The sequence below is a fragment of the Cupressus sempervirens genome, chromosome 4 (genome assembly GCF_028749045.1).
Source record: "Cupressus sempervirens isolate cs-2001-9-10 chromosome 4, ASM2874904v1, whole genome shotgun sequence".
NCBI classification, from domain to species: Eukaryota; Viridiplantae; Streptophyta; class Pinopsida; order Cupressales; family Cupressaceae; genus Cupressus; species Cupressus sempervirens.
Window position 1 is genome coordinate 627,362,999 of NC_143121.1, and position 144,179 is coordinate 627,507,177.

At 34.3% G+C, this 144,179-nt stretch overlaps 1 protein-coding gene across 3 annotated transcripts; it reads left to right on the plus strand.

The window, feature by feature from the left end:
• The first annotated feature begins 23,481 nt into the window (after positions 1 to 23,481).
• LOC149562795 (COMPASS-like H3K4 histone methylase component WDR5A) lies at positions 23,482 to 58,265 on the plus strand. 3 transcript variants are annotated; one of them, XM_089826253.1, is made up of 5 exons: positions 36,754 to 37,303; positions 37,419 to 37,816; positions 37,935 to 38,158; positions 38,284 to 38,471; positions 38,578 to 39,301. In XM_089826253.1, the coding sequence occupies exons 1-5, from the start codon at positions 37,219 to 37,221 to the stop codon at positions 39,192 to 39,194; spliced, it is 1,512 nt and encodes a 503-aa protein (XP_089682379.1). In that variant the 5' UTR covers positions 36,754 to 37,218; the 3' UTR covers positions 39,195 to 39,301. The 3 variants fall into 3 exon arrangements, with proteins under 3 accessions (XP_089682378.1, XP_089682380.1, XP_089682379.1); XM_089826252.1 differs by lacking the exons at positions 36,754 to 37,303; positions 37,419 to 37,816 and adding an exon at positions 23,482 to 24,292; XM_089826254.1 differs by lacking the exons at positions 36,754 to 37,303; positions 37,419 to 37,816; positions 37,935 to 38,158; positions 38,284 to 38,471; positions 38,578 to 39,301 and adding exons at positions 23,500 to 24,292; positions 57,737 to 58,265.
• The last annotated feature ends 85,914 nt before the right edge of the window (positions 58,266 to 144,179 follow it).

The window sequence follows — 144,179 nt, forward strand, 5'->3', positions numbered from 1 at the left end:
GGGTAATTATCCATAAGAAGACACATAATAATTCATCTAACTAATCATCATTAATAATCATCATTAATTACTGAATAATCATCATGCATACATGAAATATAGAGTACTAAGTAATCTCATCATAAAATCAACTTAGTTTGAAACAATATTTGATAATCTCAAAACAATAGTATTAATCATCAAACATAAAACTGGCCTAAAAGAGTTTGGCAATGATACCAAAAATGCAAACTAGGGCAGGCACTACACACTATCCATCCACTCCTTTCTCCCCCCCCCAACCTCTTCTAATATTTGAGCTCCTTTTTCCACCTCCATAACTTCTTGTTGATTCTCATTCTCCTTATAAATTTCCTCTACTACTAAACAATCCCCCTACCCATTTGTAACCTTCCTACGTCCTCCACACTCATTATCTTGTAGATTATTTACTCTTTCTTTCAAGATCAAAATACTTTTCGTCTCTTCTGCAATGCCTCTTGAGTTTTCCTCCTTTTTCTTCTACACCCCCAACCATGTTCTGGACATATCAATCACCCTATTTAATAGACTTTCATCCTCCCTACTCTTTTTTCATCCCTCTTGCCCACATTTTTCCAAATCATGATCCTCACTTAGGCAGTGCTCACACACCATTAGTCCTTCCTCTATTGACAGAGGTTGTCTCCATACCCCCATATCTAAAAAAAAGCTCAATCATTTATGGTAAAGGGTGACAATCATTCCAAATAATGTAGATCCTTGGAAACATTTGGAAGGTGTCCTTATCTACCATTTCCACAACTTTCACAAAGGCTCCCAACTTATTTCCTATCAACTAATAACAATAGTCATTCCAATATTCTTGCGAGAGATTTCTCAATCCCACCTAGATAGGAAATTATTTTATGATTTCCTTTGTTGGGTCAAAGTTTGGAACCCATGCTTTCATATAAAAGCCATATCTTCCATAAAATGTGGTCCTCCATTCAAAATCCAATCCCTATCCTAGGCAATGTCCACCATTACCATACAAAAACCATTTTCCAACGTTTTAAATTCTTTAACCCTTCCTGACTTTTCATCACACCATCTTTTTAGCTTTCCTATTGTAGGTCATGTCTCTCCCCAATTTAGAAAGAAAGCATTACTTTCTAAAAAGCTTACCTTCTCCTTCATTGAGCTTTGCTCTAATATTACCTTTTCTACTATGCATCTTTCCTACAACAGGTCTTCAATCCTCTATCTTTCTTGGTTTTCCATTGCTTGCAGTTTCCTCAATTGTTGAGTAATATTCCCAAAATCCACCTTTCCCCCCAAGCTATAGGATGTAAAATGTTGCACTGGGTGGCCTCTGTTTCCAAAGTTTTTTATCCTCCCACTCCCATCTTACCATCCACCTTCTCCAGTATTTCCCACTTTTTTTCATTTAAATCTTTATAGACTTTGTCTTCCATCCTTCTGTCATCTACCCATTTTTGTTGCCCCAGTAGGTCAAACCATCATGAGTCCTAAAGGGTTTGAATCTTCTTTGTTACAAAAACTTTCTGCCATGAGCATTGTAGCTTCCATCCTTCCAACCATGAAACCCTACACCCCACCGCTCTTGCATCTTCTTCAGTCTCTTGTATAATATACATTTATGTTATTAATTAAATCATTAATGCTTTAAGATAGTTTAAATTACTAACATGATAACATTGCATGATATTTTATATGCATAAAGAGATTTGACATTTAAATACTTATCGATTTAAATAAGTATATTAGCATAACAATTTATATCAACAGATATATTCTCTATGGCTCAAACTAAACAAGAGAAAATGATGGAATTAAATCATATGGCTGAAAACAATGGGTTTTCTTATGGCCTATTTATAATCTTGTGATGTTTATTTTTGTGATGGTTTTTCTTAGTGGGTTGTTTAGCTGGCCAAGATAGGATGTGCATTAGAGGCATTTTTTATATTTCTTTTATGATTATTTAACTAGATGTCATGGTGTATTTTATGATTCAAATTGAGAATTGTTTTTATGAGATATCTTTTGATGACCATTTATGAGAACTTAGGTTTTAAGAACCAATATTATTTTTGGGTTTCCTTTTAAGCAACTGAACTCAATCAATATTAATTTTATGGTATGGGGCACAATTATCATTTGTGAGATTTGGGAAGGTAGTCTAGGTGCATGTTTATGAGAGTGGCTTGCAATGGGGGTTAGGGCCTATAGTGGCTGCCAGGATAACTCATTGTAAGTTGTGTAACAAGTGATAACATAGTAATTCAAATAATTTACTCCCCTATGCCTTGAGATAAATTAAAAAGATAAGTTAGAGTTTTTTCATCATCCATGCCTTGAGTTCTTGTATAGGCTAAGAATGAGAATGAGATGATACCTTGACAGGTATGACTAGATTCCTCATCTTCATAAGAGGGTATTCTGGTTCTAAATAGAGTTGCTAGAGGGAAGAGGTCTTGAGAGACTATCAAACCTTAGAGTTGCCTCATGTGATGACACTCTATAGTATGTAGCCTAAGTCTCCTTCATGTTTTTATTTATTAATGAATGCCAGTTATTCATCGGTGATGTTTTTATTTTTGAAGTGAGTGATTGGTGGTTTAATTTTATTGATGACAGTTGTTATCAGTTGGTTGTTGTGCTTGTGACACTTGATATTGACTTGGAGGTGTTTGTATCTTTTTGGTTTTGATATTTGATTTATATTTAGTATTTGTTGTCGATTTTGGTATGTGATGTTGGTTTGGATAAGTGTATTTTTTACTTTGGTTATTTTTTCTTTTTTAGTAGTTTGTTTTACCCTTGGGGTAGATTTGGCTATCAAGATTCCTTACCTATAATTGTTTTATGATTTGATTATTTGTGTGTGGATCATACATTATCTCTCCTGCACAGTGGGAGTGAGAACCTGATTAGGTGACTACGCGATTGAGAGGTAGTGTCTTCTTACCATTTGAGTACCCCTCAGATTGACAGATGTTGGATGCTCATTGATACAGTTGTACCATTATGACACAGTGTGAATTCAGATGTACCCCAAAATGAGGTGATCCAGAATCCAACAAACCAACACAGCGAAAATATAACAACAAAACAAAATAATGCAAGATCTGATACCAAATCAGAGCTCTTTATTCATAGATATAATTGAGTACATGCAATATGCCTGGCTATAAGGCCTTCTGATTAGGGCCAAATACAAACAACAATTAAATACTAATTCTGCAAGATCTCACAAGATCTAATTACCACACGCCAATTCTAGCTAATCTAGATTCACAACTAGATAAGAACACCAAGAAGAATTCACACTTGTACCCTTAGGTCCACTGAGCAATCTTTTGGTTCCTAAGCTACGACCCTTGCTCTGCAAAATTTGCATCTATACTTCATCCCCTTCTCCAAGCTGGAATGAATCATCCTCTTCCTCATCCCAAAATACTCTATGAGACCCCTTACTTATACCCAACTAAGCCATACATCGACCTAGTTCATTACAAACTAAATTAAATCCCTTACATTAGGTATAGGTTGAGCCACAAGTTGGCTACAACATTAACTTAAATACCCATACACAAATTAAATGTCAAAAGTTAGCTCACAGACAACTCGACACCAATAGAAACCAAGATAAAATCGAGTGTCAGCAAAACCAAGCTTAGCACTAGTAAATTCCCAAACATGATCGAGCTCTAGAGACCATGTCGAGTTCCAGAGACCATGTTGAGTTCTAAAGACCATGTCGAGTTCCCAGACTATGCCAAGTTCCATAGACCATGTCGAGTTCCCATACTATGTCGAGTTCCATAGACCATGCCAAGTTCCTAGGCCATGTTGAGTTCCTAGACCATGTCAAGCACCAGTAACTACCAAGCTCCACAAATTTAAGCCAAAATCCCTCCAAACATGCAGGATTGCAAGCAAACTCAAGATGCTCCTGCATCAGACACCCTAGGTTTGAAAAGATGTTCTAGTAACGAGAAGAACATCTTCTGGGTTTCAACACATAAATCTCAAATTGGTTCTTCACATGCATATCCTCCAAGTCCTCAACTTGTATACTTTTTCATTTGTTGTTCTTTTGCTTCTTCACATCCATCCTTGGTGTGCTACAGGTCTACTTTCCATGTTGATTTCCAACCTTCTCAAAATTTGCCAACTTAACTCACCTGCCAATACTTAGGTTCCTCCTACTGAGTTCTTCATTCTACAAAGGAATCAGAAAAAATTCCTACTTCCTTTCTCGATAGTAAACACATTCTTGACACAATCATACATAGCCCTACAATCATGCTACCAAGGTCTACCAAGTAACACATGGCAACTATTCATGTCCACAAATATCATACAACACTTGATCTTTATATTGCCTAATCTGGAAATCAACAAAGCATTGCTCCCTCACTTCCAAAGCATGTTCACCTTGCAACCAACCAATCCTATAAGGATAAGGATGTCTTACTCTCTTTAGACCAAGTTTATGAACCATCTCTTCAGTAACAAGGTTATCAGTACTACTACCATCCATAATCACCTTGCAGACTTTGCTACCAAACTTACAACAAGTCCTAAAAAAACTAGTCCTCTAACAAGAATCCAATGTCCTCTCACCAACTAGCACTCGTTGGGCTAGCAAACTTTCTCCTTGCTCAGGCTGACTATCTTGAACTACAACCTCGTTCACAACAACAATTGTCCTACTAAGTGGACATTCAAAACATCTATGCCCTTCTTTTGCACGTCTAAAACAATTACCTATGAACTCACCTCTACCTATCTTCCTTTTTTGATCAATAGGTTTTGTTTCACCTTTAACACTCAGTTTAGCTTGTGCTAAGCTATCCTGCTTCTCCTTCCCTCTAGCATTACCTTGATTTTTCCTTTTCAACTTATCTTCTACCTTCAGGGCATATTGATAAGCATCCTCAATTGAAGAAATATTCAGCATACCAACCCCATCCTAAATATTGAATCTCAAACCACTAATGTATTGAGCTATCTTTTCCTTTGACAATTCTCTATGACCAGATTGAATAGTCAACTTGTAGAACTCCTCGATATAATCTTTCACAGACATATCTTTCTATTTCAGATTCTACAACCTTTTAAACAACTCAAATTCATAATCAACCAGAATGAACTTAGCCTTCAACTTAGTCACCATCAATATCCATCAAGTGATCTTCATTTCACCTTCTTCTTCTCTATCTCTTTACAATTCTTCTCACCAAAGAGAAAAATGTCCCTTCAACTTAGTTTGTGCTAACCTCACTTTGAGTGGATCCTCGATATCCTCAAGCTCAAAGTAGTCTTCTAATTCACCAATCCAATCAATTAGGTCTCCAGGAGTTAAAGTACTTAAGAAATTAGAAACATCTATCTTATGCTTCAACTTCAACTGAGATCCAGGTCTAGCAAACTGACCAACCCTAGTTTCAATAGGTCTCTCCACACAATCTATTTTGTCCTCACCACTAGATCTAGTAGCTTCAAAGTCTTCAACAACTTCCTCATAGCTACCTTTAGTACCTACATGCTTAGTTACACCACCTAAAGCACTTACAATTTCAACAATCATGTCACTTTTCATCAATGCAATCTCAAAACTGAAATCTGCTATAATCTTTTCTAAGATCCTTTCTTCCAAAACATCACTAAGATCATCAATTTCCCTAGGGTCTAATCTTCTTGGAGGCATTTCCAAAATTTTAGTAAACCTTGAGCAATAGATCCACTAATCTAGAAGATCAATCAGCCACAAGATCAACCTTCTCTGCAAATCCTGGTGCAAACTACCTCAACTTTGGTGATTTATCAACACAATCAAGAACAACCTTTGCTCTGATATCATCCAACGTAGTGCAAAGCCAAATGTACCCCAAAATGAGGTCATCCAAAGTCCAACAAACCAACATAGTGAAAATACAAAAACAAAACAATAATAATGCAATATTTGATACCAAATCACAACTCTTTATTCATAGATATAACTGATTACATGCAATATGCCTAGTTGTAAGGCCTTCCAAACTAGGCCCAAATACAAACAACAATTACAATACCAATTATGTAAGATCCTGCAAGATCCAATTACCACACACCAATTCTAGGATCCTGCAAGATCCAATTACCACACACCAATTCTAGCTAGTCCAGATCCACAAATGGATAAGAACTCCAAGAAGAGTTCACACTTGTACCCTCAGGTCCACCAAGCAATCCTTTGGTTCCTAAGCTGAACCCTAGCTCTTCAAAATTTGCATCTACACTTAATCCTCTTCCTCATTCCAAAAGACTCTACAAGACCCCTTACTTATACCCAACAAAGCCACAAGTCGGCCTAGTTCATTACAAACTAAATTAAATCCCTTACATTAAATATTGGTCAAGCCACAAGTTGGCTACAACACTAACTTAAATACCCATACACAAATTAAATGTGAAAAGTCAGCTCACAAACAACTCAACACCAACAGAAATGAAGACCAAACTAAGTGTCAACAAAACCAAGCCGATCACCAGTAAATTCTCAAGCATTGTCAAGCTCCAAAGACCATGCTAAGTTCCAAAGACCATGTCAAATTCCCAAACCATGTTGAGTTCCATAAACCATGTCGAGTTCCCAAGCCAGGTCGAGTTACCAGACCATGTTGAGCACCAATTGTTAGAAATGATTGAAAAGATCATGAGGGAGATTGTTGGAAATGACTGAACATATCATACATAAAAAGTAATGGAACTAGTAAAGAATGTTCTCAATCATTTTTTTGTCATTGATGTCAAACTTGCTACTTGCAAGAATGACAATTGCTTTAGTGATCCAAATATTATCAATTGGTTGATTGACAAGGAGGAGGCAATCAATAAGATGTAACTAGAACACCTAGAGAAAGGTTGAAGTTATGATGTTGTAGTGAAGTAGAAGGATCAGCTAAGCCATTGATGAAAAAGTGTATTGATGACATACTCTAAGACACAGAAAATGGGCACACTAAAACATATCAAAGATGCAAGGTTTTAGCTAAGTCATTTGTAAAGCCTAACTAAGTTTATTAGAAAGAGAGAGCCGAGCAAGCTAGTAACAGCCAAACAGATTCCTAGTTGAAGCCAAGCAAGTTCAACTTTAGTAAGTGCCGAGTGAACTTCAACAAGTGCTGAGTAGATACAAGTGCCGAGCAGATACAACTGCCAAGCAAGATACAAGTGCCGAGTAACACAAAGGTGTCGAGCATTAGTAAACCAATAGTGTCGAGTTGTTGTATTATTTCAAAAAATTGAAGATTTGTCAGATCTAAGCCGACAAGGTTGTTATCTTGAATTATGTGAATTAAATAGAAGATAAGAATGATGAGCTGGTGGCACAGAACACCATGTAGAACATTTTTGGAGAATACAACTGGACTCTAGATGAAGTTTCTAGATAAGAGCAAGATATGGGGTAGATAGATTGTATCCTACCTAAACCATTTGAAACCCTAAAATTGGAGAGGGAGAATCGAGTGAAAAAGGCAATCCAAATTTCTATTTAAGGAGTCATAAGGTCACGAAGCAAAAAGAGAGAGAAGGTCAAGCATGAAAGCATAAAGTGCTGAAGGAGGTGCTAAGGAGTAAGAAAGCACAGTTATTCTGCTTCAACAAATGACCATAGATATGGTTGCATTGGTATGATGAGTAAGAAGACTCAAGGAGGTGAAGCTTGAGATGACAAGTTGTCAGAGCTGAAGTGATCAAAGCCAAGCAAAAGGACTGAACTGAAGTGTGATATGAAATCTGCAAAATATGTTGTAAGTTGTATCAAATCAACAAGCCATTATTGTTACTTTCTAGCAATTGTAACAGATTGTTTAAATCTTATGGACTTAGGTTGGTTTAATAGCCATGTTGTAAATCCTTTAACAGGGTGACATTCCAAGTGAATGTTCTAAAGTCCTTTGATTAGGCCCATTGCTAACAGTATGGTGAAATCCTCTAAAAAGGTCACATTTAACAGTGTGTTGTAAGCCTTTAACAAGGCAGGCTTTTAACAGGGCATCACTTTAGAAGAGTGAGAATTAAGTAGCATGTTACTAGTGGTTTTCCCCAAATTGGGTTTCCACGTAAATCACTATGTCATGTGTTGATCTTGCATGTTTTATCCCTGCATATTGATTTACTGCAATTTGCTAGGATGATTGATTTAAGTTTGGATGGATGAAAAGTTTATGGATTCACTATAATTTGAGAAAAAAGTATTATTAGATCATTTGGACCTTGCATAACTGATTCACCCCCCCACCCCCCTCTTAGTTATTCTAAAGAATTCTAACAATTGGTATCAGAGCCAAACTGCTGATTCAGTTTAAAGGGACTATAAGCAGAAAAGATCAGAATGCCTAAGAGAGAAGTTCTCAAGCTCAACAAAGACAACTTTGTTGCATGGAAAAGTTTGATGAAGCTACATCTTGGATCCATAGGAGATTATGCCCAAAATTCAATTGTTACTAAACATGTTGATCCAACTGGTACTCTTACTGCAGAAGATTTGAAAAACAAACAGGGACACAATCAGACAATGCTGGAGATTGCTTCTGCACTCAACTATGCTGAATTTGATGATATCAAAGGATGTGACACTGCATATAAAATGTGGAAAGCCCTATCAGACATCTATGGAGGAGATCAAAATGTCCAAAGAGCAAAAAGAGAAAGCCTCAGAGGAAAGTTTGATGATATGAAAATGGAGAAAAGTGAGAATGCTGCTCAGTATGATGCTAGAATAAAGGAAGTGGTAAGTGCAATAAGATGTTTGAGTGGTCAATTGGATGAAGATATTGTTAACAATAAGTTCTTAAGAACCTTGCTCCCTATCTATGCTATTAGAGTATCAGCAATACAAGAACTGAGATGTGTGCCAGGAAACAATCTAAGTTTTGAAGGTATAGTGGGAAGACTGATTGCATTTGAGTTATCCAACTTTGATAACTATAGACCTGAGAATGTTGAGTCTGCTTTTAAGGCCAAGCTATCACTGAAAGATGTTGACTAGGTGAAATCAAAGAAAGGAAGAAAAATGAAATATGTATGACAGTAGCACTGATGAGGAAAATGTGGAACAATTGGAACCATTGCTAGCTAGAAGATTTCACAGAGGCAAAGGAAAATTCAAAGGTAAGATGCCTATCATTTGTTTCAATTGCAATGAAGTAGGACATATTGTTGCAAGGTATACACAGAAAAAGGATTACAAGGAAGGCAACAAGTACAAATATAGAAGAAAAGATGATAAGAAATATTACAAAGACAAAGGCAAGAAGTGTTATATTGCTGAAGAGAATTCTGATGATAATGATGATGAAGTTGTTTATGTGGCCATGAAGGATCGGTCAGATGAAGAAGAACCTACAACATTGGTAACATGTATGAACAAAAATAACAGATGGATCATAGACAATGGATGCTCACATCACATGACAAGAGACAAAAGTAAGTTTGTTAACTTTACTCAGTATGATGGAAATAGTGTTAGATTTGGTAACAATGCTCCATGTCAAATAAAAGAAAAAGGCTCCATTAAGCTCACAGAACAAATTTCATGTGATAATGCATACTATGTTGAAGGATTAAACTACAATTTGTTGACCGTCTCACAGTTAGGCAATGTAGGATGCAAAGTAGAATTTGGAAACAAAACTACAAAAATCTATAGTACTGATGGTAAATTGATAGGAAAAGGAGATCAAACAAGAAGTAATATGTTTATTCTTGATATGGATGATGTTTCTTGTTTTGTTGCAAAATTTGACGATGAATGGTTATGGATAAAAGGCTATGTCATGTCAACTTTGACAATTTGGTCAATATCAGTAAAATGAAGAAAGTCATAGGTTTACCAAAATTGAAGAAGCCTCATAATATCATGTGCGAACAATGTCAGCTAGGAAAGATGACAAAGTCAAGTTTCAAAAGCAAAAACTATACATCTAAAGAAGTACTTGAGTTAGTTCATATTGACTTATGTGGTCCAATGAAAGTACAAAGCTATAAAGGAGATAAATACATAATGTTGTTTGTTGATGACTATTCCAGGATGATGACTATTATGTTCTTAAAGCAAAAATCTGATGCTTTTCAAATGTTTAAGTGGTATGTGGCTAGAGTTGAAAAGGAAACAGGAAAAAGTTTGAAATGCTTGAGATCAGACAGAGGTGGTGAATTCACATCAAATGAATTAGAGATATTTTGTAATGACAAAGGAATCAAAAGACAAACCTCAGCTCATAGAACTCCCCCACAGAATGGAATTGCTGAGAGAAGTATAGATCTGTGATTGACTATGCCAGAACATTAATGATGGAAAAGATTGTTGCTCTAAAATACTAGAGAGAAGTTGTAAGTGTAGTTGTTCATACACTGAACCAAGTACAAGTTAAGAAAGGTACTAATACAACACATTTTGAATTATGGTATGGTCACTCACCCAATGTAAAACATTTCAAAGTATTTGGTTGCAAATGCTTTATCTTTAAAGATGCTAGAAATGGAAAATTTGATGCAAAAAGTGATGAAAGTATATTCCTTGGTTACTCCACTAGAAGTAAGGCATACAAGTGTTTGAATACTAACACTAACAAAATTGTGGAAAGTGCAAATGTAAACTTTGATGAGCATACAAAAGTCCAAGCTGAAGAACCAAAGAGAATGAACGAATACAGAACCTTTGTGTATTCTTATGAAGGAATGCCTGTTGACGAGGATGTTGTGAATCAAATTGGGATTCAACAATAAATTTCAGTTTCAACCGAGTCACAACCAGTGAATTTCGAGTTACATTCAGAAGCCGAGTTACAGAATGAAAGAAATGCACAATCTGATCCTGAAGTCAGTACACATGAAAGAGATGAGGAACAATCTGACAACTCAATGCATAGTGACCCTAAATTTGAAAGATCAGACATGGAAACAAGGACAGAACCAAGATTATCCAAATATGTAAAAAGACATCACCTTGCTGAACAGATAATTGGTGACAAAGATGCAAGACCAATGACAAGGAACAAACTAAGACATGAATCATGTCTGATCAGCAAATCTGAATCTAAGACAGTATATGGTGCATTACAAGATGATGACTAGTATAAAGTTATGGAAGAAGAGATTGATCAAATAAAGAAGAACAAAACCTAGAGTTTGGTTCCTAGACCAGTTGACAAGAATGTGATTGGCACCAAGTGGGTATTCAGAAACAAGTTAAATGAGAATAGCATGAGTACTAGAAATAAAGCTAGACTAGTATGCAAGGGTTATGCTCAAGAAGAAGGATTAGACTATGGGGAAACATTCGCCCTTGTTGCTAGAATAGAAGGAGTAAGAACTTTACTTGCATATGTTGCATATAAAATTTTTAAAGTCTATCAGATGGATGTAAAGTCTTCTTTTTTAAATGGTATATTAGAAGAGGAAGTCTATATTGAACAACCAGAGGGATTTGTTGATGAGAGCAATAGGGATATGGTTTGTAAATTACATAAAGCACTCTATGGTCTGAAACAAGCACCCAAAGCATGGTATGAGAGACTTCACAAGTATCTAGTGCAAATAGGATTTGAAAGAACTGATGATAATAGCAACATGTACATCAAATCAGAAGAAGGTAAGGATATTATTGTATCTGAAATCTTTGTGGATGACATAGTTTTTGGAGGAAAGGAAGTGCTTTGCTAACAAAATGAAACATGAGTTTGAGATGTCTATGTTTAGAGAGATCAAAATTTTTGTTGGATTGCAAGTACATCAACTAAAACATGGTATATTTGTGACACAATCAAAATACATCAAAGAGATACTTAAAATGTTTGGATTGGAGGAGTCCAAACCAGTCAGCACACCAATGGCAACAAGAAATAAGCTATCCAAAAATGATGTATCAGCTGAAGTCAATCAAACAATGTACAGATCCATGATTGGAAAACTACAATATGTTGTACATAGCAGACCAGACATAGCATTAGTAGTTGGAATAGTGGCTAGATTCTCTGCTAATCCCAAAGAGAATCATCTCATAGCAGTAAAAAGAATAATGAGGTATCTCAAAGGAACTGATAACTTTGGTCTATATTACAAAAAGAATGAGAAGTTTGAGCTCAATGCATATACAGATGCAGATTGGGGAGGCAACATTGATGACAAAAAAAGCACAAGTGGAGGTGCATTATTTTTAGGTAAAAGGCTAGTTACTTGGACTAGCAAGAAACAAACATGCACATCCCAGTCCACTGCAGAATCATAATATGTGGCAGCAGCAGTTAATTGCACAAACATTGTGTGGCTCACACATCTATTGAAAGGAATGAAAGAAGAGGTAACTAAACCTGTGATATTGTATTGTGATAACACAAGTGCTATAAACATATCCAAAAATTCAGTAATGCATGCAAAAACCAAGCATATTGCAATCAAGTATCATTATGTCAGAGAATTGGTAGAAGACAAACAAGTGAAGTTGGAGTACATTCACACAAAGAAACAAACTGCAAATATCTTCACCAAACCATTGCCCAAGGATGCTTATGAATATCTTAGAGGCAAGTTGGCGGTAATACCCCTAACTCAAGCAGTATAAAATAACAAGGAAGCTGCCCTGCATCAATAGGAATAAACCATTGAAATATCTGAAGAATGATGCAGAGGATGACAGCAGGAGTAAACACTCCAAATCAGTCACAAGCATGGTGATAGAGGGAGAAGACATCATAGCCAAATCTTGTACTCTGTATATTAAAAGATGCTACATCTTTGGCATTTATATCAAAGAGAGAGAAATATGCAGAAAACTGATCAATACAAAGCAAGAGGGAGATATATAAGAAAGAGAGAGATATATGAGATCAGTAGTAAGGATGCAACAATCAAGAAAGTAGCAGACAATGTATACAATATTGGTGGTAACTAAGTTGATCAATTGATCAGTTTGGTTTGCCATCAATGCCAAAGAGGGAGATTGTTGGAAATGATTGAAAAGATCATGAGGGAGATTGTTGGAAATGATTGAAAAGATCATGAGGGAGATTGTTGGAAATGACTGAAGAGATCATACATAAAAAGTAATGGAAATGGTAAAGAATGTTCTCAATCATTGTTTTGTCATTGATGTCAAACTTGCTACTTGCAAGAATGACAATTGCTTTAGTGATCCAAATACTATCAATTGGTTGATTGTCAAGGAGGAGGTAATCAATAAGATGTAACTAGAACACCTAGAGAAAGGTTGAAGTTATGATGTTGTAATGAAATAGAAGGATCAACTAAGCCATTGATGAAAAAGTATATTGATGATATACTCTAAGACACAGAAAATGGGCACACTAAAACATATCAAAGATGCAAGGTTTTAGCTAAGTCATTTGTAAAGCCTAACTAAGTTCATTAGAAAGACAGAGCCGAGCAAGCTAGTAAGTGCCGAACAGATTCCTAGTTGAAGCCAAGCAAGTTCAACTTTAGTAAGTGCCGAGTGAACTTCAACAAGTGCCGAGTAGATACAAGTGCCGAGCAAGAAACAAGTGCCGAGCAAATACAAGTGCCGAGTAACACAGAGGTGCCGAGCATCAGTAAACCAATAGTGCCGAGTCCCTGCATTATTTCAAAAAATTGAAGATTCGTCGGATCTAAGCCGACAAGGTTGTTATCTTGAATTTTGTGAATTAAATAGAAGATAAGAATGATGAGTTGGTGGCACAGAACACCATGTAGAATGTTTTTGGAGAATACAACTGGACTCTAGACGAAATTTCTAGATAAGAGCAAGATATGGGGTAGATACATTGTATCCTACCTAATCCATTAGAAACCCTAAAATTGAAGAGGGAGAATCGAGTGGCAAAGGCAATCCAGATTTCTATTTAAGGAGTCATAAGGTCACGAAGCAAAAAAAGAGAGAAGGTCAAGCATGAAAGCATAAAGTGTTGAAGGAGGTGCTAAGGAGTAAGAAAGCACAGTTACTCTGCTTCAACAGATGACCACAGATATGGTTGCATTGGTATGATGAGTAAGAAGACTCAAGGAGATGAAGCTTGAGATGACAAGCTGTCAGAGCTGAAGTGATCAAAGCTAAGCAAAAGGACTGAACTAAAGTGTGATCTGAAATCTGCAAAATATGTTGTAAGTTGTATCAGATCAACAAGCCATTATTGTTACTTTCTAGCAATTGTAACAGATAGTTTAAATCCTATGGACTTAGGTTGGTTTAATAGCCATGTTGTAAATCCTTTAATAGGGTGACATTCCAAGTGAATGTTCTTAAGTCCTTTGATCAGGCCCATTCCTAACAGTATGGTGAAATCCTCTAACAAGGTCACATTTAATAGTGTGTTGTAAGCCTTTAATAGGGCATCACTTTAGAAGAGTGAGAATTAAGTAGCAGTTTACTGGTAATTTTTCCCAAATTGGGTTTCCACGTAAATCACTGTATCATGTGTTGATCTTGCATGTTTTATCCCTACATATTGATTTACTATAATTTGCTAGGATGATTGAATTAAGCTTGGATGGATGAAAAGTTTATGGATTCACTATAATTTGAGAAAAAGTATTATTAGGGCATTTGGACCTTGGATAACTGATTCACCACCCCCCCCCCCTCTCAGTTATTCTAAAAAATTCTAACACCAATAACTGCCGAGCTCCACAAATTCAAGCCAAAATCCCTCCAGACATGCAGGATTGCAAGCAAACCCAAGATGCTCCTGCATCACATTATCATTCTTATTCTTATCTTGAGGACTTCTATTCATTTGATGTATCTATGTATAATGTGTTTTTAGATCCTATGGGATATTGTATTATATATTTATGTACTTGTGTTTATTATTGCATGCCTTGCGACATGAGCAGTGCATGTTGTTATGTGAATGTACTTTATCATATCAGTTGTTTTATGTACATGTATATGAGATTACGCATGTGTTTATTCATTTTATGATTATGGACATTGTAATTGAGACTTAAACTTACTAATACAACTTTCTTAAATGTGACTTAACACGAAGGAACCTTCTAGAAATGAAATCTATATTGTAATTGCATTTATGTAAATTTTGTATATGTGTATATTTCTTCTACATTGTTACTTTGATGTTATTTAAACTTTTAAAAAAATTGTAAACTTTGTAACATGTTATATTTATTTCTTTTGGGTTCCCGAGCAGGGTGTTACATGTGACCAAATCACAATTCATAGGGAGTCTTCTCTGTCCCTTTCTTCAATTGTACCATGTTCAAGATGTACATTACTATTCTTACAACCTCTCTTTATTAGATTTGTGCAACATTATTTTGGATAGTTAATGTTTTGACATAATCTATGATTGTTATGTTCCTTCTCTCTGCAACATTGTTCTGTTGAGGTGTCTTGGGAGCTAAGAGTTTCCTTCTGATTCCATGCTCCTTATAATAGCTTTTAGAATCATGTGAGAGAAACTCACCTCCTTGGTCTAATCTTAAGCACTTCAATGCTCTATTGGTTTCTCTTTCCACTTTAACTTTGTAGACTTTGAACATGTGGAAGGCTTTTGACTTTTCTTCCAAGTAACCGGACCACATCATTCTAGAAAAATCATTAATAAATAATGTAAAGTATTTGTCACTAGATACACTCTTCATCCTCATGGGACCACACAACATTATGAACTATATCTAGTAAATTTTTAGAAGTAAGTGACTTGCTAGAAAATCTTGAACTTGCCAACTTTCCTAGTTGACAATATTTACACACGACATTGTCAGGTTTGGTAATAGGGGGTAAACCCCTTGCATAGTTCTTCCTTCCTACTTTGAAAATTATTTCAAAATTTACATTACACAACCTCTTATGCCATAACCAACTATTATCATTTTTGGCTATCATACAAGTATAACTAGAAATATTGGGTAGAAAAGATTACCTTTGCTTTGTTCTCCTGTAGCTAGCAGCTTGCCTGTCTTGTCAAATATTTTGCAAGACCTTTGTTAAAATCAAAATTATAATATTTGTCCATTAGTTGAGCCACACTCAAAAGGTTATATTTTAATCCTTCCACTGGATATACATATTTACAAATAGTGGATTCAATCAAGGCTACAATACCTCACCTATCACTGTGCATGGTGAATTGTTGCCAAACTTCACCATTCCTCCATCATAGGCCTTAACCTCATGGGACTTTCTCTCGTCACTACACATATGGTGTGAGAAACCATATCTATTATCTAGTTCTTGTGGATACTAGTATTGGTTATTAGGGCTCTCTCCACCCTTTCTTCTCTGATGACAACAAAAGATAATTCATCTCATCACGGGTTGACTCTTTAGTCACATCTTCTTCGGCAATGTAGCATCAAATCTTCTCCTTTGCCTTGGAGCTTGACCATTTCTTGTTAGATCCCTTCTAGGTTATTGTTCTCTTTCCTTATAGGTTCAAGACATCTAGCTACATAGTGTCCTACCTTCTTGCAGTTAAAGCATTTGAAAGGATTGCACTTCTTGTAATGTCCCCATCCTTTTAGCATCTCAGTGGAGTTCTTAGCTTTTACATTCTCCGAAGGCTAAGTGGAAAAATAAGAAGAAATCGATTAAATTAATTTCTTATAAAGTCATTAAATAAATGAAAATTAAAAGGTGACTTTAAATTTAATTTATTTATTTTTTCTAGAAGCACAATTAATTATTGTATTGCAAGGGAGAAGCTTCTAGAGAGTGCATTTTCTAGAAATACAACTAATTATTGTACTGGAAAGGGGGAAACTTCTAGAGAATGCAATTAAATAATATTTTATTTCCTTCTAGAAGGGTGAAGGAAAAGAGTAAATAGAGGTGAGAGCTTCATTGTTAATCATCCGATTATTGTGAATTGCATTTGATAAGAACTTGGGAGAATAAACTAAGGTTTCTAATTTCAGTCAACCATTGGAGAACGTCAACTCTTCAATGTTGCAACCATTTGAGGTGGTGAAATATCCACTGAATTTGATATTTAGGAGAGCTTCAATTTAGGAGTTCTATTTGTGCTTAAATTGGAGAATACATTTATTGTTGGCTACTACAGTATGCAAGAACGATGTTGCGCTATAGTACTTATGCTTGATTCATCTCCATTCTTGGGCATCACTATTATTAGGTTCCATTTGCAACTAATAGTAGTTAGCATTGTAAATTTTAGGCATATGATTTTGCTATGATAATTCAAAATCAAATTTTGGCATCACTGTAGTCATTATTGTAAGCCATTTGTCTTAGCAAACTCATAGCAACATTGTACATGAGAATGAATTCAATAGAGGAGATACATGTTGCATACCAATTGTTTGATGAAATGTCCATCTAATAGCATATATGATTAGCATAATAGTTTTATGTCAATTGTTTGTCAAAATGTTAGTTGGTTGTAGGTATGCATTCCATATCTAGTTTTTATGCACATGCATTGAAAATATCAAAAGAATTGCACTTGCATATTAGTTCATTGTAAGAGACATTGTAATATCATTTGTGAACATCCTAAATTTCTTAGCATTGAAAGGCAACAATACAAGTGTTTGACAATATTCCTTGAGCTAAAATCAGTCAGTTTGGGCAAGGGATATTATACTTCCCTTTTCCTTTGACCATTCTTTTTGTGAACAAAGCTTCCAAATCTTCTTGTTTAGATTCTTTAGCATACAAGCTTTCCAATTCTCTCTTGTATCTAGATGTGTTTATTGTACCTCTTTCTCTTCATGTTGTAGTCAATGTAACAAAGGCTTTAAATGCAATTTCAAGCTTGGGTGGTTGACTATTGTCAAAGTTGCTAAGCGCAAATGTAGTGAGCTTGCCTATCGAGACATCGAGTGAGAACTCCATCTTATCTATTATTCTCAGATCTTGAATGAATAACACCCTTATGACATATATGGGTAGCAGGGTTCTCGATACCTTGCTCAAGTATTCTTCTTCTTGTACTACTCCTCTGCATGCTCTGATGGCTAGTATGACATCCTTCACCTGCTTGGCATAGGCTTCAATCTCTTCACCCTCTTGCATCGTTATGTCATCAAACTTTCCTCTTAGGAATTTAGCCTTAGCCCTTAAGACATGCTTATTGCTACCATAGATGACTTTTAGCATCTCCCACATCTTGTATGTTGTCTCTAGTTCCTCCATGTCTTTGTACTCAAAGTAGGACAAGGTGTTCGCTAGAGCGTCCTTGTGGTCGTGTTTATCTCCTTCTCCTTCAACTAGTTCACACTATGTCAAGTAGCAGGTTCAACTTATTTTACCTCTACATGGGTCCAATAAGCATCACCAAGAGTCTTTAGATGCAAACACATCTTTCTACACCATGAGCTCTAGTTTTCCATAGAAAACTTCGGTGCATCTCTTTTAAACATCTTGATCTTTTGGTCAAGTTGTTAAACTCTTCTCTCTTGAGAACCTAGGATTTGATATGAATTGTTGGTCCTACCACAAGTCAATATACTGAGAGGAGGGGGGTGAATTAGTATTCCCACTAGTTTCAACCTCTTTTTTTAACTCTAGATCACACTTCACACTTATCTATGGGTCAATTTTGGCGATAACATAACTAGTTAGGATTAAGCAAGAAAATAAAGAACATGATTTATAACAACACACAACATAATATTTATCTCATGCAAACGTAGCTAGGGTAAAACCATGGTGTGTGAATTAATCTTCACAAAGCTTGCACTCTTTTGAAGTGCTCTCAGTCAAGAGCTTATCCCTGTTAGAAGATTACAAAAACACTGTTAGGTTCCACATGATTAAGGGATTTTAATGAGACCTATTAAAGTATTTCCCTATTAGGAGCAACCTGGTTAAAGGACTTTAGAACACAAGTTAATGTGTCACCCTGTTAGGGGATTATATAAAGATCCTATTAGATCCACCCTCGACGAGATTTACTATTGTAAGGTGAGAAAACAAAAGGGAATGATCTAACTATTATACTTAGCTTGGAATAGATCCTTCTTTAGCTCTAAAGATATGTGTGGAACTATGTTCTACCTTCTCTTAGCTCTGCAACTTCAAACCTTGATCACTTGCGTGTTTGGATCATCTTGCCTTTTCTACACAATAACCTTGTGTTGTTTAAACTTGTTGGCTTCTCCTTAGTATGATAACACTCTGAAAGTGACTTTTCTCTCATCACTCTTCTCCACTCCTTAAGATTCCACTTAGCTCAACTCTTCTAGCTCTTCAACTAATTACTTGACAATCTAAACTTTCCTTGTTCAACTCTGCCTCATTTTATACTTTCTTCCAAGTTCTCTTGGAAGCTCTAATTTGCGAATTCAAAATTTGAATTCTCATCCCTGCTACTAGCTCAACTTCCCATTGTACTAGTGCATTGCTCTTATCAAACGTAACATGTTCATATAAGAGTCACAAGTGACATGTGTCCTCAATGACTTGCTAATATTGTTTGATAGTTCCTTAATCAATTCCCCCATCACTATTAAATGCAACACTGAGTGCACTTTATCTCTCTTTATGACTAGGAAGTCACAAACTTATCTTGCTTTATGTTGACCTGGCCAATCCAACTCACTGGTTTATCTACTAACCCTTCCGCTTTGCATCCTTCTTCTTCCACGAACTTCACTTAGCATACTTCATCTAAGTGGATCACCTCTATCATTGCCTCTGTTGGGCTCACACATCTTCTCTACTTTGATCACTGTTGTGAATTGGAGTCATACAACAATGTGCTTTGCTAGTGGTTCCTCTCTACCAGTCTTGGTTCTTTTGTATGTGTTGACATCAATGATAATACCTCTGATAACTAAGCCTACCAGATTGGCTATCGGTTAGTCTTCAAGACACTTGGGCCATCAAAATTGGTGGTAGATGAAGCAATAACAAATGATAAATCAATTCTTTATCCTTCGTTGACTAACATGCTTAAAAGTAACACATTTAAAAATAAAATGATATGAGGCATCTGGTTGATATGTGCTACATGTCACCAAAATAATTTGACTTGATGGTACAAACACATTGAACCATTCATTCATAATCCCTCTCTTCTTGTTTGGTAAATTGGAGAGATAGAAGGTGATTTAATGCACCCCCTCTCTTCATTATTTTATTTGAGGGTTGTGTTTTGCCCTTTATTTGGGTCTTCATTTTGTTAGCAGGTTTGAATTTTATTGGTGGCATTATGTTTAACTTGGATCAAACATGGCTACTTAAACAATTTGAATAGTTGCCTGCTTGATTGGGTGAATATGTTTTCATTTACGTTGGTCAGTAGAGTGAGAAGGGGTATTATATCCACTATCTCTATAGCTATATCACTCAAAAACAAAAGGAAGGTAATAGTTGTGTTCTGATAATGGATGGAATATCAACAATGATTACTTAATTCTCTACCTGTAAAAAAGATATTTACAAAAATGCCAATAGATGAGGTCGAATGCATGATTGAATTTATTTACATTCAAAGAAACGTATTCCACAAAGCCCCTTATTTGATTGTTTATTTTTTTTCATATCTTATGTCGTTATTTAAGAGATTGTTTCATTCATTCTTGTTTTTCTCGTAAGAAAAACAATAGATATGACAATTAAGGTGCCTCAATTTGATTTATGTAGATATATGAAGAATTAATTTCATTTAGGATTTATGACTTGTGAATAATAAAGTAGATTATATGTTTTGAAAAGGGGAAACTTTAGATGGTTTTATGATGTGAAAAAGGGGAATAATATTTTACACAATGAAATCGAGAAATAAAGAATATATTACTATGGATTGTGGAAATCTGATACACTTCGTATAAAAATTAAGAAAATTATTAATTGTAAGTTGGATAAGATGAAGTCTAGGTCTTTAGGAAAATATAAAACAATGAAAGAAATGTGGAGATGTGAGTAGAAGACCGAAATGTATCCATTTAAGGGCCATGTTGACTAGAAATAAGAAAAATAAAGGTGAAAGATAAGACAACACAAGACATATATACATGTGGAAGTGGATGCCCCTAGTTACCCCATAATAACCTGAGTCACACTCCATCCATATATATCATTATTTTGCACACATGAAAGATAGTATGTAACACTAAAAAAACAAGGAGATAACCACTTATTACCTTAAAGTCGAATTCTTCTAACAACATTGCAACGATGGTTGTGACTTTTAAGTTGTTAGTACAATTATGGCTCCTCATAATTGAATGAATTGTACCTTTAGTTATAACAAACAACTAATGATGTGATGCCACATCAAGTGTACAAGTATGGGTACACTTTTTGTATAATCATTGGTCTCTCTTTTTATTTGCACTGTTTTGGACAACTTAGCAAAAAAATGATGATGTGACATCGTAATTGATGATGTGGACTTAAAACCTCGGTTATAATCAAACAACTTGCAAATAAGTTGTTCTAAAAATATGGGAGTGATTTGAAATTTTCACGGAAGTACGAGGTCCTCTCTACTAACTCCTAAAAAAAATTAAAAATGTTATTATATTTTAGAATTAACTCCACTGATGATGTAGAGAAAATAAAATCATTGAAAGTATTTAGTTTGCTTTACGTCTTCGACCATACTAAATAATTCATCATATAAATATGAGAATGAATTCTTAGCGAAAATTTATTAAATTTAATGATGAAAACAAGATACACTTGAAATTTGTGAATCTTAATTGGAGAGTTTTTAAGCGAATAAAAGATTTTCAAATTTAGTATCTCCACATATTTTACATAAATACACATATTCCATTGACATGACCATGATACATTCCATTGGCAGTGCAATTGCTAGGCTTCTATATTCTAAGTTTTATGAATGAATGCATGAATGAAAGATTTTTAACGACGTCTACGAGGCCATAAGCCTAAGGGACCCACATAAAACTCCTAGTTAGACTGATGCGATTTCTCCAACTTGTCTCTTTTGTTGTGAATCAACATCGGGGTTAAGCAAGGGTGTCCGCTATCTCCAACATTATTTGGGCTCTATATTGACAAGTTAGAAGAGTGGATAAACAAGGCCAATGGTGAGGGGGTGCAGCTGGCCCACTTTGTGATAAGATTGCTCTTATATGCAGATGATCTCATAATTTTTGCTAGAACAACTAAAGGTTTGAAAGAGCACTTGACAACACTAGAAATTTCTTGTCATGAAGTAGGAATGCAAGTTAACACTAGCAAAACCAAAATTATGATCTTCTCGCTGAAGAAGAATAGAGGCATACAAGACGAGTTTCTATTTGAAAATAACCCACTTAAGATTGTGGAAGAGTACAAATACTTTGGCATCGATTTTCATAACAAACTCAATTGGGATACTCGCAGATCACAAAGGATCCAAGGGGGCTGGAAGGCATTATACTCTTTACAAAACAATTGCAGGAACGCAGAATTATGGGGTTGAACGACCATGAAAACTCTTTTTGGTTTGCTGGTCACTCCGGTTATTCTATACGGATGTGAAGTGTGGGGAGGTAGTATGTCCGAACAGAAACGGAGGCAAGTAGAAAGAATTAAAAAACACTTCATCACATGCAATCTTAAAGTCAAGACCACAGTTCCGTATGAGATCTTTTTGGCGGAGGTGGGTTCCTTTCCATTAGAAGCTGTTGCTTTGGTCCGAATGATAAGCTACTTAAAGAAAACCTAAGGTCTGGAAACACATCGTTGGCCCAAGTTGATCATAGAGGAAAAACTTGTGAGGCGGAAAAGCACATGGATGAAGCAAAATGACAAATGGATGCGAAAATGGGATATCAACATCCAAACTTGCCCAAATAACATTACAGAAATAAAAAAATTTGTCAATGAAAATTTTTGCAATATTTTATGGACAAGACGCATAGGGCGGAAAAAATCTTATTACATTAAAGAATTTAATCTCACTTCTAGTCATGATGAAAATGCCTATATAAGAGCACCTATTAACTGGAAAGCAAAAATGTTGATAGCACAACTTAGAACTAGTTCACATTAGCTGCGATGCGAAACTGGTCGGTGGCAAGTTCCAAAAGAAGAGTGGGTAGACTGAACATGTTTATTTTGTAATATGAGAATAGTTGAGATAGAGCAGCACTTTGTCAAGGACTCCCTGGCTTACAATGACATCAAATTTGGTTATACAAAAATACTGCAGAACAAGGACTTTAACTATTTATTCGAAGAAGATTGAGTGAAGAGAGCAGCGGATTTGATTACCAAACTTCAGAGAAGGAGAGACAAGTTAACCAAAATTTTACAATTGACTAGTTCCGCTCCTGACTCAAGAAGGTGATTGCATGGGTCTCATAGACTACTTTAGTCTCGTGGATGTCATTAAAATCTATCATATCAATTTGCATAAGTAAAATGGCCCCCTTGAGTAGTCTTGGTCCTTCGAAAAAGCCGTTTATGTTGTCCACATCTAACATTTCTTTGTATTGACTCCGTGCATCTGCTTATGCTGTACAATCCTTCAAATAGTACCACTCTTTTCTATGGAATGATGAAAGTGGCCTGAAGTAAAAAAAATAAAAAAATAAATTGAACGGAACGAATCGGCACCTTACACGTTTGCAACGAAGGGGAAGAAAGAGTGGCAGCGGCCATTAATGAAGGGAAGGGGAACATTCTAAGGATTCGAACGGCCGGTTCAGCGCAATGACTTCAGAGGCGCAGCAAAAGCAGAGCGCAGGCGTCAAACCCTACAAGCTGAAATATACTTTAACAGGCCACAAGCGCGCGATATCGAGCGTCAAGTTCTCGGAAGACGGCAAATACTTGGCTAGCTCTTCGGCGGACAAAACCGTTAGAGTATGGTCCGCCATTGATGGAAGCTTTCTAACGGAGCTCGTTGGACACACTGAGGGCGTCTCAGACTTGGCATGGTCGGGAGATTCAAATTACATTTGCACTGCCTCTGACGACAAAACCTTAAAAATATTCGACGCGCTCATGGGGGGAGAATGCATTAAGACTCTGAGAGGTCACACGAATTACGTTTTCTGTGTTAGCTTTAACCCGCAGTCAAATTTATTGGTCTCAGGATCTTTCGACGAGACCGTCAGGATATGGGACGTCAAGACGGGGAAATGCTTGAAGGTTTTGCCGGCGCACTCAGACCCCGTAACGGCTGTCAATTTTAACCGGCAAGGAGGGTTGATTGTGTCGAGCAGTTATGATGGGCTGTGTAGGATTTGGGACTCTGCGACGGGGCACTGCTTGAAGACGTTGATTGATGAGGATAATCCGCCGGTTTCCTTCGTTAAGTTTTCCCCGAATGGCGAGTTCATTCTTGCTGGAACTCTTGACGATACACTGGTATGTTTAAATCTTTAAACATTATAAAATTTGTATGGATTGAAAAGAGTGATTTATTATGACTTTGTGATGTAAAAGAGGAGTGATTTCGCACCCTCGAATAGTGCCGGGGACTTCTGAAGTAAAAGTTATGGAAGGGAAGGGACGTTGCAGTTGTTAGGGTTAACTTTGTGCTTTTCAAGCAATTGAAGTGATTTAAAATTGACAATGTATTAATTGTTGAAACCTGGTCCATTTCACCAATTATAGCGGCCATAACAGAATGTTATTTTGAAGGAGTATAAAGTAGGAATAAACAAATAGTGTGGACTATAAAATGTAAATTAATATTTTGTTTTGTGCCATAACAACAAATAGTGTGGACTATAAAATGTAAATTAATATTTTGTTTTGTGCCATAACAACAAATAGTGTGGACTATAAAATGTAAATTAATATTTTGTTTTGTGCCATAACATGATTTGTTGTAGTTTCTACTTTTTGTTTGATAGATAGATAGATAGATAGATAGATAAAATTTTAACGTCCACGAGGCCAAAAAATAGCCTATGGGACAGCAAAACAACTCAAGCAGACTTAAGTAGCGCTGTTCGCCTCTTGTGTAGACTAATGATGAGCCCCCCCAATTGCTCAATGTACTCTTCGTTGAACAGGTTATGCCAAGAACTGTCACATATAGTATCCGCAAACTTATCCCTGCTATCCTTGTAGGCCTCACATTCTAGAATAAAGTGCTGTTCAGTTTCCACTTTCCCAGAATTGCAAAATCTGCAAATTCTCTCTTCCCAAGCCTCCTTTGGCCTCTTCCAACGCCCGGTCTCACAACGAAGTTGGTGAGAGTTGGTTCTCAGCTGAGCAATAAGAATTTTAGCTCTCCAAGAAATGTTGGCTCCTATGTACACTTTTTCGAGTTGATCACAAGTGGGGTTGAACTCATTTATATAATATAGTTTCTTCCTCCCAATCTCGCTTCCCCAATTTCTCTTGTAGAATTTCTCCATAACAAAGACCTTTATTTCTTTATTACTTGTGGGGCACATATTGAAATTATTACTTGATTACTACCCTGTGAAGAAAATCAGATATAATAAATTTTATTGAATTTTTTTAAAAATTAAATCCTATGGGGTGGGATGAGGTTTCCGATCTCCCTGGTGTTGATCAACACAAAAAATACCCTTGATGCTTTATAATCTCATGGATATTGTACTCTTCCCAATGGCATTTTTAGTATGTATGTTTTTGATATAGATAAATTATAATACATTGTAATTGAAAATGGTTTTTTCTTTGTTTTCGCTTACAGGATATTTTTGATTACATGCTACTAACCATAGTATCAAAACGATTTCCAACTTAGTTTCTTCAGCATGAGAGTTGTGGCCCAATTGTTGGTACTAATGGGCTAGATATTACTCATTGGTCAGGGTTTGAGTCACACTAATGACTTACCTGTTGTTGGATGGTTGAAAGTAGTGGTCTACGTAGCATTGGTAAATTAGAAGTCATAGTAACGAGTCTAATGGCCTCAACAATTCTGACATCACACCAAGATTGTTATACTGTAAAAAAACTTAAATGTCTCTAAATGTTGACAGGGTATTACGTGGTTCTTGACTGGTGTCCTCATCACCTCTGACATGTTTTAGTTTGTTTTACATAAAGCTTGTATAACTTCTTCAAGTACATTTATTGTAAATTTTCTGATGCATGGTAGCAAAAACCTTTCCCAGGCTGCTGTATTTTTTTTAATCTTAGTAGAGGATAAAGACCAGAGAGACAGAAGATAGACCAAAATAAGAGCACGCAACATGAGTTATGGATATTGCTTTTTAATCGACGTTGGTGCCTATCTGATTGCATAATATCAATATGGTTCGCAACTGCATAGTTGGATTTTAATTTTCTTTACCTTGAAATAGAAATGAATTATAAAAGCTGTGAAATGCAAATCACATTGTCAACCTACAATTTCAAAGTTCAAACACCTAAAAATGGAGTACTCCATTGAGGCATTGCTGCAATATAGGGGCTCTAGATGCCTTAGTATTGATTCATCCAATTCGATTGGACTCCCATTGATCATATACATCCTTTATGATTGGTAGTGCCCTCGTCATCAAAAAAATGTCTCCTTATCATTTACACCCTATTCTGAAAATGGATTGATCTAATCAAGGTCAATTAATTGGTTGTCCTTGATACCCTTGATAAAATCAGATTGAATTCATAAGTTAATGATATATGCAAAATGAGTGTTAGAAATTGCTCCAAACATTAACTAGAACTAGAACTAGAATTGTGAGTTTTGTAGTCTTCATTTGTCTTGGGTTAACAAATACCAAATTACTCATCCACTATTGAGTCAAATGATTACATTTCTTGGAATGTATATGTTCAAATATGTTCACAATCAAATAAATTCATATTTTATCTAGATTCTTTTACGTATGATTTAGTTAAATCATAATAGCTGTAATCTATATATGTACTGTGCTAGCAAATATCGTTTATAAGAATCAACAACCAAACTATAATGACTATTTTCAAAAAAAATGTTGATCCAATTTGAAAAAAAGCAGATTGTGGTTATTGTTTTGATGGGTTGGGGGGACTTTGCATGATGAACAAAAATTGTGAAAAAATGATGGTTAGGGATTTTGGTAAAAAAAGAAAATTTATAATAGAGAAAGTACAAGAAAACCAATTCATCAATTTTTGCAAAACCCTCGTAATTTTGGCTGTGAAAAAAGGTCCATTCTTGACAAATTGCCATATCTCAATATTTTTCCTATTTTTTGCTACTATGTTATTCACAATAGTGTCAAATTCTGAGGGAGGCAACTTTGTCATAATTGCCTGTTGTAACTATAAATAGGGTTAAATTCTTTTAACACAGTTGAGTGTTTTGAAATGGGTCATTATAGAGTAGTGTTGGATTGAGATGGTTATGGTAATTATAAATATGGATGGAGAAAACATTTTTACTGTGACATCCCCTTTGTAATTTTCCCTAAACTCATAATTGCAACAAATTAAGGTTAGAGTTACATCCTACCTAGTAAATATTCCTTTTAATATTGTCATCATGGATTTGAATCCTGAAATCAGAATATATACATTTACAAAAAAAAAATTTAAAAAAAAAAAAAAAAAAAAAAAATATATATATATATATATATATATATATATATATATATATATATATATATATATATATATATATATATATATTCAATGATTATGTTTAGATTACATCGTAATCATATGCTCCCAATAACATTATGTAAGCATATTAAAGTTTGAAGGAAGAAACCTGATAGGTCCACTCGAAATTGTTGTTATAGTAAGCCCAAGAGTGGATGTGTACTAGAGCCCATCTCTTTGCCTACTTAGTGGTTTGCTTCTACTTGCTTTACCTATGAATTGTCTTGGTCCAACGTAAGTGCACTCTTGGCCTCCTCACATGATGCAAGTGCCCTCTTGGCCTCCTCACATGATTTAAGGGCCCTCTTAGCCTCCTTACATGATGTAAGTGCCCTCTTGGCCTCTTGACATGGTGTAAGTGCTCGCTTGGCCTAGTAACATGATGCAAGTGCCCTCTTGGCCTCCTTATATGGTGTAAGTGCCCTCTTGACCTCCTTCCACAATGCAATTGCCCTCTTGGCCTCTTTACATGAAGTAGGTCTCTTCTTGGCCTCCTTATATGGTGTAGTTGCTTTTAGCCCTTTAGGTGCTTGTGTTGACTTGATTCTATATTTCTCATTGGTACATAGGGACGTGTCCCTTGAGATCCATGCATTCTCGAGACAGGGATGTCCTTGCGACAAGGGGACAAGGCATTCCCCACCATTGCTTTTCCTTCACCATTGCGTTGTTGGGACATCGAGATGACACTATGTCCTTGAAACAGACACGAGGATGCCTAGGTGTTCATCTATTGTCTCAAGGGTGACTATACGTCCTTCATCGACGAATGGTTGTATTTTTTTAAATTGCATGTTTTTACATTTTCTTCAAACATGTTAGTTTTGGGAAAAAATGCTACAAAAGTGAATAGACCAAAGGCCATGTCCCTTGCCCCTTGCTTTCAAATTTAAAAATGAAAGAAGAAATTGGAGGCTTCCGTCCACTACATTTTGTACTTGTTTTGATATCATGTTAGTAGCTGTAATCATCTTTATGATATTTTTGATATAATAGAAAGCCTTCATTTGTTGATTCAACAATTTTATTTAGTATTCTAATTTCTAATTAGGAACTCAATATTGAATGCTACATTGTTCATTGTTCAATGCTCAAGTATTAGTATTTGGAATTTGCAATTTTGCTATTTTACTTATACTATTATACATCTTTTCATGACTAGCATTCCAATTATTATATGTATAGTATATAGTATATACAACATTACCCCCTTGCCGCCATCTCCTAATTGAGGCTATTTGTCCACTCGTCCTAGAAACCTATGTCACCATTCCTCTGACCCCCAGACCCTTATCGATAAATATTATTTATTAATTATTGTATTTGCAGATGAAATGGACTGCAGATTATGTTCGATTCTTGGACATTGATTTGAATATAATTCTCTAGAAGAAGAATTTGTTGAAAGACTTAGAGGGTCTATCTTATATTATTCACTCATACTTAATGTTTAACTTTGTTGACAGAGCTTCATTACGTCTTGCTGATTGTACTTCAATCGTCCTTCATTTAACTTTTTTTGCTGATTGCTTGTGTTTGATTGTTCTTGTTGAATATGTGTTTTTCTTTTGCTGTTCATCCCTTGAATGGTTGGAATGATTCCTAAATTACATTTTATTGGTGAAAAACTTAGTTATCAGGTGCACACACCGTGCCCATGTATCTGAGTATTGGTGTGTTTGGGTTTGGATCTTGGTGTGGGTGCATTGGGATGCATCTTGGGAGCTCTTTTCGGATGCAGCTCTTTTGTTCCTCATGGGTGCTGCATTTGGATGCATCCACAGGGAGAAAAACCGCTCCCTATAAGCAATCCAAGTACACCCAAGTGCCTATCCCACAATTTTTTTATCAAAAACTTTTAAACATTGACATTTCTGATTTTTTTGATAGATAATGGGCCGAAGCCTAGATTATTTATTATAACTACTTAATTAATTATTAGTATTGGTTGAGATTGATTATTATTATTGGTTAAGCTCAAGTAGATTTGAACTCAAGACCTCTCAAATGAGAGGCTCACAACTTTGTGATTGTGTTGAAGGCTCTTGCTTGACTTTTCTGATTCTGTAATTGTAATGATTTTTTGATTTTTATTGAATTGTGAACATAGAAATATGAAATGGCTTATTTGAATATTTGTGAACAATTCAATTGATATTTAATTAATGAAGTATCATACTAGCAAATGATTAAATTCTGTATATTTCTTTTTTTTAATCAAGGAAGTTTTTTTATCATTTTATTAAGATAATTGGTAACATAAAAAAATACATCATAGTTTCAAAAGAAATATTGTGCCCTCTCGTACAAGCGACCTGTGTCCCCTTACATTGCCACATCTGTTTTCCAACCGCCACTCCCCCCATCCCTCAACATCAGTAGAAAATTACCCACACCCCTACATTAACTATCCATAGTTGACATTTACAGCGTAACAATAAGCAATAGGTAAAAAATGCAGTCAAAATAAAATGTGATCTATGATCACTAGCTACCAAGCAAAATGCCTCATTAGAAAGACAGTAAAACATATATGTTCTTTTTCATGCCTTGGGATTTGAAGGGCATGGGTTTACGACTCGCGTTTGTGCCACCTCATCCATCTAGGATTTGTACCTCTCCTCTACAACCACTCACCTAGTCCCAAGTTCGGTCACCACCCTCTTCACAACTCCGTCTCTGCTCTTGGCAAACCCTAATTTAACGTTCACCACCACCCCTTCCTCTTCCTTTGCCCTACGAGCTTTCTGGTTCTACTCGCCCTTATTGTTGTTCAGAGCCATCAAGTTATCCACCAATTTGAATTTGAGTCTGGTGACCTCGAATTCGACTTTGCTTTGCTTGGAATTGATTACCTTTTCCTAATCATCTGTGTAATTGCATATTACCCACCACATTTGTTGAGCACGCATTCGCTTGTCCTCGTGATTAGTCCCAACTTTGTGTAAAATGAATGTGTGAATGTGTTGTGGGTAGCCTGGAACATGTCTCCAGTCACTCTATACCTTATTGAACCCTCTCCCTAGTTGAGCAATATGTAGAAAGACTCCAATCCACCCTCTATTTGGCCTTGACACATCTCGTTACCACCTTACGTACCTCTGGTATGGTGCCAATCTTTGAACCCCAAGCACATAAAAGTGATGATGTATCCATGTTTGCCCTTGGCTTGTAATCCGCCAACAAGAAATCACACCCCAACAAACCTTGCACCATTTTGACAAACCATAGGTCGTCTGTTGTAAAAACGTGCTCGAGTCTCTCAGTGGTTACCTCACCCTAGAAAAGCATTTGCTGCTTGGGTAATTTTAGGTAGGAGTTTGTTTCCATTGCTGGAGACCACCACCTTTCCCTTTCTCCTACTTCAACAAAGGCGAGCAAGGATGAAATTCCACCGAAATGCCATTGTTCATTGCCATTTTCTAGCATAGTGCTCATCTACTCCTTGTCCTTAATATGTGTGACGATCTGTCCGAGGTCACTCGACATAGCCAGTCATGTTACCTATCTCAGCACCATTTGGTATTCAAACCAAAGATTTGCCACTCTAGTACATTGCTTTCCACATACTTCATCACCCTTGCCACCATGTCACCCCGTCCATAGGTTCCATCTCACCACCCTTGCAAACTAATGTGCCTTGTCAACTGCCAGTTTAGAGAGGGAGTCCGCTAATGCATTACCCTCTCTATACACATGAGACAAGACATGAGACAATTAGTAATTTCCAAAAAACTCAAAACTTTTTCCTGATTATTGATATGATCTTGTTGATTTTCTACACGTGGGATTTTCCGCTTGCAATTGCATTAACTATGATTTGCAAGTACTGTTCCAAATACAGTGGAGCAACCTTTATTTTCCTAGCAATTGCTATATCCACTAAAGCAACTTTAACCTCTGCTTCATTATTGGTCCTGCTCTCCAGCTTCTTGGCCACTTTTTGTAAAATATTCCCATCGAATCCCTTGCTACACATCCTGCTCCTGATGGTCCTGGGTCGTCTTTCAAGGCCCCATCAAAATTCACTTTTATCCATTCTTTTAGAGTCTCCTGTTGCACCTCAACCCTGGTGATTTGCAGGAATCCACCTGTGGAAGCCCTTTAACAGGCCGATACTTGAGCATAGTCCACCTCCTTTGAAGCAAAGTATCCTGGAAGCTAATGGGTACCTCTACTGATTTTGTTTTTCCACTGCTGTGTTTGCTAGTTCCAAATTGCTTGCCTGAATTCACATCTTAAGCTTTTCAACTGACTGATTTACCATAAACGATCCTCCTGTTTCTTTCCTTCCATACTTCCCATACTAAAGTTGGAAGGACATATTTGCCAAATGCTCAAGAAAGCTGATTGGCTTCTGGGATAATTCCACGATTGAAACATCTCTTTAATTGTAGCTGGACAAGCCAATTGCATGTTAAGCTCTTGAAGAACACACTCCCAGCCAGAGGCAGCAAATTCACAGTTCAGTAAGAGATGATCAATAGATTCCTCTGATTCCTTGGACATGACACATTCAAGCGGTCCATGGAAATCTTATTTCATCAGCCTTTCCCTCATAAGGATTTGCCCTTTATTTACCAGCCAAGCAAAGGAGCATGCTTTGGGCAAACAATATTTATTCCAGAGCAAGTTATTTGGCTCACACCTCTGCCAGTTGATATGCTATTTTTACTGAATATTTCCCTTTTTTGGAACCACACCATACAAGTTCATCCTTCTCCCTTGAGAGTAAGAAATGTCTACTTACCATAATGCCTTTCAACTTCTCCATCTCCCCCGCATTCAGATCTAAATCTCCCGGATCTTTCCATCTCCATTCTGTTCCTCCTCCTTCCACATTTTTGGTGATAAAGTCTGCCACCTTCGTCCCCCATCTACTAACTGTTTTGAGCTTCAGGTTTTCATCATGGTTGCTCGTGGAAAGAGCTGGACGTCCTTCAAAGGGGTCCTCCCAAAACTATGCTTCCTACCCATTACCCAATTTCCTTGTGAGATGCTCAATATGAATTTCCATATTACAGACCCCTTTGGTTGATTTACTGTGGTTAAAATCCTATCCTTGCACGGGTTATCCAAGTATTTTTGTGCAAGTATCTCAGCCCACCTCTGGTTGTGGTTCGTGTACATCATCCACATTATCTTAGCTCACATGACCTCGTTCATTAGGTTCTATTTCCTCAATCCAACTCCTCCAACTTTCTTTGGTTTACATATCTGGTCCCATGCAACCAGTGGAATCTTATCTTGCCCTTGACAACCATTTCAAAAAAATTCCTCACCTTCTGCTCATATATTTGATGCTCTTCATTGGAATTTTCATGCACATCATAGAATAAATAGGAATGGCAGATATTACAGACTTTAGCATAATGATGCATCCTGCTGATGATAGCCATCTACTCTTCCATCCATCCATTCTTCCAAGGCAACTGTCAACTAGTTTCTTCCATAGGTTCAAATCCCTTGCTCCCCCAAACAAAGGTATCCCCAAGAATTTCCCAGTCAGTTTCCCCATCCTAACTTGGAGAATTTTGCAAATTTTCTGCTGTTTGCCCAATTCAGTAGTGAAAAAAACCACTTCTGATTTCTGCTTGTTCACACTTGCCTGAAAGTTCACAATATTAATCCAATGTTCTCTTCATACACTTGGCCTCCCTGAAAGTTGCTTCTCCCATCAGAACTGGGTCATCAGCAAACTGCTGATGGGAAGAATTTAATGTGGATACCTTTCCACTGCCCATCCTGACACCTTCGCCCAAGAATTTAGCCATTAAAATAAATAGAAACGGGTAAAGTGGGTTGTCTAGCCACATGCCCTGTGTTGATTAAAAAATGCCTTGCGGACTCATGTTGATGATGACCAAGAACCGGGGGGTTTCAATTCAACTTCTCATCCATGATATCCAATGATCATCATACCTAAACATTTCAATAACTCATAAAGAAATCTACAATTGACATGTTCATACGCTTTCCTAATATTCAAGTTTACCAGCATTCTATTCATTCTGGCTCGTCATATTGTATGTATGGCGTCATGGGCAAAGATTATGCCTTCAACAATTAATCTACCTATGACAAATCCACTATGTTCATTTGATATGAGGAGTCGGTTTGCCATAACCTTAGATGTAATCTTGTAAGCAACTTTCCATAAGGAGATTGGTATGAAGTCCTTAAAAGGATGAAGCTATCTCCTTCTTTGGAACTAAAGTGATAAAAAGGTATTGGTATGAAGTCCTTAAAAGGATGAAGCTATCTCCTTCTTTGGAACTAAAGTGATAAAAAGGTATTGTTTATGCCTTTGTGCATATATGCCTTTACTCAAATAATTCCATGTGCCACAAGTCATGTTTAATAGTTTCCCAAGCTTTTTGGTAATAAATGGTTGGAAAGCCATTTGAGTTGAGGCACTTTATTTCCCCCATAAAGAAAGGGACCCTTCTAACTTCAAAGAGATTTGTTTATCAAGGTTGCTATTTTGCTTTTGTGTGATAATTTGAGGTATGATCTTTTCTATTCCTCTCGGTTAGGCTTCCTATTCAGATTAGGTTCCAAAAGATCCGAGAAATATCTCATTGCTCCCCTATTTATTTCTTTCCCTATCAGTTTACATATTACCTACATTGTCTTTGATACTACCAATCCTATTCCATGATATCCCTGCCTTGATTGAGGAGTGGAAATTTTTTGTGGCCTAATATTCAACCTTTAGCCATCATTCTTTGGATTTTTGCTGCCAAAACATTTATTCTCTAGGTAAGTCCTCATTCATTCTTGCACCAAGACTTTTTCCTTGTCAAATTCAAAATTTGAGATACCTTGTCTAATGACTATGGTGTTGAAATCTTCGAGTTCCTTCCCTATTCCTTCTTTATCACCAAATATGTTTTAAAAAGTCTTTGTGTTCCACTCCTTTAGTTTCTCCTTGAGAACTTGTAGCTTTGAAGAAACATAAAGCCTTAGATCCTTGCCAGGATAGGGCATCCTTTCACCCGTCATCAATGAATTGTAGTACTAGTTGTTGGTAGTGGGCCAACATCTCTCGCAAGGACTTGGGACATGGTTTAATAGCCTTCTGTGTCTTCTACAAGTCTATTGGTTATGTCAGGCAATGAAAGGTTGATCTTTTGGTACAGTGACAACTGCTACTTCTAATAGCAACGTCTAAGCCACATTGCCTAAAATTTGAAGGGAGATTGAAACAATACCAAGTAATTTGAAAATTGAGCACTATTGGAAAATGATTTGAGAATGGTAAAATCATTGGCTCAAAGATGTAATGGTTATTCTTCCCACTTATTTGCTAAATAAAATCTATCAAACTGTTCTCAATATTTGAAAAGTGTTTCCTTTAGTTTGTCCATGTAAAGTTTCCTTTGGAGCTATTTCTTCCATCTTGCAACTGAAAATGAAGTTTTGTAAACCCTCTCATATCATTCCCATAACTTGTTTGCCACCTCTTTTATCCGTTGGATTCCTTTGTCGATTTGGTTCCACACCCTCTTTTGAGACGTACCCGTGGAACCATACACATTTAGGAGATGAAAATATTCTTGATTCTCAGACATTTGTGCTGGAAATGCCTTTCCTTCAGTTTGTCCATGTAAAGTTTCCATCCTTAAGAGCTATTTCTTTGATCTTGCAAATGAAAATGAAGCTTTGGAAATCCACTTGGATTGTTCCCATAACTTATTTGCCACCACCTTTTTCTATTGGGCATCTTGTGGCAGTGAAATCACCCCAATAACGAATAACTTGTTATTCACCATTTTCATTCTTGTGTTGATTTGGTTCCACTCCCTCTTTTGAGATGTATGCGTGGGACCATACCCGTTTAGGTGATAAAAATATTCGTGATTCTCAGATATCTGTACTTGAACCCATAGATGTGAGTATCGCCGATTAATTGGCGATACGAGATAAAATCACGATTTTTTGGGGCCGGCGATTTAGTCGCCCCAAAAATCGCGATTTTTTTTTGCAGATTTTTTCCAAAAAATCACAGATTAATCGCCTAAAAAATCGCCTAAAAATCGCGATTTTTTTGCAAAAAATCGCTCGCGCCCGGCAGTCACATAAAGTGACGAAAAAACACGTTTTTTTCATTATGTTTTTACATTGCTTAGGGTGTTTTGGAGAGGAGAGGATAGAGAAGGAGTTCTTGGCAAGAAATAGGCAGAATCAAGTGCATTTGGAGGCCTTTTGATTCGATTTCTTCGTTACTAGGTAAGTGATTTGAATCTTTGTTTTTTGTTTTTGCAAGAGATTGTATTTTTTTTTCTTGCATGTAAATGGATAAAAATACATTCCTAATTAGTTAGGAATGCATTTGATGAATGTAAGCAAGATTAAATGCATTCATTTGCATTTTTTTCCATTCTAGATCGAATTTATGCTAAAAATTTGCCCTTTCTAAAAAAATTTGAAACCCTAGCAGCTAGTTTGTTTGAATGTTATTTGGATTTCAATTTATTGGTGCTGTTATTGGAATGTTGCTTGAATTCTTTGTTTAACTGTTAATTTTGATCTTGTTATAATTTATTTATAGTTTTTTTTAAAAATTTGTATGTGTAGGCAGCCCGCAGCAGTTTTAAATGGCAGACAAATGGCCATTGACTCCATGCCCCTCAGGCTACATTGGCACCAGGCCAAAGAATGCGAGAGATCAAGCATGGAAATATGCCTATGAAGCACCTGATGAACCAACCAAAGTGATTTGCATTCGATGTGAAAAAGTAATATCCGGGGGCATTTACCGGTTCAAATATCACATCGCAGGGATCTCAAAACATGATACAAATCCTTGTGAGAATACAACAGAAGAAATAAAAAGGTTTGCAAATGCCTTGCTCGCAGCTGGAGAGCAAAAAAAATTGCAAAGAGAGCGGAATAAATTGCATGTCAAGGCAGCCATAGCAGAGACCCAGGGCAGTTTCGTTGATGTTCAGGAGGAGGAGGCAGCCATTGAGAGCATGGCTGGCTCTTATCGTGGGCCGCGTGTCCGCAAACAGGGTGTTTTTTCTTTCACGAGTTCCACTCCCACTCCCACTCCTACACCTCCTAGCACTTCCGCACCATCAGGATCAGCAGGTGCTTCTGGGATAGGGAGCTATTTTGTGACGAGGCACACACCTGGTGCACGACCTTCATTAGAGGCCACTAGATGGAATAAGGAGGTCCATGACCAGTTGGACAATGCACTAGCAGATTTCTAGGTTTTCAACAACCTTCCTATTAGTGTTGTTGACAGTCCCTATTGGGAGGCTTTGGCCACAGGGTTGACAGTTGCAGGAAAGGGGTACAAGTCCCCTTCTCGTTTTGTGTTGGGTGGCAGGTAAGCGAATAATTTTATTACACTCGATTTCCTTTTAATTTTTAACTTTTTACTTAGTTCTAAATTTTAATTAATTTATCTAGAAATTAGAATGTTGATTACTAAAGTCTAAATCAATTTTAAATTACTAAGAATCTAAGACATAACTAAATTTTGTTTTTGTAGGCTTATTGGAAATGCTGTTGAGAGGGCCAAAGCATTTGTTGAGGAACAGAAACAAGAATGGACAAAATTTGGTTGCACCATTCTTTCTGACGGGTGGACGGATGGGAAGAGCAGGACCATAATTAATTTTTTGGCCTGCTGTAATGATAATGTGGTGTTCCTGAAATCAATCGATGCCTCCAACAAGGTAAAAAATGCTCAGACATTAGCATTGATGTTGGAGAATATGGTCTTAGAGATTGGCATTGAAAATGTGGTGCAAATCATCACAGACAATGCTGCTGCATATGTATCAGCAGGTAAACCGTAATTTTATGTTGCATGTGCATTGTGAATTTCACAACAAGAATTTTTAATAGTTTGATATATTTGAAAAGTTGGAAACTAATTAGTATTTGCTTTTACAATTGGCAGGAAAACTCCTACAGCAGAGGCACCCCACTCTCTCTTGGACCCCGTGTGCAGCACATGTCCTTGACCTTCTTTTGGAGGACATGGGCAAACTTGAGTGGGTCACTCCAATTGTGGAGGATGCAAGGCAGGTGACAAAATACATATACAATCACCCATGGGTCCTTAGCCTGATGAGAGAGCACACTGATGGCAAAGAAATTGTCAGGCCTGCCGTCACAAGGTTTGCAACGATTTTTTTGACATTGCAAAGCATTCTCGATAATTTGGCTTCTTTGAAGCAAATGTTTGTTTCCAAAAAATGGCTTGCTTCCACATTTTCAAAGAAGAGTGAAGGAGAGAATGTTGTGCGGATTGTGTTTGATAAATATTTTGAAGATAAGGCTGATGAAATAGTAAAGGTAACTACAAAACTTTAAGTTTTAGTTTGCACTTTACAACTTTATAACATACTAAGTTTGTAACTCAAGTAAATAATAATTTTGTAACTTGTCAACTAATTTCAAATTTATATTGCAGGTGTCTAAGCCTTTAGTCGGAGTTTTGCGTTTGGTTGATGGAGACCAAACGCCAATGGGTGAACTATATGAGGCCATGGACAAGGCCAAAGAATCTGTCAAAAATTACTACAAGGGGGAAAGCATCAAATATGAACCCATTTGGCAGATCATTGATAGAAGGTGGAATAATCAGCTTCACCAACCCATTCATGCAGCAGGATATTTCCTCAACCCACGTTTTAGGTATACTGTAAGCTCATTCTTACTCAAATTTAAGTTAACAAAGACTTGAGTTCATTTTGCTTTCGTAGGGTGTTGGGTGTGTACTAAAATTGGAAGACTTATTTGTTTTTGGTTTTTGGTTTTAGGGCTGATGGTACATATGCAGATCCTGATGGAGAGGTCATCAGAGGCCTAAGTGAGTGCGTCGAAAAGATGGTAACCAGCGAGGAAACAAGAGATAAAATCATCGCTGAGCAGGAGATCTTCACTTCAGCAGGAGGCAAGGTGTTCTCCACTTCTCTCTGCAAGAGAGCAAGGCTTACACAAACCCTAGGTAATACATTTGCAAACTTCTGAATCTCAAATGCTAAATTAATATTTATGTTTCATTTTTTGTTGTCTATTAGTATTTTCTAACTTGTACAATTTTTGTGATGCAGTGGCTTGGTGGACCACTTGGGGTGCAAGCACTCCAAATCTTGCAAAATTTGCTCTCAGAATCCTATCACAGCCTTGTAGCGCATCACATTGTGAGCGCAACTGGAGTTTGTTTGAGGCCATCCACACAAAAAAGAGAAACAGGTTGTCCCAAAAGAGGATGAATGACATGGTCTATGTGCAATATAATCTTAAATTGCGCATGAAAAAGGCGCAACAAGATCCGCCTGGGCCAATTGATTTGGATGAGATAGATCCTTATTATGATTGGACGGCACAAGAGCAGGCTCCCTTATTTACACAGGAGGACATCTCCAATTTGGAGAGGGAGGCCGCGGAGGAGGCTGCGAAGGAGGAAGGGGGTGGAACTGGATATGACATCGATTTGGATGACATCGAGGAGGACGATGATGAGGATGATGACATTGAGCTTACTGCAGAGGACCTTGACATCTTGCGCGCAGCGAATGTGGAGATACCGACATCTAGTTCTATAGCTACACCATCTCCTGCATTGGCACAGACACAGACACGGGCACAAACCCTGCGGGGTTCTAGTTCTAGAGCTTTACCCTCTCCCGCACTCGCTAGTAAAGTGACTGGGAAGAGGAAGATGTAGTCCTGTATTTGACATTTGTACTTATTTGTAGTCATGTTGATGTGCTTATTTGAACTCTTTACATTTGACACTTTATTTATGAGAATACTTCTCATGTGTTGTGAACTTGTTAGTTGTTAGTAATTTACAACTTGTCACTACTTACTTGTTAGTAATTTACCAATTAATAACTCTTTTTGCATTGATATATATCTAAACATGATTGTTTCTTATGTATTGTTAGTAATTAAGTCATTAGATGCAAAAAAACATTGAATTCTGTAAAAAAATTGCATTTTTTTATTAAAATTTAGTGGTTTTTTAGTTCCCGATTTTTTCCTCGATTTTTTCCCGATTTTTCCCGATTTTTCCCGATTAAACTTTTTCAGGCCTAGGCGATTAATCTCCTCAGGCGATTTTTACATCTATGCAAGTTGAACCAATTGCCAATTGCTTTCCTTGTTTATTTACTTATGTCAAAGTCACCCCCTGTACATTCCAAAGGATTGCCAGGCTAGTTGAACCCAAGTGCCTCTACATAGAACCCATTCCACCAACGCGAGGCACTCATCATATCCACAAACTTTGCTTTTGTTAGTTTACTCTCTAACAATTTCTTTTGATCAAAACATTTTTTGATCAGGTATCTTTTGTTAGGGGCATGTTGGTAAACAGATTTGTCACAATAGAATTTGCCCAACGGAGTGTGTGGCAAATCGTTCACAACAGTTGGATAGGCCCTTGATATGCAACCGTCTTCTGCGTTGAGGGGCAGCTCCCTCGTATGATATAATTTTTAAAGGTTTTTCAAATAAGGAATCTAAAACTTCAAAGATCAAGAGAAAGCCGTTCAGGACGAATGCACCACACGCCTTCACAACCTTCTTGAGTAAACAAGAACGATAACAAAGGTGATCAAGAACTACGCTTGAAAGCAACCAGTATTACTAAACACATTCATTATTCATAAACACTCGCACAATACCATGAGAATGTCTACTACAACAGATAACAATTTTGATTTTAGAATAAGAAACCCAAAGCACATCTTGTTTCATTTCCTTGCACCAAGAAGATAATAGAGATTTTTCGATTTCAGAGATAAAAATTGTACATACTTTCCAAAATTTATCTCTTGATCAAAATTTCAGCATAGTGTTCCCTTATTTTAAAACCAAAGAGTCCCCCTTTACAAAGCTAAAAGGAGTCCTTATATAGACAGAGAGGTTAATAACTACCTCTCTGTGGTTAATAACCACCTCCCAAATACGTGATTTGGGTTAGGTTAATTAACCTCAACAAAATTAACCTTAAATAACAATGATCACTAATTGAAATGTATGGCCTGGAACATGTCTTCAAAAGGTTGACTCATCAACTTGTTGAGTTATTTGATACAGACTCTTCTTCGTGATCATCGCCAAGTTTGACATATTGGGTATTGACAAAGAAACAATCATTCACAACATCAATTGCTCATGCACTGACTGTAGTCTAGATAGTGATACTACAATCTTGTCTTCCCATTGATATAGAATTTTCAATCCTTTGAGACTGATTTTGATAAGCCATTATCATATCCACCTATTGATGCTTTATTGACTTTGAACCATTGACTTGAGCTAGATTGTAATAATGGGGCATGTGTCCAAGGTTAGACATAGTAGAACAATTCTCCTTTCCTAATACAGGTGCAAAGTGGTGTGGCCTATGAAAGCCTCATGTTGATGATGTTAATTCCACCATTTTCAATAATCTACGGAACTGAAAGGGTCATGAAGAGTGACAAGAAATAAGTAACTTGGTTGGCCATTAATAACTTTCTCTGTCAGTGATTGCATTATATCGATGCCATGTCTTTCTATGCATTGATCACATGATATCCTTGAATGGTTTGGGCTCATTCTATACCGATCATAAGAAGGGATTGGAAGCTCGTGATCATGATGAAGTGACCAATTGACATGCAACATGTCTTTACTTGATTCAACAAAAATTGCATCTGCTTATAAGTTTCCAAAGCCGCCTGAAGAAATCCATTTTGGGCATATCCGACAATTATTACATTCCATGAGATCACATTTCTTTGAGGCATTTCTTTGAAGAGCCTAAGAGCCTCCTCAAATTCACCATTTTGTGCATATCCTGCAACCATTGCAGTCCATGAGACCACGTCTCTTTCAGGGATTTTGTCAAACAGTTGACGTGCCTTGTTTAGACTTCCGCATTTTCCATACATGTCAACCAGAGCACTTGTAACTACGACATCTGAAGGAAACCCAGTTTCGATTATGTTTTGATGGATTCCGATGCCTTCTTTCAAAGCACTTATTTTGAGTATCACCAGCTATGTTAGTGAGTCAAATTTCTGGCGTGAGGCTGTGTGATATAAAGTTGGCTATATGATCATACCGATTGCTCACGTGTGGAAAAGAGTACATCCGAATTGATATGTATGTCGCAGCCTCATAATACTTGTTATGATTGGCGAGCTTATGATTTGGAACCTCTAATTTCATGGGAATGATGCGTATGAACAATTTCTCACTCACTGTGCAATGAAATTAGGAAAGACTGCGGGTTTGAAGGTTATTAACAACTGTGGTATTATCATGGTTGACAATGATCAAGGTGGCGCGGGACCCTTCTAATAAATTGCAGGTTCATGCATTCCTTTAACCTGTCTTCACCTTGCTACATCTGTAAATATGGCTAACACATTCTTCTCATTCAGCCATACAAGCTCACACTCCACACTGAATCTCAAAGTCAGTGAGCTTATTCTCACATCTATTTCTTTTGGTAAAACAAATAAGGCACGTACAAGCCTCAGATCCATGTCTATCAATGAATTGAAATCTGGAATTTGTACTTGTCGCGTAACTTGTAATGGACTTTTAGGTAGTAGACTGCGTGGTGGGCATCTGGACTTTTGTGTGGCTTGTAAAATAAGAAATCATTTGGGTTCCCATCCAGCAGTAAATACAAATAGATTCCACCTTTTTGCAAGTTGTTTGAATATGTTCTTTTTCTCCTTTGGCATGGCATTGACAATGTGAACTCGAACACTACTTGTGTTTGTTTTTGTCCTTCCCAAAACTAAATACTTAAACCTATTCTCAACGGCAGAGACCCATTGTGGCTATCTCCGAGTCATCTCAGCAAGCTTTTCTGAAATTATTCCATTGTTAGTGTTTTATGCTTGGCGACAATTGAATCAAGAAAGTGTGAATGCTGTTCATTTGAAGAGATTAGATGTGCCAAATCTTGTGCAGGAGATTGAACAGAAGCTTCATTGATGGCTATGTAATTCCGACCATACCTCATAGGAGAAGTCCAATATCCCTATATCCACTATTCATCTCATGCTCCCATCTTGACATTTCTTGTTAGATGATCTTACTTCTAGTCCTTGACCTTAATCGGCTAAACAAAAGAGGTTAATAACTGTCTCAAAGAGGTTAATGAATATGTGTTTTTGGAGAGGTTAATTAACCTACTCCAAAATGCGTGTTTTGAAAGTTATCATTAACCTATTTGAGAGGTTTAAAAAAAAACACATTTTTGGAGAGGTTAATTAACCTACTCCAAAATGCGCGATTTGAAAGTTATCATTAACCTTTTGAGAGGTTAATGGTTAATGATAGACTTGAAAATGCGTATTTTGGGTCTCTCCATTAACCTGCAATAACTTGAGGCTCAGAAGTCGGATTTTATAAATTTCAAGTGCTGTGCGGAGCTGGGAACGAGCCAGAGACATGAAGATTTAGAAACTCCCAAAACATTCGATGATAAAATGACCAATTTAAAGCTTAAAACAAGGCAAGTTTTAAAAATTAACCGTGACTTATAAAATCAAAACAATTTTATAACCGGGCAACGGCTGGCTCTCACTGGGGACAAGGACTGACAAGGACAAAGTTCGAATCCAGAATGAATAAAATAGTGCCATATCCATCGGGCTATAAAATAGAGTCATCTGAGGGACCAATTTACAAAAGAGGGAACGAACACCAAAAACAGGACAGCAGAAAGAAAAACTAAAGCAACACAAACTCCTAACTAGACTATATACAAGGCAGGTTTCCCTTTCTCAATGACTTAAGTTATAATCATGCAAATCCATTCACTGGCTTGGGAAAATAAATACCATGGTGTACCAACATGTAGACAATTCTTAAGCTTCCATGGGTTCGAGTATAAGTGTGCTCCTTGAATTCTAACTTTGAAATTCCTAACACGCTCCACATCTCTGGATTAAAGAACATATCCAAATAACCATGCTTCATAAAAAATCTCAGACTTCAAAATCAACTCTGGCCCTTGTGGCATAGCATTGATAACTTCATTTTCAAAGAGTTGAAGTATAAGATTATCAGGTTTCAGAATGCATCCTTGATCTTCTCCTCTACTTGGCAAGCCCTCTAGTTGAATTTTTACTAATTGATCATCATGAAGTCTTGAACTCATTTCTGACACTAGATACTCTTGATTTTCCATGGGCATGGTCATGATTGAATCCTCTGTAAAATTATTCCAACTAAGATGCACATCCATGTTATATTGAATCTTCTCATGATCCATTATTTGTCCGAAAGCTCCTCCATTTGGTTTGTCCTAGCATCCTCCGCACAAAAATAGATTGATTTGTTCTTATGCGTTGCAAAGATCTTGCCACGCCCTGGACGTGGGAGGTCAACTTACAAACCCTCGCCAATGGCTATTTTCCCCCGTCTGGTCACTGCTCCCTTATGCTGAAATTTCTTATCATTTTGTATATATACAACCATACCCAAATGCACCCAAAAGAAAATATACACACCCATGTACTGGTCTCGATGCCTGCATCAACATCCAGATTGGATTGTTATAACCCTTCATCATTTGTGCCCTTTGAATGGGTCACAACAATTCATAATTGTCTCTCTTTGAAATAGTCGCAAACAGTGTTCCATGGGGATGCGTCTCCTATGGTTTTGGGGTTGTACTTGTACCGGGGACGAAATGGGGATGGATTTTGGCCATCCATTGAGTCGTCCCCTTTTTGGCAAATTCGGAAACGTCTTCGAAACGGCCAATTTTTTTGGCAGGAAACTTGGGGACGACCAGCAATATTGGGGATGTTTTTGCCATTCTCTATCCATCCCCAAAATTGCTGGCTGTCCCCTTTTTTCCAGCCAATCTGGTAGAGGCAAAATGCCCCCCAAAAATCATTTTTTTTTTCTAATTTTTACTGTCCGTGCAGCCCTTAGTCTTCTTAAAGACATTATAAAATATGCAACCCATATTTGGTCCACTAAAACACAAACTCTTCTAATCATTGTTTAGATTTGACATACTTGCTAAGAGTAAGAAGAAAAACATAAGGGCAGTAGCAGCAGTGAGGGAAAATTGTGTTTAGTAAGGAAAGATTGCATTTAGTATTTACTAACTATTTTAGTTGGACTTTATCTTTATTTCATTCTGATTTTAGCATGATACTTGGAGCCTTTAGGCATTTTGATTTTTGCTATATATGTATTTGATATTGCTATAATGGAAGTACTTAGTATTTGACATTTGATAATATTCCATGTATTGATCTTCTAAAATGTTTATGGTGAATGGTTTATCAATGTTATGATATGCATATTTGAATTCTGTCTCTATATATTAAAAAATCCCCTATGTTTTTAATTGCCATCCCCTAAATTGTGGCTTCGACCCGTACTCGTACTGGAAACATGTTCTCATCTCCGTCCTAGAAACTCTGTGGAGCATAGATTGCAAACCTTTCAAAGGGTCACAATCTTTCATAATTACAACCCTTTGAAAGAATTACAACTTGTCGACATTGCTGCTCTCTAAAAGAGTCCTTTCATTATTTTCTTTCCATTTCCTTTATTAATCTTTCTTTAATCAACTCTCCTCCCTATGATATCTTATGTTGAAGGAGTCACAACTCTTCATTACATATCTTTTGGCCTTTTGAAATAAACTTAATTAGTTTGTAATTATATTATTTATTTATTTATTATTTAATCTTTTATTGTTAAATTAGGAAGGGGACCACATCCATTACTCCCTAGCTTTTGTTGAAGTTCTCCCATACTGGCATGCACTTGTTTCTCATGTTTGCCAATGGAAGTTTGCCAATATTTTCTTTGTTGAATAAAGTCGATGTTTTGCACATGGGCTCTAAAACATAGTGGGATACATGATACTTCTATATCAAAGTTTCCCAACAATTCCCAAGCAACAACATTATCAGATTACCTCTAATAAATTGGAGTACACATTGTGGCTCTACTTTAGTGTTCAACTCATCAAATAGAGTGAAAAATTTGTGCATTGATTTCATTCTAATCGACACATTCACAGGATTTGAGGAATGCCATGCCAAGCTCATATGCCACAAGGAAGTTGATAAGAGTGTGATTCTCTTCATCTGTCCATCGATTTGATATAATTGTGCAACATATCTTCACTTTCTTTTATGATGTTTGGGAAGGATATTGTTCTTATCCTATATTGCAACTTCTTAGGGTTGCATAAAAGGGGGCTTTGCACCTAGGAATCGCAATTGCAATGGTGTTTACCACATGTTGGCAATATGGAGACTTGACAACTTAGAACAATTGGTTGGAGTTATACCCAAAATTAGTAATGACCCTCGCTCACGAGAAATCTTCTTTACCTTCTACTCTATAAGATTGGTAGTAGTGCTCTTATAGTACAAGTTGTAAAGAATCATTAATGTTTACACCTGTTGTGTTAAGTCATTGTGAAGTAGAAGAAGCTGATGTTGGCTCAATTTTAGAAAATGTTGACACAACTATTACCCTTGCCTTCCTTTGTCTTTGGAGTTTGTATTATTTAATTTCAATCCGCATTGTTTAGAACTTCAAACCATTGCCGACTTCCATCTTAGAGGCTAATCTTAGCTAGTTGCTTATTATATTAGCAATTTGAGACTATATTTTGTGTCAATTTTTAAAGACTAATATTTTGAAAACATAATTCTAATCTAAGAATTTAATATTTAATCACTAAACCTTAGGGGTGGTTTGGTTGAATGAACCCTAAAGCTTGCTGAGTATTTAAGTGTTTTGTACATAGATATTGCATAGCTTTTCCAAGTGCATTTGGTTTTTGTCATAGTTGTTAAGAGACGAGGGTACTTGGAGACATTGGAGAATGGTACCAATATTGGTACAACGAATTTTCCAAAATATAGACAAGAGTATTTGTAGACACCATATTTTGAAATATTATTTAATAATTTCCAGAAATATCATGACATAGAACTTTGTAATCAACAATAGTAAATCAAGTAACACAAGACCAGTAAATAGTAAAGGCAATTTCTCTTTAGATCATTACAACGACTAGAAATTGTTAGAGAAAAAGGTTAATTTAATTTCATTTATTAGATTACCTTCTCTCCCTTCTTAAGATTTCACTTTATGCACCTTGCATTTCCATTTAATAATTAATTAGTAATTATTAAATGTCTTTTACCTCTTAGGTTACCCCTTTTAGGGTTTTGATCTCCTTCATAAGGATTGATCGATTGTAAATTCATTCATTTTGTTTTGTACAAACAAAAATACAATTTTCTTGTTTGTTGAGAAAACTCATCTCTCTTCCTTCTTTTCTTGCTTCCTTGTAAAAGGTTATTTGCATGCAGGATATCCAGGGTTTGTGGATTTGTTCATCATCAAATCCTACATGGTATCATAACCAAGTTCCGATCTTGGGACCTGTGTTCTGACATATACACCTCCACCTCCTATTCAGATTCGATCTCTTGCACAGGATTACTCTTCAACATTGCCTACTATTGCAGCTCCAGTCATCGAGCCACCTACTACAGTTGTTGAGGATATATTAGAGGACACAGATCTTCTTTCAGATGACAAATTCAACACACCTGTTATCACACCTCCATTAGAGATTCCATTTCAAGATTCTCATGCTTTCTCCTTTGAGCATTAGCTAGGACTTCCAGCTGCACCTTACATACATGGGTTTTATCATCCTTGTCCATTGCCTTTGTTTTCTTCAGATTGGAGCCACATTGATATTTTGTTCTGCCATTCTAGGGGGGCTATGGAGTCTCAAGCTTCTATCATGGGGGCTTTCATTGTACTTATGGTCTTGAGAGATTCTCTTGAGATGTTTCATTTGTGCATCCTTTTTCATCTCTTTTTGGAGTAGAGTTTTTCCCACTGGGTTTTCTCTATATCTTCGCTTCATAGAGATTTGATTGTGATTGGGTACCTCATCAGGCCTTGTTGTTGGGACCCAAGTTTGCTTTCAGCATTGCAATTTCCTTGCATTGTTTGTAATTGCATTGTTGCTCATCTTTAGGGGGGGTGTTAAAGAAAAAGGTTAATTTATTTTCATTTATTAAACTACCTTCTCTCCCTTCTTAAGATTTCACTTTATGCACCTTGCATTTCCATTTAATAATTAATTAGTAATTATTAAATGTTTTTTACCTTTTAGGGTTTCGATCTCCTTCAGAAGGATTGATTGGTTATAAATTCATTCATTCTGTTTTGCACAAACAAAGATACAATTTTCTTGTTTGTGGAGAAAATCCATCTGTCTCTCTGCTTTTCTTTCTTCCTTGTAGCAGGTTATTTGCATGTAGGATATCCAAGGTTTGTGGATTTGTTCATGATCAAATCTTACAGAAATTAGTTACACATTTGTTTATTCCCTCTCAAAAATGTCTATGGTGTTAGTAGATCCTCATCCAATCACTCCTACCTGGCATGGATTTGGTATCCTCCAAAATATTAGCATGATACATTATGCAGGTTTATTTTATTTATTTGCCTTCCTTTTTTACCTTTTAAGATTTTTTGCTCTTAGTTTCCTATCAGGAGACATCAATTTCTTTGTCAAGTGACTTTGAAGGCTGTGGGAGATGGCAGCCAAGAGAACCTTGTGTGTCTGAAAGTTTCTGTAGATGTGCTCCGTCTGTGAGACATGTCTCAGGGGGTGGGAGATAGGTCTCTAGGTAACCATGATTTTTTTTATTACAATTATTTTCTTAAACATTTTGAATCACAGTTGCAAAAAAAAATCTTAAAAAAAATTTAAAATAATAAAATCATGTAGTCCAAAGTTTTTAGTTGCACGGAAAATCTTTCACAATTTTTTGAAAGAGCTGGTAAAGATTGAGCCATATTTTTTCTAATCCAAATGGAATTCATTTTTCAACTTTAATTGCTCTAGATCTAGAATTATATAAAGAGTTCTATATGCTTTGGAATGTTTGCTTAAAAGAGAAATTCTTTAATTCCTTTTTGGCTGAAATTTATATCACATTATAATTGAACTAGTCGTATTGCATCAAAATTCAAGGAGTATCTCTGGGCCACTGCTCAAAAGAAGAAAGCCATCTCTTTGGTCTCTACATGAGCCAAGTCTCTTCATGAGTGAATCATTGCGAAGTAGACTTAAATGCACCATATCCTCCCAAAATTCTTTTTTTTTTAAAGTGTATTTCTGTAGCCAAATTTCTAGTATGACACTATTTTATGCTGATCTTCAGAAAAGACAAAAGCATATTGTCTAATTGCAGAGAGACATACAAAAAGAACAATGAATTTGGAGACAAAAAAAGTACATTCTAACTTCCTTAGATAGAAGATCTACTAAGGTATGCTTTTTGTGTCTACCTTGCATCTTTCATATACAGCAAGTATACAATTTTTTCCTCCTTATGTTGCATCCTTGATTGGCAGAGGGCACTATCTTCATTTCCTCTGTCTTGTTCTGTTTTCTAGTTATATCTAAAAGATTACTAATTATCCCAAATTAAATTCAACTAACCCACAAACTTCAACTACATGATTGGTGCTTCTGTTGAGAGAAACAGATATTACTGCTCAGGGTCCTCTTAGGAAAGCGTGAGAGGATGCATGAGTTGTGGGAAAGGCTCATATGATTGTGGTCTCTGTGGAGGCTCTAATTTTGCATCGTCTTCACCTTACTCTGTTTTTTGGTTCAATCAAAATGATTGTATATAGCATAAAGAAATTCTAAATTAAATGCAACTAGCTAATAAACTTTTTCTGCATATCTGTGTTTCTCATTTCAACCCAAAATGGGCTTATATTACTGTATAAAATTATATTATTTTTTTAAGCAATCTCTGTAATCCACACTCCTTTATTGAAAATGATATTGCTAGCTTCTACATATATTGTAAGAGATGTAATGTCCTAAATCAGACATCAAAATGAAAATAAGAGATTGAAACATGAAAAATAAACTTCACCAAACTACGCCAATAAAAGAAGCTAGCCAACACCCAAACTTGCACAAATTGAACCAGTAACTTGTGTAACTTTAATAATGATCAAATATTGATTTGTACGATACAATAGACTGATATGGTAGTTATTACAACAGCTACAATAACAAATACAGAATCCGAAATTAACAATGCTTAATTTCCACACCGACATTGCTAACTAAAGCATCAAAAACTCCAATTTTCTCCACAGCAAGTTTGATATTCCCCATCTCTTTAAAAGGACCAGGACCAACAAAAATAACAGCAAGATTCAATCCTACAGCAGCACACAACACAACAGAAAAATGACACAAATGCTGCACTCCAACCACATATACTTCATTTACAACATGCAACAAATAAACACACACTGAATAACTGAAATTTTGCACAAATCTATGAAGCTTCAACGCAATCCCTGAAAGAGAATGCCATCTTGATTCAAAGGGTTTTTGTCCTCTTAACTCCTGTAACTCGTGAGTTTTTTGCCTTCAAAAGGACACATGAAAACAAAGTACTCTAGAAGATAAATTGGTGTAATATGACACTCTCAAATGGAATATTTTTCAAGTTTTATATGTTGCAAGCCGGACTTGGGCAGCCAAAACCCATTGGACAAAATTGTGAATGCCAACTATCATAAAAGATGCTCCATTGAAATTCAAAATAAACGCCTCATGTGCCTCAGTTATCCAATTAAGATAACTCTTATTAACCTTATTAAAACTGAAACATGTAATCAGCAAGTGCAACAACCACAAGAAGATAACCAGATTTGTTAACTAGGGAAACCCTTGATCAGAGGGAAAACCCTGATGGGAATGGTACCCACAAAAAGATATACTAATATATAAGTTCCTTGCAAGAGGATGGACCCTGTTAAGAGTCAAAGAAATACATTCAGTACATATCAGTCCTTGTTAGGAGATTTTGAATCTCTCTGAGGAGATTCCAACCTTGTTAGGAGTTGTAGAAGGCAGAATGATCCACTGTCCAAACAGCTTCAGGGTCAAGACCACCGAACCCACTGTCTAACTGGCCTTAGTAGTAATCCTTCCAGAATAAGACCAATGATCAACTGTCCACTAGCACTCTCTGCCAATTATAATCACTTTGCTCGTCCACTGTGCCTCTACTGCAACAAACACTTCTCTGATTTCAATGTTAGGTTCACTGGATCTTACATCCAAGTTCTCATACTCGCATCACATAGAATCCCTTAGATTGCTTACTCACTCACAATTTGCAATACACACTCTTCAAATACAATCTCATGCCTTACAACAAAAGAAAACATTTTTTCTTTACACCAAGTCTTCAAATTAATTAGAGTCGGCCTTGAGGCTTTCTCAATTTACAATTATAATTAATACACGTTACAATACATCTTTTCATAATTACATAACAATGTCGGCTCATAGTCTTCACAAATCTTCACATGTGCAACCTCGGACTTAGCATGATCAACCATGCCATCATTGTCATGTCTTCTACTTTTGTCTGACTGCGCTTAACCAGATTTTATCTCTGTTAGGAGATACAATCCAATTATCAGAAACCGCCTCTCAGGTTCTCTGCGAGAACTTTGTCTTAAATAAATCACAAATAACTGTCAACTGTCTTCATATTTCTTCATGTGCTCTTAGTCACGTCATCATGATACTCTGTAGAACATGTCCTCAATTGCGCTCGTCCCCATCTTCAATCCTTGAACCTCACGATCTCAATCTCTGTCTGCTGCTCTGTCAGTCTGCACAGAATAACCAATATGTTGACATCAATGACAAACACTGCCATGAATGCAACATATAATTATACTAGCGATCTCCCAAGTACTCTAGCAATGCTAGGATACAACCCCATAGGAATATCATCAGCATTCATGCTAACAACTACTTGTCATTTCTACTCACTCATTTGACTTGTCATTTTTGTTATCAGAGATGTTAGTGCTGTCATTGACTACTTGTCATTTCTACTTATTTGATTCGTCGTTATTGTCATCAGAGATGTTATTGCTGTCATTGACTACTTACTCATTTGATTTGTTATTATTGTTATCACAGATGTTAGTGCTGTCATTGACTGCTTGTCATTTCTACTTATTAATGGATATTGTTGTTGTATTTTACTTAGAATATTTTATGAATGAGGCAACTGTTTGGGAATTTTCATTGTTTTGGACCAGCTGTTAATACTATTGTCTGTTGAGATTGTTGTCATCATCATTGTCTTATACCATAACTATCTTTTTGTGATTAGTAATTTTCTTATAAGTACTGATCAGTAGCATTCTGTTATCATTGTGACCTGTGCACTGTTGACTGGTATGGTAGTCAGCAACAACCTTATTTGTATTGTAATCAATTTAACATGGGCATCAATATGACTGTAGTAGACATTACAGGAAATATTGCTGTTAAAAGTGATTAATATGAAACATTGTTATGACAATACATTGGTTTCCTGAAATGCCAGGCATGGATTTTGTCATTACTCTAACTTAAGAGCTATTTGAAGAGGCCAGGGTATTGTTGCCAACCGTAGCTACTATCCTGCATATAGATTATTCTCTTCTATTTGATAATTATCATTTATGAACATCAGAATTAATGAATAGTATACACCTTAGTTGCATTTTTTTGTATTTAAGGTTCATTATCATTTTGGTAGGGTTATTTATCAGTCAGCAATCTCAAAATTAACAAGAAAAATCCATATTTCAGAATTCATGATTTACACTCTATTTTACTTTCCCTCTCACTCGCTTTGTAATTAGGATGGTTTTTTAAATGTAAAAATACATTTAAAAATTTTCCTTTCAAAAATAAATTACTGTGTTTTATGGGTTCCCGACATTTTTCAGGCTTTTAATATCCCAAAAATTGTAAACATCTTTATCTTTTGGGATGCTTAGAAATCCTGTAGAACAATATTTGCTTCTATGGTTGTGGGCATTTATTGCCATGGAGCTACAATCAAAAGTGAGCACTCTTTTTATACTTGGTTGGTGGAGGCTATAGAACCCAAAAAATCGCAACTATATCCTCCACATTAGGATGAGAGGAGTCTAGCAAATGCTAGCTGTTGATGTTTGATAGCTTCAGTTGGATAAACCACGAGACTAAAGTGCAGATATATAAAAATATATTATATATGTGTGAGATATAATATATATCTATATATTATTTAAATAATATATTATTATGTGAGATATTATTATTTGTTATTATATTAATATCTAATTATCGAATAGACGGTCCCATGAAGGGATGTGTCTCTTCTTAGCCTTGTCTCTTTTTCGCCTTTGCTCATTCTAAATTAGAGGTTGCTGCCATTAGGAACATACATACTAAACATAATGGCAGTGCTTAGTACATTTGCAGTGATCATGAAAATCAACATGGTATGAGAGCAGGCTGCAAATGTAAGAAAATAAGAACAGGTCCAACAACTGAATATGGGTGACACACCAAAGGAGGCTTTTGATATTTTGTACATCTCATCAACAGATAAAGGAGAGAAAATATTTGTATAGCCAAGCTTATATTCAAGAATTTGGCCTTTGATATGCAAAAGATCTTTGAATAAATTCGAGAACATAGGTTTAAGTTGCGTAGAAGGGAAGCACTTCTCTTTATCATTTGTGTTTAGAGGTTGATAACGTGCAATAATAAAGAAGTTTATATGGATGAAGGAAAATATTATTAATGGTGGAAGGTAATAGAATAATCCATAAATATAATTGCATCAAGAGTTATAACGACGAGCATAATATAATTATGGATGGCAAAAACATGCGACAAGTGACATAAGTCACATTATGGATTAGCTTGGGGGCAATATAGGTAACACAGTTAGAAAGAAGTGAAAAATATTGGATGGAAGAAACAAATAAGGGGAAGACAAAAAGGTGGGAAACCTAACAAAGGTCAAAGTTCATACTTTGGGGAAAAGACGAGAGAATAGGCCACTAAGAAAACTTGATCTATTATCATAAATAATTATATGTTGGTATGAGAGTTCGGTTGCTGAGATAGCCACGATGGCAGGAAGTTGTCGGTTGGGTGGAATGCATTGGAAATAATTCACTATGCATTGGAATTCAATCAATGTTTAGGAAAGGAGATTGGTAAATTTGATGATTAAGACTTACCATGGATGTCCACATCACCAAATTTTAGAGGATAGCCAAGATTTATACAATCCTATTGAAATAGAAGCAACCTCATATGAATAGGAATAAAAAAGAATACACCTTCATTCGACAATAAATAAGGATGATCAAGGGTGGCAACTTCAATTGACCAAGTACTTTTTGTAGCATCCACGTTGCAATATAATATAAGGGGAAATTACAAAGTTTAATCTGAACTGCATTTGCCACTTAAGGCAAACAACCATCGTGAAAGAAGACATGATTTTAATGCCCACATGTGAGTCAAATTGGACAACCAAGGTAGTGCAACTGCATTAAGTTGCTCATCGATGAGGCATTGTGAATCAATGTGATTTTTCAATCACCTCTACAAAACATAATCCCAATTGATATATGTTTTTAAACGAGTAGCCAACAATGACATTAGAGCCATGTCACCATTGAGGCAAGCTAAATATGTGTGAATAGATTATAATAGTGTTTATTTCCATATGAATATATTATAATTGCTCATCGATGACGCATTGTGAATCAATGTGATTTTTCAATCACCTCTACAAAACATAATCTCATGTTTTTAAACGAGTAGCCAACAATGACATTAGAGCCATGTCACCATTGAGGCAAGCTAAAATATGTGTGAATAGATTATAATAGTGTTTATTTCCTTATGAATATATTATAATGTTTTGATTAAAAACATTAATAATTAATGAGATTATAAGGGGATTTATAATTATAAAAATGATAAATTATATTGGAATAATTGGGATCATTCTTAAAGTATGACATTTTATAATTATCTATATCCTGTTGGAAAGGATCTTATATTGATTCAATACATACTATAAGAGCTACTTGCCTTGATCTTTTCCAAGAATGTTATTGTAGGAAAAAGAGGGAGATTTAGATTCAGAGAGAGCTTGACATTTCATTAGAGGCAACCGTAAAAGAGAGGGAGTAGATAGAGGATATTTTTGGTGGATCCTTGAAGATCTTGATCATATCAGAATTAGAGGAAGTTTTGACTTCATGTAAATCATGTGTGTGATTGCATGATTTAATGGGCCTATCCCTTGTGTACATCATGAGGAAGTGACGACTTTCAAATGATCATAACTTGCATTTTCAGAAGTGATTGTAAGGTAACGATCTTGCTATAACTTAATTTTCTATTATGATGGATATCTTACGTCTATGCTGATCATGATAGAGTATACTTTACATGGTGGATGTTTATATGGTACGTTATAAACATTTTTTAATACATGGTGAATGTTATGCAAATTGATGTTCTGGAGGCCATTACATGGAATACTTGGTGAATATCTTGCATCTCGACATCCTATGGGTCATTACTCACAATACTTGGTGAATATCTCACATCTCGACATTTTGTAGGCCATTACTGAAAGAGACCACTACTCATGATATTAGATGTGATATGAAACCTTATATAAGTATTTGGTGAATATTATGTGTTGAAATTTTGGAAGACCAATACTAATGATATCAAATGTGATACCAAACCTTGTTTGAGTGCTTGGTGAATACTGTATGTTGATATTCTGAAAGACCAATACTCATGATATCAAATGTGATATCAAAATGTTACTCAGAGTATTTGGTGAATATCATGTTTTGATATTTTGGAAGACCAATACTCATTATATCAAATGGTGGAGATCTTCTGATCAAAGATGTCCTTAAAATTTACCATTTCGTAATATTACCAATGGTGTAATATCTATCTTGTGTTTATCCTCCCGAGCTAATAGGGAGTGTTGATGTTTGGTAGCTTCAGTTAGATAAATTATGAGACTAAAGTGCAGATATATAAAATATATTATATATATGTGTGAGATATTTTATATATCTATGTATTAATTAAATAATATATTATTATGGCAGATTATTATTTGTTATTATATTAATATCTAATTATCGAATAGACTGAACCATGAAGGGACGTGTCTCTTCTTAGCCTTTGCTCATTATAAATTAGAGGTTGCTGCCATTTGGAACATACATACCAAACATAATGGCAGTACTTAGTCCATTTGCAGCGATCCTGAAAATCAACACTAGCTTGTCTGTTTCATTGTTTTTTCCTAATGTCAACATGGTGTCACCCTGTACAGCAAAGCAAGGATCTCAGAGCTGTAATATTTTGGACTACAAAGGCAAGAAGATGCAATGTGGATGTCATTTTATGTAATTGTTCTATTAGAAATATCCATACCTATTTTAAGAAATTTTTGTCAGGATCTTGTTTCTAATTTACGATATTTTTCATCTTCTGAATTGTCGAGTCAGTGTTGCCGTATATCTTTATCCAAAACATGGCTTATCCACATCAACAAAACAGATTACCCTCAAGATGGGCTTGGCAGAATTAAAGAAGATATTCAACATGATCTGCCAATCGTCATCTAGGATCATTCTGCTGTTGGATTGCCTCCATATGGATCAAAACTGATGACTATGCTAGAAAGTGCCTCCACCTTCACAAATTGTTTAAGAGGATTGTGTTGGAGGTGAATTTTGTCTTAGCAATCTATATAAAAAAAAAAAAAAAAAATTACAAATAGAGAAAACAGAAATTAAAGTATAGTTATAAATAAAACGTCTATTGTCTAATAGACCTTTAGTAGCACTAATTTTGAGAATGATCGGAATTTGGCTTGCGACTTATGGTGGTTGGCTATGAACAGCTAGGTATCTTTGGCAAGTAATTGAGAGCCCGCAATCGCTTCCATTATCCAATTTCTATATTTCTCACTTTGATACCTCAATACTCCTTTGCTTTGTTTTGTTCCCTGTATATATTATAAAAAATGATCTCATTAAGTTTAGATTTATTACTTATAGCTTATTCCAATTTCTCTTCACCTATCCAAGCTGTGCAGACATAAATTAGTTATGGAAGAAAGTGCTGGTTATGTAGAGGAATTAAGACGCACTACAGTAAAAGTTCATTAGTCTTGATACAGTCATCAGTTATACATTAGCTATATAATTTTATCACCAACAGTTATTCATCTGGTTGCACATCAGGTATCAGTAATAATAAAAAATCTGCAGGTGATAAACTATCTGAAGCAACTTACACCAAGGCCCAAAGATTGCAGAAGTTCTAAATTGTTGTTCAACCTCATGTAATAGTGTGTCTTTTGTGCTGGAAAAAATATTGAAGATAGTGGAAGGACTGTTTGTGGTAGAATGAAGCATCAATGTTGCTCTTGGGTTTTGGGTGTCATTTGACTGTTCTAAATTGCTTCTTTTGATAATTGTAATGCTCTGCTGCCTTTTTTCAAATATTCTTGTGTAGTCCATTTGTCTGTTCAAATAGCTAGGCCTGTCTAATAAACAGATTTAGGTCACAAAAAGATAAAAAAATGGTAGTTTAGATTTCCAGCATTTCTAGTAATGAGGATAGCTGAATATTATCAATGAGCAGAAGTTTTCAGCTATCAAATGCAGAATTTCCAGCAAGATCTTAAATTAGTATCCCAGGTCTTGAGTGTAATTGTTTCTCATACTATAAAGTCAAGTTCATATTTCTTTCATAACACTTTTCAACTATTATTGGGACCATAAAATATGCCTTTTTAAAACAAATCACGTGGTAGGTTTCTCTCTGAACTCAGCATCATGTTATGCTTGAGACATGCACTTTTCGAAACCTTTCTCAATTTTATACACATAATTGCAAATTTCATTTCCTAAGTATTTAGATTAATTTTATATTTTTCTCAAACTATAAAACCAAGTTCATATTTCTTTCATAACGCCATTTGACTATTACTGGACCTTAAAGTATGCTATGTTAGAACAAATCACTTGGTAAGGTTTTCTGACTTTTCTCTGAACTGAACATCATGCTATGCTTGGCTAATGCACTTTTCCAAACCTTTCTCAATTTTATGCACATAATTGTGAATTTTAATTCCTTTTTATTTAGTTTAATTCTATTCTTTGGCAGAAGATATCTACAGAATCATTTATTTGTTAGGGTATCTATGATTGTATCAATTTCTTCTTAAAGAAAACTGGCAATTTGTCTTCTTAAATTTGTTTATAACTTTGGACAAATTCACGTCTTTGCAGAGGCTCTGGAATTTCTCAACAGGGAAGTTTTTGAAAACATACAAAGGTCACACAAACAAGAAATTCTGTATATCCTCCACTTTTTCTGTAACAAATGGAAAATATATTGTCAGTGGGTCAGAGGACAATTGTGTGTATTTGTGGGATCTTCAAACAAGAAATATAGTTCAGAAGTTGGAAGGCCATACTGATACTGTTATTTCAGTATCCTGTCATCCAACAGAAAACAAAATTGCTTCTGGTGCATTGGACAATGATAAGACTGTAAAAATTTGGGTTCAAGACAACTAGAAATAATTCTTATGGTGTTGATTGTGTTACTTGTGTGACTCTAACATCTTTTGTAGGCATGTTTTTAAGTGGTTCAGAGCAAAATTGTGTATGTTCTTGTTCAGGAGAGAGGTGTCATTTTGGAGTTGCATTCATGCTATTTTCCTCCTGTGTATGCATATTTACTTTCTGTCCTGTCAAAAGGAACTGTATGCAAGAAAAAATATTAATATCGACTAAAATCTATCATTGCTTTGTACCACTTTATTTAGAAATGTTATTGCAGATGAGTAATTTGCTCGCAGTGTTTAATCTTGTTTAGACCGAGACAAGCTTTTTGTGAGTTTTTACCTTACAATTTTTGTGCAGCCAAAGGTCTGATATAAAGTAGATGTTTTGGGGTTTTGTTTTAAGAGTTAAACTATGAAGCTGTAAATTTGAGGAGTCTAAGATTCTTGTTTGTAGGATTTGACGGACATTTCAACTGTTCAGGGTATTTATGGAGTTATCAAGTGATTGCTAGTTGACTGTTAACAGTATTTGTTTAGAAATGTACAACTAGGTCAAATTTGTCTTAGGAGTATTCCAATGTGCTTTACATAAAAGCCATGGTGGGAGTAAATGTGTAATTGATCATATAATGTTCCCAGATATTTGCTGCATCTAAAATATGAATTTCAATAACTGAGGATGTGATTGTTGCATCGATCCAAATTGATGGTTATAAGAGTAGTAAGTGATATCCATTTTTGCTTCAAAGAGAGGCATCTCAAAAGAAAGTATGATTGTAATATTCAGGTAAGTCATAAATCGCACTTGAGAATTTTGATTTATCTTGTAGTTTGTACCAATTAATCACGACTGGTTGAACGATGAAGATTCAAACAAAATTGTGTTTTAAACTATGAAGGTTGATGAATAAATGCATGCTTTTATTTTGATAGAGGAACGTGGGCTTTATAGAAGGGCTCACTCATTTTAGGTAGGGTTGCTTGACTGGCCAGGCAATAATGGTTGAGAGGCAATGTATAGCCCTAAAAGTTTTCATTCATCCAGAGCCTCAAACTATTGACCATCTCAAGTGCTTCTTTCTAGTCACACTTAACAGTACAACAGTTCTGAATTTCTGTAGTATTTCTGTACCATAATATTATCATTTTGCTTGTCTGGCATGCATGGTTATGCAACCACCAGCAGGCTAGTGTCAGCATATTGGTAACTGGATTGTTTTGATTCCTGTGTTATGAGTGTACAATATAGGGAAGCTGGGAAACATCTAAACACTAAACTAAAACGTCAGGTCTTAGCAAGGGGGACACTAAGTTTTTTTTTCTTTTTTCAAACCTCCTTTATATGTTTGACGTTTTAGTTTAGGATTTATCCAATACTGAGAAGTGCTGATGTCAGTTTTGTACTACTACATAACATATAGGAATTGAATACTTGATACGGAATATCAAATACTCAACCCTCTCTTGAAAAGTAAATATTCATAAAGATGAGAACTCCAATGTTCATTACAACTGTGGATATTAACTCAATTATATTAATGTGATTTGCTGGTTAATCACGTAGGCTGGCTTACATTATTCATTCAAGGATGTTGGACTTTTGCTGTGATGGTGACGAATCCAGCTTTGCAATGTACACTAGTGCCAAATGATGTTGATGGCGATGATGTAGGGTATGTCCACCACCAATGCTCGAATTTTCTAACTTTTTTTTGGAGTGAACTTCAACTACTAAATTGTTTTCTGCTTTACTTCTACTCTTATGAATGTAAAGATTAGCAAATGGATGGGGATCAAATCTGATGAAAGGTTAGCATCAACTCTACCTCCATAGATGCAATGATTTAAGGGAAAAAGACTAGATTACCATGCAATGCTTCCTAATAAGTCGCAAAGATGCTAGTGGCCTAGTTTATAGATCCTTATCAAACATCCACTAATACCACCATAAAACTATCCATGTACTCTTACTCTTGCTTAACAACTTTCTTGAAATAAAATCTACTTAACAACTTCAATGAAAATTTAACTCTAACTATTGGAAGTAGAAACCATGCAATAACACCAAGTGTTCTTAATCATTGTGCAAGACACAACAATGAAAAGAGAAACAATTTTGGTATTATCTTAAGCAGCAATTTTCTTCAACCCTTGGAAGTAGAAACCAGGCAATAGCACCAAGTGTTTTTAATCATCATGCAAGACACAACAATGATAAAGAGAAGTAGTTTTGGTATTATCTTAAGCAACACTTTTTTCGAATCTTTCACAAATGAGAGCAAATGATCTTATATAGGGGCACAATTACAACCAATGGTAGAGATTAAGAAGCAAAATCAACGATCCTTATCAAACCCCAAAAACTTTAATTAGGGTTGCCACCCCATTAGCCAATGAGAAGATGCCACCTCATCAATGGACCAATGAAAAAAATGAAAAGTACTAATGAGAAGGCACCAAAATGGTAGCCAATCCGAATCAGACACCTATCCTACTTAAGAAGGAGAATTTGCCACTTGGGTTTACATCAAATGATCTTCTAATACAATTCTACCCTTTTCTTTCATCTTCTTAGCCAAATCAATGAATTTGGCAACCCTGTTGTTGGCTTCTTTCATGGGAGGGCAAGGCGTGTGCTGCATCTTGAGCTCAGCTGAATTCATTATGTGGCTTGCTGCTTGCAGTGTCTTCTTACGATCTTTCTCATATTTTTTTGCATATCCAATAAGGACATTGAGGGAGGTAAGGGTATCCAATCTTGATCCAAATTCTATCTCATTGACGTTCTCCTCTTTGATATTTTCAAAATCAAGTGCAACCCCAACATCGCTCATCATGGTTGAAATGGAAGTGTCAATGCCTGGGTTGTGCTGTGCAATCTCATTCAGTATCTCTTCAAGTGTCTTCAATTTGATAGTCAAGGCAACAAACCAAGACTTCACTACACTCATTCTTCCATCCACCAACTTGGTTCTTTCTAAATATCTCCCCGGTAGCTCAATAACTACTCGTAGCCTTGGAATGGCTAAGTCCTTGACAGGAAGGAAATCCTTCCTCCCCTTCAAATGTTCTGAATTTGTCTCTAATAGCCACCAATGACCTAAATGTTGAGATAAAGGAAGATAAGAAATTTCGCCCATCTTGAATTATATCACTGATCTAATCTTTGATTTTGCGCAGCTGAGTTGATATCTCTTCTATGTTTCTCTCGTTGTCTTGAGGAAAGGTTGCTTGATGCAATTGTTGGATAGGATGACAATTTCTCCAATACTTGTTTTCGACCTTCAACTTTACAATCCTCTCGTTTGCCTTCCTCAACCTTTCTCTAATTGAGCCCATGCCTTCTTGGATCTCCTCATATTCCATGTTATTCGTCATTCTTCTCAAGTTATGCTCTACTATCTCATACTCCTAGGCTACAATCTCATCCGCTACCTTGCTAACCTTTGGTATAACAATCTAAACTTTTCAGTGACCTTCATCATCGCTCATGATTACTTTTGCCACCGTTTTTGCAATTTGTTTTTGTTTCTCACTATCTTCTTTTTCCACTACCCTTTGAATATCTTCAACTATTCGGACAATCACCAGCTTGCCTATTGGCATAAGCATTTTCTTTAACCATAGTGGTGCAATGCATCTCCCCAAATCTGGATTTAGTTCGACTAGCAAAGCATCACCAATAGCCTTAGGCGCTTGGCTTATTTCCTCAATAGCAATTGGCCTATCCTCTTCTTCACTAGTGACTGTCACATCATCTTCGTGTTGGTTCTTTGAGAAAGGAGAGTACTGGGTATTGTCGCTGTAACTGTTGACATATCAGTCAAATTTGTTATTAGTGACACACTTATTCAGATTTTGTATAGCTACCAAGCTCATTAAACAATTTACACTGTTTGTCATGTAATTTAGTAGCCACTGAGTTTTATAGTTGCTACCGAGTCCTTTGGACTAATTCTAGTGGTTACCGAGCAGATTTAGTTAGTGTGAAGTCCAACAGTTTAAACCATGCATTTTAGTATACACCGAGTTTATCAGTGGTTACTGAGCATTGCAGTGTCTACTGAGTTCGCAGTTCATGTGATGTGAAGCCAGTGTTAACCGAGCTACTTTATGCTAACCAAGTGATTCAGTGTTTGCTGAGTTGCACAATATCTACCGAGTCACTAGTGCAGATTGAGTTCAATACTACTTGAAAGTGATCGGTATGGACCGAGCTTCTACGTCTACCAAGTGCATGACGATGCCGAACATTGATAGTGGATGCCGAGTATTAGAACTTCACCGAGTCAGTCTTCAGAACCCCATTATTTTTATGTGGGCCGACTTTGTAATATTTGTGTTAACTTGTATCATGACCGACTTTGTAGTATATATATATATATATATATATAATGTATTGTATCATATCCAATGTAAGAATGCGAATGTGGATGTGAAAAGTTCAAGTTATGAATGTAGTAGATAAAGAATTGTAAAGGTCATAACAATATAAGGAGCAATAGAGACATATCTATCACAAAAAGCTGTTCAATACAGTAAGGAATCTCTATTATCAAACTCAGTTGCAAATCAAAGATCTACTGCTTCATCCTAACAGGTGAATCAGTCAAAATCTTTTAACAAGGTAGACGTAACAGTCTTTAATAAAATCTCTTTACTGAGTGCATACTTCATTGTATGTTTGAAAATTCTCTCACAAGGTGGACCTAACAGTCTTAATTGCTCCTAACAGGACAGATCATCATAAGTGATCAATGTAAGTCTTAACAAGCCAACTTTATGCTGCAATACTAAAGTTTGTGAGTATCATTCCCACCCTAGTTTTACTTTCTATTTGGAAGGTTTTTGGGTCACCAAATCTTTGTGTTCAAGTGTTATGGATGCTTTGATTTTTTTAGTTTCTCATGCATATAATTAAATCAGTTGTGTTGAATCAAAGTGCTAATTGAAATATTTGATTAAAATTGTTAAAGTTTTAGAAGTTACCGATTCACCCCTCCCTTCTCAGTAACTTAGCGTATTCTTGAATATTTCCAATAATTTGTATCAGAGCTTTGTGGTTCTCAGGAGAAAGTTTAACAACTTGAGCAAAGATCAATGATATGGAGATATTCAGACTTGACAAAGCTATTGACAATGAAAAGTTGGATCTGAAAATGACCATTGCCCAACTCAAGAAAGCTAAAGAGCAACTTTCCCAATCCCTGAAAAGAAGAAAGGAACTTGCAACTTTACATTGAAGAAAGATTTGAAGACCTTCACCCTTCAAGCAGCTCAGATGAAGCAAATGATGCAATCAAGGAACTCCTAGAGAATAATGGTTCCTTGCAAGAAGAAGTAAGAAAGCTAAAAAGAGAACAAGAAATTTAGTTAGTAAGGTTATGTGAAGTCTTGGAGCAAAGAAACAAGATAAAAGAAGAAATGGATGGAAGAAACAATAAAATCCAGAACTAATCCCTTTAGCAAGCAAACCTTATTGATCAACTCTCCAATGCAAATGAGGAAATCATGAGTCTAAGATTTGAAAATGAAAGAATGAGGAATGATCTAAATTTTGAAAGGCAAATCAATGAAAGAATAAAAAATGATTTGAAATCTGAAAGACAAATTAATAAAAGATTGAGCAATGATTTAAACTCTGAGAAGCAAATCAATGAGAGAATGATGAAATCTCAAGTAGACACGGATCAACTGAATGAGCAAAACCGCTATAGGCAAAAAGGAAAAGCAAGAATTGGATACAAAGAATAAGGTGAATCCTCCAAACAAAGTGCTCAAAAGAATCAAAGACCTACTTGCAATCACTGGGGTAAGATAGGTCATACATCAAACAAATGTTGGAGCAATCGAAAAACAAAATTCAATGGAAAATGCTACAATTGCAATCAACATGGTTATGGGGCTAATGAATGCAAAGAGAAACCAAGATTTGAAGGCAACTGTCATAAATGTAAGAAACATGGACACAAGACATCAAAATGCAAAACAAAGACATTGAATCTTTCAGAGCAAATTGTGAAAACAATATTTGGTTGAGACTACAATACCTGGTGTAGATGTCATTATTGTGGAGAATTTGGACACATTGGTATGAACTGTGTTAAATATCATATGAGGAAAAAAGATACCATCACAAGATGTTTCATTTGTACAGAACTTGGTCATCTTGCCAAGAATTGTATGAATACTGGTAGAACTAAAGATGAGAAGAAAGCAAAGGCTGATAACATCCGAAAGCAGATGAGACAACAACGAATTCCTAATTCTACCGAGGATACTGGTCTGAGCAATGATGGTCAAGTCACTCAAGAATTGGGTGACTCTAACATTTCCAATTAAGTTCTCAAGGGAGAACTGGGACCAGGCTATCAAAGAAGAGATTTGAATAAGTTCCAGTTGAAAGGTGACAAAGATCCAAATTTGTATACAAGATACAAAGGGATCACTGAGCAAGATCGGTATTAGTTATTATCGAGTTACCTTCTCTACCGAGTAAGGTTGGGTTATAGACTCTACCGAGCAAGGGCGGGAGTAACAAAGACACTTATGGTTACCGAGTCATAAAGATGTCGCCGAGTAATCAATGCTATGTAGTGGATGACAGTTTGTCAACACATCTACTTTCATACTGTGCATTAATGGTGAAATTTTATTAAAAGGCATGGAATCAAATTCATTTCTTACCATGAATTTTCAAGTGCTATTGCGAAGAGCTATTTTCAGTGCGATCAAAGCGACTTGAGCAAATTTCCTGCCAAAGTTTTTCGAAGTTCTCTCAAGCTACCAAGCGAAAATGACATCTAGCATCAATAAGGTCAAAAGAGGGTCTGACATGTTGGTTCGAGGAGTTGAATGGGAAGTGCTGAATTTCAAGCTCATGCCCGCGGTTGTTGAAACCCTAGACCCAAGCGGAGCTCAATCCCAAATCCCTCCTAAGGTACTTCTTGTTAACGACATTCGTACTCATTTCAAATGTGCTATTTAAGAAATTAGTACTCTGGAGATGGATGATGCCCAAGGTTAGTTATGTGTTGATGGAACCCTAAAACCCAAGCATTATCATTTGGAAGCAAAAGGGTTGACACATATCCCCCATATGCCCTGAGAATTTCAAATCAAATGGATTAGGTTTATCCTTAGCTGGGTGCATAACGGACAACTATGGTTAGAGCAACCAATTATGATAACAAAGAAGATTATTCATTGAATCACTGGCCTCCCCATGCTAGCCAAAGCCAAAACGACAAAAACCCTAGGCTAGCCAGAGTTGGAGAAGAAAACCCTAATTGAATGGGATGGCAGAGGTATGAAAATCAACAGTGTTACACATGCAGAATTGAAATTTGGAATTCATGTTATTGTGCATAAGATATACAGTTCAAGCTGACTTAATAGTGTGTCATGTGAAGCCGTGGATTTGGCATATAAAGTGGTTAAGAACAACTTATCATATGACCTTGCCGACCTATTGTTGAGGCAATTCAGTAAAAACATGGAAATTATTAGAACATCAAAGAACAACTTGTGCAAATTTGGTTCATTGTTAATCTGTCTATTATTTTATGTCCAAAAGTTCTTCCTTTCTAAAGGCACTATAGTTTGGAGAAAAGATGTGCCTGTGCTTTACCAAATAAACAAATATATTACAGAAATGGGTGAGAAGTATGCCAACATCATGGACAACTACTTCGATGTATTCAAAGAGAAAATGAACAATAGGTTTAGGATTCTGAAGAAGTTAGTTGAAGACTATAAGGATGATGTATGCTTCATGGTGGACAGTGACAAAGTGTATATCCAGGCAGTTAAGCCTAGAGTTGCATGGGTGAAACCTCTTGGCTATGAGGTAAACATTGATGAAACCAAGGATATCATTGAAGCCCTTGTCAATGAGCCTGTTGATCCCAAGGCCCCTTATTTTGGAACTTATGATGAAGCTAAGGCTAGAATAGAGCTAGAAATAAAGCTCCCATACGCGGTTAGCAAAGGCAAGAGAAGGATAGCAAAGCTGAAATCAAGTGCACCTCTCTTGTTAACTGAGGGCAAAGGTGAGTGTTGGTGTAAATAATTATTCGCTATTTACACTTATTTAAGTTTACTTAGGTTAATGCATTATTTATTTATTAGTCACCTAGGAGTATGCACACTCTTGTGAGTTGTCATGTTGACAACACAAGAGTTCGCACCTCTTTTATGCACATGGTGTCTACAACACAAGAGTTAGCACACTAATTAAGCACATGGTGTCTACAACATCTCCACTTGAGATACACCTCATCATTCTTATCCTATCATCTAGAATGATGGACAAGACATGTGCTTAGTTGTCATGCTTATCTTATCTCCTAGCTCTTTCTAGAGACATTCTAGGTACTTCCTGAGAGGCCCTTATATACAGGCACTCCTAGTGTGTTTGGATATACAATACAGAGCAATGTATGAGGACATACTCTGATACATTAATCATACTCCTTTTTGGTCTATAGTTGTGCTTGTGTTCGAGTTCTACGATCTTGGGTGAATATTTCCCTAAGGAAAATTCTTACATGGTATCAAAACTATACCAAATTCTTACAGTGAGGATGTGGAAGATGCAGAGGATGAGGAAGAATTTGAGAAAGAAGAACCTTTGAAGAAAAAGGCCAAGGTGATCATCACCAAGCCTACAAATTCATCCATTGCAGTCTTCACAAGGAGGTCACGAAAGGAAGGAAGTGACATTGTATTTAGTAAACATCCACCCACCTTCCAGGACAAACTAAAGCAATTGGAAGAAGGAATATGAATAACAAAATTTAAATCTTTGAAATATGAGATCAAGATTAAGGCAGAGCAGAAGCAAGTTGAAGATTTGGTGCTGAATAAAATGGGTAAGTGGAAGTACTCACCAGATCAACTCACTTCTCAAGTCCCTAGTGAATTGTTAGAAAAGATAAAGCCAAGATGGGATTTTTCTATGCAAACAGTTCAAGATATATATGCACAAACCCTAAGGCAATTATTACCGAGTATATCAGATGTTGAGGTGAAAGAGTCATTAAAGAAAAATGAAGAAAAACTGACTCTAAAATTCAATACTTGTTTGGTTTTGATCAAGGACATTAAACATGTTGTTAGGAATGCTACAAACACTTGGAAACATGTTTATCATCTTCATAAACCAAGTGAATTTCCAGTTGAAGTAAAGGATGATGATGAAGAAGAAGATAAGGAGAAAAATGAGGAAGAAAATGTTGAAGTGACTCATTTTGATAATGAAGAAGATGAAGAGGATCAAGATCCAGAAGCTACTGAGGAAGAAAAACAAGATGACGAGGAGACTAGCCCAGTCAAGATAGCGGTAGTAGTCATTGCCTCACTTCCTCACTCTCCGAGAAAACCATTGACTACATCAAGTATGGAGACAACTTCAGCAAGTTTGATTGTGACTACTAGTGATACATCAAATGTCCAATCACTCTTTGCCACAACTCAAGTTAGCATATCACTAACAGAAGTGACTTCCACTTCATCCACCAAGTTGTAGACTCCTTCATCTATTGAATTAAGTACTTCAATTTTCACTTCTCTAATTTTGACTTCTTCAGTTTTGAGTACATCAGTGGTAAGCTCTCCGATTTTGTCTACTTCAGTTTTGGATTCTACAATTTTGACTTCATCAATTTTGGATTCTTCAAGTATTTCTGTAAGTATTCCATCATTCAATATAATATCAGTTTATACTGCAAGTCCAAGTATGTCTACTATTGTTTCCATTCTGGGTACAAAAGCAATAAGTGCAAGGATAGTTGAGCCCAAGGTTCAACCGAGTACAAAATTTTTGGGGAAAGGAGAGGAGATAGAGGAAGACATAGATTTAGATGAGGAAATAGTAATCCCCAAACGGGATGTCTACAATCTTTCTACAGACCAAATGCATACATTTGGTGAACTCATCCAGAAAAAGGCCAAACAATAAAGACTAAGAGAGGAGAGAGATAGGGAGTACAAGATAATAGAAGATGCCAAGAACATTTTGATCGAGACAATAGGAATTGAGGTTGATTCTTCTCAACCTATTTTGTATCAGCTAGCAGAAGCGGTCCAAAAATTCAATGAGGACATCGATGGTCAAGATAAGCCAGTTGAAAAAGTTGAAAATAAATATAATAATAAAGTGCTAGAGAACATTGCATAACAAATAGCCATTTATTAGGTTGAGCTTTCTACAATTTTGGTCAATCTGGAGGCATCATGTTCAAATGTGTCATCACTTTTTGGGAAACTATGTGATGTCATTTAGTATACAAAGGAAATAAAGGACAAATTGTCCAAAATTGATATAGATCTAAGGGCAAGTGCTCAATAGCTGCAACTTGACCCTAGTTCAAGCTCTGCACATTTCAAGAAAATCAGAATTTTGTCGGACATGCAAGCTGAATTGCTAAGAGAAGAAACAAGGATCCGCTCAACATTGATTGACATACAAAATATAATCCTTCTAATCATGGATGCAATGCAAAAATATATTGTATATGCAAAGACTGTGATCCATGATAATAACTTCTTTGTTGTAGACCATATGATTGAACTATCAGCAAAGGTGCAAATTGCACTACATAAATGCAAGGTCTTGCAAAAATGATGTAGGGGCATCCTTGGTTTCTTACCTTTCATGCTCTTTTCAGTCAAAGGTTGCCAAGTAACAATACTTACCGAGATGCAGTAGCTATCGAGTGGATGTGGTGGCCGAGTGGAAGACTTGATTGAGTTCATGAGTTTACTAAATTGATAGTTCTAACCGAGTTGCAGTGGTTTCCAAGTTCCTTGTTGATGTTGAGTGATCCTTTGGTTGCCGAGTTCCTATTGATGTCGAGTGATCTTTTGGGTGCCAAGTTCCTGTTGATGTCGAGTGATCCTTTAGATGCCGAGTGCCAGTATTTCGTGGAGCCTTCATTTCCTGAGTTATCTGTGGTTCCAGCCTGGGCCGACCTCTCATGCATTTAATTTAGTTATGGGTATTTAATATTTGTTGAGAGCTAACTTGTGGCCTGGTTATGTATTTAATGCAAGGGTTCATTAGTTGGTATTTGCATCAGGCCAACTTGTGGCCTTTCTATGTTCTAGAATCTGTATGTCATTTTGGCAAGTATTTAAAGGGGTCTTGGGTAGAGGCTTAGGCATTAGAATTTAAGACAGCTTGGAGGTAGAAGTTCATATTTGAGTTTGGAGATCTGTTCTTCTTTGAAAGATGTATTCTTCTTTGTAATGGCCGTAACGCGGAATGCCATACAATCGGGTATGTTGGATGTAAACTTATTGATTTGAATAATAGAAATATTCTCTCTTTGGATTTCAATCTCACTCCTCTTGTTCATTTTTCGTTGTGTGTTGGTTTGTTGGTTTCTGGATCACCTCATTTTGGGGTACATCTGAGATTCGTACTACATCAAAGAAAACTAGGATAAAACCTTGGCAATCACTCTCAAGATACACTCTGAATTCTTATCCCATTTTGGTGTCTCTATGTAAATAAGTTAGAATAAATCTTTGGCATTAATGTCAAAAAGGGGGAGAAATGTTACACGTATATGGGAGAAAAGTTATATTGAAGAAAGCCACATAGTATGGGGGAGAAATATGCTATGGTGGAGAACTACTTTGTATATACCTTACAAAGATCAATTTTGAAAAATCTCAAAAATATAGTATACTCTACCGAGCTAGTATCACGTTGTGATGAATACAAGGTATTTAGTTTTGGCTAACAAGTGTTTTTGTCACTAATGCCAAAGGGGGAGATTGTTGACATATCAGTCAAATTTTTTATTAGTGACACACTTATTCAGATTATGTATAGCTACCAAACTCATTGAATAGTTTGCAGTGTTTGCCATGTAATTTAGTAGCCATCGAGTTCCACAGTTGCTACCGAGTCCTTTAGACTAATTCCAGTGGCTATCGAGCAAATTCAGTCAGTGTGAAGTCCAACAGTTTAAACTATGCATTTTAGTATACATTGAGTTTATCAGTGGTTACTGAGCATTGTTGTGTCTACCAAGTTCATAGTTCATGTGATGCCAAGCCAGTGTTAACCGATATACTTTATGCTAACCAAGTGATTCAGCGTTTGACGAGTTGTACAATATCTACTGAGTCACCAGTGCAGATTGAGTTCAAGACTACTTAAAAGTGATCACTATGGATCAAGCTGCTACGTCTACCGAGTGCATAACGATGGCGAGCATTGACAGTGGATGTTGAGTATCAGAACCTCACCGAGTTAGTCTTCAAAACTCGAGTATCTTCATGTGGGATGACTTTGTAATATTTGTGTTAACTTGTATCATGGCCAACTTTGTAGTTTGTATATTTGGATATATATATGTATGTATGTATGTATATGTAATGTATTGTATCATATCCAATGTAAAAATGCAAATGTGGAATATGCATGTGAATGTATATGCGAAAAGTTCAAGTTATGAATGCAACAGATAAAGAATTGTAATGGCCATAACAATATAAGGAGCAACAAAGACATATCTATCACAAAAAGGTGATCAGTATAGAAAGGAATCTCTACTAGCAAACTTAGTTGCAAATCAGAGATCTACTGCTTCATCCTAACATGTGAACCAGTCAAAATCTTTTAAAAAGGTAGACCTAACATTCTTTAATAAATCTCTTTACCGAGTGCATACTTCATTGTATGTTTGTAAATCCTCTCACAAGGTGGAATTAGTAGTCCTAATTGGTCCTAACAGGGCAGATAATAAGAAGTGATCAATGTAAGCCTTAATAGGCCAACTTTAGGTTACAGTACTAAAGTTTGTGGGTATCATCCCCACCCTAGTTTTATTTTCTATTTGGAAGGTTTCTGGGTAACCAAATCTTTGTGTTCAAGTGTTATGGATGCTTTTATGTTTTTAGTTTCTCATGCATGCAATTAGATCATATGTAATGAATCAAGTGCTAATTAGATTATTTGATTAAAATTGTTAAAGTTTTAGAAGTTACTGATTCACCCCTCCCCTCATAGGAACTTAGCATAGTCTTGAATATTTCTAATAGTAACCACTTGATTTCAAATCAGAGCTCACCTCTACTGAGACCCTTTGTCCACTTGTATTAACCCCTTGGCTCCTAGCCTCAATTATGCTCTCCCTTGATGGTGTTGCATTCTGTCTCTTTGCTAGAGGCTCCTGGTCTTCTTTACTTGTCTCAACCTCCAAATTTCTATTCTTGCTCTTAACGACTCTTTGCTGCTAGCCACTACCCCCACCTTTCTATCCAACTGACTCCGCTGGACCTTCTTTCTCCAGTTTCATCTTCTCATAAGTAAGGCGTACCTTCTGACTTTGTAATTGCCTTAACTTCCCATTGTACCATGACTCAGTGTGTAGATCAACTGTCCTTCTAATTGCTTCTAAGGAAGGATCTTGATGATCATCCCAATCCGTTGGACCCAAATCTATTCCATCTATTGTATCATAATCTTCTCTTAGCACATTTTCATCATCTTCCAGTTGATCAAGAATATCAAGGCCTCTCCATCTGATTGCCCTCATCATGCCCACTGACAATCTTGAGAAAGCTAGATTCCTCACATGAAAGTCATCCTGTGCATTGGCCCATAAATCTTCTATCATAGAAATATGTTTGAATGTGTTTTTGTGAGATGCCTTGATAAGACCATTAGGATCGAATCCCTGTTTTGCTCTATACCATCCTAGATGATACCACCCTAACTCCTCTGTAGCTATAAAGGCAACAAGATTGGGGTAAGTATCATAGCCTATTCCAAATGAGAAGGTAATCCCTATCTCATCTTTAAGTTTCATCAGTTTTTCGTAATGCTCAAGTTGCCTAGCTAACACCATCAAAATTATCTTGTCGGGTGGGTACCTCAGCAGTCTCTTGGGACAAACTATACTTCCTGTCACTCCAATATATGTGAATTGTAGAAATTGGATGAACCAACTCCCATACTTCTTAACTTTTACTTCTACTTCCGTTGAGAGCCTCCTAGCAGGTGTCCCTTGTAATATCCTTACCGTTTTCATGGAAAAGGCATCATAAAACATCTTATAATCTTTGGTGTTGTGCAAATGAGGTTGTGGATAGCACTCATGCACCAAACATTGCCTCGACCCATTACTAATCACTCCTAAGGCTTTAAGGCTAGAATTTTCATATAGTCTCGTAATCAGATAGAAAAGATAGGATCCCATGTAGAATTGCTTTTGATTTTGCACTGTCCTAAGTTGCAACTCTAAATTTTCAAATATGATTCTAGACCAATCAAATTTTCTCTTTCCATTTTCAATTTCTTTGATAAAGTAGTACATCCAATTATCGAATTGCATACCTTGAGCCACACCCATGATTCGACTGAGAAACACAATACGATCACCATACTCTGATTTGAAATCTTACTTGGTGAGCTTTGATGACTTGGTAACTCCCTTCTTTCCTTCGTGTAACCAATTCTGCTTTAGATGAATGAAGTAGACCTCCTAGTTACCTTTAAAGAACTTGGTTATTTGATCCATTATTACCACTGTCATGCCTTTATGCTGCGAAATATTGAATACTTCTTTGACCACTTGCTTGCTGATGTTAGCCAACACTCTCTTCTCTTAATAAAAAATGATGGACTTGGTAACAATATCAAACTGGGATGCACACTCCATTACTAATTCTGGACAAGGCAAGGTAGGAGGAAAAGCCGCTGTGTGGACAATTTCGCTATTGTAGATCTTCTTTTCCATGGGGGATCACCCTTTCTTCAATCTATCCTTCAACTGTACCATGTTCATCGTGCCGATATTGGTATCACTTATTCGCCTCACTTTTGAGAAGAAGGTGGTCTTAGGCATCATATCTTCCTTGTCTTTTTTGGTATTTTTTCTCTTTGGGTTCTTACTTGCACTAACATCTACTATCCTAAACACTTATTTCTGCCCCTTTGTTCTAAATGATATGGAATACACTTATCAATCTCTAAACTTCTTTCTATCGACAAAATATAGCTTATTTTTGCCTCTCCAAATCCTATCTCTACACTTATCAATCTCCAAACTTCAATCCTAGAGGTGGAACTACCACTTATTTCTGCCTCTTCATTACCTTAGGATGGACTACACTTATATCTCCCAAATCCAATCCTAGGGTGGTCTAGCTTATTTTTGCCTCTTCAAGTGTCCTATCATGAAATCTACACTTATATCTCCCAACTTCAGCCTATCAATGGAAGTGATGGATAAAAAGTGCGAGAAGAAGACAAGGGAAACAAACCAAGCAAGAACAAGGAATAGAATCTACCTTTAAAACCAATCTTCACCTCTAAAAAATGAATGAGAATTTTACCTTAAATCCGCCTTTACCAATAATTGGGCCTCTTCAAGTTCATATCTGATCTCAAATAATTCAGTCCCTCTCCAAAATATGATGCCCTAGCCAATGAATTGCTTGCAAAATCTGCCCTAAATCAGAATTTCAACTTCCCAAACTCGCCTTGCCTCTTCACCAAATAAAATTCGCCATAATTGAAGAAGAAAGTCCTGCTAAGGAGGAAAAAAATTAGACTTCAAAGTTGCTTCCAATCTCGCAAAAATTAGGCTTTCCCTCATAGATTCGACCTAAGGCAGAAATTGCCCTACCAAACCTAGAATTTGACGGCTGCCCTTGCCTGTCATATGATTTTTCATGACAGCTAAATTCTTTTCATACCTTTCATTTTACATTTTAAGAAAAAAGTTCGATTGACGATTTTTTTATTTTAAAATAATTTAATAGATCATTTTAAGGTTAAATATTTTATATTTTAGAAAATTATTATATAAATTAGTAATATATGCAAAATTCTCTATGAATGACTTATAATTATAAATTAGTAATCAATATAAAAGTTTCATTCATGTATTTACTTTAACAAAATTTTAAATTAATATAATTATATATAAAAAATATATTAAAAAAATATCTAATACAGTAAATTACTATTTAAAAAATAAAATTCATTATATTATATTTCAACAAGTTTCTAAATTAATATAACTATGCAATTGTCAAAATATAAAATAGAAACATATCTAAATAGAAAGAAAATAAAATAGAAACATATAAATAAAAAAATTATATATTTATCATACATATATATTATACATATTATGAAATCACATTTATGTATATTAAATAAAATACTAAGTTGTTTACAACAAATATTGATGGTTTAGTAATAAATTTACTTGTCATAGTGACGGTTCTCTAAAAACTAAGCCTATCAATTCATACGATCTTACAATTTTTTATCCTGTCATATATAGTTCAAAAGTGCAAAAATGACCAATACGACCATCAAATTCTAGGCCTGCGCCCAACTTGCAAAAATCAGATCTGCTCCTTTAGATTCGCCCTAGGGAAAAAATTTCCCATCTAGGGAAGCAAAAATCGTTGCCAAAATGCAAAATCAGATCCCCAAAAATTGCCTTAGTTGGAAATTCACCTCTTTAGAAGAAAATTGCTCAATCTTGCAAGAGGAGGTGGAAAGAATGAATGAGGAAATAAGAGGGGGGAAGCCCCTTCTTATATCCTCTAGTTGATCTGGAGGGTAACAAAATTTAAATTAAACCTCCAAAGATGACCCATATTTAAATGAAACATTAAAATAACTAAACCCTATAGCAAAATTGGCCCATTTAATTGCCAGTTTGATCTAGAATTACAAAATATAAACACGGTAAGCCTAGAAGATGTCAAAATTTTTATTTTACTACATTTTGGTAATTAAAATATCATTAAAATCGAATCTAGCAAGCCAAAATCAATTTTCAATTCCAAATTACCAATTTTTTCCTAACATTTGTAAAATCCTCTAGGCAATATTTCAACCAAATTAATGAGATTTTGCAATTTAATCCAATTTCAATTTTGCAATATAATTTCATTTTTTAAAAAAATAAATTCTTTTCCTGGCACTCGAAATTGAAACTCTAAATCCAATTTCACTATCAAAAGAAAATTCCCTTTTCACAAAAAAATTCAAGATTTTCCAAAATGACTAAGTCAAAAAATTTCATTTTGGAAATGCTCAAGCTTATACAATTATATTAAATTTTCAAAAAAAATCATCTAAGTCCAAAATTTGTAATTTTATCCTACTAGATATTATTTTAACCATCGAAAAATGTTGTTATTGAATTTTGTTTGGCTTAAGGACAAAATCACATGTTTCAAAAAATCAAGTTTCACACCGGGTGAAAATAAATCAAATCCCTCTTAGAGATCAAGACGTCCAAGGTGTAAAATTTCCAATTCAAAAACCTCTAGACAACTCCAAAATTTTGAAAAATTTGCAAAAATTGCCAAGGCTTGCACGAAAAAGGGGGTCCCCAAAGTTTTGGGGCAATGGTATGAAAACCTCACAATAGGAAGCTGGCACAGGTAGCACATAAAAGCTTGACACATTGTAAGGTATTCACATGCGTTGCATATCAAAGTATCAACATGTGAAACATGGTATCACTGTTAGGAAAATGATTTCCTGAAGTAAAAAATAAGTATCACGTGTTCCAAGTTTGAGTATTAGTGGGGTAGTTGTGTTGATGATAACAATTTCTCATTAAGCAGATAGCCTTACAAGAGATGTACAAGAGCTTAATATGAACTTAATAAATGACCATCAACACTAGACCTCCAATAATTTACCTCCAAACATATGGTTGAAAACAAAATTAGCTCCAAACTCCCATAGCTATTGTGCATGTTGAGATCTTGGACATCCTTTTAGTAGAAAATAGGATGAAACACAAAGTCTGAGAACAACTTTTGCTCTCAATTGATTGAAATTTGGTCAAAAGATATTCTTAAAAGCTTAGGTTAACCTTCATATAGGTTGACCAAAATGGTTTCTGAAGAGTGCCACTTTGATATGACATTGTAACATAACAAAATATATAACATTTTGAAAATAGTGGTTTTGTAACTTTCTCATATTGTGTTTTAATTTAGTTATTGTGATAGTAAGCTCTACATACCTTAAGGATGCTTGTGACAACCTTTTAGTTCCTTAGCTCTTAGTCTTTTTACTTCTTTTTGTGTTTGCTATTGAAATGTTGACCGCTTATGTTCTATTCACTCCCTGGTTAGACACTAGTCATGCTACCTTTTTAGATTCTTGAGAAGTGCTTCACTAATGTTTTTTTAAATTCTCTTTTAAGATTCCACAATAATAAGAGACAAAAATGGTTCTCCTAGTTGTTGATAGGCTATGGACTCAATCGTTGGATTATGAGGATCTCCTTTTTTAGTGTCATCAATGCTTCTTTATTGCTCATCTAGTAACAATTTATCCTCTCTTATCCAACCTAACCATGCCTCCCACGTCTACTTCTTGCGCTCCTAAGTCTATCTTCAATGGTGTTTCCCTGTTAGTGTTTGAAAACCACCTTCTCTTGCCCATACTCAAGTAGCCAATGGGCTGGGTTTTGCCCGACCATGGCTTTTGGCAGCCCTACTGTGGTTTCTATGCCCGTGGCTTCTGCTGGGGTGACTTTCCCCTGCTACTTATCCTTGTGGTGCTGCGGGAAGATCTGCCATCTCTTATGCTGATGTGGCTGTCTATGAGGCTGGTATTGGTGGTCAAGTTGTGTGTTCGAGGCTCTGTGTTACTATGCCTATGGCTGCAAGTAACCTGATTATGATTGATCTAGAGTTTTATATTGTTGATGAAATCTCCACATATGTGGAGGACTTCTCTTCTACAATTGCTATTTTCATTTTAGGGGATTTTGGCCCTCTCTATCGGATTTGCATGCTTGGATATCCAACTATTGGGAGTCCATCATTTTAGATTTAGTTCAGATTTACCCTATGACAAGGGGTTTTTTATCGTGAAATTTGCTACTATTAAATATATAAATGCCATCCTGCACCATGGTTTCTCTTGGAAGGAGAGGTTCCCCTTGATGGCTAAACCTTGGTATAAGGATTTTGACCCATCGACGAAATCCTTTAATACGATTCCTCTGTGGGTAAGGTTGCCAAATCTTCCCCTTCACCTATGGCTAGATTCTATCCTAGAGGCTGTGGGGGAGGCCCTTGAGGACTTCTTGCTAGTTGATACCTTATCTTCTAATGTGTTTCAGATGACGTATGCTCGCATTCTTATGGAGATCGATGTCTCGAAGGGTCCCCTAAAAAGATTAAGTTGGCCACTCCTAATGGCTCTTGGATTCAACTTCTTGATTATAAGGGTATCCCTTTTAGATGCAGGAAATTCCATGAGACCAACCACCTTGCTATGCGATTCTTTTGGAAAAAATTTAGATCGAAGAAGTCACCTTCTTGGTTCTTGGTGAATAGGGGTTTTAGATGAACACTACATGGTTCAAAAAGCTTCCTCTATTGGGGATAGTGACTCTTCTTAGGATTCTTTGGTGGAAGATTGGTTGATGTCATTGATGGTTCAAATGTTGTCCCAATGGTGGTGGCCAATATAGTTGTCCCTCCTTCAGATGTTGTCACTAGTGATCTGATTATTGCCTTGTCCCTTTTGTTACTGTGGTCCTGAAGTCATGTGGTGGTGGTGTTTCTTCTCCTGCTATGGGGGTTTTGGGGGTTGGTTGTGGTGTTGCTGACTTTGCATGGTAGAAGGTTGCTTGGATGATAGAGGATGAATGGACAATAGTAAAAGGAAAAAAGGTCAAGCCTTCTATTCCATCTTTTGATATGTCTTTACGTTCTTAAAAGACAGGACCAAAATGTTAATCTTGAGGCCTAGCCTATTTGAGGCTGTCCCGTGTTTGGATCTCCTAGTTCTTTTGGCTTATTATTCTTTGTAGTTTGACATGGTTCAGGACTAATTGTCTATTTCCTTTGTAACCATGGGGTTTCAGGTTCCCGTTCAAAACTTCTTTTTGTGGATGAAGTGTACTGTGTTATTTGTGATGCTGCCATCCTAGTCACCTTGTTTTGGCCAGTGACCTGTTTCACCTTTGGGCTGTAGTATTTTTGGTTTGGGCTACATTGAAAGTATTTTTATTTGTAAAGGGTTTCAGACACCCTTCAAAACCTATTTACCTTAATAAAAAATAATTTATCCTCTCTTTGCATCATAAAGACATTGCTGATTATTTGTTTGTTTAGGCTCCTACTCTACCTCTAGTTATTGATGCATACCATTCTGATTGCATGTACCCTTCTCCATCTACTACTCCTGCTCTATTCTAACCTTTGGCTAATGATGTGCAACTTTATTTTCATTTTGATGCTTGTTTTGACAGTCTCACATAGAGGATTTCACCACTGGATGGTGGGGATCCTAGGGATAGTAGTGCTTGGATGGTTGTTTGGAGGTGTAGGAGAGTTTGTGCTTAATCTTCTTCATTCTCTATCCCACATTGTGGGTGATTTGTCTAACTGCTCTTGAGGTGGGTTATTATCTATTTTGCTAGTGTGTAGTTAATCTACTCTGGACCTTATTGTAAATTGTTTGCTTGGTTTGTCTTTGTAAGGTCTAGTTTCTTTGGTTTACTACTTAATATAAAAAATAATAAGAGAGTCTCTCTCTCAATACCATCAATGATTTCTCTTGAGTTATTTCGGTAGATTCTTTGTTTGTTGGTAAGGATTTCTTAGAAGTATGGTATATGGTCTCAATGTTACCAAAATCAACTTGGTTCTTATCTAGGTAATCTCCCAAAGCTCTCTTTGGAGTCTAGGATAAAAGTATCAATCATAGTATTGTATTGGTGAATTTTTTACTATTTGCTATGCCACAAAAGTGTAGAACACGTCTTCTTTGTGGTAGATTTTTTTTGTATTAAACTTGCGTAGAGTTTTCCAAAAGTATTAAATTATGCTCTAAGTTAGTCTTGGAGTGAAAAATCTAATACAAGGTCTCTCAATTGAACCACTTTCATAACGCTAGAGAATTACTATTATGCCAAGATATTCTTGACAAGGAGCGAGCCAATGAACTTGAAAATGAGGGATTTAGTGTTCACTAGTTTAAAGATGCAAACTTGGAATCATTTCCAATCCTTCTTTAACTTTAATTGGGATAATAATTGATTAGGCCCAACTCTAGTTTTTCAAGAGAGACAAGTGCTTGGATGGATTGTTCACTTTGAGTTGATATGATTATATATGATGAAAACAAGAAACGATGCAACAACTAGGTAAAATGTAGGAAACTTACAAGATTTTGTATAAATAAAAAGATACATAATTATAATGCAAAATGGAAACCAAATTTTGATTTGGGAAGGAAAAATTAACTTATCATTGAAATCTAGACTTGAAAGTGGTAGTCCATGGAGTAAGTACCATAGACAAGAGGTGTATTTGTTAGCTTTAATATATGGATTCTAGATTAGGATGCTTCATAGATTGTTCTCCCAAAATTTCAGCATAAAATGCGTTGGTCACTAGAATGGTGCTCCTTAGACTACAGTTTTTTACCTATTCAAAACCTAGAACCATCTCTCTTTGTTGTTAAATATGAGATTTGGACACAACAAAGAGAAAAAAAGTGTTGAGTTGTGTAGAGTCTTGCTAGGACAAAGGCTAAAAACTTAAGAAGAAAGCACCTTACATTTGGTAGGGTAAATGTTAAAAACCTTAAGGAAATGAAGAATTGACAAGAAATACCATTCCTTCACTCATGGAATCTAATTTGGATGCTCGAATTTGTGGCCTTGTAGATTCTTGATCGTTTTTTCACAATTGAAGTTTAAATTGTGATTGAGTACTCATTCAAAGATATTAGAGATGTTTGAATGAGGGGGGGAGTTTTTTTTACACACCATTCCACAAGTGTGATTAGTAATTGAATACTTGTTCAAATATAATTGAGAGATGTTCAAATGAGGGGTGGGGGGCGGGGGTGGGGGAAATGTATTTATTCAGAATTTTACAAAACACATTGAAAAAATATAATAAGGTCAATGTCAGGACCACTTTTGAACTCAAGAAATGCCATAGTAGGATTATGGTTCCTAGTGCCATAGTCCAAGAGGTCTATGGTGCTTAGCACTAAAATACTAGCATTTTAGCTTAGGGTCATTAAGTATAAAATTGTACCAAGCTTCTATAATTGGGCCTGGAATGGTAGGGTTATGGTTCCTAGTGCCATAGTCTAAGAGGTCTATGGTTCCTAGTGCCAAAATCCTAGCATTTTAGCTTAGGGTCATTGAGTATAAAATTGTACCAATCTTCTATATTTGGCCATGGAATGAGCACAATCTATAATGAGTCAGGTGCATGAAGGAAAACCACCAAAGTTATCCCAAAATGACTGTAAACTAGACGTGGACACAATTTAAGGCAACACAAAATTTGATTAGGTATTGGAATGTTTAGGGAACCATGTCATGTATAAGACTTTATATTCCTCATTCAAGGAAGTGTTGGGATTTAGGTGTCATAAACTTGTAAATTCATGTAATTAGCCACTACTAATATTGTTTGTAATTCATCCATAAGTGATGAAGGGTTTTGTTGATAATGGTAGTTAGTATTTTACTAATACAATAATACTTGTTGAAAGATACTTGAAAGATGTTCAATGAGACGAGATAGTTGTATTTATACACTTCAAAAAAATACATTGGAAAAATCCAAGAAGGCTGATTTTAGGACTAATTTCTTGAGAGATGTTCAAATGGGGGGAGGGGGGGTGGGGGAGTTGTATCTATTCACAATTTTACAAAACACACTGGAAATATCTAATAAGGTTAATGTCAGAACCACTTTTGTGCTCAAGAACTTTATGATTGTCAAGGGTTCAAATTTGGGCTTGGAATGGTAGGATTATGGTTCCTAGCACCATAGTCCAAGAGGTCTATGGTGCCTAGCGCCAAAATCCTAGCATTTTAGGTTAGGTTCATTGAGTATAAAATTGTACCAAGCTTCTATATTATTTGGCCATGGAATTAACACAATTTGTAATGAATCAAGTGCATGAGGGAAAACCACAAAAGTTAGCCCTAAATGACTATAAACTAGATGTGGACACAATTTAATGAAACACAAAACTTGTTATGTATTGGAATTTTTAGGGAGTTATGTCATGGATAAGACTTTAGATTACTCATTCAAGGAAGTGTTGGGATTTAGGTGTCGTATACTTATAAATCCATGTAATTAGCCACTACTAATATTGTTTGTAATTCATCCATAAGTAATGAAAGGGTTTTGTTGACAATGGTAGTTAGTATTTTACTATTACAATAATACTTGTTGAGAGATACTTGAAATATGTTCAATGAGGTGAGAGAGTTTTATTTATACACTTCAAGAAAATACATTGGAAAAATCCAAGAAGGCTGATTTTAGGACCAATTTATTTCTCATTGAATTTATGATAGTTGGGGGTTCAAACTTGGGCTGAGAGTGTCATGACTATGGTTTCTATTTCCATAATTCAAGAGGTCTATGGTGCTTAGCATCACAATCCTAGCATTTTGTCTTGACATTGGGTCAGAGAGTATAAAACTGTGCTACACTTCTATACTTGGCCATAAAATAAACACAACTTGTAATGAATCAAGCACATGGAGAAAAACCACCAAAGTTAGCCCTAAATAAGTGTGAATTGTATGAGGAGATAGTTTAATAAAACCCAAAATCTAATTGGGTATTGGAATTTTTAGGGAACTACCCAATGGATAAGTCTTCAATTCCTCATGCAAGAAATTGTTAGGATTTACGTGCTATCAACTTGTGAATCCATGTAATTAACTACTTCAAATACTCCTAATGTTATTTGTAACTCACCTATAAGGGATGGAGGGTTTTGAAAACACTGGTAACTATTATTCTACTAATACAATAAATGTGTTTTTATTGGCCTTGATAATTGTTTATTTTTTGGCAAGAAATTACTAAGTTTCTTTCATTAGACAAGCATCACACTATCAATCAAATGGTAAGTTGATCAACCTAATTGTCCACTTTGGGAATCAACTATTTTGGGATGTTATAACATCCAACATAAGGTGTAAGAGCATTTTCAAAAACTATGAAACTCATTACAAGATTTAGTGAAAACTATCCCAACATATATGATGAAATCCTTTTGCTAGTTTGGTCGCTAAGCACCCATGCATGAAAGAAACCTTATGATACCTGTAGGAGCATTTAGGAGGTAATTACGAGTCAAAAATTAATGATTACAAGGTGAGGTGTTGGTTTTCGATCTTGGTTACTCTTGATCATAGTTGTATTTTTCTATTATAAAATAGGTCCTCATGAGTAGGGTTTTATCAAGTTTTCATTCAAGCTTCTTTGCAAGGGTGTGCTATCAAATTAAAGAGTAGAGTTGAGATTTGTCTCAAAATGGCTTCTACACATTGAAAACTATGTTGTGTATTGGTTTTTTTCCTATCTTTGTTGTTATAGTTGATATAATTGGTATTTGGCAAACACCGTTAGATCTAACTTATAGTTGATTTAAGCTTCTTATATTGGGTTTCACCTATTGTCTAGCTAGACAAGTGATGTTCGCAAGGCCCTTTAATAAGAATAATATTTTTGGATGTACTCAATCTCATTTCAATGGAAAGAAGCTAGATTATATTGTGAGAGATCCCATTGCCAAGGAGGATTATTCTTGTAAGGTTAAGAGATTATGATGCAACAATGAAGAGTCCTCCAATTGATTTTTTTCCTTCAAATAGTTGTTGGTAGCTCCATTCCTTCTCTACCCTTTTATCAGACCTTTGAAGAACAACCTTGGCTTTTTGGCCTTTAGCCATCTTCTTTGTCTTTTCTTGCAATCATGTTCTTATGTTAGTTTTGCTACAGTTAGCTAGTCTCTGTCTCACTCCTTGTGATACTTGTTTCACTTGTTTCTTGGGTACTTTTCCTTTTGTGGTACTTCTCTTATTTCGTTCTTGTTATACAAGAGATTATGCCCTTTCAAAATCTAAGGTTTTCTTAATTTGAACAATCGAAAACAAAAAAAATCAATTGCCAACTAATAGAAAACCTATGTGCCACAAGAAAAAAATCCACTTTTTTCTAGATGATATAACTTGTTGGTTGCTCTCCTTTAATGAGAGCCAAACTAGAATTTGCTTGAATGAGACTCAAACTCTAGCATCTAACTTGGGTGATCATCATCCATAACTATTTTTCATAAGAAATACTTCATACATCTATCCTTGTGGTGAAGACTATGCACTAAGAGTGGGTGACTAATGTATTGTGCATGATCCCTATTAGTAGAACAAAGAATTTTCTTTCAAATACTCACCTCTAACTCCTCAACAACAAGATAAAATTTTTATTGAATCTCTTTCTTACATTGATTAATCTTATAGCTAGTTATTGTAGAACTTGTTGAATCTTATTATTTGAAAGCCATCATACACAAATTGTGCAACTTGCATGATGGAAGCTTGTAATCAAAAACCTCATTAAAAAAATAACCTAGTTGTGATATCACTAGCATGATTTAATTGTATAGTTTTTGAGTCAAACTCATTGAATCAGATTTTATGAGTAATGATTCACTTGAATCCATCTTGATCTCTCATTACAATAAATAAAACACTTAGATATCATTGGATCTGTGTGATGTGTAGTGCCCAACTGTAGTTTGTTTTTCTCTTATAATTGCCAAACTATTTTAGGCCTATTTCCATGCATATGTTAGTTTCAAAGATATTTGATTTAGAATTATATGACATTATTTCATGACTTGATTATATATCTAGATTGATTATGTGGTTGACTCATTTCATGTGTTATTTGATGATTATAGGATCTTTGTGATGATGGGTTATTTATGTTGAATCTGATGCTATTTGCACTTGTGATTATTTATGGTATTGATCCCATACTTTCATGTGTGTGTGTGTGTGTGTGTGTGTGTGTTTTGTTTGCATTTTTGTTTGATGTTCCCGATATGATTAAGGAAGGAAGTCGTACCCATTCACTAGTTGGGATCTACACGATGCACCATTTCCTGCCATTTCCTCTTTAACTTAGACATATATGCACATGTACATGCTTGTCTTTTATGTAGGTTGTAGGTATCAACGATCAACTTGTGAGTTGTCCTTGCCTATGTAATTTGATTGTGGTTTCTATTAAGCTTTTGCTCATGTTGTTTCTATGTGATTTTGCGTGTGATTCACCTAGTAAATGGTTTCATTATGAGGCTTGGACTAATATTATAATATTTGGATTATTAAATAGATTGATTTAAAAAATAAAATAATAAAATATGATGATATTTAATTAATTTAAAAATTAATTAAATATGAGCTTTAATTTAAATTTTTTAATTTAAAATCTAAATTAGGAAATTGGATAAAGAGATTAAACTATTAAAGATTTTAATATTATTCTAATTGTAATAATCTAATTAATAACAATTAAATTGAAGTTGCATTAAATAACGATCTTTAATTACAATTATTAATTTAAAAAGAAATTATGTTTTAAATAACACTTGCACTAATTAAGAAGGTGGAGGAAAAGAAAAACATATTTTAATTATAAAGCGCTTTAAGTGTGCATGAAAGAATTAAATAATTTAAAAATATATATTTTAATAAAGCAAATAACTTTTAGAAAACTAGGGAGAAGAAACCCTAGTTAGGGTTATGGTTCTTTATTAGAGGGGTTTTCATATTTGAAGACACATTTGGGGAGCGAAGAGGGAATTTGGCAAGACTAGAATTGGTGAATCTTTTAGAGGATTTGGAATTGCCTGTGTTCATAGTTTGTCCTAGATTTCAACATTTTATAAGAGGCAGGATTTGAAACCCATGGTAGTAAATTCATTTGAAAAGATTGTATTTTTCGTATCTTCTTAAGTGCTTGCAATTTGATTGTTTGGTTAATTGTATCAGCTTGAATTTGAGATTTATAGAACCAAGAGATTGTAGAAAGTTTTAGAAAACTATAAAAGATCAAATTCTTTTAGAAACTATTTTCATTAGAAGATTTCAATAGTAGAAAACTTAGTGAGAACAACCATGGTTATTTAGCTAGGGTTTGAATTTGGGAGCTAAATTGATTTACTTCACTGGGTCGATGGAAAATAAAATGAATTATTTGTTATTTCATAAATAATTTTTATAAAAATTAAAATTAAAAAATATTTAGTTGCTAGTAATTCATTTATCAGACTATTATAAAAACTAACAAAAAATATATTAAATAAATATATATCATTTTTTATTTAAAGAAATATATAGTTAAAAATATTGTAAACAATAATTTAATATTAAATTGTGGATGGGGGTCCCAAGCCCTAACCTTGGGCAACTTTGGAGGCTACTACACACAGCGTTAGTGTTGCCATAGTAGCACCAATGGCTACCACAGGGAGGACTAAGGTTGCCCGTGTGTATCCAACCTCTCATTGGGGTTGTTAAAATGTATTTAAAAAAAAAAATAATTTTTTTTTTTATATATAATTAAATTAAATTTTATTTAATAGTTTTAAAAATTTGAAATTATTATAAATTGTAATATTTTAATACTATTTTCATTTGAGGTTATAATAATGAAATATATTGAAATGTGTTTTATTTATAAAGTTTATTTGATTTAAACTATCTTAAAATTTATTTATAATGACTTATATTTACAACTAATTTAATTGGATTATTATATAATGTTTTGTAAATATTTGTTAGTATAATAAGATGAAAGAATATTAATAAAGTTTGAATGAATTATTAAAATTCAATAAGTTATATACTTAGATTTAGGAACTATTTAATCATAGGAATCATATTAGTTCCTTTGAAATTAAGAATACTATATTGAATGGACACCTCCTTTTTGCCAAATCAAACTTTTTGGAAAACAAATGAATTTAACCATATGATTGAAACCCTTTATATTCTAGGTGCCTGATTTGGGGGTTATGTGGTCTTCACTATGAGATGAGTTTTTGAATTTTATGGTTATGATTATTTTGTTATGGTTTTCTTGTTTTGGTTAGTTGGCCATCAAGGATGTACACTAGAGGCCTTTTCAATTTTCTTCTATGATGTCGATTTGATTGGATGTGAAGATGTATCTTATGATTTGAATTGAGTATTTGTGTTAACTTGGGTTATGAGAACCATTGCAATCTTGGGTTGTCTGTCAGGGAACTGAGTTTGACTATCATTGTCTTGTGGCATGGGACATAATTGTGGTTTGTGAACTTAGGAGAGGTTGTCTAGGTGCATATCTATGGGAGTGGATTACAATTGGGGTCCACAACGTAAAATGATCAGTACTAGGGTAACCTATCGCAAGTTGTGTAACAAGTGATAACATAGCAATCAAAATATTGCCTTGCCCATGCCTTGAGATAAATTAAAAAAGATAAGTTAGAGATATTGCCTTGCCCATGCCTTGAGTGCATGTATAAGTTAGGGATGAGAATGAGATGATACTTAGTGAGAGGTATGACTAGTATTCCTCATCTTTATGAGAGGGTAATTCTGGTTTTGCATGTGTCACATTGAGGGTTTGGGTCTAGAGTGACCAGTCCAAGGTAACTCAATGCTTGAGGGTCCAGGTGTTGGATATAATTGTCTAATTGTGTGTTGTCTTTGATGTTACACAAATGTCATATCAGTTGGTAGACAAGGCTTATCGAGTTCAGTTGGTCAGCAAGGCAATTTTCTATGTCTACCGAGCATTCCTAGAAATTACTCTGCGTAGATAATGTCTACTGAGCTCACTCGAGTGTCGAAGGAAAATGTGGTAGGATGTAGTGTTAACCAAGCTCTCATGGTTAATGAAGGAAAGTTAGTGTTTATCGAGTTCACTCAGTTTCCAAAGGATTTTGTAGGATTTGCAGTGTTAACCGAGCTTCTATTGGTTAACATAGGAAATCATTTCAGGATCAGTGTTTACTGAGTAGGGTCAGCCAATGAAGGATTTTGTTAATTTGAGAAATGAAATTTAAATGTTCCAAGTAATGATTCTAGCCAACTGAGGTAATGATTATTGGTAATTGTAACTTGTAATTGGGCTGACTTGATAATCTGAATGGTATATATGAAAGGTCAAGTTGAGATTCTACAGAGTATGAGTGAGTATGAAAGTGTATTGATTGTTTGAAGAAGAAGTGTGTGCAAATTTGAAGGATGGTCAGATATCCTTGAGGAGTAGCAAAGTTTTATTTGATCAGGAAGGATCTAGTGTGAAGTAGAACATAGACCTGTAATCAACAATTTAGTTGCATCTCATTTAGGTCACTTCATTGTTACTTTCTTACCATCGTAGTAGTGATTCTAAAATATCTTAATAAATTTGGTTTAACAACCATTTTAAAATCTTCTAACAAAGTGACAACTTCATTGAATTGTTCTAAAGACCTCTTGCAAGGCCACTCCTAACAGAGTGATTAAATCCTCTAACAAGGTCACACCTAACAATGTGTTTTGTAACCTTTAACCAGGTTGGCTCCTAACAGGGCTTACTTCAGAAGAGTGAAAATTAGTAGCTAGTTACTTGGTGGTTTTTCCCATATTGGGTTTCCACGTTAAATTTTGTGTCTCATGTGTTCATGTTATTTCCTTTATGCTTGCATGTTAATCACTGTGAATGTTTAAGATTTGTTATAGTTAACATACACTGCATCTACCGAGTTACAACAATTTATGTATGTTTATTGAGTGACAATAATAAGTAGTTTTATCAAACATCTAAGGGATCTGTGAATTTTTTTTATGGTAACTGATTCACCCCCCCTCTTAGTTACTCCATCTATATTTCCAACAATTGGTATCAGAGCTTTTGGTGCTTACAAGAAGGGTTTCAAAGACCTAAGCTAAAAATCAAGATGTCTTACAAGAGAGAAATTCCAAGGCTTAACAGAGATAACTTTTCAGTATGGTAGGGTCTCATGAGGCTTCATCTAGCTTCCATTGGTGATACATGGTTGAAATACCTTGATGAAGAATACAAAACTCCTTTTGGTACATTATCTGTTAATGACATTGCTGAGAAGAAGACTCATAACACTATGATGATAGACCTTGCATCTACTCTAAGCTATGAAGAATTTGATGATATCAAGGACTACAAAACTACCTTTTCTATGTGGAACAAGCTAAAGGATATCTACAGAGGTGATGACAATGTGAGGAGAGCCAAAGCAAAAAGTTTCAAAGGACAATTTGATCAGATGAGAATGAGAGATGATGAAAACATTGCCAAACATATTGAAAGGATCAAAGAAAGTGTCAGTGCAATCAAAGATTCTAGAGGAGAGATCAAGGAGGAAAAAATTGTAAGTAAAGTTCTTAGAACATTGCTTCCCATTTATGCAATTAGAGTATCTACAATTCAAGAAAGAAGATGTGAGACAAATCATAAGATAACTTTGGATACCCTGGTAGGAAGATTGATAGCCTTTGAACTAGATAACTATGACAATTGTGTTCCAGCTTCCAAGAATATTGAATCTACATTTGAGGCCAAGGTTTCATTTAAAGAGAAAGGCAAGAAAATAAAGGACTCTCAGTGAAAAAGTGAAGAAGAATCAAAGGAAAGTTTTGACAGTGATCTTGAAGTTGTTGAAGCTCTACTTGCAAGGAAATATTCTAGAGGTAGAGAAAAATACAAAGGTAAAGTTCCCCTAATCTAATTTTCATATGAAGAAATTGGTCATATTGCAGCCAGGTGCCCAAACAAAGCTAGCAAAGATGAGAAGAAAGGTCACAAGTGCAATGGAAATCAAGATTTCAAATCATTTAAGGACAAAGGTAAGAAAACATGTTTTATGACTAAGGATTTTGATAATAGTGAAGATGAAATAGTTTACATTGCTACAAAAGATGAATTTGACAATGATGAAGAAGATAAGATGGCATTTATCTCTCATGTGAGAAAAAATGATACATGGATCATAGACAGTGGATGTTCACATCATATGACTGGTCACAAAACTAATTTTGAACACTTTGAAGACTATGATGGTGGTAGTATAAGATTTGGAAACAATGAACCCTATTTCATAAAAGGAAGAGGACGAATCTCATTAACCAAAGAAATTTTATGTGATAATGCCTATTGGGTTGAAGGACTAAAACATAATCTGTTGAGTGTAGCATAGCTAATCAATATTGGATTCAAGGTGAAATTCATGCATGGGAAGGCAAGACTGCTAGATGACAAAAGAAAGCTGATTGGATCAGGCAAACAAACAAAAGGTAACTAGTTTTATCTTGATCTTGGTGAGTGCTCATGTTTTATTGCTCAAGTTGAAGGAAGTTGGTTATGGCACAGAAGGTTATGTCATGTAAATTAATATATCATAGTGAAAATAAGCAAATTCAGGAAAGTAAGAGGCACTCCTAGTTTAAAGAAACCTAATGTTGGTCTATGCAAGAATTGTCAGATTGGTAAAATGCAAAAGACTAGTTTTAAAAGAAAAAACTATCAGTCTAAATATATTTTGGAAATTGTGCATACTAATTTGTGTGGACCTATTAGAATTGAGAGCTACAATAGAGAAAAATTCTTCATTCTTTTTGTTGATGACTACTCTAGAATGATGACTATTATGTATCTGAGAGAGAAGTCAAAAGCATTTGAGAAATTCAAATGGTATTTGGTAAGAGTAGAGAAGGAAACAAGGAAAAAAGACTAAAATTCTTAGGATCAGACAGAGGTGGTGAATTCATCTCCAATGAATTCAATAAATTTTGCACTGAAAGAGGAATCAAAAGACCAGTATCAGCCCCTGGAACTCCTGAGCATAATGGAATAGCTGAAAGGAGGAACAGATCTATCATGGATTGTGCAAGGACTCTAATGATTGAAAAGGACATTGCTATCAAATACTGGAAGAAAGCTATTAGCACTACAGTTTATACCTTAAATTGAGTACAACTGAAGAATGACTCATTCAAAACTCCCTATGAGTTATGGTATGGCTATAAACCCAATTTAAGTCAACTGAAAGTATTCGGAAGTAAATGTTACATCTTGAAAGAATTTAGAAAAGGAAAATTTTATGTGAAAGGTGATGAAGGCAAATTCTTAGGATATTCTTGCAAGAGTAAGACATATAAATGTTTGAATTTGTCTACTCACAAAATCATAGAAAGTGCACATGTGAAAGTTGATGAGTTTTTAAAAAGGACTGAAGAAGAAAGTAGAAAGGAACTAGAAGATTATAGGAGATTTGTTTACATTGAACCTGATATATTGCCAGACACATCTATCAATCAGGAGACTTCTACTCCTGAGTCTTCATCAGTCACCAAGTTGCAAGAAGTTCAAACTGAGTCATAAGGACCCAAGTCACATTCTGAAGCTACCGAGACAATGCCTATTGAGTCTGAGCAGCCAGAAACTGAAGTTGAAGTGCAAGAGGATAAAAATGAAATTCATTAAAGAGGCAAGGAACCTATATTGTCCAAGTATGTCAGAAGACATCATGCACCATATCAGATTATTGGAGATAAATTAGAAGGTACTATGACAAGAAGTAAGCTAAAAGGTACTTGTTTACTTGCTAATTTTGAACCTAGAAATGTCAAAGATGCATTGGAAAATGAAAGTTGGATTGAGGCTATGAATGAAGAGATAGAACAAATATAGAAGAACAAAACCTAGACTCTTGTACCCAGGCCTAAAGACAAAAATGTGATTGGAACAAAATGGGTATTCAAGAATAAGTTGAATGAAGATGGTAAGGTGTCAAGAAACAAAGCTAGATTGGTATGTAAAGACTACTCTCAAGAAGAAGGAATTGATTATGGTGAGAATTTTTCTCTTGTTACAAGATTGGAAGGTGTTAGGACCTTATTTGCATATGCAACACATAAAGGATTTAAGCTATATCAGATGGATTTTAAATCAACATTTCTCAATGGTATTCTTGATGAAGAAGTCTACATTAAACAACTTGAAGGTTTTGTTGATCCAGACAAAAGGGACATGGTTTGCAAATTACACAAAGCATTGTATGGTCTAAAACAAGCCCCTAAAGAATAGTATGAGAGATTGCATAACTACCTTATTCAGATTGGTTTCTAGAGAACTAATGATAACAATAGCTTGTACATTAAGGAAGGACTAGATAACAAGATTGTTTTGGTAAAAATATTTGTGGATGATACTTTGTTTATAGGGAATGATGATCTATGCAAAGAATTTTCAGAGAAAATGAACAAAGAATTTGAAATGTCTATGTTTGGTGAGATTAAGTTCTTTGTTGGTCTTTAGATTCAGTAGAGCAGGAATGGTATCTACATCACTCAGTCTGAGTATATCAAGGAGATACTCAAGAAGTTTGATATGGAAGATTCAAAACCAGTTGGAACCCCCATGTGTACTAGATTAAAGCTTACCAAAGATGATGATTCAAAAGAGGTAGATCAGACCTTATATAGATCAATGATTAGAAAATTATAGTATTTAGTTCATACAAGGCCTGATATTGCTATTGCAGTTGGTATAGTGGCAAGATTTTCAGCAAAATCTAGAGAAAATTATATGATGGCAATTAAAAGGATCTTGAGATAATTGAAAGACACTGAAGATTATGGCTTATGGTATAAATTTGGAGGAAATCTAGACTTAAAAGTGTTTATTGATGTTGATTGGGCAGGAAACATTGATGACAGAAACAGTACAAGTGGTGGAGCATTCTTCTTTGGAAAAAGGTTGGTATCTTGGACAAGAAAAATGCAAAATTGCACATCCCAATCTACAACAAAAACAGAGTATGTTGCAGCAGTAGTGAACTATTCTATTATTGTTTGGTTCAAACAGTTGTTGGAAGGCATGAAGGTTTAAATCAAAGAACCAGTTGTTGTGTTTTGTGATAATACAAGTGCAATTAACATATCAAAGAATCTAGTGATGCATTCCAAAACCAAGCACATTGCTATAAAATACCACTTTGTCAGAGAATTGGTGTAGGACAAGAAAATCATATTGGAATATGTCCATAGAAAAGAATAGATTATAGACGTATTCACCAAGTCATTACCTAGGGATGCATTCTTGTATCTAAGAGGTAAGTTAGGGGTCATTACCCTATCTGAAGCTCACTAAACTAAAGTTTTAGTGATACATCAATAGGAACCAAGTTGAAGATCTATTAGTTGATGCAACATAGTCATGGAAACATTACATATGAATCAGTACTTAAGGTACATTGATACTCATTCGGTATGTGTTGTCTTTGGCATGTGTTGTCAAAGAGGGAGAGTTTACTATCATAGCTTTCTAAATTTTTTTTGAGGGAGAGTTTATGTAATTCTTTCACAGAGGGGGATTACTGCATTATAGAAGTTTGTGGCATAAAATATTAGAGGGAGAAATTCTCTGTCAGTCTTGTTTTCAAATTTTATTGTGCTATGACATGTTGTGTTGCCATCAATGCCAAAGAGGGAGAGTGTTGGATACAATTGTCTAATTGTGTGTTGTCTTTGATGTTACACAAATGTCATATCAATTGGTAGATAGTGCTTACCAAGTTTAGTTGGTCAGCAAGGCAATTTTTTGTGTCTATTGAGCATTCTTAGAAATTACTCTACGTAGACAGTGTCTACCAAGCTCACTTAGGCATCAAAGGAAAATGTGGTAGGATGTAGTGTTAACCGAGCTCTCATGGTTAACGAAGAAAAGTTAGTGTTTATCGAGTTCACTCAATTTCCAAAAGATTTTGCAAGATTTGTAGTGTTAACTGAGCTTCTATTGGTTAACATAGGAAATCATTTCAGGATTAGTGTTTACCAAGCAGGGTCGGCCAATGAAGGATTTTGTTAATTTGAGAAATGAAGTTTAATTGTTTCAAGTAATGATTTTGGATGACTGAGGTAATGATTATTGGTAATTATAACTTGTAATTGAGCCAACTTGATAATCTAAATGGTATATATGAAAGTTCAAGTTGAGATTCTAAAGAGTATGAATGAGTATGCAAGTGTATTGATTGTTTGAAGAAGAAAGTGTGTACAAATTTGAAGGATGGTCAGATATCCTTGAGGAGTAGTAAAGTTTTATTTGATCAGGCTGGATCTAGTGTGAAGTAGAATAGATATCTATAATCAACAATTTAGTTGCATCTTCTTTAGGTCACTTCATTGTTACTTTCTTACCATTTTTGTAGTGATTCTAAAATCTCTTAATAGAGTTGGTTTAATAGCCATTTGTAAATCCTCTAACAAGGTGACAGTTCCATTGAATTTTTCTAAAGACCTCTTGCAAGGCCACTCCTAATAGGGTGATTAAATTCTCTAACAAGGGCACACCTAACAATGTGTTTTGTAACCTTTAACCAGGTTGGCTCCTAACATGGCTCACTTTAGAAGAGTGAAAATTAGTAGTTAGTTACTTGGTGGTTTTTCCCATATTGGGTTTTCATGTTAAATCTGGTGTCTTATGTGTTCATGTTATTTCTTTTATGCTTGCATGTTAATCACTATGAATGTTTAAGATCTGTTAAAGTTAACATACACTGCATCTACCCAGTTACAACAATTTTTGTATGTTTACCAAGTGATGGTAGTAAGTAGTTTTATCAGACATCCAAGGGATTTGTGGATTTTTTTTTTTGTCGTAACTGATTCAACCCCCCCTCTTAGTTACTCCATCTATATTTCTAACACTAGGGTCTAGTGAGAGGCTAATCTAGGGTAACTCAAGTAGTTTGACCATGTGATCACACTCCAGGCTCTAGTGAGAGGTCCGTGGTATTCTTTATAGATTTTTGATATTTTCCTTTGGTGGTGTTTTTATTGTCGGATGTAATTTCTTGTTGGTGATTAAATCTCTTTAATAAAAATTGTTATATGTTAGTTATTGTACTTTTGACATTTGGCACTTGATTTGGAAATGGTTATTCTTTTAGTGTTGAATCTCTGTAGTTTTGATACTTGACTTGTACTTGGTATCTAGATGTTGACTTTGGTATGTGGTGTTGGGTTGGTTGATTTTCTTTTCGAATTTTGTTATCTTTTCTTTGTCAGTAATTTGTGTATCCTTGAGGTAGATTTGTCTATTAGGATTCCTTTCCTAGGATTTATTTATGATTTTTAAATCTGTGTGTGGATTGTTCATTATCTTCCCTACATGTTGGGAGTGGTGCTTGACTAGGTTACCACAACTTTGGGAGGTAGTGACTTCTTACCCTTGGGTTCCCCCATAGATTGGTAGTTTTTGGATGTTGGTTGATGCAGTTTCACCTTTATCATTCTTGTTCTTTTCTTGGAGACTCCTATTCATTTTATGTATCTATGTATCATGTATCTTGAGATTCGACAAGATGTTTTATTGTGTATTGATGTACTTGTATTTATTATTACATACCCTACGACATGTACAATGTATGTTGTGCTTTAGATATACTTTATCATATCAGTTGTACTTGTAAGATTCTGTATCCATTATTCATTTTATGATTATGAACATTGTACTTAGGATTATAAATTATTAGAAAAACTTCTTAATCATGACTCAATGTGAAGGAACCCTTGAGAATGAAATATGTATTGTGATTACATATGTGTGATTATTGTGTTTGGGTATATTTCTTCCACATTGTCACTTTGATGTTGTTCAAACTTAAAAAAAAATTGGTTAGTGAACTTTGTAACATATTAGTATATTTATTTTGGGTTCTCGAGCCAAGCATTACATCTAGTATCAAAGCTCGAGTTCCAACATTGAGAACTCAAGGTATATTGTGCACCATTTGTTAACAAATAGTTCAACTTGCAACAAGATGTAAACAACAATATTTATTGATTGAGAACTTAGACAATATAGTTTGAACAAAAAAACTAGAAAAAAAAACTTTTGAACATGAAAGTTGGAACTCATATCATTTATGTTCTAGACTCTTTCTTTATGTATGTGTTAAACTCTTATATTTTTGATGGATTCTTATGTTTCTTGTGTTTGGGTTTTGTAGGAGGTATGGTTTTTGGTTCTAGATATATTTCTAGGGGTCATAGCATAGGACATGGTAGAGGTCAAGGGAGAGGTAGTCATCATAACCTTCCTTCAGTTCACACAAAGGGCCTTGTTTAGGAAGAGATTAGAGGGGGTAATAGTGGTGCGTAGCATGCTAAGTCAGAAGGGTCTAACACCAGAGATCTATTAAGAGAGATCCTAGAGTGCTTACCTTTGCAGGACAGAGTTTTTTAGGAGGTACCATGACATTTTGAGCATGGAGAGAGAGTTAGGTCAAGGAGTCCTAGAAAAGGGAACATAGAGTCTAGACAAGAGTCCATCAAAGACAATAAGATGAAAGACCTATTGTAGGTCAAGATTACTCTTTTTAAAGGAAATGGTATTGGGTTTGGTGTAGAGATTTGGTTGGTCACACTAGACAAGTATTTTTCTGTGCAAGACTTTGACACTAATGTCAAAGCAAGGTATGCCATCACTCACTTAGAGATTTTTGCAGCCAACTAGTGGAAGATAGAGGAAACAAAACTTGGACTAGATATGAAAATTGTTACCTAGGAGTTATTCCTTGAGTACCTCTATGGGGGATTCCTAATAGAGCATTGGAATCAATAGAGGGCGGACGAGTTTCATAAATTGAGATAGACTGCTATGACCATGGTAGAGTATGAGTAGAAATTCTTTGAGCTTATGCCTTATGTAGGAATGAGTGATAGTTCACCATTAGTGGTCAATATTTCATTAGAGGGCTTAACAATAGCATCATTGGGGGTGTTAATGTTTTCCAACCTAAAATCCTTAAGCATATAGTTGTGTGAGCTACACTTATTGAGTCAAGTGTGACCTTTTGTTAGGGTGGTCGACCAAGTGATCATGCTAGAGGACTTTCTTTTTTAGGATCGCCTAAGGGAAGCTAGTCTCATGGAGTTGGAAGTTCTAGGAACCCTATACCTTCTCAAAAGGTAATCATGATCATTAAGGAGGAAAGTTCTTTCATGGTAGCAGTGGTGGTTCGTAGTCAGGAAACTATCACAACTAGTGACACAATATGCACAATAGATTAGATCGAGCTTCTCAGGGTCATAGGCAAGATGCTAGTGTAGGTAGTTTTTATCAATCTAGTGCACTTGGAGCTCAAGGAGTTTTTAATGGAGATTTATATTATTGTAGGAAATATGGTCATAAATTGACCAATCATCCCAAGAGTGTACCTCTATTCTTGGGATAGAGACCTGCAACTTCAAAGGCCACAATTGGTGATACTGGTAGATCTCAGAGGATGTTTGCATTTGAGTCTCATCCCCTTATAATGTGGAAGAGTCCTAGAGGAAAAACATATTGAGTATTGTATCTTTATTGTAGGCTTCTAGGAGTAAGCCTAATTCTAGGGGAGGTGGATGTAGTTCCCACATGCAATTTAATTTTCTATTCAAATTACCAAACTCTTTTAGGCCTATTTTATGCATGTGTTAGATTCATAAATATTTGATTTACAATTATATGTCATTATTTCAAGACTTGATTATATATCTAGATTGATTATGTGGTTGATTCATCTCATGTGTTATTTGATGATTATTGGATCTTTTTGATGATGAGTTATGTATGTTAAATTTGGTGCTATTTGTACTCAAGGTTATTTATGGTACTAATCCCATACTTGCATGTGTATGGTGTGCGTGTCTGTTTTGCATTTTTATTTGAAGTGCCTGAAATGGTTAAGGAAATAATAGTCACTTGCTAGTTAGGATCTTAAATTCACACCACTTCCTACCATTGCCTATTTAGCTTAGACATATATGCACATGTACATGCTTATCTTTTATGTATGTTGCAAGTACTAGGCATCAACTTCCCTGAATTGCTAGGATGAGCATGCCCTATCACAAGAACTCAGTGGTAAGAATGGGGAGATAATATTTGGACATCCCTCTGTAGCTTAATTAATTGTCCTAAGAAGGAGTAAAATATCTGACTACCCTTTGAAAACTTCCGTGTTGTCCTTTTATGTGTAGTTTGATTTTAATATCTAGTCAGTTTTTTCTCATGTTGTTTCTATGTGATTTTGCTTGTAATTCACCTGGTAAATGATTTAATTATGAGGCTTGGATTAATCTTAAAACATTTTGATTAATAAATATTATTTAAAAATTATATTAATATATGATGATATTTAATTAATTAGAAAAATAAATAAATATAAGCTTCAATTCAAAAGATTGTTAGGATTAACCACAAGTAGAAATAACAGTTACATACAAATATAACCAATATCAAAAAATAATAGATCACACAAAAAAGAACACAAGAAATCAAGATTTAACATGGTTCATCCAATCCCTAGGCTATGTCCACCAACAACAAGTCCAATATTATTACTATCTAGTGATTACAATCCACAATCCCTTACAACTCAATACCACTATAAGAAGCTACAATATCATGATACATTTTGAAATCCCTAACCCTAAGCCTTTTTATACAAGATTTTTATTGCTTACAAAATTAGGGCTAGAATAAGTCATCCAATAGAAAAATAGCAATTGACACCTTTTACAATATAAGGTCATTTTGGTGCTTCCCCATGACCTTGTCTTGGGGGCGCTACTCCTAAACCCCCATAGAAATAATTTGGGGAGAAACCTTGCCAAATAAACCTCCGAGTCTAATTAAGGTCCACATCACAAAAATAATTTAATTAAAAGCCTAAATTTGGAAATTAGATAAAGAGATTAAAATACTAAAGATTTAATAGTATTTTAAGTGTAATTATTTAATTGCTCTTAGATAGTAATAATTGTAGAGGGATACAATATTATTTGGGATATAATCTTAATAAAAGATTAAATGTAGATGCTCTAAAACAATAAAAAAAATCAATTATAAATATGTATAGTCAATATAATTTTCTAAAGCATATTTTGAGTGTATAATAAATTAGAAAATAATGACTTGTATTTGATAATGCATTAGCTATGTTTTTAATAACTTGATCTTAACTCATTAATTTTGATAGGTACTTCAATAAGGATATCAAAAAAGTATAATTTCAAATATGGAAGTTAATTTGATGGTGTCAAATGATTAAATTAGTTAAAATACAATAAAATAAAATTAATCATCCCTAATCTTGGATACCTCACAAAAATGGATATCAATTTTGTTTCTAACTTTGGACCTTAAGGCCTTTTACCTATAAAAAATGTAATTATTTAATAAATAGACCCATTTCTTTATGTAATACCATTTATAAAATTGTTACCAAGGCAATTTATTTAAGACTTCAACCCTTTATTCCCAAACTAATTTCTCCAGAGCAAGGGGGTTTGTTCTTGGTTGGGAAACTCCTAAGGAAGCACAAATTTCTCATGAAACATTGTACACAATCAAGGAGCATGGTATTCCATCTTTTGTCATTAAGTTGGACATGATGAAAACTTATGACATACTTAATTGATCTTTTCTCATGAGTGTTATTCATAGATTTGTTTTTTCTCAGTGGTGTAAATGGATTAAATCATGCATATCAGGTGCTCATTTCTCTATATTAACTAATGGTTCACTTGCAAGTTTTTTCTATTCCACCTAGGGGGTGTGTCAAGGAGACCCACTATTCCCTTTTTTGTCCATTATTATGCTTGAAGCATTTAGTCAATTTATTAAATTTTATAACCAAAATGGTTTACGGAAAGGAGTGAATATCATTGGGACCTCTTTTTCTATTACTCACTCTTTATTTACCGATGATACTTTGTTGTTTGGATCAATTGAGTTCCATGAAGCTAAACAAATTAAAAAAAATCTTGAGCTTTATATGTAGTTTTTAGGTTAACATATCAATGTGCAAAAATCAAAGATTTATGTTTTCAACTCTACTCAGAATTTTCTTGTAAAATTGTTAATTTATTTGGTTTCCCTCTTGACCAAATTCTATCAACATATCTTGGGATTCATTTTTTTGTAGGCTCCAATGTGCCTTCTTATTGGAAACCAATAATTGATTGAATAAAAACTAGGATAGAAGCCTAGAATGTTTGATGGTTATCATTATCAGGAAGGATAGTCTTGATAAAAACTATCCTTTCTACTATCTTTTATTACTATTTATCAATATTGCAGGACCCGAAGGAATCATTAAGTAAATTGAAACATTGGTTTAGAGTTTTTTATGGTATGCTAATATGAATAGGGAAAACAAATTTCCCTTGTTGTCTTTATGAGATATGTGTGCTCCATTCAGTGTTGGAGGGGTGGGTTTGCATAATCCTTCTACTAGAAATAAAGATTTTGGTGCCAAATTGGTTTGGCAGATGTATGCCAAGTCATTAGTGAAATGGTGTCATATTCTTCAAGGTAAATATTTGGATAACCTAGATCCTACTAGGATTATCATTGTTGCAAATCCTCCAAAGGGGTCATATATTTGGGATTTCATGATGGGATCAAGGGACCTTATCAATCCTTTGTTTCATGGGAAATAAAAAATGGGGAAAGGGTTAATTTTTGGCTAGATTCCTAGAACAATTACCCTCCCCTTGCTTCACATGATGAGTAGCAACAAATTATGCATATTTTGATTAACTCTTGGGGCACCTCCTTTATTGATTATGTTTTGGCTATCTCTATTCACTCAAGGAACATAAATTGGAAAGACCCTTCTTTTCTCTGTATTTCCACTAAGACTGTAGATTTATCTAATCAAACTTTTCTAGAAAGGGAGGTCTTTTAATGTAATAAGCCTAATTGCCTTTTTTGGGGTCCATCAAAAGATGAGGCATATTCAATTAAGAAGGGTTGTTTGGTGCTTCAATCTAATCAAGAAAAGTAATGAGCATTTATGTTTTGTTGGAATAAACTAGTTTTACCCAAGCCTAGCTATTTTGCTTGATTAGTGCTCAAGAAAATAATTCTCACTAGGGACAAGTTGCAAAAACTAAATATTGTAGTTGTCTTCCAATGTGTTCTTTGCAACCAAGAATTAGAATCAGTCGATCACCTCTTATTGAAGTATTCATTTTCTCAAGCATGCTGGCAATTTTTAATTAATAAGCTGAATTTCCTTGTGATCCTTCCAAATTCTCTTTGGGATCTATTCCAATCTTGGTCACCACCTTCCCTTAAGTCGATGTTCTCATCCCTATGGAAATGAATTCCTGCCTTGATTGTTTGGGCTATTTAGTGGAAAAGGAATAGGAATTTTTTTAGGAAAGTTACATATGCCTTGGACAAGGTCCTTATTGATCTAGAAAAATGCATTGTTGACATGGTTATTGCATGCCTTCAAATTTAAAGGGCTTCATGTTTTCACTTCTTGGGATAATTTTATTTCTTAACAATAGAAGATGCTCTCTTTCCATTTTCTTTCAACCCCTATTTTTTCCTCAAAGATTTCCACAATTTGAGCACAAATCAAATGGACCCCTTCAACTTTTGGCCAATTTTAGTTAAACTATGATGGTACATCCCATGGTAATCCTAGTAAGTCTAGAATAGGCATGGTCATCAGGGACTATAAAGGTAAAATCATTACAACAAATACTTCATTGATTCATCCTACTACCAGTAACATGGCTAAAGCTTTATCTCTCCTTAATGGTTTAGTCTTGGTGAAGTCATTAAATATCTCATCTTTGCATGTTGAAGATGACTATGCAATTATCATCAATGCCTATATTTATCATCATATATTTAATTGGTCAATCCATTATGTGCTTCAAGAAGTCTTGTATATTCTTGATAGTGTTCCTAAATATTACATATCACATACATATAGGGAAGGAAATTTACTTGCCGATGATTTTCACAATTCGGGTGCTGATGATATTATTATTGACTCCTTACTATCATCTTTTTCCCACCACTTAAACCCTAAATTATTGGATATCATTTCCTTAGAAATTTTGTAAGATACTAAGATTTATGTCCACCATTTATCTTGCTGACCTCTATTCTTTCAAAGTCACTGCTCCATAGTTAATAAGTGATGGTTTAAAAGTGAGTTCATCATTTCATTGTTACGAGTATTTATTTGGCTCGCATTGCATAAGTGAGAAACCCATTAAGGATTATTTTTTTGACTCTCCTTTTGATTGAGATTTTTAATTCTATTTGACACTCTTGTAAAAATGCCATAAGATGTATTTTTGGAGAATTTGTTCCTTCTCCACCATCCAAGAGAATAATTTTCTCCTCTCATCTTGGTTCTATCTTCCTTTCCAATATCCTTGACATCTCCTAGTCTTTGAATTTTCTCAAAACTCTTTTGAATTTGATGATTCTTCCTCATTTCCTTCCTTATGAATCTTTGCTACAGGTAGTATAGGGCTATAACTTTATGATGGCATATGCTCTCATTTATGGTGTGTTCCCACATCTACCTCTAGGTAATAATTTTGAATTTAGGGAACTCTCACATAGTATAAAATTAACATGTGAATTGGGAAACTCAACACCCTTTTTGTCCATTCTTAGCAAATATACCTTTGGAGAATGCTTGAGGGACACAACTGTTCAAAAATTGGAGCTATTCTCCATCTAGTTGACCATATGCATTTTGGTAAATTCCAGTCTTCCTTGGGCTGTATCCCTAAATTGAGTCCTACGAGTTGTTTTAATGTTTCTTCTCTCAGAGATTCACAATGGGAGTCTTGGCTATCTATTCCTCCTATTCCATCCTTGACTTTTGAGGAAGGTGATTTTAACGATTCTATGGATATTTTTGAACATATGGCCTTAGAATGAGAGGACAACTTCTTTCTATTTTATTATTATCATATAAGATCGATTATATTATGTTTCAAAGGACTACAACTATCAAAATACTATATATTTTTGATAGTATGGGCTTTCTGCATGACTGGTATAAGACCATGGCTAATTAGTGGCGACCGTTTATTTTCTTTTTTGTAGGGCATTTGGAACAAGGATTATTTCAAGATATCTTTTTGATTTCCAAAGAAATCATCAATGTATATGCTATTCAAATTTTGTTCATAGCTTTGTTTCAATTTATTTGGTCTCACATGTCTTTTGAGTTTCTGTCAATTCCTATTAGTAACTCATATGCAATATTCAGATGATCCATTCTTGTATCACCTTAGTACTTAACGATGACATTGACTATTGGAACTCTTTCCAATATTGGTTATTGAGAGTGAAAGGGAATATATAATTTTGTGTAAAGTTCTTGGGTTGGTATATATATTGTAATCAACTTCAATCTTGATCCTTTGGTTTGGGTAGTAAAGATCTTAGTAGAAATTTTGGTGGGATGCTTATTGAAGTGTTCCTTTTATATAAGAATTCATGTAAGGGGTCTGAATAGGAGATTGTAGTTTTGGGGATATCCCTAATAAGATGATACATGATCAATATTTTTGGATGCTTTTTTGCATCCTTTTTTCTATTCTACAATGGTTGGAGTTTTTCTTTACTGGAGCTTTTTGAACTAGTTTTTATTACTATAAAATAATAATTAAATAAGAGTTGCATTTAAATAACCAAATTTAATTATTATTATTTTTTAATAATAAATTATACTTTAAATAATGCTTGCACTAAATAAAAAAGTGGAGGAAAAATAAAAATAAAAATTTTAATTAAAAAGGGCTTTAAGCGTGCATGAAAGAATTCAAATATTTATATTTTAATAAAGAAATGACTTTTAGAAAACTAGGGAACATAAACCATAGTTAGGGTTATGGTTCTTTATTAGAGGGTTTGTAGTTCATTTTTGAAGATATAGGCTTAGGGAACAAATTGGGAATTTGGCAAGAGAATTGTAAAAGTTTTCAGAGAATTTGGAATTGCATGCATTCATAGTTTGTCCCAAATTTCAACGTTTGATAAGAGGTAGGGTTTGAAACCCGTGGTAGTAAATTCATTTGAAAAGATCTATATTCTTCATGTCTTCTTAAGTGCTTGCAAATTGGTTGTTTGGTTCATTATATCAGCTTGGATTTGATACTTATAGAGCCAAAAAACTGTAGAAAGTTTTAGAAAACTATCAAGATTCAATTCTTTTAGAAACCCTTTTCATTAGAAGATTTCAATAGTAGAAAATTTGAGTGAGAACAATAATAATTATTTATTAAGTATTTGAATTTGAGAGCTAAATTGATTTAACTCACCAGATCAATGGAAAACAAAATGAATTATTCTTTATTCCATAAATGATTTTTATATTAAAAAAATAAAAAAACTTAGTTGCTGTTAATTCATCCAACAAACTGCTATCATTAATACCAACAATTTTATTTTGTTATTTGAAAATTATATATATATATATATATATATATATATATATATATATATATATATATATATATATATATATATATAATTGTAAAAAAAATAAAAATTTAAATTTGGGGCAAGGGTGTCCCAAGCCCCACCTCAGGTGACCTTGGACATTGTTGCATGTAACACTAAGGTTAATGTAGTAGCCCAAGGGTTTCTACGTGCAATATTAGTGTTGCTGCAACAACACCAAGAGCTATCGTAGGCAACGAAAAGGCTGCCTCCGTGTAGCTAGTCCATCATTAGGGTTTGTTTATATATATATATATATATATATAGAATTTTATTAAACTTTATTATAAATTAAATTTTATTTAATACTTTTGTAAATTTAAAATTATAATAAATTGTAATATTTTAATATTATAATAATTCAAGGTTATAACTATTAAATATATTGAAATGTATTTTATTTATAAAGTTAATTTAATGTAAACTTTATTAAAAGTTATTTATAATGAATTGTATTTACAATTAATTCAATTGGATTATTATATAATGTTTTCAAAAGGATTTGTTAGTATTATCAAATGAAATAATATTAATAGATTTTAAATGCATTATTAAAATTCAATAAGTTACATTATCAGATTTAGGAACTATTTAATCATAGGAATCTTATTATTTCCTTTAAAATTAAGAATACTATATTGAATGAACACATCCTTTTGGCCAAACTGAACTTTTTAGAAAATAAATGAATTTAATCATTTGATTGAAATCCTTTATATTTTATGCACCCCATGGAATATCCTTGATGAGTTGGATTGTAACATTGTAATAATATTTGATGTAATTATTTAATATTGGAGAAAAATAAATTAAATTCCCAATATTAAATGCGAGTCAGTGGGGGATTTGGTAGCACATGGTTTATGTAATACTACTTGTGTTGGTCCCAACTGGTACTAAGAGGTGGGGGGCGAGGTGGGGGGGCGGGGTGTGGGTGGGGTGGTAGGGGGAGGGGGTTAATCGATACTGGTCCTTAAAAATTGATTATTTTTCTATCTTCATACTAACCTTAGCATGATCCGTTTTGCACTTTAAACATAAGATAAGTACATTAAGATAAGAAAAAGTTAACTCACATACATGAAAGTATTCATCAAGTAAAGTAGGTATTTCGTACATGGAAACCTTCAATGTGAGGATGAAAACCAGGGAGGGGATAATATACCCACTAGCCCTTAATGCATGTAAAAAGGTGCCTTGTTAAGAGGTACACATGCTTCTTTTGGAAGCACATCCTGTAAGGAATGCCTATAAGTTGTTAGGGTTACTAAAGCTTTGTTACAACTACCTGGTTAGAGGATTTACAAATCTCTTTTTGAGAGAAACCTTGTTAGAGGATTTCACAATAGGCTTCTAAATGAAGTTGGCCCTGTTAGGAGCTTGCAAAGAAATCCAATGGTAAGAAAGCATATTAAGCATTCAACCTGATTGTGGCACCAATTTTCCTTGTAGATCTCTTCTCTATCTCCCTTGAAGATGCTGAGATCTTCATTCTTGTTACTCTCCTTCAAGTTTTTTGTAACTCCCTTAGTAACCTTCACATTTCATTGCATATACCCTTTTATTGATGTGAAGGTATAGTTACACATAGCCAAATTATCCTGCTCATTTGGAATTTGAATTTTGAGTGCCATGTCTTCTCGGTTCATGAAAAACTAGTGAACTCTACACCTAGGGTCTAGGTGTTGGAAATATTCAAGATATGACAAGTTACTGAGAGGGGAGGGGTGAATCAGTAACTTCTAAAATTTCAAACAATAAAACTGTATACTGATATATTCACCATTTATCCAAGTAACCTACTGTAAGCATGAAACAAAATCATTTGCAACACTTGAACACACAGATTTGGTGACCCAGAAACCTTCCAAATAGAAAGTAAAACTGGGGTGGGGATGAAACCCACAAGCTTCGTTACTGCAGTATGAAGTTGGCCGGTTAAGGCTTACAATGACCACTTCTGGTGATCTGCCCTGTTAGGAGCACAAAGGATTGCTAGATCCACCTTGTTAGAGGATTTCCAAACATACAATAAAGTATGCACTCTGTTAGGAGATTTACAAAAGACTGTTAAGTCTACCTTGTTAAAGGATTTACAAAAACTGATTCACCTATTAGAATGAAACAGTGGATCTGATTACAACTGATTGCTAATAAGATCCGCTATGCTCTGATTCACCTTGATGTGATAGATAAAACTTTTCTGCTCCAAAACTCGACCTGCTAAATATCTTCACAATTCAGCCCACATACTTTCGCACGCATGTATTTCTTTCGCACTTTCACACTTTTACACTTTCACATTTCCATTCATTACCATTGTCATAACAACTATATTTGAATGATACAATACATTGCATATATATACCATCCATATAAACAATACATGCAAGGTCGGCTAAACAACAAGTGCAAATCTCTATACAAAGTCGGCCCAAGGTAAAAACTCGGGTTCACTAAACTGACTCGGTGTCCTTCTGATACTCGGCGTCCACTGTGTTACTCGGCATCGTCATGCACTCGGTAGAAGTGAAGGCACGATTCATACTAAACACTTCGAGTAGTTCTAAACTCGGTAACCACTGGAGACTCGGTAGAAGAGATGTCACTCGATGAATACTTCTATCTGAACTGTAGCTCGGTGATCAAAGGAAACACTTGATAGAACCTTGTGACTCGGTGATAGTTAGTTTCCTTGATATCCGTCTGAGCTCGGTAAAAATTAATTTCCTTGATAACCTCAGGAGCTCGATTATCACGAAGTTCTCGGTCAATACTAAGTACATCTTCACTCGGTCAAAACTGATTCCTTTCTTTACCTTGAACACTCGGTAAACACTGGCTGCTTTGTTCACCTTGATTACTCGGTAAACACTGACTTCTTTGTTCACCTTGATTACTCGGTAAACACTGAATTCTTTGTTCACCTTGATTACTCGGTAAACACTGACTTCTTTGTTCACCTTGATTACTCGGTAAACACTGACTTCTTTGTTCACCTTGATTACTCCGTAAACACTGAGTACTAGGTAAAGCTTGGCTTCCGGTGAGAGCTCGGTAAGCATTCAGAATCCAATAAGTGTTGTAACTAATGACAAAAATGTATCATAATGCCAACACTAGGCTGATAGCTTTTGATAGTACTATCTTCTCATCAATGGTGGCTTTTTGTCCTTATCTTCTTGTACTACTATATCTTCTCCTTTTTGTCACATCAATGGTGACTCACTGTGTTGACAACTTGGATCAACTAGTATATATTTTTGTCTTCTTGTTGACGGGTGTGCTAGAGTGTATGCCAATTTTCATCTCGACCGATAGCTCTAGTCCTCTTCCTTCTATTGCTTACTCTCAACTGGTTGTCATATAATTTTTTGAACGCATGTTCTTGGCCATCAATGATAATACTAAATACTTCTCTTACTCTTCATGTCAACGATGCATGTGGGGGCTACTAATCTCCCCCTTTGGCATTGATGGAAAAACATCGTTTACCACCATGCTCCCCCTTTCTTCTTTGTGAAGTCCCTTACTCTTATATTTTCTTATACCTATGAGAGGTACCATTAAACAGACCAAATGTGTTACAAAAAATTATGTTATATATGATCTTCATAGTTCTTGTCTCCCTTGATGTTCTTCACAACTAATATTCTCATTTTCCTTCTTTCATCTGTTCTCCTCCTTTGATGCTCTTCCCCTTTTGGTAGTCTACTCTTTGGATCACATATGCATTCTCCATATGTTCTTTCTTCTATTCTCCCTCTTTTTGTATCAATGATGAAGGGTTTTTGTGGCTACAAGTTGCTGAATATATCTTGATATTCTCCTTGTATGGTGATACGATGGGTGTCCCATGATGATGTCAAAGTTGTGAGAGCAATGATCTCACTCTTCATTTCACCCAATTGTGTTTCTAGTTCACTCATACTATGTTGCCTGGTGTTTTGGTGATGACAATGTCATCACTAGTAATTTGTGCCTAAATGATACTTGCCATTGGAGATAGTTTGTATTGTAACTCTATAAGCCTAAGTGCTTGCTTCTCTTGTGCATCCTTGATCTCATGAATGAGATGATGCGTCCCTTGTGTTTTGGACAAATAGTCAACTTCTAAATTAGTGACCACATTGTAATTGTGTTTTATAATTTGTAGCTCTTGTTTAGCTTGTTTAATTTTTTTCTTAAGATCCGCTGATAGAGCATGTGAATTAGATGCCTTCTTTAGAACTGGGGCTAAGGCCTGTACAGTTTATTTCAACTTTTCTTTGATTTCATGTAGACTAGTCTAGTACTTTATCACTCATTCTTGTAGAATAATCATCCATTTAGTTTTAATATTTTTATTGACCAGTGCTTCTACACTTCCTTAATCATCTTCAAATTTATCAACTAGTGTGGAGAGTTGGTTGATGAGAAGTGTGTTGGGATCATATTACACATCAGATGCTAATTTTTGCAATGATGTTTCTTGTTATCACTAATGTACTATATTGTTCATACTTTTTTGAGTTATATTTGCCTCTTCATACATTTCTTGTATTCATTCATCTCTTCTAGATCCATATTCTAAATTTTCTCTTTCTTTTCAATAATAAGTGCATCCAACTCATCTTTTCCTTCTATTGTTCCTACATCTTTTTCATAAAAATATCCTTCATCTTTTGAGCTAGAAGATGATGGGGAGGATGGGGATGATGATGTCATCATGTATCTGGCTAGTTTTTCTCTTTTCCTTGCTTGTTCTCCACCTATAGTTCTAGACATGCTTGGTTCTCTCCTCCGTCTATTTGGTCTATGTGTCTTGCTTTCAGACACCTTTAATTGCGACAATTCTAGCTTAGCTTTAGCTGTGACACCTCATTTTTCCTTTTTCAATTTAGCTTCCCATCCTCATGTCTTGGGTAGGGGTTCCATGTCCTCTTCCATAATTGGGGAATTTTCTTCCTGAGGCTTTTCATCTGGTATCTACATTACAATAGATGATTCCTCCCCTTCTTCTTCTTCCTTTTCTGGTGATGAATCAATGGAGATAGTAACTTTATTGATCGTTTCTTCAATATTTAATTGTGTCATGCCTTCTAGTGATTTGAATCTCTCTTTCAATATGCATTTCTTGGTCTGTATAATTGACATGGTATCTACTAGTTGACTATCTTTCTTTGCTTCAATTGCAAATTTGTTTATTTTATTTTCCTTAGGCATTGCTATCTCTTGAGTTTCCTTTATCGATTCATATTCTTCTTCTTTTTTCTCTACTTCTTTCCTTGGGTGGGTCTTTGTACCTATTTGCTTGGGCCTTTCTATTCCCACACTCATTTCACCTCTTGGTAGTTGATTTCCTTTTAGGTATGCATCAATTTATGGTGTTTGCTCTTTTAGGTTTTACAGATACTTGTTTATGTCTAGTTAGCCTGTTATGAGGTCATTTACATCCCTTATGCTATTAAATTTTCCTCTGTATGCTCCCATTATGCAATTTTTCTTATATTGGATCATTTTGGGTTTCATCTTCACTAGGGAATATTCTACCATCTTCTCGTAATCCTTTTCTCTTGTGCTCCATTTTTCATATAATATTTTTCTAAAATCTTTGGGGAATTCTAACCCAACATCATATGGCCTTCCATCTCTTATTCTTAGATTAGATAGTACAACATTTACAACCTTTTTTTTGTTTTCCTTGGTGAACCTTGTAAAACTATTCTTAAGAATAGTTTAATCATTATTCTTAAGAATAGTTTAATCATTATTCTTTACAATTATGTCTACAACCTTACTAATAGAAATTGGTTTAAACTTTTTCTTACCTTTTCTAGGTGTTGGTGATGCTTCCACTCCAGTAGGTTCAGTGAACACAACTGCTCCAATTGCATCATCTTCTGATTCCATTTCTTTAGCTTTTGGTTCCTTAGACAATGATTCTTTTCTTTTCTTAGGTGCCTAACTCCTTGTGATCATTGGAGTGGGCTTCTATGTGTCCCTTTGTTCCACCAAGAGCTAGTTTGTAATTTTTGTAGAGGTACCAAACTTTGGTAGAATGATTCTTTCATTGGAGGCTAAAAGACTTTCTATGTGGTGTTTGGCTTCCTCATCCTTCACTTTGTAGCCAAAAGGTTTTAGGCACATAGCTCTAGGTTGTGCTAAGAATATGATGCACTTGATCTTGCTTGCTAGAAAAAAAATCTTGTCCTTGTAGCTCTCCACCATACTTGTGGAAAATCTTTCCTTTTAGATTCATTTCCTTTTGGAAATTCTTCAAGTAATCTCACATCATGGCATTTTGTTTTCCTTCTAGTCTTCTGTATAACTCACCTATCTGAGACATGACTAGTTGGTCTTTAGTCCATTTGATCTTTGGGGGTCTAGTGAATTCTCCCCTTAGATAGAAGAAAATGCATACCAATATGGACCCATATCTCTAAGTTTGATTTTGATGATCATTCATTATATTTTTGACATTCTCTAGTATTTTTCTATGAAGATACCCACAAAGTTCAACCTTTGACTTGTATATGATCTAAACAACTCCATAATCTATATTTCCTTGAACATAGTCACTTTCATTGGTGTGACACAACTCATAGTCAAAAACCATTTAAAAAAAAATTAATTTCAAGCTTGGAATGTCACTTATGTTGTATCTCAATCCGTCTGGTGTTTTCCTTCCTCCTATGAGTGAGTCTGCTTGTCTTGCTGTGACAACATTCATGGACAAGTAAATAACAAATGTATTAAACCCAATTGCCCTTTCAATTAGGGATTTGGTGATCTTATATAGTTTTTCCAACCACATATACTAGTCATGAATTCTGCAAAGAACAAACCTTACCCATTAATCATGGAAGAAATTGGCTATTTCCACCACTTTGTATAGCATAGATTCCAATAAATAATTTTGTTCTTCTTTTAGGGCTCCTTTTGTACAGAATGTACCCTACAACTCCCTTATCTTTGTGTCACCAATCTCATATCTTAAATTCTAGATATGTGCTCATGTATTCTATGAGTAGGACATAGTGTAACGCCCCACCAAGGGATCTAAAGAATTAACCTAGAGTTTCACTAAGTTTGGCAACATTTTTAAAATTTTTTTTTACATGAAAGTAAATACCATACATAACTTATTCACAATAACGGAAGCAATAGTAATGTCCATCTAAAAGTAAACATAACATACATAACAGATTACATTCTTTAAAGATCCCTTAACGTTGAATTACATACAAGAATCCATCTAGTACAACATCCACATGAAATAATAATGATAAGTCCAATGTTTAAACATGACATTTCCAAATGCTCAATCATCCTCTGTACATGTCACAGGGTATGAAAAGCTCAAAGAATATACATATGTAGAATAAGGTACATCATCCTATTCCAATCCATGATACATCAAAGTAGAGATAATCACATGATACATCATCATAGAAGACATATACATCCATCATAAGATCAAACAAAATAAACTAAGTGCATGGTTCCTCCCAACCGTTAATAGCATCATTAGACCATCATGGATCCTAGCCATCCCTCCATGCGTAACATCCCAAATAATCGAAGAGATCATCAGTATTAATATAGTAGGAATGTCACTCCTAACATATACAACATCATATGTAGAAAGTAATCTAACATGCAAATATAAGCATAAGATAACATCATATAACATATGCTAATCATCAATGAAAGGATACATATCCACCATCACGAAGGATGCATCAGCCATGATGTCTCAATGAGTCTCAAATGATAAGAGTGGAAAATACACTACCACCTGACCGCGTGGTACCTAAGTGGTCCACTCCCATCATGCTGAGGAGATAATATCAAGTCCCAAACAGGCTATCAAAATCTTATAGCATAAATCTCTATAGTCCAGGAATCCTAAAAGTATACTAACTCAAAGGTTCCAATCACAAAACTGACATCTACTTCCTAGAGGCACACAATGACATGTAGGAACCTACTATGCAAGCAAGAAAGTGTCATCGCATTTATCACGTACAAGTTACCCTGGCAGTTAGCTAAACTCCATGGGTCCATACTGATCTCATGTGGCCACTAGTATCCTCTCATACTGACAAGGCATACTATAGAATACAAGGTTGCAACCATGCATCTCACTACTCCCATCCTAGCCTATACAAGCACTCAAGGCATGGGCAAGAACAAAACACTTATCTTTTTAGGTTCATTCAGTTAGTATTAGGTGTGAATATTATCACTTATTAATCCAACTTACAATGAGTTACCCTGGCAGCCTCTTAGGACCTCGGCCCCCATTACAAGCCACTTCTCGTCACTACATGCAGATATCCTACCCTAATGCTCATGGAATCATAAATCTCATAATCACAAAAGATAATCCATAATAAAATCATCAAATATGCATAAAAGCATCAAATCTCCATGAGCAAACATCCATAGAAAATCATGAACACAACAACTCTCTATTGGCAACTGAAGTATCACTGATAATCAAATATCCAATGGTTCTCAATAACCAAAATATATCTCAATCATACTGATTGAAGACTCCAAAAATGGTTGAGTCAAACATATCACAACATGACATCATCAAGAATAAATCCACATCTCAGTCCCATCATGGCGACTAGAAAATAATCAAGGATAACTGATCGATGACCAAAATAATGGTTAGGTCAAGTGTCTCATACACAAGAATCTCAACTATAACAATCAGTAATCACATCCAATACATAGAGCATTCCATCACAAACCATGGTTGGGTTTATAAAGATTGAGATTAAAACATCATCATGACATCACAATCACATAACCCCCAAGCCTCTGGTAGACATCCTATACTAGTCAACACTAGTCAACCCAAAACCCAAAACAATAGCATAAAGAATACACAATGCAAATACATGTTTTCGTTTTGCTAAGTTTTCAAATTTGAATTCAAATGCAAAAGTCTCAGTTTATGTTTCCAAGTTTAGAGAAAGAATTAGAGGAACATTTTGTACGTTTTTCCATGTATTGTTTTTGGGTGGATAAAAGTTTTCCTTTATAAAACTAAAATCTGATTTCCAATTATAATATTTTATGGAAATCGTTCCCCACCAACCTTTTAATTAAATTTCATATACTTTAAATATTTTATAATTTAAAACTATTAATTAAATCTTAAATTATAAAATTATAAAATGATTCTTTATTATAAAAGATGAGCCCTTGAATCTTTTATCAAACAATAATAATTCAAATTTATTAATTACATATTTACATATTACATATATACATATATATATATATTTATACTTATATATATATATATATATATATACGTACATATATAATATATAAATAATTATTATCGCATTTTATAAAATTGATTAATATTAATTTTGATTTATATCATATAATATATGAAAATCTAATACAATAAAAGTCGAATTCCATAACATTCTTTCCTTTTAACAAAACATAGCCGAATTATAATATACAAACGCTGGCCGAAATTGTATAACATTAAACATATAACATTCGGCAATTTTTTTATTAAAAAAAAACGAAGTCGTCTGCTTGATATGACACGGTACCAAGTGTTTGGTACTCTGCTGTCGTAGAGTACTGTGGTGAAAGTGGGTACATATTACCGCTGTCGTCGCAGTACCTTCTTATATATATATATATATATTTTATAACGTTTTTAATAAAACGTTTCCCCATTGATGCGGTTCGAAATTGAAATAAAATTTCATCGCTGCAAATAATAAAATGCCCTTGTTTAGTATATATATATATATCTATGTATGTACTTGTATATATGCATTCACAGACTTTAATCAAGTTTTACAACATATATATAAATGTTTTCTGTATGCAGATTTGACCAATATAAACATGTATATACACAGTTTATTAAAAACCTCTAATTTTTAGAATTCTCCCATAAACCTTAGATCTCCAAAATTTCCAATAATTAATTCTAACGGGTTTGACTATGAATTTCAACCCTAGCCTCATTTTCCTTTTTGATCTATGCATATAAAATTCTCAAATAAATTTAATTGCCCAAATTGAGAATGCATACAATAAAAATATGAAATTCCTCAGAAGACATATGGAAGACATGAAGAAGACAGGGAAAGCAAGATGCGGAAATAGCATAAGTAAAATCACAAGAATCTACCCGGATTCTGATGCTAAATCGCTCTTCCTCAGAAAACCCGCAGAGCAAGCTCCCTTCTTCAGAACTCTGAAATCCTCCAATGCTCCAATTGCACTCCAAACACTATGTCTAAACTTCTAAGAATGCTTCAATATAAAGAGCTTTCAGGAAACATCTGGAATGCTTCTAGAAACAGCTGGAAGGTGTCACCAACTAAGCATGGGTCTTTTCCAACCTTCAAGATAAGCCATAGGGTTGTAGACACCATGTGCTTAATTGATGCACTAACCCCCATGTTGTTGACACATGAGAAATAGAAAAGTGCGTTAATTCCCATGCAAGCTTATAACTCCAATTTACTTTTTAAATAATTTCTATTTAAATTTAATAACTTTCATTTTAATTTTTATAACTTTTATTATTATTATTTTATTTATTACTTTATTATTATTTTATAATTATTATTAATTTTAATTTTCTAATTTTCTTTTATTTAATTCATTTTCCTCAATAATTCACATTTAATTAATTATACTCAAAATATCAAAGATCATGATATTTTATTAATTTTCTCCAAAATAATTAATTTATTAATTAAATCTATTTATTAAGACTTAATTAATGAAAAATTTACCATAGACCCAAAATAAAATATGAAAACCCATCATAGAACAAATCATACAAAATCAGTCTAAAGGGTTAAAAATCATGAAATATGTCATCCGACATATTCGGTGGATTCTCAACTTTGATACTTGTCCTAACTCACTAGGACAAATGGTTTAAGGGTTTGGGATTTGGACTTGAGAATTTATCTCCCTTCTCTTATCATTGAGATAGTATAATAGGGTACGCTCATCCTGGCAATTCAGGGAAGTCGATACTCGGTACTTGCAACCTGCAGGAAAACCATGCATGTACATACAATATATAATGCTAAGCTAAATAAACAATGGCAGGAAGTGGTGCATCGTGTAGATCCCGACTAAGTAGGTGACTACGACTCCCTTCCTTAACCACATCAGACACACCATACTATAAGAAAACACACACACCATACACATGCAAGTATGGGGTAAGTATCCATAATAAAACACATGAGATAATAAACCATCTAACTAATCATCATTAATAACTGAAAACAATATAATGATCATCATGTATGCATTAAATGTAAAGTCTAAATGATCACATCATATAACCACTGAATCCATAACATAATGTCTGATAGTCTCAAAACAATACCACTAATCCATCAACATAATACTAGTCCATCAAAGTCTAATAATAATAGCAACAATGAGTCTAGAAAAGATGTGAACGAGGGTAGGCACTACACATAGTCATGCACAAATGATAGTGCAATTCCCTCTTCGACATCTCTTCCTCTTGCCATGATTCCTTGATATTTTGGGTGGCTATTTTTCCTATTGTCAATCAAGTTTAACTTGGTATTTTCTTTTGCCCTTTTTGATTTTAGTTCACCTGCTCTCCTTGTCATTGCAATGGCTTCATCTCTTGTGAAGATGGAAACATCTCATTCAGCATCAGCTTTAGCAACTTCTTTGATTAGCTTATCTATTTCTTGCTTAGTTGAGAAAAATTTCCTTCTAGCTGATGTATTTAAGCCATTAGATAAGAGATAGCTTCCTTTGACTCTTCAAAACCAATATGTTGATCTTTAATGACTTCTTGACTTTTGTGACATTTTCCCATCAGCTTCTTCCTCTTAGCTAAGGACTTTCTTTGCTATTCTTTCAACTCCTCTATTGTGTCCAAGGTGTATTTCAGCTATTTTTAGTGATGTCATTTGATCTTCCCTGAATCTATTAGACTTGTTACAGTAGGAATCTATGCTCTGATGCCAATTATTGGTCCCAATTGGTATTGAGGGTTGGGTGGGAGGGTGTGAATTAGTAATGATGTTTAAAACTAATTATCTTTCTATCTTCCCACTAACCCTAGCACAATCCTTTTTGCACTTTAAACATAAGATAAATACGTTAAGATAAAACAAGTTAACTCACATACATAAAAGCATTCATCAAGTAACATAGGTATTTTTTAGGTGGAAACCCTCAATATGAGGATGAAAACCATGGTGGGAATAATATACCTACTAGCCCTTAATGCATGTAAAGGGGTGCCCAGGTAAGAGATAACAAGGAGTCTTCTGGAAGTGCATCCTATAAGGAATGCTTGTAACCTTTTAGGGTTACTAAAACCTTGTTATAACTACCTGGTTAGAGAATTTACACATCTCTTTTTGAGAGACATCTTGTTAGAGGATTTTATAGTAGGCTTCCAAATGAAGCTGACCCTATGAGGAGCTTGCAAATAAATGCAGTGGCAAGAATGCATACTAAGCATTGGACCTAAATGTGGTACTAATTTTTCTTGTGGATCTTTTCTGTTTCTCCCTTGAAGATGTTTTGATCTTCTTGCTTGTTTGATGAGTAATTTATTCTCACCTCTCCCATGTTTCTTACAATAGTTTGTTGCTTTCTCTTCTTTCACTCTACTACACTTGCTTCTCCTGCTACAATAGTTACTCTCCTTCAATTTTTTTTTGTAAATCCTACAACAACCTTCACATTTTGTTGCATATACCCTTTTATTGATGCTAGGACATAATTACCCATAGCTAAATTATCCCTCTCATTTTGAATTTGAATTTTGAGTGCCATGTCTACTTGGTTCATGAAAAACCCATGAACCCTATGCCTAGGGTCTAGGATGACAACTTTTGATGGTCCTATATTCTCATCAATGATGGCTTATCATCCTTGTCTACTTGCGCTACTTTATCTTCTCCTTTATGTCACATTAATGGTGACTAACTATGTTGATGACTTAGATCAACTAGTATCTATTTCTATCTTCTTTCCAATAAGTGTGCCAGATTGCATGTAGATGTACATCTCGATCGATAGCTCTAGACCTCTTCTTTCTGCTACTTTCTCTCAACCAGTTGTCACATAATTTTTTGAATATATGTTCTTGTAAATCAATGAAAATACTCAATACTTATCTTACTCTTCATGTCAAAGATGCATGTTGGGCTAAGAACTTGGTGGTTTTGTGAGAGATTACTACTATAAAAGAAACCACAAGGGTAGTTGTTGATGAACATAAAAAGGTGAGACGAGTTAGTAAAGGGAGCATTTGTAGAGGTTGGAAGCATGGCATAAGATGTCTGGATTCATGCTTGTTCACATAAATTTCTTAGATGTAGCTATGGACTTTAAGGCATCCATGGTTGTATTACAATGGTATTTTTCTAAATAATACATGGTGATGGATTCTTTTGGAGGCTGAGTTTTTTTTATCCTTAATGAGGGTTTCCTAGGGTATATCTTGTGTCACATATTTGTGGGTATCTTGTCTATTCTCTTGCATGTTGATTTTAAGTGCTTATTTGTTTAAGATCTATTATGAGTTATGTGGAAATGATAATATATTTGGTTTCAAGTTTCCTTATAGATGAGAAATTGGAAAGGATTCTTGACTATGATTTAGATGACAATGCAAATAAAAGACCTAACAATTAGAATATAGAACATGAACTTTTCTATGAAAATGAAAATTATTTATAGACTAAATAATAGAGAGAAGAACCAATAATAGAATTCAAAGAGGAACAAGGAACACTTGGACAAAGAACACCAAGGTATGTACCAAGAAACCATCCTGAGTAGTAGAGTATTGGAAGTCAAAACAAAGGAGTATTGACAAGGAATCAAGTAAGAGATGAAACCTATTTGATATCACAAGTTGAAACTAAGACTATAGATGAAGCTTGCAAAGATGAATTTTGGATAAAAGCTATGAAAGAAGAGCTTGAGAAATTCAAAAAGATCAAGACATGATAACTGATCCATAGAACTAAAGAAAAAAAACATCATTGAAGCTAAGTGGGTATTTAGGAACTAGATGAATGAACAAGGAGAAGTGGTAAGGTATAAAGAAAGGTATATGTATCACCAAGAATGTTTTTGGCATATGCATCTAACAAGAAATTCAAGGTCTATTAGATGGATGTTAAGTCAACCTTTTTGAACTGAGAACTTGGAGAAGAGGTTTATGCTGAACAAACTGATGGCTTTCCACTCACAAAATACAAAGATATGGTTTGTAAACTGAGAAAATCTTTGTATGGATTGAAGCAAGCACCTAGAGCTTAGTAAGTGAGATTGGACAAGTGCTTGTAAAGTTTGGGATTCAAGAAAAGTAATGCATATAGTAACATGTAATTAAGATAAAATTCAATAAATTATTTATTATTTAAGTATTTTTTGATGATATTATCTTTTGAGGAAATGATGAAGCTTGTGAGAATTTTTTAGAAGAAATTGAGAACGAATTTGAGATGAGTATGATTGGTGAAATGAAAAAATTCTTGGGATTGAAAATAACTTAGAATAAGGATGATATTTTCATATAAAAAACTAAATATCTTAAGGATATACTAACAATATTTGTATTAGAGAATTGTAAACTACTTTGAACACCTATGGTTACAAGATGTAAATTTTGAATAAAAGATGAATCACCCAATACAATGTAGACAAGGTACATATCCATGATATAATGATTATAGTATTTGACACATACAATACCAGATATAACTAATACACTTGAAATTGTAGCAAGATTCTAAGTAGATGCTAAAGAGACCCACTTAGTAGCAGTAAAGAGGATTTTCAGATATTTGAAGGGAACATCAAATTATGGGCTATGTTATGATAGATCACATGATTTTAATATATGGGCATACACTGTTGTAGATTGGGAAGGAAATGTGGATGACATGAAGAGTACTAGTGGAGGAGCATTCTTCTTGGGATGAATATTGGTTTCTTTTCTAAGCAAGAAACAAGGCTGTATATCACTATCTACAATAGAAGAAGAATATGTAACAACAAAAAGAAACTATAATCAGATCATTTGGATGAAGTAAATGTTGAAGGACATAGGTATTGAACTTCCAAAACCTATTATCATTCATTGTGGTAATGAGAGTATAGTTAGTATGCCAAATAATCTACTGTTACATTCAAAAACTAAACATATTTCGATAAAGTATCACTTTTTGAGAGAAGAGGTAGCAGAGAAGGAAATTAGATTGGAGTATGTTAGAACAAAGGAATAGATAAAAAATATATTTAATAAGCCTTTGGATAAGGATAATTATGAGTACCTTAAAGGTATGCTTGGGGTTATTCCCCAACCTTTTTCAAAGTAATTGATGCAGGATTGAATTAGTTCAGTATATTTAGAGAATTTTCTTACACCTAGACCATATGTTTGGTGATACTTCCTTTGGGGGAGTAGTCTTTTGAGAAAAGTTATTGATAATTCTTTGGTAATGCTTTTTATAAGAGTGTCTATTGGCACTTGGCATTTTTACCCTTTTTAGATTGTATTGGAGATGATTGAACTTTGAGAATTGACATAATTAAACCTTTGTCATTGATTTCAATGAGGGAGAGTAATATATTAAAAAACCTAATGTATGAATGTGGTAAAGTAATATCTATGGGGGAAAGTATTAAGTAGCTGGTTGATGTCAATAATAACTTATTGATGTCAATGGGGGAGATTTTGATAAAATTCATTGAACCATCATTCTAATAAAGGAAGTTTTGGCATTTATAGTTTTTCATCATATGTTTCCATAAATGAAAAAAGGAGAGATTTTTAGCATGAAATTTGAAGGGAGATATTGTTAGTATGTTTGGGGAGATTATTGAGTGCTTATGTGTTGCATTCATGACTTGGTTTGTCATTGATGTCAACATATATGCTTTCTAGTTATGATAATTAGAGTTATAGAGGAAGATTTGGTCAATGAGGTTAGAGTTTATGGAACTTAGTTCCAAATGATTAAAATCATCTTGTTGGACATATTTGTGTTTGCATAAAGTTATTTGAAGGATTTCATGAGTTTCAGAGGATTATGTGGAGACTAGTCAGAGAACAATACACATGAAACTATTTATATGTAAATGAATTGTATCTAATAAGAGAGATGGAATTTGGTTGAGAAATATTGGATTATGGTTGAAGGCATGTTTGTGATTATTTATTTGAGATAGAAGATGCTAGTTATGATTTTGTGATGGTCACTGAGTGTAATGTGTCATATGTTCATTGTCAGGATGACTCTATATTGGGATTTATTTTGGATGTTATAAATATAATGTAACATGTAATGTAATATCTTAATGAGGTACTATATTATCCATTAGAAATTGGAGAAGCCTCAAGATATGTCTTCTTTGGTTGTAAAGGCATCACATTGTATTGTATTATTGATGTGGTCCGTAGATGCAAATTTGATGAGATTAAAGCAGAGAATGATGTTGAGAACTTCAAAGGAACTATATTGGAAAATACGTTTCTCTATCAATTAATTCACCCTTGGATAAGTTATCCTAGAGAATTTTTTTGGTAAAGTCAATTCTAAAGCAATTTGGATAGTGGGTTCAATTGACTTCTTATCAGCTCCTAATAGGGTTGAAACAACTTATAGAAGGGTTGCAATCTTATAGCAAGGATTCAATGTCTTCTAATAGGAACTACATGCATTGATTGTATATAATTGGATCCTAATAGAATCTTACCCTTTCACAAGGAATTTTTATATTAGTACATCATCTCATGGGCATCATTCCTACTGTAAATTTTCCCTCTGATTAAGGGTTTCCCTAGTTAACAAAATCTTGTGTTATTGTGCATGATTGTTATCTTGTGGTTGTTTCATGTATTATTTATAAGTTTTAGATTTGATAGAGTTAATTTAAGTTGTTTAAGCACATAACTGATTCAATCCCCTAGTTCTGTTGGTGGACTTTACGTTCTAATAGAATATATCTTGTTCCATGGAGTCTAATATCATACAATTTCTTAATAGTTTCATTCTATATATAATTCATACAAATATTATCCATAGTCAATATAAGGGTTTGAGTCAATGAGCTAATATATTCTAAGGTCTCCACTTTAACACCCTCCTTCAAAACAAGATGGATAGTAGCATGGGCACACTTTAGTTTAGCTAGAGGCCTAGTGTGATATCTAAGTGTTTGAATCAATAAGGTAATAGATTCTAAGGTCTCCATCTCAACAACCTCCTTTACAATAGAAGGGACAATTATATATAGAAATATTTGTCTAGCTAGATGCCTAGTGTGATGTATAGGGGTTTGATTCAATGAGTTAATAGATTCTAAGGTCTCCACTTCAACATTTTCCTTCACAAAAAAAAGGATATTGACATGTCAAACTCTAGTCTACCTAGAGGCCTAATGTAATATGTAAGGGTTTGAGTAATTTTCTTAGAGATTCTAAGGTCTCCACCTTAACACCCTCCTTTACTATAGAAGATATAGTAACATGTGAAAAGTTAGGTGTGGCTAGGGGTCTTGATGAAAAAAAATTGCAACGAGGAATTTCCTAACTAATTTGAATGTAGTATTATGAAAGGAAAATGGCTAATGTTACCTTCATTCTTGAAGAAATTTCATTAAAGAGTTATTCAAAAAAATTATACAAAGACCTTTTGGATTCTATGAATTTAACTAAATTGACTTGGTAGTTTCCAAAGGTCTATTATTAAAACATGCAAATATTGTTACAAGTTTATGCAAGATGTTTAAAGTTGGGTACATCCTAGGACTTGCCAATGATATAATCAATGGGATTCTCCAACATAAAAACGTCCTACAACCACTATGTATGGGTTGATTGGTTTGTTTTTAGAGAACAATGTACAATTTATATTTTATTATTTTATGTTATTTATCTTGCTCCTGAGATAGTTTTTCTAACTAAAATTGAATTAGTTCTTCCCTCTTGTTGGAATAACTATTGATTCTCTCACTCCTTACTATTATACGAGAGGTACAATAGATTGGATTGCTTTTGTGATGATGGATCTCTGGGAGTTTAATTCTGCTAAATATTTCATCATTTCAATTAATGCCTCAACTTATATTTTATTATTACTTATTTGACCTAACATGTTTTCTTGTGTTCTTAAGGATAGTGAGGCACTAAAGGAGGAGTTTTTTGATTAATTTTGGAAAGAGTATCCCAATTAAGGAGAAATAGAAATCCTAGTCCATATAAAGTTATTGAAGCTCCAATGGGTGTACCTCCTCCACTAAAAAATATAATTCTTTCTAGAGACCTAAGTTCAAATGGAGAATATTAGTTCCCAAACATTTCCTAGTTGAGAAAATCAATTGGATGTTATCTATGGAAAGGAGGTACTGTCTTAATGTAAGACCCCTCCTCGTATGTACTTATTTAAAAATGTTCTTTTTTTTTTGTTAAATCCTTTGTAGGAGATATGAATGAATATATGAACATGATAAGGAAATGGTATGGGAAAATGTTTTTGTTCTTGCTAGAAATCATGTAGAGGACTATGATAATTATGAATATCTTACATATAATGATTTGATGATTGTTGTAATAACACAACTTAATACTTACCCTCTTTTGAATCATTTGAAATTCAAAGACAAAAATGATCAAATCACTAGAAGTGCCCTTAAGTAGCTTGATTTTAAATATTATAATTAAATTATGATGTGTTAAGGTTGACCAGTAGGGTATCAAGTACAATAGGTTGTACTTCTATATTGGGCTGAATTATTTGAGTGCTTGAAATTATGGTTTAAATCATAAACATTGTGTGCATTTTCTAGGATACATCTACATGATGAGGTGATATAAATTTATGGACTTAAATTATTATGATGATGGATATGAACTAAGATTTTATGGTTTAGGTATTCTAATAGAAATTGATATCAGTTAACATGTTCATGTTTTGATACCCTGTGATTTGATACTTACTACATAGGTTGATTGTTTAAACATTGAATTGTACTAAGGATAAAATGAGGTATTTCACCTTATGATGATTATGTTATTTATGGTACCTTGATGATTAGGCTATATTCATTCACATAGTTAGATACACTCTATTGATGATTAATATAGTATTTTTATTTTAATTGATGAATGTGTTATGTTATTTTAATTAGGCAAGGTGTTCAACCACTCTCCACAATAAACTCTAACCATTGAGTGATGTCAATAAAGATAGCTATGTTGTTGGTACATGGGATTAATAAATTTTTAGCAATATGGTCTATAGGAAATCATCTAATTTCAATGCAAGCTCTATGAAATGTATTTGGAAGACCTAAGATTCCTGCTTTCCCTCAGTGACCCTAGTAAAACTGCATTATGTTAGTAATGTTACAAATGTTGTAATCAATTTGGTTTATTTCTTTATTTGTTTGATTTAAAATTTTGTATTTTAATATTCTTTCCTCTTTCCAACAATGTGATGTTGGGCTTCTTAGCCAAATTTATTATTGACAGTTCTATTTTGCCTCTAGGACATGCCTTTATTTCTTGATGTACAAATTTACTATTGTGGCCACTCTCAATTTCTTTTGTTTCATACTTTTGCATTGAATATTTCATCTTTGATTTTGAACTTAAATTTTGAGGTACCTTCTTTTGAATTATGTTGGAAAAGTGACATATGATAGGCCTACCAAAGGGATTCCTAAAAATCAAGTAGAGGTATAACATGAAGGGATGGGGTTCATAGTGAAGGTATTTGTGCCCCACCCTCTCCCAAAAATTCAATAACATGACTAATGAATGTCCATTGAGTATATTAAGTAATGAATTGCACTCCAACATAAGACTAGTTAAGGTTATGAGTTAACATAATGGACTTTTTGATGAAAAAGGTACATGTGTAGCGATGAACTTGTTTAAGTGTCATATCAAGAAAGCAAAATATAATCAAAACTCTAGAGTAATATTGATTAACCTTTGATAAAGATCCAAGTTGCATCTCAAGGAAACCCTAATTGAGGGACTCTTGTACAACTATTACTCCACTAAGTGAATATATGAAAATTTGGAACATGTTATGGTATTATTATTCTAGGATACTCTATAAGTATATTCATATAGATTTAGAATGTTATATATATGTGACTTGTATGTTTTTAGGAGTGTTTGACCCTGGGAGGCATACCTATGTCATAGTTTGTTGACATTGAGGTCAATTTGTCTATTAGTGACTCAACACTTAGTTAGTTGGTTACATTGCTACTAAGCTCTATAGTTACTTGCAAGATTATCATTCATCCAACATTGTTAACCAAGTGTTTCAGTTGCTACCAAGATAAATAGTCAAATTGCAATTCATGTCAAGCTACACAATGTTCACTGAGTAGTTGAGATAATTTATAGTATAGCCTGAGTGTAGTAGTGTCTACCAAGCTATCCAAAAGAGATGAAGTTCTTAGTGTTAATTGAGCTCTATAGTGTTAACGAAGTTATACATTGTTTAACAAGCTTATAGTGTCAACAAAGAGAATCTAGTGTTGACTGAGTCATATAGTGTCAACCAAGTGATTATGTATCTACCAATTTTCTCAGTGTTCATTGAGTCACATAGTTTTGACCAAGTTCAAGCTACACAAAATGATCTATATGGACCAAGCTTCAACTTCAATGGACTACTAGAGTTTTCTAAGCATTGACAGTGTTTGCCGAGTGTCAAAACATCACCAAGTTTGTCTTCAGAACTTGAGTTACAATAGTTGGGCTGACTTTGTGAATTATGATGAATTTGGTATTGTAGCTAACTCTAGTAAGTAATTATTTGGATTTCTATATATGTAACTCATTGTATCATATCCAAGTATGTGAAAAATGAGAAGTGATATGAAGTGTATGAATGCAAATTGAAGAAGACTACAAGCAGTATAAGGGACAACATAGATTTATCTATCACATCAAGGTGATCATTGCAATTCAAGGAATATTATTCAACAAATCAAAGTTGCAAATCAGAGATCAACCACTAATTCATTATAACAGGTGTATTAGTTAAATCCTTTAACTAGTTGGACTTAATAGTCGCTTGCCAAATCTCCAAACCAAATGCATACTTCACTGTATGTTTGTAAATCCTTTAACAAGGTGGACCTCATAGTCCTTATTGCTCCTAATAGGGTAGATCATCAGAAGTGATCAATTGTATGTCTTAACAGGTTAACTCTATATTGTAGTACTAAAGCTTATGGGTATCATCCCCACCCCAATTTTACTTTCTAATTGGAAGGTTTCTGGGTCACCATATCTTGTGCCAAAGTGTTATGAATGTTTTATTGCTTTCATTATTTCATGTGTGCAATTAGATTAGAATAATATATGAAGGATTAATTGGTGAAATAATTTAAAGTTTTATTGGTTCCTAATTCACCCCTCCTCTCTTAGTAACCTAGCCTAACTTATATTTCAAACACAAGTTATGGGTTGAACTCCACTTTTAGTAAGGATAATTAGATATATATGTTATCATCTTTGAGTGGATATGTAAATTTTAAAGCATTCTTTTTCTATCAGAGTAAATTTTGGAATAAGTCTAGACAAGGCCTAGCATACTTCCAGGAGGAAGTCAAAGGCAAGTGGGGGAGGATGTAAGACCCCTCCTCCTATGTACTTATTTAAAAATAAATTTCTCTTTTAAATACTTTATAGGATATTTGGATAGATATATGAACATGACAAGGAAATGGTATGGGAAAATGTTGTTTTTCTTTCTAGAAACCATGTAGAGGACATTATGATAATTATGGCTATCTTGCATATAATGATTTTATGATTGTTGCAATAACACAAATTAATACATACCCTCTTATGAATCATTTAAAATTGAAGAAAAAAATCATCAACTCACTAGAAGTGCCCTTAAGTAGCTTGATTTTAAATATTATAATTACATCACAATGTATTAAGGTTGTTAGGGTATCAGGTATAAGAGGTTGTACTTCTATAAATTGTCATGAATTATTCAGGTGCTTGAAATTATGGTTTAAATCATAAATAGTACGTGTATTTTCTAGCATACATATGCACGACTAGGTGATAAAAAGTTATGGACTTAGATGACTATGATGATGGATATGAGCTAAGGTTTTATAGTTTAGGTGTTCTAATAGAAATTGATATCACTTGACACGTTCATGTTTTGATACCTTGTGATTTGATACTTACTACATTGATTGACTATTTAAACATTGATTTTTACTAATGATGCAATGAGGTATTTTACCTTATGATGATGATGTTATTTATGGTACCTTGATGATTAGGCTATTTGCATTCACATAGTTTGGTATGCTCTACTAAAAATTATTCTATTATTTTGATTCAAATTGATGAATATGTTGTGTTATTTTGATTATGCAATTGGTTATATTTATCATGTGTAAACATGGAAAAGTTTATTAAAATGAGAATGTAGAATGTCCCATCAATTGATTATGCAATTTGAATCACACACACACACACACACACACACACACACACACACACACACACACACACACACACACACACACACACACACACACACACACACACACACACACACACACACACACACACACACACACACACACACGTGATTTTGTTGGTGTAAATAAGCATTCACTATTTACACTTAAGTTTACTTAGGTTAATGCATTAGCCTATTCGTATGAGTTCTCATGTAGACAACACATTAGTTTGCACTCCAATTGAGCACATTTTGTCTACTACATTTCTTTATGGGGTACACCTTTGTATTCTTATCCTCTCATTGTTGCATGTACATTTATGCATAATGGAGTATAATCCACTCTTGGTGGACATGTGCTTAGTTGTTATGCTTATCTATTTGCTGGCTCCTAGTCATATCATTTTCCTTTATATACAAGACACCTCTATGATGCATTCATCCAATTATTTGATATCTATTCTCATTTGATCATCATTTGTCTCTCTTGTGCTATCTACGGAGCTTCTTGATCTTCGCATTGAATTATTGCCTAAGAAAAATTCTTACATAGTATTAGAGCTATACCAAATTCTTACATAGTATTAGAGCTCTCATGGTGTGAAGACTTCTTCTCAAGAAGTGCAATCTTGGCTTGACTTATTGTTGGTGCAACATTTGGCAATTTGGACATCACAATTTGGAAATCTATTGGATGTCAATCAAGTCCATTATTAATAATAGCATTCTTGCATCTTCATACAATTGTCTTGCCAATATTTTGTGGAAGTTATCTTGGTCTTTCATTTGATCTAGGGGGTGTTATAGAGTCACCTAAAACTCTAACCTGGTACCAGAGCCGTAGGAGTTCCATTGCATAGCCATTGGAGAGTTTTTCTTTTTTTTTTGGTAGGTTAAGATTGGAGCTTGCTGGTGCAAACTAGATACTGGTATCACATTCAGAAGGTCAAAAAACCCCCATATTGACTTTTGTTTCACCAAGATTGGACATTTGAGGTGAAATCTAGAGTCATTTTATTTTTGGAGGTGCCATGGTGGCAATTCAAGAAAAATAATTATAGAGGTGATTTTCAAACAGTGATATCTCCCTCATACGATCTCCTTTTTTCAAGCAATTTTTTTTGTTTTGTTTTGGGGTAGAATTTCATGATCTACACATTGGTGCAAGTTGTTTGTGATATCTATTCCTAATTTTTTTGAAAAATTACCAATCTTGATTTTTACAACTTCGGAGGCTTTGTTCGAGCTCATATGGACACATATTCAGGTGCTATTTTTTTGAAAGTGCATAATTTTTTGTCCACTTTCCAGATCTAGTATCAATTTGGAGTAATTTTGAGTGGACATAGTACTTTTAGCATTTGGTCATTTTTGGCCAATTTTGGCAATTGTAACTAATTAGATCCTTAAGAGATCTTGTGTCTTACCTTGTTGAGTCATATATAGCTTCATATTTTTAGTTGTAAATATCAAAAATCAAAGTTCCACTTTGGCCCAAAATTGGCAAGTGGCTATTGTACCCGCACTAAATATAAAGTGCCAAATCATCTTTTTTGGGGTGGGGATTCTTTGATTGAGTGAAAAGGGGGGGTGTGTCTTGTGTTCTTCTGTCTCTCTTTCTCTCTTGTGCTCTTTTAATTTTGCATAATGGGTTTACCTAAAACTCCACTTTTAACTTCACACAATTATTCTACATTGAAAGATATTGTATGGAGTAGACTAATGGAAAAAGGTTTAAATCTATATGTCGATGGTATAATTGTAAAACCCATTGATGCTGATGCACAAGTTGATTGGAAAATCAAAGACAACCAGGCTTTAGCAATTATTAGGAGTTGTGTTCATAGAAATCTCTTCTTCCACATTTCCAACTTTAAGGATGCCAAGGGTGCTTGGGACAAACTTGAAGGGTTGTATGGTAAGGCGGATGAGGAAAAGGGATTACAAATTGAGGATGATCTACTTCTATTAGATCCTAAGAATTTTGACACAATTCAAGACTATCTCAACAAAGCCAATGAGTTGAGAGGACTACTTAAGGATTGTGGTAATCCCATGAAGGATGATAGATTGATTCATCACATCTTGAAGAGGCTACCTACAAAGTATGCATCTTTTGTTTTGAGTTACAACACTTACAAGTTGACCATGAGAAGTGACTTCAGTAAACCTTCATTTGATGTATTTTCAGAAATGTTGATGTTGGAACAATCCAAGTTGATAGATATGGGAATTCTCAAGTCATCAAAGTCTAAAGCATTGGTGGCTAGTAATGAGAACCAAACAAATCAAGGCAGAAAAAGTTTCACCAACAACAAGAAAAAGTAGTGGAAGCCAAAATCACAATTAGAGATAGAAAATCCTTCCTCCTCACAAAAAGAAAATTCTTCTTCCAAAAAGAAGGGAAACAACAACAAGAAGGATAAACTATTTTGTGCATATTGCAAGAAACCAAATCATGATGAGCATCATTACAAGACTAAGAGAATAGATGAGTTAGAAAACTTACTTAGGAAGAACAAAATTAATGTGCCAAATACTTCCAAGGATTCAAATCCATCCACTTCAAAGGGAAAAGGTCAAGAACTTATGGCAAGTTCAAGTTCTTTAGGGGAATGGATTCTTCACTCAAGTGCCTCACATCATATGGGTTCTTCAAAAGGAAACTTTTCTTCATTGGAGCAATCTAAGGTACCTCACATCTTTGTAGGGAATGATACACAAATGAAAGTTTAAGGGAAAGGACAAATTGAGATGGAAAATGGAGAGTTCAAAGATGTTCTCTAGGTTCCTAACCTTAGCACTAATCTCCTTTCAATTTACCAAATCACTTATTGTGGAGCTGGAAATAGAGTTGAGTTCCTTTCTGATTCAGCAATGGTGTGAAATATTAAGGATGATTCATTGGTTGTAGTGGGTAATGTTAATCATGACACAAGGATTTATTCTTTCTCCCACTTTGTGCCTAAGTCTCCTTCACATGCCTTGTTGACACATTCACAATCACAAAGTAAATTATGGCATGAGTGGTATGGACATCTTGCCTTTTACTATCTTCATCAACTTAGCTAAAAAATATGGTCAAAGATCTACCTAAAATAAACATTTTAAAGGGTGAATGTTGAAATTGTTCAATAGTTATGCATCTAGAAGAGAAGTTTGACAAAGGGAAGTCTTGGAGAGCATTAGTTGTTCTTGAGTTGGTTCACATAGTTCTAGCAGGCCCCTTTTCAGTGACATCTTAGGAAGGGTCTCTATGTCCTCACTCTCATTGATGACTTTTCATGCTACACATGGGTCTACTTTCTTGATCACAAGAATGAAGTGTTTGATAAGTTTCTAGCTTTCAAGAGTCATGTTTAGAAAATGAAGTAAAGCCATCAAGGTTCTTCTATGGACAATGAAAGTAGATATGTGAACTCAATACTTAGAGACTTTTGTGAACTTGAGGGTAATGATCTTCAAAGTCTTGTAGCATTTAGTCCACAAAAGACAAGTGTTGCAACAATGAGGATCAAAACTCTTCAGTTAATGGTAAGTTATATGATTCAAGCTAAGTCTCTTGATCCATCACTTGAGCTAGAAGCTATAAGTAGTGCCAATCACATCCTTAATAAATCTCCTCATAATTTCTTACATGGAATGACTCCTTTTAAGGCATGGTGCATAAGAAAACTAGTTGTGAAACACTTCAAAGTTTTTGGTTGTCCAACATGGGCACACATATCTTTAAGGGAATGCAAGGCACCACCACCAAGGCCTTGTACTTTCATTGGATATGAAGAAAGTGTTAAAGCATATAGAATTATGGATCTTGAGACTCATGAGATATTCATAGAGAGAAATATTCACTTTGAGAAAAGTTCACCAAGCTTATTCTCTAATCCTCTCCATACTTCATACATTGTGGAAACTGATAGTGACAATAGTGATAGTGATTAAAAAGGCTCACTTGTGGGGGATCCTTTTGAAAAATGTAGGACAAGGTCACAACATCAAGAAAATTTCACATGCATACATTGCTATAGTGACATGTCCATGTGATTCAATACAGTTTGATACACCTTGTCTTTTGGTTCTAGCATCAGGGGATGACTACTTGACAAACATTTCAGTTTTGTTTATGGAGTCCTACATAGCAGATCTGGAAGACATTATTGATGATATGCATCTTCTCTTTGATGAAGAATCCTCCTTCAGTTGTTGTGAGGGAACACTTTGACCCTCTTGTCCATTCTCTACATGATCAATCTTAAAAGTTTGATATGATTGTGGATCCTTATGTACAATAGTTGTAGGAGGTCTCTTTGTCATTCAAGGAAATAGTTGGTTCTCTAGAATATTTTCTACATCCATCCTTTCTAGATCCAAAATTGTTCTTTTCAATAGTGTTGGAGGGGATGACTATGAGTATCCACATAGGGAAAGTTGATCAGTTTTCAGAGGCATCATTCATCTTGAGGATTCTTTCTACACATTAGGGAGGCATATCATATGTACCTATGAAATTGTTTCTTCTTAAGGGGAGAAACATTATTCAACAGTCATGGATCAACTTCTACATTCATCTTGGAGCAACTATCATTGATGGGCATTTTGTATTGAGGGGGGACTACCTTGTCTCCTTTCTTCTTCTACTTCTTCTCTCTTATGTGGGGGACCTTTTCCTCTTCTGGGATTGTGTTCTTCTCATACTTCTCCATTGTATATACATGATGTATGTTTTAATGTGGGGGGGCGGGGGGGATCTTAATTAGTCCATCCATCCATGCATCTTGTTTTTTTCATCTCTCTTTTTGGGGGAGGGTTTTTCCCATGAGGTTTTCTCTCTTTTTCTGCTTTATGAGAGCTTGCATTCTTTTTTAAATTTTGGACATGGGTACCTTACATGGCCTAGTATCCAAGACCCATCTTGCATTATCATCTAGCTTTTGTGAGCTTAAGTGCATTCCCCTAAGTTGCACTTCAAGGGGGGTGTTGGTGTAAATAAGCATTCACTATTTACACTTTACTTAAGTTTACTTAGGTTAATGCATTAGCATATTCATTTGAGTTTTTATGTAGACAACATAGTAGTTTACACTCCAATTGAGCACATGTAGAAAACATAGTAGTTTACATGATGTATTGAGGGGGACTACCTTGTCTCCTTTCTTCTTCTCCTTCTTCTCTCTTATGTGGTGGACCTTTTCCTCTTTTGGGATTGTGTTCTTCTCATACTTCTCCATTGTATATACATGATGTATGTTGTAATGTTGGGGGGGGGATCTTAATTACTCCATCCATCCATGCATCTTGTTTTTTTCATCTCTCTTTTTGGGAGAGGGTTTTTCCCATGAGGTTTTCTCTATTTTTCTGCTTTATGAGAGCTTGCATTCTTTTCAAATTTTGTACATGGGTACCTTACATGGCCTAGTATCTAGGACCCATCTTGCATTATCATCTAAATTTTGTGAGCTTAAGTACATTCCCCTAAGTTACACTTAAGGGGGGGTGTTGGTGTAAATAAGCATTCACTATTTACACTTTACTTAAGTTTACTTAGGTTAATGCATTAACATATCCATTTGAGTTTTCATGTAGACAACATAGTAGTTTACACTCCAATTGAGCACATGTTGTCTACTGCATCTCTTTACAAGATACACCTTTGTATTTTTATCCACTCATTGTTGCACATACATTCATGCATAATGGAGGATAACCACTCTTAGTGGACATGTGCTTAGTTGTTATGCTTATCTATTTGCTGACTCTTAGTCATATCAATTGCCTTTATATACAACACACTTCTATGAATATTCATCCAATTATCTAATATCCATTCTCATTTGATCATCATTTGTCTCTCTTGTGCTATCTACTGAGCTTCTTGATCATGGCATTGAATTATTGCTTTAGGAAATTTTTTACATGGTATTAGAGCCATACCAAATTATTACAGATTTTTTTGAGCTACCGATGTTAAAATTGAGTGTGTAGGAAAATTACCATGGAAATTATTAGAGAATCAATAATCAACCATATGTGCATGCTCCAAGGTTGAATCTAATGAAGTGATTCAAACCTCATTGTTAAGTGACTTATTTCATGATTGAAAATTTTATGTATGTATTAGGTGATTTCACTGTTTAATTAGTGACATGTCAATGTTGTGTAATATTATTTTATAGTGTCACTTGACACTTGTCATGTGTATATGTAACAAAATGTCTACTAAGGCTGGCAATATAACCCTAAACCTAACTGACCTATTAGGAAACCTAATCAAACCCCCTTTGATTGAGAGATACTTCTAAAGTTCCACCAATTAGATTATTTGAATTCAATTTTTTCTAGTCACTTCTAGAGGCCAAAAAGTGGTACCCCCTAGTGACTTTGGTGACCCTTTTAAAATCCCATTCACCACATGTTGCAAATATGGAGTAAGTGTTGATCTTTCCCCAAATCCACAGTCCTCTCCAATCTTGCATTAATATTAGGTTACAAGTGAAACCCAAATGACTTAGGGCTCAAGAAAAAATATAATGAGGGTAGGTGGGGATATTTATGGTGGCTTTTTTAGAGGCTCTTGTTGGAGTGAGAGGGTGTTCACCCACTCTCTACTTTTAGGGACATTAGGGTTTTGGATTGAAGGAAGAAAAAGAAGGATTGGGCATGACACTTATTAAGAATTTTTATGGTATCACTTACAATTAGATACTATTTTTTGAATAAATTTCCAAATACTATTGTATTAATGCAAGTAGATACTATTTTTTTTTCTTTTCAAGTGAGGTAATTTTTGAATTGTAATTAGCAAGACTAGCTTAAAAAATCCCCTCTCACTCTCGCTACATTTTTGGTAGATGCACATGAAATAATAAGATCTACTTGTATCCATATAATTTATTGTATTCTTGAAATTACAATTTATGAGGTTTCTATTGTACCAACAAATATAAAACAAAAACTCTTACTCTCATTGCATTTATTGTAGACACACATGAAATGATAAGCTCTACCTATCTCCATATAAATAATTATCTTATCAGAATGACAACTACTGGGGTATTGATCATACTAAAAATATAAGTCTCACACTCTCTTTATATTCTCATAAATCCAAAGGCAAACAAAACACTACTATAAAACCAAGAAAGGAGTCACTCATAAATAAATTTTGATTTGATCTCTTAACTAGGTTTCACTACAAGTTGGGGGTATCTTTGAACAATAATGATGATAAATAGAATGGACATACATTGAGATAATGCACATTTGGAAGTGGGGAGTTTTTGGATTTTTTCCTATGGTGGATTTGTATTTAGAGAAGATGGATATGTGAAGAATTTTAGAGGTATGAATCTTGAGTTATCCCTATTAAACTTTTGAATGAACATCAATTTTTGATCCTAATAATGATGTGAAGACTAAATTCATTCTTGACATGATTTTACTTTGGAATACATAGATGCAAAGAAGTTGTTAGTTTTCAAAGATTTTGGTTTCACTTGTAGAAGGTGATTTTGGGATACGATTCTAGAAAATTCTGATATGACCTAGAGTAGTCAAAAGGTTCTCAAACAAATTGAGATAAAAAATATAAAAAAGTCTATTCTTAAAAAATATTTTCTATATTATACTAAATTGTCTTTAGAGGCCTTTAGAGAAAAACTTGGGATTAAAGCTATTATTATACCTAAAACTCATATGTTGAATATTGTTCTTTTTAAGGTATGAAATTAGAACCTAATTTGGAGATCATTTACATGCTGTAAATGGATCTTGTTTTATTCATGGAGATAAATATTATGACAAAACCAATATGGATAGTCAAATAAACAAATAAACATGTTTTTTTCACACCCAAATATTCATTTCTAGTTTCTCATGGTTTCATAAATGCTCAAATAGTTTTAAGAGAGTATATTTTGTAAATATTAAAATAAATAATACTTTTGATTGAGCACAATTCATTTCTATGAGTTTTGCCAATTTGTCCAATTTCTACAATATTGTAGGTCTTGACATCTAGTGTTGTAACCAAATCTCTTCCTTTGAATTCAAATTAATATTTTTCTCATTTAATTTATATTATTTAATTTTAAATTCAACCAAATTTTGTCTATTCTTCTTCTTGTCGAAGGCTAACTAAACAAAATTATGTACGCAATGTTTTTTGTGTCCATTTTCTATTTTAAGGCCTATTTAATGAGCTAATTCTAATCATTTATATCATTCTCATCTACACATTTTAATTTGAATTCTAAAAGAAATCCAATATTGCATAATCATTTTAATAATTGAAGAGTATTATGTTTTATATTATTTAATTTCAAGGGTTTAGTCAAAGGTGTACAACCTTCATGACTTGGCCATACAAAAATATGATGAAATATATATCAAGACCACTAGTCTACAATTATCAAGGTGCATAGAAGAAATATCTTCAATGCAACAGATACACTTTCTTTTAAAACTACACAAGTTGGATTAATCTTTGTATGCAGTCTAAAATAATGGTTAATTCCAAGGTTATTACCATTTTCCATTTTATTTTTATCCTAAGACTTGCTAAATCTAGAGCTTTTTCATTCTTTGTACATCATCAATTACCCAACTAAATATATTTTTTAATCCTACTTCATATGCTCAATTATTATAAATTATTATTTTCAAATCAACTTGACCTATATTGTAGTGCCTGCTCCTAGTTCACATTTTGTTATCATTGCTGAACTCTTTTAGAGCTAGTTTTATGTTGTTGGTTAGCAACATTGTGTTGAGATTAATAGATATTGTGCTATGAATTCAGTTTATTATGTGATGAGATTACTTAGACTCTACATTTCATGTATGTATGATGATTATTTTTAGTGTTCACAATTATTGATGATGATTATTACATTGTTTGCAGTTATTAACGATGATCAGTAAGATGATTTATTATCATATGTGTTTTCTTATAGATACTTACCCCATACTTGCATGTGTATGGTGTGCGTGTTTGCTTTGCATGTTTGCTTTTGTATGGCGTGTTTGATGTGGTTAAGGAAGGGAGTTGTAGTCACCTGCTAGTCAGGATCTACACGATGCACCACTTCCTGCCATTGCCTGTTTAGTTTAGTACATATTGTGCTTGTACATGTGTAGTTTTTATGCAGGTTGTAGGTATCGGATATCGACTTCCCTGAATTTGCTAGGATGAGCGTACCCTATCACACTATCTCAATGATAAGAGAGGGGAGATAAATTCTCAAGTCCAAATCCCAACCCTTTAAGCCATTTGTCCTAATTGGAAAATTAGGACAAGTATCCGAGTTGAGTACCCTTCGAATGCGTCAGATGATGTAATTCGTGATATTAACTTTTGGTTTGATTTTGTATGTATTTTGGCTATGATGGGTTTTCATATTTTCACCTTGTGAGTCTTTGATGTATTTTCTATTAATTAAGTCTAATTAAAAGATTTAATTAATGGTTTAATTTAATGGAAAATTAATATGATATTCTAATATTTATTTTATTTAATTAATTGAGAAATTAATTAAATAAAATAATTAAATTTGAAAAAAAGAAGTTTAAAGTTTAAATTTGGAATGCGACAATATTTATTTTAATAATAATATATTTGGAGTTCATTTTTAAATAAATGACTAAATAATAATATTATTAAAAGTAATAAATATTTTAGCAATTAAGTTTTGGAAAATGAAATTTAAAAGTGGAAAGTATATTCAAATTATTAAAAGATTCTAGATTTCATGTGATTAAAATATAAATATATTAAGATTGAAAAGTGGAATTATTAAAGTAAGTACATGAGATTTAATAAATAAATTAATTAAATTGAAAAGAGTAAAAGTAAATATTAAATTAATTAATGTGCATTATTTTAATATTTGCTCACATAGGAGTTGGAAAATTCACGGGAGTTGTCATGTAGACAACACAGAAGTTTGCACTCTAAGAATGCACTAGTTGTCTACACTTAGGAGTTAGCATTTTATTTGAGCACATGGTGTCTACAACCTTAAGACTCATCTAGAAGGTTGGAGAAGACCCATGCTTGGTTGTCATGCTTATCTTCTAGTTGTTTCTAGAGACACTCTAGATGCATCTTAGAGGCCTTTAAATAGAGGCTCTCCTAGTGTGTTTGGACAAGCTTAATGGAAGCTACAAGCTACAAACTTAAATGGAAGCTTCAAGCTTCAAGCTTACATGCATTTGAGAAGCTCATAGGCTTCTACATGCTCATATGTTTCTACATACTCTTATGCTCCTTCTAGCACTTCTAGTCACTTGGAGGATTTGGTTGGCTTGGGTTATGGAGAAATTGCAATGATGGGGAAGGGAGGGATTTTCTATGGATTTCTAAGGCATGGCGAATTAGCATCAATGTCCAGGTGCACTCATGATAATCACAAATTTCATTTGCACTATTTCTCTTCCTATCTTCATTATGTTTGTTACATATATCTGAATACTCTCTGTGATTAAATATATAATTGAAATAGGAATCTAGATATTTTATTTGGTTAAGAAGAAAACAATAGAAAACCCTAGATCCAATTCAGGAAAAAAATTAGATCTAAATGGGGTTGAGTTCGAATTAGAATCAAATTGAGAAAGATGATTTCAAATTTATAGTTAAACCTATTGGATGGATTAATGGATATGTTTAGAAAATAATTATTTAAAAAGGAAAAAAATTCTTGTTTAGAAAAGCCCTTTAAATCTAAGTATATATTCTCTTTTGTAAATATGCATATATATATATATATATATATATATATATATATATATATATATATATATATATATATATATATATATATATATATATATATATATATATATATATATATATATATATATATATATATATATATATAATATTAATAAAATTTTATTTAAGTAATTCATCAAGTTAATTAAATAGTGATAATAGATGAGTTATTTATTATTGGGGTTCTTAATCGACTTATTGAAAATGATAAATGATAAATGATTAATAATAATTTGTGAATTATTATTAAGAGCTTTTAATATAGTTTTTATAGTGGATTTTTTTATATTTATTTAATGTATATATAGAGATGGTAATTTTATAGTATGAGATGATTTTAAATTAATTGACTCAAATTTTATTGATAATGGACAATGGGTCATTGTTACATTTTGACCTTGTTATAACATAGCTACGATTTGAATTATTATATTGATTATAAATTATTGATATGTCTTAAAGGTTAGTTAGATATTAACTAATGAGATTTATGGAAATATAGTTTGATGAGTTTATTATTTATTAATGTTTGTTGGGTCTATCAAACTATTAATAAATAATGGTTTAAATAGTTATCAACAAATTTGATTAGAGATAATCTAGTGGAGATTATTTATTAATTGAAGTTTGTAAAAGATAATAATTTTTGGATTTGGATTATAATTGATTTTAATCAATTAATGTTCATTGAGTTCACAATATGATTATATGCGATAGAGTTTTAACTTGAAACAATTATCATGATGAATGTGATCTATTAATAAAATTCCCAATATAGCTCGTTATTAAATATTAACCAGTTATTATTATTGAACTATTAAAATGATTATTTGTGTATTGGATTGTAGTTGACTTTTAACGTACAAATTATAGTTAGTTATTAGTCAACTAATATTCATTGGGTTGATGGTTTGGTTGTGAAGTTATTAATTAAATCAATTAACTAGAGTTAATTAGATTTAATTAATAATTAAGTTATGTAATGGAGATTTAATTGATATAATTTTTTTAATGAGATTGTGGATTATCTATATCGAAATTGATAAGTCTTATTCTAATAACTTGAATAATGACTTAGATATTTTAACGGTTATTAGTGACAATTTAATAATGATTATAATTAAGAGGCTTAAGTGTTAGAGATACTTGATTGAGTTTTAACCATTAAAATGTTAATGGATCATGAAATTGTGCACCTATATTAATTGGTAGATTAAATTGATTATTTTAATTAAGTTATAATCTTCTTATTCGAAGATTGATAATTGGTTCTTCTATGAATGAATAATGATCTTTTGATTATGTGGAAATGTAGAAGTAACATTAAGGAAGAGTTATCCAATTAGTACTATGGATCTTAGCAAACAAAAAAAATGATTTAATGAGTAAATATTTATCCTTAAGTTATTCTTAGAATGTAATTCTTAATAATGGAGGGATAATGCTATCGGGGAACAAATGGGTTGACGTGTAGGTCAAATGATAAATCCTATACACTTGAAGTATACTTGCAAACAGAAAATTGGAAACCTCTATGCTTGATTCAACTATGAGATTTTAGCAAAATCAAAAACATGTGTTTGCATTGTGTATTCTATATGCTTCTTGTTTTGGGTTTTGGGTTGATTAGTGTTGACCAGTCTTAGGTTGTTACCAGAGGCTCGGAGGTTATGAGATGTTATGACATGTTGATCTTATTTGGTTTCGATCTTTATAAGCCCAACCATGGTTATGTGATTGTGTGCTCTATGAAATGTTTGTATTTACTGATTGTTATTGTTCATCAGTCTTCATGTGTGAAGCTGAGATGTATGTGTATGAGACACTTGAGCTAATCATTTTTGAGTCATCGATCAGTTATCCTTGGATTATTTTCTAGTCGCCATGATGGAACTGAAATGTTGATTTATTTTTTGATGATGTCATGTTGTGACATGTTTTGACTCAACCATTTTGGAGTCTTCGATCAGTATGATTTTGAGATATTCTTGGTTGCTTGTTAAGAACTAATGGATATTGTGATTTATGTTGAGATATATTTTGGTTATTGAGAACCAATTGATACTTATGATTATCAGTGATGCCTTCAGTTGCCAATAGAGAACTGTTGTGGTCATGATTTTCTATGGATTCTTTTCGGATGCTCATGGAGATTTGATGATTCTTATCTTGGAGATTTGATGATTCTTATTGTGGATATTTGATGCTTTTATCATGGATATTTGATGATTCTTTTTATGGATTATCTTTTGAATTTTCTTACAGTCGCTTGTACAAGACTATGGTGATTTTATGATTCCATGAGCTTAGGGTAGGTTATCTACTTGTAGTGTTGAAAAGTGGCTTGCAATGGGGGCCGGGGCCCTAAGTGGCTGCCAGGGTAACTCATTGTAAGTTTTGTTAATAAGTGATAACATTTACACACTAAAAGGGGATTAAATAAACTTAAAAAGATAATTGTTTTGATGTTCTCGCCCATGCCTTGAGCGCTTGTACAAGCTAGGATGGGAGTAGTGAGAACGCATGGTTGCGATCGTGCATTCCATAGTATGCCTCGTCAATATAAGAGGATACTAGTGGCCGCATGAGATTAGTATGGACTCGTGGAGTTTAGCTAACTGCCAGGGTAACTTGTACGTGATAAATGCAATGACACTTTCCCGCTTGCATAGTAGGTTTCCTACATGTCATTGTTGTGCCTCTGAGAATTAGATGCCGATTTTGTGTGATGAAAATCTTGAGTAGTATACTTTTAAGATTCCTGGACTTATAGATATTTGTGCTTTGTGAATTGATATCCTATTTGGGACTTGAGATTATCTCCTTAGCACAGTGGGAGTGGACCACTTAGGTTCCACGAGGTCAGGTGATAGTGTTTTTCCACTCTTATCATTTGAGATCTGTCTGAGACACCGTGGATGGAGTATTCTTGGTTGGTATTTATCTTCATTATGTTCTTGGATCATTATGATTGATGATATACCTTATGATGGATATATTTACTGGTATGTTTCTTATATTGGTGTTTTGCATATGTTAGATGATGTTACTTTATGCTTTACTTTGCATGTTAGTAGGATGTTTTAGGAGCGACATTCCTACTATGTTAATACCGATGATCTCTTCGGTGCTTTGAAATGTTATGCACAAAGGGATGGCTAGGATCCATGATGGTCTAATGATGCTATTTACAGTTGGGAGGAACCGTGCACTTAGTTATTTATGTTTGTGATATATGGTTATCTTTTGTGATGGATGTTTACATCTTTTGTGATGTTGTATCGTGTATGACATGTGGTTTCATTTATGTTATTGCATCATGGATTAATATTGGATGATGATGTACTTTATTTACATTAATGTTTACTCTTTCAAGCTTTTCATACCTTGTAACATGTACAGTGGATGATTGAGCAATCTAAAATGTAAATCTAAAAGGACACTTGTAATATTGTTTAAGAACATTGGATGTTTCATTGCTAGGGATGTGATGTTAGATGAATAGTTAATTTAGACGTAATTCAACATTAAGGGATTTTTAAAGAATGTAATTTTTTATGTTATGTTTACTTTCAGTTGGATGTTACTATTGCTTCCGTGAATGTTATGAATGGTTTTACTTTCATGTTTTAAAAAAAAAATTGTTTGGTAAACTTAGTGAAATTCTTTGGATCCCTTGGCGGGGCATTACATTTGGTATCAGAGCCCGAGTTTCAACATTGGGAGCTCTGGGTATATTGGAATGCCACTAGTCGTGAACTAGTTGAACAAAATGAAAACCTTGAACTATAATGTGTATCTCTTTCAAATTGAAACTTGAAACTAGGTGAATTGAAACATAACTTAAAATTGTTACTTGCATATTTTTCATGCTTCAACACTTAGCTTTCAAAATTGAAAATTCTACTGAAAACCTAAACGAAGGCAAAACTAAAAATTGAAACTTATTCTAGTTGCAAAACATGAATCTTTCATCTATGCTTTGAGGTACTATGTCCTTACGAGCATTAAGTTGCTCTTGATTAGAATGCATTAGGGGATCTATTTTAGTAGTTGATAAAAGAATTGATGTTGGATCAATGTGCTTTTCAGTTTACTATTAAACTAAAATCATATTGCTCTAAGTGTGTTGTAATATCCTCAGTGGAATCATATTTCCCTACCAGGGGAAAAGGGTTCAATGGAACCCGCATAGTGAGTATCTTAGTTTTCATTCTTGTAGACTTCCAGGAGTAAGTCTAATCCTAGGGGCGGTGGATGTAGTGCCTGCCCCTAGTTCACATTTTGTTATCATTGCTGAACTCTTTTAGAGCTAGTTTTATGTTGTTGGTTAGCAACATTGTGTTGAGATTAACAGATATTGTGCTATGGATTCAGTTTATTATGTGATGAGATTACTTAGACTCTACATTTCATGTATGTATGATGATTATTTTTAGTATTCACAATTATTGATGATGATTATTACATTGTTTGCAGTTATTAATGATGATTAGTAAGATGATTTATTATCATATGTGTTTTCTTCTAGATACTTACCCCATACTTGCATGTGTATGGTGTGCGTGTTTGTTTTGCATGTTTGCTTTTGTATGGCGTGTCTGATGTGGTTAAGGAAGGGAGTTGTAGTCACCTGCTAGTCGGGATCTACACGATGCACCACTTCCTAACATTGCCTATTTAGTTTAGTACATATTGTGCTTGTACATGCATAGTTTTTATGCAGGTTGCAGGTATTAGATATCGACTTTCCTGAATTTTCCAGGATGAGCGTACCCTATCACACTATCTCAATGATAAGAGAGGGGAGATAAATTCTCAAGTCCAAATCCCAACCCTTTAAGCCATTTGTCCTAATTGGAAAATTAGGACAAGTATTTGAGTTGAGTACCCTCCGAATGCGTCAGATGACGTAATTCGTGATATTAACCCTTGGGTTTGATTTTGTATGTATTTTGGCTATGATGGGTTTTCATATTTTCACCTTGTGAGTCTTTGATGTATTTTCTATTAATTAAGTCTAATTAAAAGATTTAATTAATGGTTTAATTTAATAGAAAATTAATATGATATTTTAATATTTATTTTATTTAATTAATTGGAAAATTAATTAAATAAAATAATTAAATTTGAAAATAAAAAGTTTAAAGTTTAAATTTGGAATGTGACAATATTTATTTTAATAATAATATATTTGGAGTTCATTTTTAAATAAATGACTAAATAATATTATTATTAAAACTAATAAATATTTTAGCAATTAAATTTTGGAAAATAAAATTTAAAAGTGAAAAATATATTAAAATTATTAAAAGATTCTAGATTTCATGTGATTAAAATATAAATATATTAAGATTGAAAAGTGAAATTATTAAAGTAAGTGCATGAGATTTAATAAATAAATAAATTAAATTGAAAAGAGTAAAAGTAAATATTAAATTAATTAATGTGCATTATTTTAATATTTGCTCACATAAGAGTTGGCAAATTCACGAGAGTTGTCATGTAGACAACACATAAGTTTGCACTCTAAGAATGCACTAGTTGTCTACACTTAGGAGTTAGCATTTTATTTGAGCACATGGTGTCTACAACCTTAAGACTCATCTAAAAGGTTGGAGAAGACCCATGCTTGGTTGTCATGCTTATCTTCTAGTTGTTTCTAGAGACACTCTAGATGCATCTTAGAGGCCTTTAAATAGAGGCTCTCCTAGTGTGTTTGGACAAGCTTAATGGAAGCTACAAGCTACAAACTTAAATGGAAGCTTCAAAATTTAAGCTTACATGCATTTGAGAAGCTCACAGGCTTCTACATGCTCATATGTTTCTACATACTCTTATGCTCCTTCTAGCACTTCTAGTCACTTGGAGGATTTGGTTGGCTTGGGTCATGGAGAAATTGCAATGATGAGGAAGGGAGGGATTTTCTATGGACTTCTAAGGCATGGTGAATTAGCATCAGTGTCTAGGTGCACTCGTGATAATCACAAATTCTATTTGCACTATTTCTCTTCCTGTCTTCATTATGTTTGTTATATGTATCTGAATACTCTCTGTGATTAAATATATAATTGAAATAGGAATCTAGATATTTTATTTGGTTAAGAAGAAAATAATAGAAAATCCTAAATCCAATTCAGGAAAGAAATTGGATCTAAACGAGTTTGGGTTCAAATTAGAATCAAATTGAGAAAGATGATTTCAAATTTATAATTAAACCTATTGAATGGATTAATGGATATGTTTAGAAAACAATTATTTAAAAAGGAAATTTTTGTTTGTTTAGAAAAGCCCTTTAAATCTAAGTATATATTCTCTTTTATATATATATATATATATATATATATATATATATATATATATATATATATAAAATATTAATAAAATTTTATTTAATTAATTGATCAAGTTAATTAAATAGTGATAATAGATGAGTTATTTATTATTGGGGTTCTTAATCAAATTATTGAAAATGATAAATGATAAATGATTAATAATAATTTGTGAATTATTATTAAGAGCTTTTAATATAGTTTTTATAGTGAATTTTTTAATATTTATTTAATGTATATATAGAGATGGTAATTTTATAGTAGGAGATGATTTTAAATTAAGTGACTCAAATTTTATTGATAATGGACAATGGGTCATTGTTACATTTTGACCTTGTTATAACATAGCTACGATTTGAATTATTATATTGATTATAAATTATTGATATGCCTTAAAGGTTAGTTAGATATTAACTAATGGGATTTATGGAAATATAGTTTGATGAGTTTATTATTTATTAATGTTTGTTGGGTCTAGCAAACTATTAATAAATAATGGTTTAAATAGTTATCAACAAATTTGATTAGAGATAATCTAGTGGAGATTATTTATTAATTGAAGTTTGTAAAAAATAATAATTTTTGGATTTGGATTATAATTGATTTTAATCAATTAATGTTCATTGAGTTGACAATATGATTATATGCGATAGAGTTTTAACTTGAAACAATTATCATGATGAATGTGATCTATTAATAAGATTTCCAATATAGCTTGTTATTAAATATTAACCAGTTATTATTTTTGAACTATTAAAATGATTATTTGTGCATTGGATTGTAGTTGACTTTTAACATACAAATTATAGTTAGTTATTAGTCAACTAATATTCATTGGGTTGATGGTTTGGTTGTGAAGTTATTAATTAAATCAATTAACTAGAGTTAATTGGATTTAATTAATAATTAAGTTATGTAATGGAGATTTAATTGATATAATTCTTTTAATGAGATTGTAGATTATCTATATCGAAGTTGATAAGTCTTATTCTAATAACTTGAATAATGACTTAGATATCTTAATGGTTATTAGTGACAATTTAATAATGATTATAATTAAGAGGCTTAAGTGTTAGAGATACTTAATTGAGTTTTAACCATTAAAATGTTAATGGATCATGGAATTGTGCACCTATGTTAATTGGTAGATTAAATTGATCATTTTAATTAAGTTATAATCTTCTTCTTCGAAGATTGATAATTGGTTCTTCTATGAATGAATAATGATCCTTTGATTATGTGAAAATGTAGAAGTAACATTAAGGAAGAGTTATCCAATTAGTACTATGGATCTTAGCAAATAAAATAAATGATTTAATGAGTAAATATTTA

What these genes read in the sequence shown, in the direction of transcription:
- LOC149562795 (XM_089826252.1), top strand. Translation starts at nt 23,633, where the DNA reads ATGACTTCAGAGGCGCAGCAAAAGCAGAGCGCAGGCGTCAAACCCTAC. An exon ending in TTCCTCAACCCACGTTTTAG is followed by an intron (nt 38,159 to 38,283) that starts GTATACTGTAAG and finishes TTTTGGTTTTAG; the next exon opens with GGCTGATGGTACATATGCAG. An exon ending in AAGGCTTACACAAACCCTAG is followed by an intron (nt 38,472 to 38,577) that starts GTAATACATTTG and finishes TTTGTGATGCAG; the next exon opens with TGGCTTGGTGGACCACTTGG.